The sequence below is a fragment of the Astatotilapia calliptera genome, chromosome 1, assembly GCF_964374335.1.
Source record: "Astatotilapia calliptera chromosome 1, fAstCal68.1, whole genome shotgun sequence".
NCBI lineage: Eukaryota > Metazoa > Chordata > Actinopteri > Cichliformes > Cichlidae > Astatotilapia > Astatotilapia calliptera.
This window is the reverse complement of record NC_137422.1, coordinates 23,015,894-23,156,500: the sequence shown is the minus strand read 5'-3', so window position 1 is coordinate 23,156,500 and position 140,607 is coordinate 23,015,894. Positions and strand designations below refer to the sequence as shown.

The 140,607-nt window shown below is 40.5% G+C and overlaps 5 protein-coding genes across 13 annotated transcripts in view; 3 read left to right on the top strand and 2 right to left on the bottom strand.

Annotated features, from left to right (window-relative positions):
• Window positions 1-5,278: 5,278 nt before the first annotated feature.
• sltm (SAFB-like, transcription modulator) lies at window positions 5,279-15,093 on the bottom strand. Of its 3 annotated transcripts, none has more exons than XM_026168848.2 (20): window positions 14,905-15,093; window positions 13,460-13,547; window positions 12,996-13,051; window positions 12,855-12,882; window positions 10,944-11,538; window positions 10,288-10,331; window positions 10,084-10,196; window positions 9,828-9,977; window positions 9,624-9,721; window positions 9,380-9,540; window positions 9,191-9,291; window positions 9,042-9,098; window positions 8,794-8,948; window positions 8,517-8,697; window positions 7,948-8,072; window positions 7,390-7,557; window positions 6,947-7,258; window positions 6,702-6,849; window positions 6,413-6,567; window positions 5,279-6,322 (listed from the first exon to the last, which is right to left on the bottom strand). In XM_026168848.2, the coding sequence occupies exons 1-20, from the start codon at window positions 15,037-15,039 to the stop codon at window positions 6,211-6,213; spliced, it is 2,982 nt and encodes a 993-aa protein (XP_026024633.1). In that variant the 5' UTR covers window positions 15,040-15,093; the 3' UTR covers window positions 5,279-6,210. The 3 variants fall into 3 exon arrangements, with proteins under 3 accessions (XP_026024633.1, XP_026024642.1, XP_080154748.1); XM_026168857.2 differs by having other exon boundaries at window positions 9,410-9,540; XM_080298622.1 differs by lacking the exon at window positions 14,905-15,093 and adding an exon at window positions 14,341-14,379.
• A 13,277-nt stretch (window positions 15,094-28,370) lies between these two features.
• On the top strand, window positions 28,371-63,202 carry rnf111 (ring finger protein 111). Of its 5 annotated transcripts, none has more exons than XM_026168826.2 (16): window positions 28,388-28,507; window positions 28,844-28,906; window positions 32,626-33,585; window positions 39,290-39,422; window positions 48,669-48,823; window positions 50,655-50,852; window positions 51,060-51,436; window positions 53,293-53,545; window positions 55,051-55,207; window positions 55,284-55,409; window positions 55,734-55,842; window positions 56,358-56,438; window positions 58,651-58,746; window positions 59,037-59,123; window positions 59,518-59,621; window positions 61,557-63,202. In XM_026168826.2, the coding sequence occupies exons 3-16, from the start codon at window positions 32,709-32,711 to the stop codon at window positions 61,672-61,674; spliced, it is 2,871 nt and encodes a 956-aa protein (XP_026024611.2). In that variant the 5' UTR covers window positions 28,388-28,507; window positions 28,844-28,906; window positions 32,626-32,708; the 3' UTR covers window positions 61,675-63,202. The 5 variants fall into 5 exon arrangements, with proteins under 5 accessions (XP_026024578.2, XP_026024611.2, XP_026024603.2 ...); XM_026168809.2 differs by having other exon boundaries at window positions 28,389-28,507; window positions 32,694-33,585; window positions 54,901-55,207; XM_026168778.2 differs by having other exon boundaries at window positions 28,389-28,507; window positions 54,901-55,207.
• Window positions 63,203-64,914: 1,712 nt separating this feature from the next.
• myo1ea (myosin IEa) lies at window positions 64,915-114,202 on the bottom strand. Of its 2 annotated transcripts, XM_026168753.2 has the most exons (29): window positions 113,914-114,202; window positions 100,494-100,637; window positions 99,504-99,593; window positions 96,811-96,905; window positions 92,786-92,873; window positions 90,880-90,969; window positions 90,054-90,185; window positions 89,379-89,513; window positions 88,967-89,099; window positions 86,734-86,930; window positions 86,556-86,636; window positions 85,827-85,913; window positions 85,634-85,717; window positions 84,358-84,525; window positions 83,317-83,402; window positions 80,424-80,505; window positions 80,117-80,223; window positions 78,413-78,511; window positions 78,118-78,262; window positions 73,758-73,872; window positions 73,505-73,674; window positions 73,281-73,426; window positions 70,367-70,513; window positions 70,113-70,270; window positions 69,715-69,804; window positions 69,420-69,624; window positions 68,502-68,537; window positions 66,485-66,654; window positions 64,915-66,398 (listed from the first exon to the last, which is right to left on the bottom strand). In XM_026168753.2, the coding sequence occupies exons 1-29, from the start codon at window positions 113,914-113,916 to the stop codon at window positions 66,322-66,324; spliced, it is 3,360 nt and encodes a 1,119-aa protein (XP_026024538.2). In that variant the 5' UTR covers window positions 113,917-114,202; the 3' UTR covers window positions 64,915-66,321. The 2 variants fall into 2 exon arrangements, with proteins under 2 accessions (XP_026024538.2, XP_026024548.2); XM_026168763.2 differs by lacking the exon at window positions 68,502-68,537.
• A 2,876-nt stretch (window positions 114,203-117,078) lies between these two features.
• On the top strand, window positions 117,079-133,808 carry mtmr10 (myotubularin related protein 10). 2 transcript variants are annotated; one of them, XM_026168746.2, is made up of 16 exons: window positions 117,079-117,682; window positions 119,102-119,162; window positions 122,330-122,466; window positions 122,958-123,030; window positions 124,276-124,418; window positions 126,351-126,444; window positions 126,574-126,718; window positions 128,018-128,105; window positions 128,339-128,427; window positions 128,645-128,775; window positions 128,903-128,972; window positions 129,251-129,321; window positions 129,500-129,672; window positions 129,787-129,957; window positions 130,405-130,584; window positions 130,945-133,808. In XM_026168746.2, exons 1-16 carry the CDS (start codon window positions 117,626-117,628, stop codon window positions 131,554-131,556), a joined length of 2,295 nt encoding a protein of 764 aa, XP_026024531.2. In that variant the 5' UTR covers window positions 117,079-117,625; the 3' UTR covers window positions 131,557-133,808. The 2 variants fall into 2 exon arrangements, with proteins under 2 accessions (XP_026024531.2, XP_026024523.2); XM_026168738.2 differs by having other exon boundaries at window positions 117,080-117,682; window positions 130,942-133,808.
• Window positions 133,809-136,020: 2,212 nt separating this feature from the next.
• The window catches only part of atxn1l (ataxin 1-like), a 5,583-nt gene continuing 996 nt past the window's right edge, over window positions 136,021-140,607 (top strand). The window contains exons 1-3 of the mRNA XM_026168623.2: window positions 136,021-136,158; window positions 137,809-139,001; window positions 139,576-140,607. The exon at window positions 139,576-140,607 is cut by the window's right edge and continues 996 nt beyond it. Of these exons, the coding sequence (XP_026024408.2) occupies window positions 137,931-139,001; window positions 139,576-140,607 (2,103 nt within the window). The 5' untranslated portion in view covers window positions 136,021-136,158; window positions 137,809-137,930. The remainder of the gene's footprint in view (window positions 136,159-137,808; window positions 139,002-139,575) is intronic.

The window sequence follows — 140,607 nt, the reverse complement described above, 5'->3', positions numbered from 1 at the left end:
TCAAATATCGGTATCTGTATATATCAGGCTCTACAAGATCATTTTCTGCTTTGAATTTTTCTCCCATTGTTCTCCACAGTTCTCCCTTTCCTAGCCCCTTCTTAGTCAGCTTCAGAGAAGACTAATTTTATCAGATATTTATGAACATTCAGGCCCAAAGTTCGCAGACAGAGCTGTCTTTGGAGGTTGTAGGAAATTCTGTGGTATCACCTTTAAACTTTTGTGCATTTTCACTGCGGCGCTGCGCATGCAGACACATGATGTACATATTTATCTAACCCATTCTTATAATTTAGCTAGTGGTTTGTGCCATTATTATACCATGGGACTGCCTCCTGACAAACTTTTTCTATCTACACATTCCAGTCGGATGCCTTGACTCGAGCCTTCTGCTAGAGACTGAGGGAGACAGTTGGCGTAGGAGGTCTTTGCAGCGCTTGTAAAGTGGTCTCCATTATTTTGTTGAGTGAGAAGAAAATTCTCTGTCAGGACAGCAGGCTACCTACTGTGTGGGAAACCTTTCTTACGAGCTTTGTGTGATGGCTGGAGTTTGTGCTCCCCATTTGTTTCTTTGGCCCTAGCAAGGCTATGTTTTGTATATATATACATAACTACAGTTGAATATATAACGCCTTACAGCATTTCAGCATATTTTATAGGACAAAAGGAAACAGGCGTATTACTAGAATGAGACAATCCATACATTTTTCACGTAAACGTCAGAACTTCTCTCAGGCCTTTTTTGATGGGACATATCCTCGGGTGTCTTTTCAGATGTTAATGTTTCTAATGACACGGTTCCTCGGCCTGAAGTCACTATCTCAGTCGCAACTTTTAAGCATCCGTTATATGTACACACCACACAACTATTAGGACACTTTGAAGGACTTGACACTAACACTGTTATTGACAGCTGAATTCATTCAAATAACAGTAAAAAGCAATGGACTGGCTGGTCCTGGTGAAAAATAAAGACCTCGCTGAACAGGGTTAAGGAACATTGTTACTTCTTTGCAGATTTTTTTTTTCATGCACCTTAAAGTAATAAAGTAATCAAAATTTCTCTTTAAGAAGATAGAGGGGAGGCTTTCTGATTTTTTTTTTCACCCTGTCTTGGCCCATCAACAACATGCTGATTAAACATTCCAGAGGAGATTTTTTTAAAATTAAACTTTATTTTAAAGTTGGATTTGATTTTGAAGATTTTTATGTGGGTCTTTGTTTGAATACAGCGTGAAGTTACCTAAATGCCACAGATTTTTACTATTATTTCAGATTTACTACTGTGCATCCGCTTGCTACTCTTAGTCATTATCACCTGAATTAAGTATTTTTGTTGTAATGTGTTTGGTTTCACCCTACTTCCTATGATGAATTGATCAGAAGGATATTGTGTGTTTAATGTCTCAAAGTGGTCTCTTGTATGCCTTGTAAAAGTGATGGTGGGGTAAATGCTGTAAAATTAGTATTTTGACAAGGTGATCGTTGAACATATAGTTGTTGTAATTGGTTTTGCACTGTTACATTGATATGCACTAACAGAAAAAAAAACATACCTCATTTTCTACGGAACACAAATTGTGCAAGAGTGCTATTGTTCTTTTGGGTACCTTAAAAAAAGTAAATAATGGCCAAAATAATAATTCTTAGTAGCAGTTGCTCTTAAGCCAGCTAAATAATACGAATTTGTAAAAGTATGAAAGGGCTGATTAAATGTTTTGGCTTAAAATGAAAGGATACATCTGTTACAAGGAGCCACTCTGTTTCCAGAAATGGCGGGATGTTGTGCAAAATGTAAAAATAGACAAAACATACAACTTTGCAGAGAGATATGGAAGCTTGTTTCAGCCACTGAAAAAGGAGCCATTCGTAGTTCATAATAATCTCACAATGTTGACTTACTTTTTCAGAAGTTTGAGTTTGTAACCCCAAATTGAGAAAATAACTTGAAATTTTGACTTGGCTTAGCTAAAATTGTTTGGGATTTTTTCAGTGGCAGCAACAAGCTTCCATAGAGAAACCCTGTTTTGAACTTAAATAGAAAAACAGGCAACATATCAAATATTAAAACTGGCGTTTTTTTGTTTTGTTTTTTTTACTTTTTCTTACATATGCACATTTTGAATATGATGCCAGGAACACATTTCAAATAAATCTAAAGTCGCATTTTCTTTTCACAATGCCATGTTTTCCCCCTTTTTGAGAGATTTTGATTGTGTAAGCATTCAAATTTAGTAGCCAGACTCTCTAAAAACAGAGCCATGCTGTTGTCACATCCCTTTCTTCCGTGTGAAACACGTTGCTCCAAAATCTGTAGATATTGTTCAGCATTAATGGGACCTTTGCAGATTAACAAATTGCTCGTGTTGCTCATGGGCCTCCGTATAATCACAGGTGCTGCTTTTTAAACAATCTGAACAGCCCCTGTCCTTTTTACTCTGGAGGACGTGGTGCCAGTGGTTTCCAGAAAGACCATTCAAACCCACGCACAGTTGTCTGCTTCGGCTCAGTCCACTATAAAATAGACCGTGGTGTTTATGGATCTTGCTGTACATGAGGTTTTTAACTTTGTGGATGCAGCATCACTGCTTGCAGAACTGTTTCAGACTCCACGCAGTGATTCCCACCATGATTATCCCTGTTTTTAAGGCAGTGCAGCCCCAGAGCCTAATGATCCTCACAGTCATTCAGTTCAGGTTTTTCCAGCCTTGTCATTTGTATTGAGAGATTTTGTCCAGATTCTCTGACTCTTGTATTGATGATGAAAATGATGAAATCACTAAATTCTGTGCAGTTATCAATAAGAGCATTTAGATGCCTATGTCCATTTTATTTATTTTTTCTTATTTGTTTGTTTGTTTTGGGGGTTTTTTTTATTGTGTTGCTGGCTTCAAATTCAAAATGAGCATTAAAAAGTTGCTTAGTTATAACATATGGCGCTTTTGTAGTATTTATAATTAAATGTATGGTTTAAATTAATTTAAAGTCTTCTTGTGGTTTAATTTATATTTTTCACAGCATCCAGATGTTTTTGGAAATCGGGCCATAGCACCTTCAATAGAACTTGCTGCAATTTGATATATTCGTAGTTAGCGGTACATCTACACCAGACTCAAGTATACCAATACAAAGGCTGGAGTTATCAGCTCGGCGCTGATATTCAATTCCACTGGTATCCAATTCCATCAGCAAAAAAATGGTGTAGGTTAACCCCTAACTATTTTTTTTCCCATCAAATCCATCATTTCATTACACAATGTTCTCAAAGAAAGGCAACAGGTCAAAAGTACATACAAATGTGAAAATGCTTCATCAGGCTTGAGTGTTTTCATTAATGTAGCAGAGGGAAATGTTCATTGTTGTTGTGTGACAGATAGATCCAGAGTGCTGAGCAATCTAAGGGAGATCTTTTCTTTATTGCAATATCAAAACTCCCAGATTTTACCCTGTGATGCATGTACAGTGTGGGCTGAAAAATAAAGAGGAGTAAAAGTTCATCATCGATTACCCCAAGAAATTTTTTTTCCACTGTCCGGCCTGTTTTGTTTATATTTCGCATAAAAGAAGCAAACAAAAAGGAAAGCGTTTGTGAATATGGGAGGTTACTCATTTGTGTTGATTTCAATGTTCATGTATTTACATAAATGACCAAATAATGTATGTAGCCTTTCACATTACAGTCACATATTGTATATGGTGATATATATATAAATATATATATATAACAAAATGCCTTATAGACGAGGGACATTCAACCTGATTAGAAGTTACCAGGAAAATAAAAAACTAAGATAAGTTGTTGGTTTGTTGTCATTGCTTTGAAGTCTTAATGTCTTTTGAGAAAAGTGGAAGTTGCACCATTTCATAGCCTGTATGTGTGAAAACTGGAACTGTGAGTTGGATCATTCCACGTAAAATTAATCCATTCTGGAAAAAAGTTCCAACCTGACCACCTGAGAATCAGTTAATACAGTTTCATTATCGTATGTATTGAAGCCGTGCAAAACTTCACCTTCACACTATAAAAAATATTTTGTAAGATTGACTTGGTTACTTTTTTTTCCAGGTGGGAGGAACTGGTTATATCTGTTTGCCTTACATATGAACAAGATGTATGAAGCATAAAAGTCCAAGGACACTGTACCAGTTGGTTAGACACTGCAGTGGAATATACACTCACCAACCACATCATTAGGTACACCTGTTCAACTGTTTTCTTTTTGAAAACACCTAATTAGCCAATCGTATGGCAGCAACTCATTAGAATTAATCATTGAGACATGGTCAAAATGACCTGCTGCAGTTCTACACACAACCATCGAAAATGCCCTTTTGTGTCAGAGGTAAGACAAGAAAAGGCCAGACTGCTCTGAGCTGACAGGAAGGCAAAGGAAATAACCACTAATTAAAACCAAGTTGCAGAAGGGCACCTCTGAACAGATGACAAACCTTCTATCCGGTCTTCCTTCTCTCATCCCAACCGGTCGCAGCAGATGGCCCCGCCCCTCCCTGAGCCTGGTTCTTCCTGTTAAATGGGAGTTTTTCCTTCCCACTGTTGCCAAAGTGCTTGCTCATAGGGGGTCATATGATTGTTGGGTTTCTTCTCTGTATGTATTACTGTAGGGTCTACCTTACAATATAAAGCACCTTGAGGCAACTGTTGTTGTGAAATAAAATTGAACTGAAATTGAATAAATGACTAAACTAAGTTTAGTTTACTGAGTAAGTCTAAGGTTCTTATGAAAGTTCTCTAAAACATATTTTTGTAAGCAATATATGGATTTTAGTAAAGTGTTTTATGTGTTGCTTTATAAACCAGTCAACTCTCAAGATATCCACCACTTCATAATCACTGTTCTTAAAAAAAAAGTATGGGGGGGGGGAAAACATTTACACACACACACACAGAAACTTGTATTTCATTTTAAACTTCCAACTGGCAAAGCACGTAGACGCACTAGCTGAGAGATCTTCACTCCCACCGCATCAACAGTTTCACGCTGAGGCCCACAAGCAAACTGATCCTGGCATGACCGAAGACTCAGCACAAAGACATTTGGCTTCTCACTCCCCCCACCCCCCCTCCTGGTAGTTGAATCAGCTTCAACCAGTTACAACAGATGTGTAATTTAAATTTAAATCCAACTACATGCATGGCAGTCCGAGGTGTGCAGTATTGGTCCAGCTCTGAAAGAATTACGAAGCTTAACGAGCTTTTAAACAAAATTTAAAAAAAAAAAAAAAAAAAAAAGCACTGAAATGACCGAACAAGACGAGACAGAGGCAAGATGTTGGTTTAGTCACAGTTGACACGAAGCTTACAGTCTACATACAGTATGATGTCCCCTTCAAAGGGCAGGTTTTACCCATCTTGTGCACTTTTTCAAATTCAAACTTTCTACACTGATACTTCCTGCTAGCATGAGAGAGTTCAATGATGGATACAGGATGTCTCTACAATACAAGTTTCACAAAAAGGGAAAAAAAAAAAAAAAAGCTGAAAAGCAAATGTTCAAATTTCACTGAAATAACAATGAGCAAACAACAACCATGTGTGCCCTTAAAAGCCTCGCTTACCTCCACTGAATGCCCTGCAGTTTGACCTGAAAGTCAAATTTGAGTTTAGACACACAGACCTGTCTGTGATTCAATTTGTGGCCTATGAGAGGTATTTAGCTACAATGCGGGCTCTTTTACAGTTTTATAATCATTTCTTTTACAAAAACAGGACATCCACAGCAAAAATGACTTTTCAAAAAAGATATTTCTTTTCGTCATCTGTGAAACTTCCAAATGAGTCAATTATCCCTTCATGTCGGGTTCTATAATACGCTAAAGACATATTACACAGGAAAATTGAGTGTGACGCTAGGCTACTGAAAATGTACAGAGAACACTCAATAAGAGAAGTCTTAACATCACTTGAAAACTTGTTACAAAGACTGTGCTGTACAATAAGGTTTCTAAATATTATTAAAACATGTGCACAGGGTTGTGTAATGGTAACAGCAAAACTGTCAGGAAAAAAACCCTACACTGGAGGTACACTTGTCTATACAAAATAAAATAGTGTCATCAACCTTTTGTGCACAAACGTGCCGCCAAAAGAAAAAAGAAAAAGAAAAAACAAAAAGTTGATATTCTAAAAATAAAGTTCAGAAAAGTCTTCAGATCTTCAGGAGCTTTCATGTTGCAGATTTGTGGCTGTGGTTAGAACTGCCGCGGCGTTCCTTTGAAGGTTTTGAATCCGCCCACAGTGCCACCACTGGGGATGGAGTTGTTGGTGATCTGTACAATTCGGCTCATTCCAGACGAAGAGTGACTGCAGAAAGACAAAAAGGTCATGTCTGAGAAGGATGGAAGGGCGGCACGCTACTCTGCTTTCTCAACACGTCTCCATTATGCAGCATACCTGGAAGGCGGCATCATGGCGCTCCGAGAGTCCCCCATCCTGCGATTATCGGAAAAGCCTCCACCCTGGGAGCTTGAGCCACCGTGCCACTCCTTCCTCATTCCCTGCTCCCTGCCGTGACGTTCCACTACGACCTGGCGACCCGAGCTGAAAGGCTGCAGAGGCAAAGGAAATGCTGAATGTGTTTGGGTCTCTCACACAGAGGAAAGCCAACTCAAAATGTAAAGGTTTTCCATCGTACAGGAGGATCAGGGAAAGACATCACTCCTTTTTCAGAAGATAAACTCACCTGATCACTCATCACCATGGGTCTTCTTTCATCTCGATCATTAAAGCTCCTTTCACGGTTGATGGAGTGGCCTCCTCTGAGAGCAGGACCTGGACCGACACCTGGGCCATCCCTGCCCGATCGCTCTGCACGCATGCGCATAGGCCCGCTGCTCAGCCCAGCAAGAGATTTCAAAGAGAGATTAGCTTTCCAAAACCATCAAGCAACTAATAATGCTTAATCTTCAAACAGGAGTTTTCCTTTACCGCATATCTCCCTTATTGGAGTTTATCCCGCCGTCATTCTTCCATCCATGCCCTCCATCCCTCGGTGCGCGATTGTGCGACATGCCCGGCATTGCGCCTCTTGCTCCCATAGGGCGATCGTGCATGGGAGCGGGGCGTCTGTCGTCTCTGTCCCGGCGGTCGGTGTCCCGAAGTTCAGCGCGTGGAGGTGGTGGCGGCTCAGCTCTGCGGACCGTTTCAAAGTTTTTGTGGTAGCGATCAAAGCCGGAGCCTTCTCTGTGAGGAGCAGGCCGACTCTTCTTCACCTCAGGCTCGCCGTCAAACCGGTTTCGTCTTGGAACACAAAGAGGACCAAAATGTAATTCACCGAAAGTGCAATAAAAGCTTTCTTTGGAGTCCATAAATGATTCCAACGAATGGCATCAACATTGTGATTAGTAAACTAATGTAGTTTAAACGTGTACCTGTCATACGTGTTGGGTGGTTGGCTGGCGGTCTCGGGGAAGCGGCCTCTCTCTCGGGGAGTGAAGTTTGTAAAGCGGTTCTGCTGCCTGTTGTAGTTTGAGCCTTGATTCAAACGGGCGTCAGGCTGTATCTTCTTGTTGCCGTTCCAATAGGAGTCGTCTCGTCGACTGAAACATCGAATACAGACACTGAGTCACGAGTGCGGGACGCCACTTGTCACTCTGCAATATAGATAACACTAGCTACCACTATAAACACAACATTACGTCACAGACTTTACATATTATGTAAATGACACTCGATAACAGCGCTCCCTCTCCTAATGAAAACCAAAAACTCTCAGATTATGGTTGTGCTGCGCACACACAGACCCAATGATGATCTTTTCTGTACCGAAGTCAAACTGAACAAAATGTTACTTTTGAGAAAACAGAAGAAAAAGCTGTTAAGCTCTTCGTCAGCTGCTCAGTTTCCATTTTAAAATAAATGTAACTCATGGGTAATGATTATCCACACTCGTCTTCACATTAAAACAGCTGAGACAAAACTACATGTACCCGTGTTCCACTTCACGGCCTCTCTTCAGGTTGTTTCTCTTTTCTTGCTCAAAGCGAAGCTGCTCCTGCTGCCTCCGCAGTTCCTCGCGCTCACGAGCCATGCGCTCCGCTTCCTTCCTCCTTTCCTGAAAAAAATAAATACAAATTTAAACAATTAAAAATATGGCTGCGGTTACAACATTACGTTAGATTTGATTTAGATTTAAAGACGTGATAAAGCCGCTCCCATCTTCCTCAGCTCACTCTTGCCTCAACAGGTTAGCCCCCTCTATCCCTTAAGTGCTAATGAAAAAGAAGCTAATTATGCTGTTGCTGGGCAGTTTTTTTGTTGAAGCAGCAGCAAACTTTCTCACAGCTATTGGAGTTTCCCATGCATTTGCCACCACATCTCATCTATTACAAGCTTCATATTACCAAAATGTTGACAGCAGCTTTCGAGTGCCAGCTGCTAATATCAGTCAGTGCATGCAAGGGTTAGTAGACGGCTACATCTGTGACCACCATTTCTAGCCGCGCTAAATGACAGCTATAACATAAAAAGTTAGTCTGATACACGTTTCACGCTGTACCTGCTCTATACGAATTCTCTCCCTCTCAAGCCTCTCCCTTTCCAAGCGCTCCCGTTCCAGTTTTTGCCTCTCCATCTCCAGTCTCTGGCGCTCCCGGAGAAGGTTCTCCCGCTCTTCACGCTCCCGCAACAGGCGGATACGCTCACGCTCCCGACGTTCATGTTCTGCAATTTCACGGCGCCTGAAGACAAACAAGACATCCCTCGCCTTGAAACTCAAACATACAGCAGCCTCAGCATTTTATAAATCTACCAAGTGTAATAACTTGTGTGCGTACTTGCGCAACTCCACGGCTCTGCGGACACGCTCCATACGAGCCATCCTTTCACGCATCCTCTGCTCCTTCTGCTCCTTGATTTTCTCAAAAGGTAAGATGTCCCGCTCCTCCCCCTTTTTCATAAAAGGTCGCATTTTATCTTTCATCATCTCCAGCTAGTAGGGAAACAGAAATTCAAGCTTGAAAAAAAATAAGAACTAAAGCACATTAATCACAAACAAACAAAAAGTATAGAGAGAACTTCATACCTCCTCGGGAGGAATCAAACTTCTTGGCCGTCTTTGAAAGTTCATGTTAACAAAAGGCTGAAAAAGTATCAAACAGAGCACATTTGTATTCATCTGAAGACAAATACACATTTAAAATGTGGTTACAATTAAGCAGAAATAATTCTTACTTTGTCAAAATACTTTCCCCTTCTGAAAGGTCTCATTTTGCCAAAACTAGACTCTCCCTTGTTGTGATCTACCACCATCATCTTGCTTGGGCTCTTTGCCCCTGTTAAAAAAACAAAAAGCAAATTATGACCACAAAGCAGCTACGTTACACTCTCCAAATCAGAGATGAGAAGAGGGCTAAAACCTACGGCCATGCTTTCTGTCATCCTTCTTTGCACCTTCGTGTCCTGAACCAGATGAAACGGAGCTGGATTTTCCGCTTCTGGCATCTTGCTTCTTGGATACGTCTTTGTCCTTTTCAGAGAGTTTATCAACTTTCTTGTCTTCTTTTTTGTAGGACGCCTGTGGCCTAAATGAGAAAAGGACAGAAAGTTAAATAGGCTTTCATACAATTACCATTAGCACTTTTTTCCGCTTCCTCCTGTCACTTACTTGTTAGTCGCCTTCATCCCGGTGGAATTGCGCTTTTCATTTGCCTTCTCCTCTGCTTCTTTCTTTGAGGGCTCCTTTTTGAATGGATCATTTTTGGCCTAAAGAAAAAAAACAAAAAAAACAAGATTAATAAAAAACAAAAAGAGTGATACAGGACCAACGTTTTATTCTATGAAGAAATGAGACATAATGCATTCAACCAACCCTTTCAACATATATCTGCTGTCCATGAAGCTCTGTGCAGTCCAGGTGGGAGATGCAGCGTGCCACCTCTGTGCTGGACGACATCGTCACCAAGCCGTAACATTTCGAACCAGGACTGCGAGCGTTCGTAACCACCTTGGCACTTAAAACCTGTTGGAAATTTTTGTTTTCTCTATAAAATTCCAAGAATATTTTTTATGCTCAAAATAAGTAACGACAACTAAGTAACCACACACACAAAAAAGACGTTATCTACCTTGCCATATTTGCCAAAAAGGTTTTTCAGATCAGCTGCTTTGGTGTTTGAAGAAAGGCCGCTCACCCAAATGTTACGAGACGAGCTGGCAGTGTTGTTGCCGCTCACAGCTCCTAATAAACATGTTTTCCAAACAGCAGTAGTATCAGAAAAACCAAAACACCACTGAATTTTTTTTTTTCCCCTCTCTAAAAACATCCTTACCCTTTTCATCTTTTGCAGCTTTTCCATCTCTGTCTCTTGAAGAGCTAAAAAGCAAAAGGTTGAAACAACAAACAGGAAATGAATGACGGTAAATAACACCATGACGTAAGCTGACAGGCACACGGCTAGTGGAATAAAATAACTCGTGGTTCTGTTGAGGGGGAGAAAAAAAAAAATCCTTTAGGCAAGACGTGGATCTGAACCAATGTCTCAAAGGCTTCATTGATTTTTCCAGTGGTGAGATGGGGTCAAGTTGTCAGCCAATTTATTCTCTGGACAAATGAAATCTTCGGAGGTTTGTTCAACTTCAGCGAATCATTTGGCCACAAAGGGGAAAAAACCGTCATCACAGAGACTAATGCTCTTTTACACTGCCTTGTGTAGAAACTGGAAAAGGCTTAAAAATTGCTGGAAAGGCCAAAGTAACAAAATAAGAGTCGTTCTCTCAGCTTGTGGGTAACTTCACATTTTAACCGACTTCAGAGAAATAAATCAATGCCGTAAATGGCAGGATTAGGTACATCAGTGAACATCTCCCTCATGGCAAAAAATTTTTTAAAAAATAAAAAAATATTTCTTGAGGCTACCCACAATGTTGCGTTCTTAGTGAGCTGGACTTGGTAGTAGTATCAAAGAACTGACATAGAAAGACAAACCTCTTTGCTTGACCTGATGCCCCAGTAGTGCAGGGGCCTTTCTTCCCAGAATCCTTCTCTTTATCACCCGTTTCAGCTTTCTTCGTGGCGTCTCGGCCGTCTTTCTTCATGGGCTCGCCACGGGATCCATCGTCCTTCTTACCATCTTTGTGGCCCTCCGACTCTTTCGCTTTCATGTCATCGTCTGGGCTCATCTCAGCAGAGGCCTCTGGCTCATCATTGCCCTTCTCTGCCTCTGGATCTGGAAGTTTCACATGTTTACCTGTTTCCAGGAGGTCGTCACCATCAACATCCAGAGTGATGGCATCTTCGTTTGGGATTGAGACGGATAGGTGATCCTCCTCGGCTTCTTTAGAGGAATTCATGGCTTCAGCATCCATCTCAGCCACTTCAGGCTCGACCTCTGGATCCTCATCCGCGTCTGGTTCAGCATCGGGATCGGCCTCGGGCTCAGCGTCCACCTCTGGCTCAGGCTCTGAATCAGCCTCAGCCGCCACAGCGTCTGTCTCGGGTTCAGCCTCAGAGTGAGCGAGGCTGTCCTCACAGGGTGGAGGCTTAGAATTTTCACGAATACCATCATCTGTATCAGTTACATCTGAGGGATTTAACAAGGATAAACATGGCAAAAACACAACTTTTAACATTTGACATGTCGCATGTTACTTGACCTATAAAGTAGAATAGAAAGCACATTTAGTGTTAATGGTCATCGAGGGCGTAGACACCACAGGAAGACACAAAACACACAATCTCCTTGGACATGTGGGAATATTTCCGTGCTTCTCATTTCTTGACACATGAAGTACTTCAGTATGAATTCAATTCCCGATACGTCCTACGACAAGTCATGGTCGCTCTTCAGAAAGTTCACATGTGGAGGAATGGCATCAGTTCATCTTTTGGGTTTTCTCCATTTAGGCAAAATACATTCCCGGTGGGTCAGTTCTTGAAAAGTCGTCTGAGTTTTAGGATATCTTCTTTATCATCCAGCATTTCTTGTATAATAAATGTCTTATCTTAGCAGGTTTTATATGGGGGGGGGATGTAAAAGTTAAAAAGTTATCATCAAATCCAACCCGCTGTAACGTGTCCATTCAGTCACACCCATGCAGTTAGAAAGAGTCCATCCCTTTGTGTACGACAGTCTATCCTTGCTGAACATGTTGTGGCATCTTCACTGCACACATCATGGGTGGGCTGCAGCCACCTGGGTACAAATGTATGAGGTTTCTTGCTGTTTCTTGACAAATGGCTTCTGTACGTGTACAACATGCTCACATGAATGTCGCAGTCCTTGAGTCAACCCATGTACCGACTTCATTCGCAGAGCGTTTCACCTGCCAAGACCTAACACGAGGTGCCCATTTCCTGTGGCGAATGGAGTGAACCATTCAGATCTACCCAACACACATTTTACAGGTCCTGTCCAATCATGCTGTCAATCACAGTGACAACAAGAAAGTGCAGTGATCCTCAAATCTTACAAGCTAGTGCTGCCTCCAATTTTCATTCATTCAGTGAATATATTCAATCTTCATTTCCTTAGGCGATGTAGGGAGACGAATGCCACTAAAAACAGAAATTCACTGAAGCAAACAACTGATTTCTTTTAAATATTTTGAGCAATCCAAGAAAACCGGGTACCCAGGCATCCTGTATCCAACGATTGACATGCGATGCAAAACAACAACAAAAAAACCTTGACTCGATCTTGAGAAATGTCTCAATTAATCATGTATTTGTTCCTCCTTTTATGTGTTGCAACCTAGATAGATGCAGTAGCTACCGGAAGCATGAAATACCACATGATATATGCATTGTACCTGGAGTTAGCTGTTGAAAAAAAGAAAAAAAGGGGGTGGGGAGGGATCCAAATGTTAGCATTGGGGATTGGTGTGCTATCATACATACCCTTTTCTGACTCATACTCTTCAGCCTCCTAGAAAACAAAAACACTCAGGTGAGTTGAGAAGGCTGTCAGTGTCAAGTACAACAACAAAAAGGGTTTGTGTCAATGTCTCAAACATCAACAGATGTGTTTATCACAGTCACCTTGGAAAAACTGTCATCTTCCACGGTGTTGTCCAAATCCGAATCCACTTTCTTTCCTAAAAGATTAAATTAAAACTCAACATGAAAACATTTAGAAAACATGAACTTGTTGAGGCCCCAGTCACACCGGTCGGTGACCATCTGGCAACCTCCAGGCATAAGTACAAATGTTAGCTGTTGAAAATGAAAAAAAGGGGCTGGGGAGGGATCCAAATGTTGTTTGAATGTGGCTACTGGCAGTCACTGTGAATTGACTGGTAAAGCCCCACTCAAGAGGCTGGTCAGTCAATCTGCTAGAGACCAAAACAATCGCAGGGAGGTATTTGGTGCAGCACCGTCTTTGTGAATGTGACTGGGTAACAGCCAGCACCCACTCAACAAATGCACTTTCCTCTGACAGAGGATGCCAGGGTCTCGCTGACCACACCTGGGGCAACCTGACTCTTATAAGAAAGAAAGATTACCTTTAGCTTTTCCGCCTTTGCGAGTTGGTGTTTCAGCTGAGAGCTGGAGCTGAATGTTTTCTGGGTCGCCACCTTCATCCTCAATAGCCTTAAAGAACAATCAAGTTAGGATTACTAATTAATCAGTATGCAAATTAAATAATTAAACAGCTCCCTGATAACGACTGTGTTTAGACTGTTCCTTCCCATTCCATGCAAGGCCACCTGGGTTGGCTGGAAGACTGTTTACTTAGCCTGGTGGGGCGAAGGACACTGTCTCAACTGAACTCTGGACACACACACACACATACACTGATATACACACACTCATCCCCCCTCCCTTTCCAAACGCCTTCGATGCTTGTGCCCTACCGGGGGAGATGGCAGTCGACTGGACCAGCGCAGACATGCTGCAGGACCGGATGCGCTGTCTACACCGGCTTTCTCTTACCCTTTACCCGCCCCTGTTGTCTTGTGTTTCTATGGTGTATTGATAGTCATGTGCTTTTTGTGCTGAGGTGTTTTTTCTGTTATCTAACTGTTCTCCCACTAGGAGCTCAGTCTGACCTCAGTCCTCCTCTTACCTCATGTTATGTATTTTCGTTGTTTTTTTCCTATCAGCCTACCTTCTGGCATGTCTCCCCAATATGATGTTTGTGTAAAGTTGGTCAGAAGGTTCCTTTGTAAGTGCGCATGCGCCATTAGCGTGCTGCCTGCTGTAACCCTAATTTCCTTCGGGATTTCTGATTCTGAGACCGACTTTTAAATGTGAACCTCAGACAGTATTGACGTTTAGCTAAAAATCTATTAAACAGGCTCCTCCGTCTGTTTAAAGCAACCACATGTTCGACTATATTAACTAAAACAAAACAAAAACAAACAAAAAACATTTTTATCCGTACCCTGGATGTGTCAGTAGTACTCATCGTGAAAACTCAATCGAAAACAAGCAAAACCAAAAACACAGAGCAGCCACTGCGCTCTTATTTAGATCCGGACTTACAATGAGCGCATGCGTATTTTAACAATAAAATCCACGCTTCCAGCACCTGGGATCAATCACGCGCAATCTGCTGCATCTGTTTGCGCTGAGATTAAGTGGTCCTCAAATGCGGCATCGAACCAGAGAGCCCTCGTCCGTCTGATGTTTCGAGGCGAAGGGGGAATAAACAGGCCTTTTGTTTGGGCACCCCCGCTAATTTAAGGCGAGCGCTAACATTTTTACATACTTCAACACAACCTCCCTTGGCTCCTGGTCCGAGCTACAAACACGAAATATTTCCCGACAGATATCTAGCTTTAATGCCTCCAAAACTCGGTCACTCTAGCAATTATACCACGAGTGTTGTTCGCTAGAATCGATGGGAAATCTGTGACTACACGGGCTAGCATTAGCGTTAGCATCTGTGCACCGTGCAGCCAGGCTCGGTCATCGTTTCTGCACACATCAGCTCCGTCTGACTCACCTGTCTAAGTCGCGCGACAAGAACACTCTTCACACCAAAGGTGTCCAAATTTCTTCGCTTGAGCTCCGATTTAAGATCAACAACTCTTAATTCCGATATCTTCTTGCACTCGGTTGAAATGGCACCCGACGCCATTTTACCTCAAGATTACAGAATGGTTGCGCGCGCAGACACTTTCCCCCTGCGTCTTCTTCGTTGGTTTTCAGTAGTTATTGATTAAATGCTTCACCGTCATCTATTGTTAAGGCAAATACTTAATATTTTGGATAGTGATGTGCGATACCACTAATTTCCTTTCCGATCCGATACCAAGTAAAATTCAGGGTGGTATCTGCGATACTAATCCGATACCGATACTCTGTACAAAAACTTAATGTTTCATTGCATTTCATAATACAATATATAATTTTATTATGTAATTGTAATAATAACATAACCATATTGCTTCATAATGATTAGAGGACATCAGACAACTTGTTTTTATTGCTTAATAATGCAGAATAATCATATAGAAATAAAAAAAAAAACTGAAGTTGTGCGCTATTTGAGCATGTTGCCTGCCTGCAGCACTAAAGGACTCTGCGAGAGACGTCTGTGTCCCTGTCCTCCTCTACAGTTCGCCTCAACATAAGCTCATCATATTCTGTGATGTGATTTACTCCGAGGTGTTTGACGAGGTCAGTGGTGTTGCCACAACACCTCACTGTCTTGCCACATATATCACAAACCGCGTCTGGGCTGTTTGTGGAGGTAAAACGCGTCCACATATGACTCTGTTTGCGCTCAGCCATTGTTGTGAGTGTGCAGGCCAGGGGCTGCGACACATTTATACAGCCGTATTTCGCATATGACTATGAAAGGCGTAAGAGGAAGTAGTTCCTTCCAAATTAGACGATCCGAATGGTATAGTTTCTTTTCACTGCGTTCATTTTAATGGAAAAACTACAAATTTACCCCAGAGTACTAAAATATCGATATTATAATATGAGAATCGATTCTAGAACATAAATTGCTGGTATCGGAAGAATCGATATTTCAGTCTCGATCCGCACACCACTAATACTTGAGGGCGCATGGGAGTTTGCCCAACCAGTCTACATGTGTTTTGTGGACTTGGAGAAGGCATTTTTTTTTATTTCTATATGATTATTCTGCATTATTAAGCAATAAAAACAAGTTGTCTGATGTCCTCTAATCATTATGAAGCAATATGGTTATGTTATTATTACAATTATATAATAAAATTATATATTGTATTATGAAATGCAATGAAACATTAAGTTTTTGTACAGAGTATCGGTATCGGATTAGTATCGCCGATACCACCCTGAATTTTACTTGGTATCGGATCGGAAAGGAAATCAGTGGTATCGCACATCACTATCAAGTATCCTTGAGAGGATAAAGAGCTGGTCTTTCTATACTCAGTCACTGACTCTGTCATAAGATAAGAACTTTATTTATCCCGAGGGAAAGTATTTTGTCATACACATGCTCAATGCAGCAAGAGAGACAGAGGAATAAGATATATAATATATGCAATAAGAATAATAGTAGTAATATGTAGTAGGTAGGATAGTGCAAAATATATCAAATAACTCCAACGAAGTAACAATGTAAGTATATCCTGAAAAATAAATAACTTAACTATCAGTGCAGGTGACTCTAAAAAGTGACATAGTATTATGCAATTAAATAAAAGAGAGTAGCAGCATATGATGGGGAGATGAAACAAACATTCAATAAAATACTGTTGGGTGATACTGCACGGTCTGAATGGGAACAGAATAACATTGGTATTAATCCTCAGGAAAATCACCTACAGAGCGAGGAAGAGTTGTACAGTCTTATTGCCACTGGTATGAAGGATTTCTTGTGGCGGTCAGTTCTGCATTTCGGGGCGATTAGATTAGTCTTTTGCTGCATGTGCTCCAATGGTTCACCGTGGAGGCATGCGTGGGGTGGCAGGGGTTGTCCATAATACAAAGAAGCTTCTTTAGCATTCTCCTCTCAGACACCTCCTCCAGGTTCTCCAGTCTGACACCCAGGACAGAACCAGCCTTTTAAATCAGCTTGTTCAGCCTGTTGGCATCAGCTGTCTTCACCCCACTGCCCCAGCACACAGCTGCAAAGAACACAGCGCTTTCTACCACAGAGTGATAGAACATGGTCAGCATTTTCCTACCAACATTGAAGAACCTGAACCACCTCAGTAGGAAAAGCCAACTCTGCCCTTTTTTGAAGACAGCAGTTGTCGTGGTCCTGAGTCTGTGGACCCAGTGGTGGACTTTTAGGTTTTGATTATTATCTTGTGTTTTAGGTTCATTCTTGTTGGGAATTTCTTGTTCTCAGGTTTTGTTTCTGTTTTGTATTTCAAGCTCCTTTTGTTGTGTCTCTGTGCCTGCCCTGGTCCCACATCTTTGTGTTCCCTCCTTGTCGCCATGTCTTGTGTTAAGCTCATGTCTGTGCATACCTGTTGTATTTCCTGTTTTATTCTGAAGGTCTCCGTCTCATGTGAGTGTTCTAAGCTTTACGCCTGTGTCTCGTCAGCCCTGATTTCTCCCAGGTGTGTTCCCTTCCTGTCTCCCATCCTATGATTTCTCCTGTGTGTATTTAAGCCCTGTGTGTTCTCCTGCCTGTTGCTGATTTGTCTGTGATGTCTTCCCTGAGTCTCTGCCGTGGTCCTTCCTATGTTCCTTTGCATGTCACTCTGTGAGTTTTGGTTTCAATTTCATGTATTTAGGTTTTCCCAGTTTAGTTATTTCTTAATTCCTCGCCATCTCCACCTTAAATAAACTCACTCCTCATACCAACCTCTGCCTGCACTTGGGTCCTCACTTTATCTACACACAGCCTGCCTCGCCAGCCGTGACAGCATTGGTGTTATTGCTCCAGTCCAGTTTACAGTCCATGTATTATACTCCCAGGTACTGGTAGTCCTCAACGATCTCCACATCAGCCCCTCTGATGGTGACAAGGGTAGGAGGAGGAGCATGCTTCTTGAAGTCCATGATCAGTTCCTTTGTCTTTGTGATGTTAAGCTCTAGATGGTTTAACTCATACCACTCAACAAAGCTGTCCACCACACTCCTGCACTCCTCCTGTCCATCCCTGATACAGCCCACAATGGCAGAGTCATCAGAGAATTTCTGCAGATGACATCACTAAGACTTGTACCTGAAGTCAGATGTGTAGAGGGTGAAGAGGAAGGGTGATAAGATAGTCCCCTGCGGCACCCCCGTGCTGCTCAGGATGTTATCAGAGCGGCAGCTCTTCAGCCGAACATGCTGTGGTCGACTTGTTAAATAGTCAGTGATCCAAGCTACCAGTGGGGCGTCCACCTGCATTTCCGTGAGCTTATTCCCCAGCAGTGATGGTCTGATCCTGTTAAAAGCACTAGAGAAGTCAAAGAACATGACCCTCACAGTGCTTCCAAAAATGTCCACCCCAGAATAAGCCTGGTCTAGCAGGTAGATGATGGCATCCTCCACGCCGATACGGGCTTGACAAGCAAACTGCAGGGGATCCAGCCAAGCAGACGCAGGTGTCTCAGGATGAATCTCTCTAGCATCTTCATGACATGTGAAGTCATTTTCCCTTTCCAGTTCACAATCAGTCTTACCCCAGGTCAAGAATATGTATAAGAAAATTGGCCTAATTTAATATTATTTATAAACATACCTGTCCGATGATTAATTGCATAGGTACATGGAGTCAGGACCTCAGAGCAGAAGCATACGGCATAATGTGTTGTACATTATTATATGCATTTTTCATCTATTGTATTTACAAACATCAAGGAGTCACAAACAAAGAAAGTCCACACCATGGCACATGTTTAAACAAGGAGTGTTAATTGATCAAAATTATTTATTAAACAAATAGACATGGCAATTTTTTCAGCCCCCCAAAAATACATGTTCAAAGCAACACAACGGCAGCCCAATATGAGACAGAATTGTGAACTCGAGTCTGTAGAGTGGGCAATAATAATGAAGCAGTTGATTTTATTTTGTAGATTCTAGCTGCTCCTCATATGTTTGGCCACCAGATGTCACCAGAGAGGACTGTGTTGAAAAGCTTTGAGTAATGAACCGTTTTTTCAACACAAGCTTCAATGCTTCAGAAAGCTTTATCTGGCCATCACTAACAGAAAGTGAGCCTTTATTGACGGCGGAACAAAATAGCCAACAGGTGGAACATGGAAAATGAGCCAAAACCTAAACTGAGAAAACAAAAAAAAACCCCAAAAACATGTACCTGAAACTAGAACCACCTGGAAACGCAAGGAGACGGAGAGCAGAGATTACACATGGGATGACAAGCAGATAAAGGACAACACACCAGGTAACCGGGGCGGTGCCGGGGAGGCAAGGTGAGAACACAGCTGGTGGCGTTTGGACTGAGGACGGTCTGTTTCCCCCTTTTTAGTGACGAGAGAAGTTGGTTTTTGGAAAAGCTGAGACCGGCGCTGACCAGACTGCGGGTTGTTGCATGAAAAGAACCATAAATAAATGTGACATCTCTGAGCATAAAACAGTTCTACACCCTCCAAATACGGTCACTTCTGGTCTGACAATGTCGGGGCTTGTAATGGCCTGATGGACAGTACAGGATCTCCTCTCAGATGCAGCCAGGTGCTGGGGGTGCAGTCAAAACAGTAGTTGTGTTCTACTGGATTTAGGTCATGCGAGCGTTGGGGCCAGCCAGTGATATTATGATGATGATGATGATGATTATTATTCCTTCATCCTCCAGGAACTCTCTACATACTCTCACCACATGAGGCCGGGCACTAGGCTGAATCCAGGAGCCACTGCACCATCATAGTGTCTGATAATGTGATGTCATCCTGATACCTAGTCAGGGTGTACTTACCTAGCTTGTTGATGTTCCTTCACGGATATGCCTCCCTCAGACCGTCACTGACCAACCACCAAACCGGTCGTGATGAACGATGTTACAGGCAACATAGCGTTCTCCACGACTTCTCCAGTACCTTTCAGATCGGTCACATGTGCTCAGGATGAACTTGCTTTCATCTGTGAAATGAACAGAGCATCAGAAGTGGACCTGTGTAACAGGGTCATAAATCACATCTTGTTATAATTACACAAAATGTGTTCTAAACCCCCAAAACTGTTCCCTTTATACCTGACTTTTAGGACCTCCAAGCCTGTAGTTATGTTTATTATCAGTTAGAGCCCCTCCTCATTGTTCTTCTTCTTTGGTGCTACCCTATAAATACAGTGTACCCCTTTTGCCTCTCTTCTACAATTCCCCTGTGGGAGAGGTGGGTGTCATTTCTTTCCAACACTGTAAAACACACATATAATTCATATTTAGCCACCCTGATGTTTCTGATTGCAATTTTAGTTCAATTATTGTCATCATTATGCCTGTTTTTTGTTAGATGCTATAAATGTGTAGTATGTGTGTGCCATATGTGTGTTCTAGGGAACGTGAACACTAGCATGAATAGATAATTCTTGCTAGCTTGGAAGTTGTGGTGGGTTGAGCTAACCCTCTTCCCCACTGTTTGTATTTGGTCATAGGAGCTGGAGTGGGCAAGCTATTTGGAGGTCTTTCTTTCTTTTACCTTTTATCGTCAGGTATGTCCGATTTCGTGTTGTTGTTTTTTTAATCTTATGTCAAATATGTTACGTGTAAATTCATACTTTATGTTTAATGTAAAAAATAAATGCCAGCCCTTTTCTACAATCCCCTGTGGGAGAGGAGCTGGAATGGGCAAGCTATTTATTTGGAGGTCTTTCTTTCTTTTACCTTTTATCGTCAGACACAACGCAGAACCACACCGGTTACACCTGCCAATACTCGTATTCTATGGTAAATGCCAATCTGACTCTACAGTGCCAGGCAGTGAGCACAGGGCCCACTAGAGGACATCGGGGCCTCCAGCAACTCTCATGAAGTCTGTTTCTGTTTGTTTGATCAGACACATTCATACCAGTGGGCCCTTCAAGTGGATTTTGTAGTTCTGGCAGCACTCATTCTCTTCCTACATTCACAAAGGAGAAGATACCGGTTCTGCTGATGTGTTAAGGACCTTCTACAGCCCTGTTCAGCTCTCCTAGAGAAACTTTCTGTCTCCTGAAATATCCTCCATGCTCTTGACACTCTGCTGGGAGACACAGCAAAGCTTCTGGCAATAGCACTTATTGCTCTGCAATACTGGAGGAGTTGGACTAACTGTACAGCCTCTGTAGGGTCTGACAGACGGATTTCCTGAAAGACCAAATTCCAGATATCGTCTGTTGCAGGCCATTATGTACAAACGTCATTCTGGCAGTATGTCAGCAGTTGTCAGCAAATCCCCTCTTGCGTCTGCTTGGAAAGCTTCTCATTTTGGCAGAGACTGCCATCAGAGTGAAAGTGTGGAATCAATGAACACTACCATTGGAAGCTGGAGCTAGAAAAGGACACTGGTTTTTCAGCAGGACTTGTAGAAACCACAGTAAGAGCACTGGACATGAATTCACGCATTGTGGATCTGCCATCAGTGCTGTGGCTTTGAAGTTGAGCAAAACTGATGGTAGAAGTATCTTCTGAATTCTTCAATTCAGGATTCTGAGTGCAACCAATTTGAACTAGCTACCCAGAATACATTGCAGCGTAAGCCGTGGCTGCCTGTAAGTGAAATGATTAGTTTTTAAAAATACATATATAAAACCCAAACCATATAAACTGCATATAAACATATATACCATACCCACTTGTCTAGGAGGAGATTATATAATGAGGTACAGCTAAATGATTTGTAATCAGTGTATTGCATCTTTATTTACATTTGAACTGTCTGACTTTGTGAATACAGAATTGCATGCCTTCATATGTGACAAGAAAAGCAGATTATTGTCAAGAATCAGAATATGATTAAACTGTCAACCTAAATAAATATAAAGAGGTAGAATTAAATATCAAAATCCAGACAACAAACCAGTTTAAACTGGTTGTTGTTATGACTTCACTGCATGAAATCGTATTTTGCATCTGTGGGAACAAGAGCTGGCTATTTATTTACACAGAACACAACAAATAACCGCAGTACTGAGACCAGCCCTTATCCAGTCACCTAAAATTCAACTGTGGAGCTCACAGGGTCCCGATCAATTCAAGTTTGAAGCAGATCAGCTTAACGCATATCAAAAAGTGGAGGACCGAGAGACAATGACAGCAGCGACAAAACAAAAAAAACTTGACAGTTAGAGTTGATTAAAGTTGATCACATTTTATTTTTTACATTTTTAAAAAACAAACACAATTTCTAACAAAAACAAACAAACAGTTGCCTCAAGACATTTTATACTGTAGAGTAAAGAACCTACGATATAAGAAAGAAACCCCAACAATCTGATGATCCCGTATGAGCAAGCACTTTGGCAACGGTGGGCAGGAAAAACTCCCTTTTAACAGGAAAAAACCTGTGACAGAACCAGGCTCAGGAAGGGGCGGTCATCTGCCATGGCCGGTTTGCGGGTTGATGTTAAGTTTCTTCAGTATTTGAAGAAAAGCGAAACAGCCTTAAGAAAAAGTTTTTTTATCCTTTTCCCTAATGAAATCCGACCTATAGGAGGCGCTGCGTTGACTGTTCCTTCTTTGCTGTCTGCACTTGTACAGCTGAATCCCTGGATTTAGAGGAAGATTCTACCAGCTGTTTTTGTTTGACACCCAGCTTCCAAGACATTTCATCTTTTGCATGCCATGCAAACCTACTAAATACAGGCTGATCCTTTTTGCGTGCAGCTGCTCTTTTCTGTCGGTTTCTCTGGATTTCAGCTGCAGTGGCACAGTTGTCAAAAGTGGAAAACAGTCTAGATCCTCCACTGCTCTGTTCTCTGTTTTTTATGATTTCACTTGAGGTAACAAAGTTTTCGTTTTCATTTTCTAGACTGAGGGGTGGGCACACTTTCATGAGATGGGATGACTCCGCGTAGCAATCTACTGCAGGGTCCTCAGGAAGATGTTTCATTGTAATAAAACGATCTCCCAGACCCTCAACAGGTGTCATTCTTTTTACAGGATCCACACATAGCATCCATTTGAACAGGCTTCTCGGATTCTTTGTTTGGCTGTGGGTGGTGTTTGGCTAAATCTCTGTGAACTTGTCTGTGATTGATTTACTTTGTTTGATCACAGTGCTTGTAGATACTGAATACTGAACTGATGTCTTCATTACCCATGTGTGTTTCATTATCCCTTTTCTTTTCCAGAAATAGTTCTTGCTGTGCAAAAGTTTTGCGAGATCCCGAGTTTGTTTTGCGAGATCTCACAAAACTTTTGCGAGATCCCGAGTTAGTTTTGCGAGATCTCGCAAAAGTCCCTCTTAATTTTTTTCCTCCCATGTCCCCTGCGGGGCCGACTAATGTGCCGCATGTGAACAAAACTTCCAATCATTTCATATTCACACATACAGGTGGTAGCCCAATTACAGAAAAGCTGCGACAGAACCAGGAGCCCACATGTCTGCAGATTCAGTCACAGGTATACCCAACATGACCTCAGGGGCCCTGTAACCAAGGGCCTGGATTATGGCGCCACATGGAATGTTTGTAGGACTAGTGGCAAACCAAAATGAATAAGTTTAACTTTAAACGGCTGTCAAGACTGATTTACAAGCATGATGTTATCAGGTTTGATGTCCGCATACATTATACCTATGCTCTTCAGAGCGGTAAGAGCTACAAACATCTGCTTTAAAATGACCCGAATCTCATAGAGAGCGAGTGGATGGCGGTACCTGTGACTAAAAAAAAAAATCAAACTAATGTCTAGCATTTCCATTGAAATAAAGGCGCACTATTTGTACTCGAAGATTTCATAGTACTTTACCAAATTGCACCGATCCTTGTCCAGAGCACTCATCTTTTTTTTTTTTTTTTACAACCGCGGCCTCTTTCCAAGCCATCCTTTTGCATTCCCTTTTAGCAACCTTGACTGCAGGGGCGATTTTAGCCCATTTTTGGGGGTGCTTCAGCAAAATGAATCAAAGCACCCCCAAAGATTTCTTGCTGTTTTTGACAATATTTGCTGTTTGTGTGACACACTACTAAAATATAAAAAGCATACATAGGTTGAGACGTAACATTTTAACAATAACAGTATAGATACCCCCCCCCCCCTCTCTCAAAATGGTTTGTTCCAGCTCTCCCCTGCTCTGGCTCTAGCGCCGTTGCTGCCAGAGCGATGGTGGCTGAGACGCAGCGGAGCGGAGGTGTAAGTGCCTGGCTTAAAACAGGACATGTTAGCTGCATTTAACCCTAAGTTACTCTTTATATAGTTAGGTAGGAGTCACACCATGTTTCTTTTTGGCTGAAAAACATTACACCCAGGTAACCTGCAGTGTTGAAAACGTGTTTTCCAATGATGTTTGCTACCCTACAATCCCTACTCTGTAGTAAATTCAGCGACATTTGACCGTCCTGTTGCTCCCATTGAAATGTATACAGCCTATTTAAAATCTAAAACTTAAAATTGTCGTAGCCTACTGTTGTTACCACTGTCCTGTTTGAAATGGAATGAGAGAATCTGGTTATTTTGTCATTTGTGCCGATATTAAACCCAGGAGCCACATTCAGGTAAAAGTGTAATAACAAATGATCCGTCAATAAAGGATAATGTTGGATCAGTGTTTCAATATTTATATCTTTTATTAGATTTACATGTGGTTTGGTTATTTACCTTGTGGTGAAAACACACTGAGAGAGGACTTTTTTATTAGTGATCTTAATAATATATTTTTTTTCATATTAATGTAATTTTTCATCTAATTGAATACAATCTATTTGTGTATGATTGTCAGTCCAAAGAGGGAGAGAGGAAAGAGGGGAACGTGAAGAGAAAGTACAAGTTCAGGAAGAACCAGGTAAGGAAACAGACAGGGAATAGTGACAGGCAAAACAGAAACTGTTTAACCGCTTGAGAGAGTTGACCAGCAAAAGTGATTTGCCAACTTCAAGGTGAGGCGACATAGGTTAAAATAAAAGAAAAAAATCTGCAGAGCCATAGTAGTATTGTCAATAAAGATCTTTTCATACATTGTACCATAGGCAAAGTTGCCTCAATTTTTATAATTTTTTAATCAATATTTTGTACATTTGTGCATTCAAGGACTCTATTTTTGGAGTGTATTTTCATATATCTGTATTGTATTATAATACACATTAAAAGTTAATCTCTGTCCAAAAAATGCACTTAGTTTACTTTTTACTCACTATGAGCATCATTCATTATTCTTCATTCTTCTTCTTCTTCTTTCTTGATGAATTTAAGAATCTTATGAATTATTATGGAAAGTTTGCAGACTTGCACAGAGATGGTAAAATTATGATGACTGATAACGGAGATGAAGACAACAGATGATGAGGACAGGGAGGAACAGGGGTTTAAATACACCAAGGAGACAGTCAGAGGGAACTTGGAACAACTGGAGACATTTAGGGATGCAGGGACTGACAGAGACAGGGAAGAAGACTCATCATGATGAGTAAAGTTTATCTTGCCTGGCTGGGCAGCTCTCTGAGTGCTCAGCACCCCCAAAGCTCTGATCCTAGAATCGCCCCTGCTTGACTGCTACCGTTTCAAATGTGTCCAATTTTACGCATTGCACCACTCGCCCAAAACTTCCTCTTCCTCCAAGCCTTTTTACTTTTTTTTTTACTTTTTTTCTTTTTAAAGTTTTACATCTGCAGGACTTGAAGTTATCTGTCACGGCTACACTGGCAGACCGTGGGAATGTGGGGAAAATAGAACCCAAAACGCAGGACTCTGTGCGATCAGTGCAGTGCATTTATTTACAGTGATGTAAATATTACACAATGAATCCCCGTGTGCGCCCGGTGTTCCCACCGTGCCGTGTCCGTGCTCTGTTTGTCCGTGCCTGCTGCCTTCTCATTTCCGTACTCCTACCGGGAAATAACAGAGGCAGCTGTTAGTACAAATAACTTCACTGTGGCAAGCTCCCACTCACAAACCGACTAGCTAGAGAACTGCAGGAAGTCTCACGCAACAATCCAGCGTCGAGGAGCTCTCAGCCACACTGCTATGTCCTTTGATGTTAAAGAGTGTCTATAAGTTCATGTTAAGCCAAAGGGTAAAACATGTTTGAAACGCTACGAGTTGTAAGATGGAACAGATTTCACAGTCGTCTGTGGCAACTAACAGTAATGTGGAGATTGGTGAGAATGCTGTCGTCCAAAGTAATACGTGTAAATACTCCCACCGCTGCTTCCTGGAGGGGTTTTGAGATTAAGGAATTGTACCACACTTGGTGTTTTCTGTAATTTAATTTGATTACTCTTAAATCTTTGTTTTACATTTCATTTGTTGATATCTAGTGTGGATGCGATTAAGCATTGTTCTTCTACTTTTAATCTTCCGTAAGTTCAATACTGTTCATGTTCAACTTAGAAAAACCATTCAACCACCATTAGATTCCTCTTCTTTTGGACACGCGTGCTTGTATTTTTTTCCCTCATTTTTAACTTTTAGGGCAGCGCGATGGTTAGCACTGTTGCTGCACAGCAAGAAGGTCCTGAGTTCAATTCCACCATCAGGCCTGTATGGAGTTCGCATGATGTTCTCCCTGTTTGCGTGGGTTCCTTCCGGGTACTCCAGCTTCCTCCCATGACTGTCTATTTGTAAAAATAGACAGCCAATGGTGAAAAGAAAGCACACTAATCAAAATATATGACATGTTAAACCAAGTACACCCCTCAATGATTTGATAACTGGTAGAAACACAATCAGCAATTTTCTTTTTGACTTCATCAGTCTCTTATATCATTGTGGAGGGATTGGGGCCCACTCTTCTTTTTGACATTTCTTCACTTTTCTGAGGTTTGCTGACACTTGTTCTTAAGGTCAGCTGTCTTAAATTTGCAGCACAGCATATCAGTCAGGTTCAGGTCTGGACTTTGATTGGTCATTGCGGCACATTGATTTTCTTTTTCTCCCATGCTGCTGTATATTTTCTGCTGTGCTTGGGATCACTGACATGTTGCATGACCTGATTTAGGCCAAGTTTTAGCTGCTGGACAGATGGCCTCACATTTGATTCTAGAAAACTCCGAAATGCAGAGCAGTTCATGTTTGAATTGATGGCTGCAGGTTGTCCAGGTCCTGTGGCTGCAAAACAAAACAAACCTTCACCCTACTGTGCTTGACAGCTGATATGAGGTGTTTCTGCTTATATGAGGTGTGTGACTTTCTCCAAATGTGGTGCCCTGTATTATGGCCATACAGCTCCACTTTGATCTCATTTGTCCAAAGGACATTGTTTCAGACGTCTCAAGGTTTGTCCAAATGCAACTTTTCAAACCTAACCCTTGCTGTCATGTCTTTTTAGAGAGAAGAAGCTTTCTCCTGGCAACACTTCCAAGCAAGCAGTCTTTAAAAAAAAAAATTGTTCTGTTATGAACTTTAATCATAACATCCTAAAAGAGTCTGACTTGTAACACTTGTTTATTTTAGCAGTTTTTCTGAGCATTGCATGGTCTGATCTTGGGGTGAGTTTACTCACAGGTCCTCTCCTGGGAAACCTCAGAGCTGTCTTTAATGTTATCCACCTGTGCATAATCGTTCTAACTGTAGAATGATGAATTTCAAATTGTTTTGAAATAGTCCTTTAACAACTGCTTCTCTACGATCTGATGAATTTTACTCCCAAGCATTGTGTTAACATAAGACACAGATCAGCAAAATGCCAAAATTTCTACTTTTATTGAGGCGCTCACACTTGCTGATGATCAGTTACACGAGTGCATTTGATTAGCAGAAACTGGCTGCTTTGTACTGTCTTAATTCCTATGAAAGCAGTGAGTATGGACTTAGTATTTTTCACACACACTGCTTCTACATGTTGGCTGAATTTTTCTTATATAAATAAAGGCACAATGTAATACGTCGTGTTTTTAAGGGAACTGAGGTTGTATTTGTCTATTTTTAGACTTGCAAAGCGGCAGATTAATTTTATTAAGTCCTGATAAAAAAAAAATACCGTAGAATCAAAGTGACTTCATTTTCATATTACTATGTCAGGATCTAGCTTGTTCCTGTTTTTCTTTTTATTTTACATCATTGGATGCATGTGGCGATATTAGTTTAGTTTAGTTTTTGTTTTTTGTAAAAGAATAGTACTTAATATTTAAAAAAATCTCGCATCTATGCTCATAAAAAATGTATGTCTACTAGTAGACACTAGTGGGCGTGCTAGTACTTGAAATAGAGGCTCGAATAACGCTACATAATCTTAAATTAACTCCGGCAATAGGATTAAACACCTATAACTACACCGGTGTTCTACTCTTTTCTTGTTGGCAGAAAAAAACAGAAAGAGAGACTCTCCCGTCTGGGTTGTAACGACCATTTTATATTGTTGTTATTATTATTTTTTAAGGCACACTTTTCAAGAGTAAAGAACCTGTCGTAAAGTGTCGTAAAAGTAGATGGCGGGGGTTCAGCGCCCCCATGCGGCATTACAGGCAATGACTGCATTGTAGAAGCGGCCAGCCAAGAGACGACCTGCTGGGTAAACAACAGTGGATGCCTCGGAAGGCAGGAATGGGAACTTCGTCGAGGGCAAACAGTGAGATTTTTTTATCTTGTCACATAGAGAAATAACACGGAGGTCGTATTGTCTCGTCCGAGTCGTCTGGGTTTCCATTTCGAGCCAAAATGGCTGATAATAATCGAGTATTTACTGAGTGAAGTGGAGCTAGCATTAGCTTAGCTCGTAGCCATCCGGGGCCCACTGCCTTCGATTTTGCTTCTCGGCACGGCTCGGGACTGTGTTGCCAGTTTCACAATCCCGGCCGCTACAGTCCTCCGGGTCGCGATTTCTGCGTGCTAGGCCTGCCTAGTTGCAGTTCGGGTAACACGTAGAAAACTACCTGTTTTCACTACTTGTCACTATTTCCTGCAGGATTCAACCCCGCATGTTGCAAAAAGGACGGTGACACATTTTGAAAAAAGGATTTGGACACAGGTACGTGTTGTCTTTGTTGTCTTCTGTCTGGGATATTTATCAGGCAACGGCTTGCTGTCCACTCTGGTTTCTCTCGATTCGTTATCGTAATATTGGTAGCTGATATTGTGGTGCGAGTGCTTTCCTAATAAAGCGACATTATCCAGCCTCAGTCACTTCGGCACCGTTTATGGGACATACAGAGAGAGAGAGACAGACAGACAGGCAAGCAGGCAGGCAGGCAGACAGCAGCTGGGCTTATTGTAATTGTTAAGCGTTGTAGAAAGTATGCTTAGCCCCCAGCTTCAGGCTCGATACTGCCAGCCTAAATAAATCTATGTATCTGTGTTTTTGCTTGCCTAATCAGTTGTTAGTGGTCAGAAAGCACTGTGGGTATCGTTAGAGCTCAGCAGTACTGAATCAGTCGTACATCTTGAATTGGTTTGCTGTTGCCATTTCTGATTGCACCCACCCCCATGTATTTTCTAGTATAGATAGGCACCAGTTAACGTGGTAGAACTACCCCTTTTCTTCGTGATCTTATCGCCTGCATTAGAAATCAGCAGTATTATGGTGCAGCTTTGAGCCTTTGGGATTTTTTTCCCCTTCAGGGCTGTCCTCTGAGGCCCCTGAATTCATGCTTGTCATTGCGCAGCTTTTACAGTGAGATCTGAAGCACTCTCACTTATGTGTTTTATATATATATATATATAAAAGCATATAAGACCATTGTTGCATGTGCTTTTTACAGTTATGCTAAATACTTAAGCAAATCACTCTCTGCTCGCATAAAACCCAGCATCCCCTTTGACAGAAGTTGCATCTTCAGGTCAAGTGACAGCCAGGGTGCTGTTGTGCAATATGCTGCTAATGGACGTCACTTGTGCATTTGGCTTTTCTCTGTCTCAGGAAATGCTCTATAACCTACAGGAGTTGCACAAATGTACATACCAAAGCAGTGCAGTGCATTTTACTCAGACAGTTCCAGGAGCATGTTGAACTGTGTAGTGTTTTTTTTTTTTTTTTTTAAAATCCCTATTTTGTATCTTAAAAAGAAATGCTTATTTTTGCTATCAACTGACTTTGTGTCTGTCCTAAATGCATGCAGTGTTCTTCATGTTTGGTATTTTAGCTTTTAGCTCCATTTTTTCTAAAAGCAGATTGAAGCAGGAAATTGAAATCCAATTCATATTGTTGTGAATTGTGTGTTCCCAGCACACAATGTGGACAGGGACTAGCAAAGCACTGATTTCATATTTTTGTGTTGTGTTACATCACTTGTACTTCCAGATGGCTGCATTGACAGAGTTGGTACAATATGTTCCCAAATTATATTCTGAAATAGTAGCATCATGAATTTGTTTTCTGATTGCATCGGGTCAACAAGTACGACCAGCTTGTTGCTACATGCATACAGTGCAGACTATTTGACTTTGGGTTTACTGATGGTATAAAGCGCCCTAAATCAGAAAAAAGTTAGCCAGAAAAATACTGATCTGCTTTTTAAGAGATGATCAAATAGTTTGTTCGTGCTTGAAAATACCTTATACAGAACTAGACTGATTGTGTTAATGCCAATATTTGGGAAGTTTAAATTTCTCTATCAATATATTTGCAACTGTTGAGGTACATATAGTGTATTATAGCTTTACTGAAAAATGAACATGATAGGATTGCCGATTATTAACCCTTCAGTACCTAACCTATTGCAAAGTCACTGCTTGGCTCCATTCTGGTGCTACTCTACTGCATTTGCTGCAGTAATCTTTGAGCCTTAGCTGTTCTGATGGAACAACTATGTGATGTTGCTATTACCCCCAAACATATTTCTCTGCATTATAATCAGTAAAACGAAAGATTCTGATGCCAAAACATGAATGCTCATAAGGTATATTAAATAAGCCAGTATCCACTTATACATGGATATATAGGTCAGGCTAGGATCCCATGTTCTACAGTATGTAAACAGAATGTTTTCTGCCCTTTTTAATAGCAATTTTAAAGCCTTTTCTATTACAGATTTCTAATGTGTACCTTTGCAGTCCATATGTTTCCAAACACAAATCCAGGATTGCCAATAATGCCAAGCTATGCAATATATTTATTATGTAATATATTGCAAGAAAGTATTCTGCTTTACATCTACTGAATTCTGGATTTGATTTGATATTTATGATTGAATTAAAAGCAGTTTCCAGTTTCACTGATCACTAAATGGCATCGTGATTTTCTTGACAGTTTGGAAACAGAGCCCTATCGGTTTTTATACTCCATGTTGGTGCAAAGAGCACTGTTGACTGCTGTGTGCTTTTAGAATGTACACGTGGAGTCACGGAAATTGCTTTTTTTTGTTGTATGTGCAAAAATGGTTTAAATTTCACAAATGACTGGGTTTGTCGTTGTTCTGGGAGACTTCAAAACCACTGTGAAAAAATTTCCCGCGGCACCAGAGTGAAAAAGGCTCCTTCTCTTCACAGATACACGTTGGTGCACCCAAATATAACTCATATAGTCTCAGAGTCATGAAATAAACGCGAGAATTTGTCTCCCTTTCAGATTTTTTTTTTTTTTTTGTCATGCTTTTCTTGGTATCCACAACAATGCAAACATATCAGGGCTGTTGACTCATCATTACTTTGAGTCAGCCTATGGGTATTTATTTACTGTCTTTAATCAGCAGCTTGGGGTCATTTTGTGTTAATTTGTATGAGAAAACAAAATGACCTGTTCAGTGAATAGATTGTCTTGTATTTAGACGGTGAGGTATTGTTTTAGATGAATTACTGTTTCTTCATGTTGTTGATTGGCCAGTGAAATGTCAAAAATGTTTACCTTGAACAATTCAGTGCAGAATGAAAATAGAAGTATAATTGTCTTACAGTCTATTTAAAAAATGCTGCATTTGGTTAAGGATATTAAGAATGAAGACTTGTTCGTGCATTCATGCACTTCTCGGAGTCAGGAAGTCTAGCTCCGGCCTAGCTGTGTTCACCTGCTCTTGAGTTGGAATAAGGAAACACAGTTTAGTCCTGAAAGACGACATGATAAATCATTGCTAGGAGTGATTAAATAACTTGTTGACAGCTGTCTGCAGGTTTTATCCAGCTTATTATTAAAGTATTCAAATAAAAATATTCTCAGACTTTGTTTAGTTTAGTTTTTTAGTTTCAACATGAATGAGTGTTTACTTGAATTAAGAAATGATTATTTTTCTCCTTTTAAACACCATCAGTACAGAACAATCATCTACTATTTCTCTTTTATGCATCTTAGATTAAATGTATGTTTCTTACCTGTTTTTGCATCTAGTGTTTTTTGTTTGTCTGTTTGTTTGTTGTCGTTTTGTTTTTGTTGTAGGATAGGCTGCAGAGGCCATAACAGAGTCCATCAGTAGTTGATGCTTTTGGTTTTCCCTCTCCGTGTATTTTCTTCTGGATGTGTAAACAAACATTTACATTTACTTCAGTTTAAATGATGTCTGTAAGGCAGATTGTAGTCATGTTTGAAGAACACTGAAAAGCACATGATTGAATTGTCTTATTTAGTTAAGTTGGTCAATTGAAGCTGCCTGACTACTGAGGACTTTAAGTGTGTTTACTGTGTAACATAGACTATTAATACCTCATCCATCAGACCTACATTGAGCTGACAGTACTCATTCACATTTTGCTTATTTTATTTTCTGTTTCTTTGTTGACTGACCTGTGTTATTTAACTCTTACATTTTCCCCCTTTTCTAGGTTTGGTGACATGCAGTGGTGAGAAGCTTTGGAATTAATGCAAGTTCACTTGGTTTTTGCTCCTTGAGGTCAGACCTGCCACCATGAAGAGTGAGGTGCCGTCTGAGGCCGCCAACAGACAGGAGCATATGAAGGAGCAACTGGTGAATCCCGAACCCATGGAGGCATCCAAGAGCTTCCCTAACAACATGGAGGTGATTGGAAAAGCTGGCAGCGATTTTGAAACTCTTTGTGAGTCGAGGCATCGGCCCCTGAGAGACACAGGGACACATAGAGACTCAGAACGGAGCTTTCCCGGACGTAGAAAACGAAAAGGCCAACAGGCAGGCCCATCAGACTGCTCGCTCAAGGATGGCCACATCAGTGAGAGTTCACTGGCACCTCAGCGTCCCAGAGTAGAACTTTTACAGCAACCCAGCGAGGATGAGCATAATCACGAGTCCTCTTTTAGTGACTGTGCTTCGTCCCCTTCATCCAGCCTGCGATTCGGGGACTCAGACACTCTTAGCTCGGAGGACGAGGGGGAAGCAGGAGCAACAGGAGGCCAACATAAGGCCCCTGCCCTGACAGGAGGCGGAGCCACTGGAGTCGGCTTGCGCCCTGCTATGGGCCGAACTCGGGGCAGCCGCACTCATAACTGGGTGCGTTCTGATGCTGAGCCCGTGCTGCTGAAGCGGGCGTGCCTGAGCAGCCGGCGGCCTCTACATAGGAAACGCTTTGTGAAAACGGCTCCTGGAGGAGGTCAGCGGACTCAGAAGCAAAAGGAGAGACTACTACAACAGAGAAAGAATCGTGAAATGTTTGCACGCAAGAAGTATGCTCTACACCACAGCACCAGTAGTTCCAGTGAGGAGCTCAGCGGCGACTTGTCCTCTGAATCTTCTACTGAAGCAGAGGATGAGATGTATGTAGATGTCAGCAGCACTAGCAGCCAGACCAACAGTGCTGCTGTGGCCTCAGGTAATCACTAACCCTTACTTTGTTATACATTTATCTCTGTGTTACATTACTTTGTAGGATTAGTTTTTAGTGCTTAATGAATTGACAAGTAAGGGAATAATTTATTTTCTCAGTAACCAGTCTGTAAAAGAAAGATTAGATTGTTTGGACATGACATGGGGTAAGATGGGTTTTATATGTACCAGCAGGCAAAATTATACACCACAGCCTGGGCATTTATTTTTCCATTATGTAATGGGTTGTTTTCAGCTCTTTGAAGAAAAAATCACCACACTTGTAACATTATGATGGAAATTATTTCTCCTAAACATCACGGTCACCATGATCTCTAATGCTGCACAACCATCCAGCATGAATTAACATATTTTAATTGAAGTACGTTGATGCAATGTTAAATTAACATGCACTGAAAAGCGGAACAGAAAAAACAGAAATGGCTCGTGAGGTCAACATGTGTCGTACAGCTTTCACTGACTGCTTTTATTCACAATAAAGGTTGTTAGTGTGGTAGATTAAAAACAAAAAAATATATATATATCCAAATTACTGTAATATTCATACAGTAATGTGCAAAAGTATTGAGTCACTCCTTATTTGTTTATATTTTTCTTCCAAAGAGCCAGGATTCAATCAGTAATTATCCAGACTTTTAAACGGTCTCTTTGGACATTAACTGCTATTTTTTTTAATTCCCTTTCAATCAGGTCCTTGTACTTGATCATTTTCAGAGGAATACTTTCTTTTTTAGTCAAGAGATGGACGAGCACTGTCCACAAATAACAGACATCTTAGCAAGGGACCAATTTAAAATTGCATTTTTAGCAGCAGCCGGTCACAAAAGCAGATGATTTAGTTCCATTTGTTTAATCGAATCTATGACAAAAAGCTAAAAATAACAGTCTGGTAGGCATAAACATAAGTTTTTTGGCCAACAAGGTGATTGACAGAGAGTTATTAGCCAAAAACGTAGCTACAATGGTGTGCAGAGTGTCGTTAAAAATTGGAGGAAACTAGGCAAAAGAAGAACTGACAGGCTTAAAATACTATCAAAGGAAGACAGAGAGTATCTGAAAGTCATGTCTCTAATAGGAAAGCATCTGATTGACAACAATTTAAATTTTCACCATGACAACGATCCTAAACACACTGCCAATTCAATAAAAGCATATTACATATAGTGGAACAATATGAGTCATTATCAAAGCACTGTGGGATCATCTTGATAGAGAACAGAACAAAAAATTTGAATGTCTTTCGAGAAGCCTAGAGAACTATTCCTTAATACTACTTAACAAAATTACAAGAAAACCTGGCTAACACAGTTCAGACTGTGTTTAAAAATGAAGGAGGTTGTACCAAACATTGACTTTCAAGATGTTAGAACTGTATAGTTCACCTATTACACCAATTGCACCAATTTCCCTTTTCCTGAGAAGACTGACTCAAGAGTAGCAGAGTACGGAATTTTTATAGACTTCCTGTTCCCTCACAGCACAATCAGGATCTAATTCTCTGGTGTAGAAGTTTAATGATGAAAAGTATCTCATTTGTTTCTGTAGTTGGAGCCGCTAGCTCTTTAGGTGTGCTGTTACAATTTTGGACTCCAGGTTTGGTTGGGTAGGGTCTCCTACTCCATAATTACTGTGGAATCACAGATGAACAATAGCATCGCTATTAGGGCGGGGTGACGTAGAAGTTTTAAGGTGCAACCATTAGAGCAGTCCTACCCATATATCGCACAGTGTGAAAAGAATCTCAGTAGTGCACAGGTGAGAGAAACACACATTTCCAGGATGAAGAGATTTTTGTATGTTTAATACAATTAATTAATCATAACTAACATAAATTGACAGATATCAGCTGAACAGCTAAAATGCTTTTGTGATGTTTTGGCTTTTTTTCCCTAACAGTTTAACCTTCGACCTATAGACCTGTGTCTGCTCTTTAATGTAACATTTGCACACTGTGTTTTTCACCAATTTAAACACTCGGGGTGAGAAAAAAAAAGGTTATGGCGACAAGACAGATGACTGTCTATCAAAATGCAGTCAGATTAGATCAGATTACGGTGTAATTTAAACATTAAATCATAAGTCATAAAGATCCTCTTTACTTTCATTTAATAATAATGATGGGTCAGTGTAGCTGTTATACACACACATTTACATGTTCAGAAGCATGCATGTGTCCGAACACATCTATCTTGCAAGGTTACATGCAGTGATTGACATGAAGCCATAGCGAGGTAGATTCAATTGTGAATATTATAATAATTATACCACTGAAATAATACAACAGTGTGTACTGCAATCTGAAAGCACAAATGGGAAAACCAGAGTGAAACTAACCACAGAGGTTCAAGTAGAAGCTACTGAAGTGCTGAGCTCCAAACACAGAACTACTTTACCGAGACCTTGCAGTAACGTCCAGCACAGTGTCAGGACACAGCCAAAGCCAGATTTATGGTCCCATATTTTCGTCCATTTTTGTAGCCTAGGTTTGGTGACATGCAGTGGTGAGCCAAAGTTGAGAAAGTCCTTAGTTGTTTTTAACACTATGTTTCACTGTATTACAAAGAACTTCTTTAAATAGTTTGACTTCTTTCAGGCTAAGCTGAAAACTAAACAAGAGTAGTCAGCATTCCAGATAATTTTTAAACTTCCCCCAGCGGGCAGTAGACCACCATAACGTATAGATGTGGGTCTGAAAAGCTCTGTGTACACCTATACATGACCCGCACAGTACCATGAGGGTCCTTAAGAGAAAGAGGCCTTCATCTGGCCTCCTATAAAGACGGACCACAGCTGCTTGGCTAGCCCCTGCTGTGAGCCTGTTGGAAAATCATGGCTTGGCACAGCATGGCTAAATGAGACTAACATGAGCAAAATGAAAACCCTATTAATTTCTGTTTTCTGAAGCTGGATCAGAGTCTACAGGTTTTCCTTTTACAGAAGGAGATTTTATTCTGGCTTACTAGCATGTCCCGTTAATATGAAAGGAAACTAAAAAAATTAAATGAACTTTATTATAGTTTTTGACTTGCATTACAGCATTTCATAAATGTGATGAATGTTGAAACATACATTAGAATTTGATGGCTGAATAATCAGAGCCCTACCTCAGAGAAATGCCAACTGCTGCCCTCTGTACCTGTTCAGGTTTATGAAGCCACTAAATTCAAACTATAACTTTGTGATTTGTTTCTCAGTGACTGTAAGAATGAAATCCTTTGAAAAGCTCCACCTCCGCCTTCGTTCATTGTTTCTTTCATGTAGCTGTTTAGCCCGAGCGATATTTCTGCTGCTGTGGCCCTAAGGGAGAATGGAAAGTTAGTTGTTGTGCCTTTGTGGTGGGAGACAGGTGGGAGAAAACTCAAACACTGTAGAGCAGCAGCCTTTGCATAGAAACAGTGAGTCTCTGAGGAAAAACAAGGCATTTGTTTACAGCAGGGAAAAGCAAGGAGGCAAGTGATGAAACCTTTCTTGTCCAGGGTTTGACGTAGGTGTGTGATGTAGAGAGGAAAGAGTTAAATCATACACGATGTATTAAAATGGGAAAACAATATCACAGCCAAATTTAATTTCAATTCAGTTTCAATGCAGTTTACACCTTAATTGAATTTCTTTAACAAAATCAAATAAAAATTCTGGTAAATTACTGGTTTAAACACAGATCAGACTCTTGGCCAAACTAAATTGCCTCAAGCATATTATGTGTCCTTACAGTGTTGTGTTTTTTTTTAAAAGGTATAGTAATACGAGGTGTTGTTTATCTTATTAAACATTGCACATATTGGCTACAGTTCCCAACCAACTTGTTGTTTTTGTGACTACATAAAGGCTTCACCTGAGTGCCAGGCAGCTAGACTTGCAGAAGGTGCTAAGCAGCAGTTCTCATGAGAGAGTAGGAATAGAAATCACACTGGGGAATTAGACTTCAGTAACATGGCAAGTCACTTGGTGATATGCACAAAGACACGGTTTAACTAAGCAAACAAAGTGCACAAATATACTCTAGCACTAAGTAAATTAAGCAAGCATTAATTTAAGTTATTTTAAAATCTCTTAACCAGCTTCCACAAGCTCTGTTCTACAAATCTTTCTGAATTTCATTCCTTAGAGATCATAAGGTGTTACAGTTTAAATGTGCTATACGCTGTAAGCCTGCCTTGGTATTTATGTGGAAGGCCAACCATGTCGGAGAGAACTTGTAAGTTTGACTGAAACACCCAATGCATGAGTCAGCAACTCTGACTTGCACTGAGATATTGTGATAATAATTAGAAACAGGCATGGGACTGTAAGCAGAAATAATCACGTCTCTGACTTATACTGTGTATTGTCGTCATCATTAGTGGAGACAAATTTATAGTTTCAAGTCTGGAGCTAACCCTAAAATAAATTCATGTTTGGGGACACTGCTGTCATTACCCTACCATGGCACCGGCACTGCCTCCATTTGCAGTGCTGAGAGGAATGATGCAGTTCTCTCCAATTAGTTTGCCATGACTAACCTGTTTGAGCAGTGCCTATGATGCACTGGGCTCCTTGAGTATAATGTGGGTGGCATTAATACATGCACCCACACAGGACCCCTTGAGTGTTATTAATTGACCACATACATTAGATATAAATCGTAAAATTAAATAAATACACATTTGTGGGTTTGCATAATGCTTATTGTATTTTTTAAAATGGATTACTTTACAAATAATGTAATAATATCTTCTGGTTTCCTTCTTTTGATGTGTCAGTGCAACCATTAACGCTTTGCAGACGCACCTTAGTGTTAAGGTCCCATGGTGTTAAGTGCAAGTAGAGATAGAGTGGGATCTGTTGCATTGATTACATTTCTCTTGTGCCCAGAGCTGCTGAACTGAGCAATTTCAGCACAAAGGTTTATTGGTTGGGTTATTTGTATGCTTTAAGCTAGTTATTTATATTTAACTTGATTCTGGTAAGCAGAAAACTGAGATTAATAAAAATTCGGACTATGACATGTTTATGCTGTTTGTTTTATTGTAGTTAGATGATATTTGCATTTATCAGATAGTATCTGGTCAGTTTATTAGAACTGGGGGGGAAATTGATACAATGGTATTGTCATATGGTGGTATTGTATCAATGCAGGGACACATGATATCTATATTTTCTTAAATACATTAAATTACTCTGGGGATACTATGAAAAAGAGGGCTCATCTCGTACATCCTGGGATAACATTAGGTGAGCAAACATACATTTTATTGACTCAACTGAAAAAACATCCAACATTGGACACACTTTGCTGTGAACTAGGAGTCAGCTTCATCAAGCTAGCTAAGGGCGCAGTCACATGAGTAAAAGTAGGACAGCAACATCCTTGCATCTACAAGAAAATCTGCCTGGTGATTGCATTGAATCTTTTAACATTCTGTGACCGATTGCAGCTTTTGATGTCTAAATGGTTGCACAGAGCTTGAGCGTGTTGATCGCAAGGTACAGATTGCATGATAGGAGGCAACCTTTCTGCAAGCAGTTGAACTCTGACCTGGACTGACTGCAATCACCATCAGAGAAAGTTGAAGGCTTGCACATAACTGTGATCTAATAATCAATATGTTAAAAATGTAAATAATAATGCATCATGAGTGAAATATTGTGATAATATTGTATTGTAGGGAGTCTGGAGTACTACACTAACTTTTGGTAATGGATTTATTCAGGTGCTCTGGACGAGGATGTCGTGGTGATTGAGGCGTCTCCAGCTCCCGCTCCTGCTGTCCCTGCAAGTGAGGAGATCAATGTGACCTCAACGGACAGTGAGGTAGAGATCGTCACAGTTGGAGATGGGTTCAGGTAGGCACCCCAGCTTTTTGAGTAATTAGTGAGAGTAAAATAAGATCTGAAATTAATTTGACCCTGATTCTATTTTGAATTCTTAAGGGTTTTAGGTGGATGCAGACTAAGCGTCTGAACTGTTAGTACAGTTTGCTTTTTTATCAGCAAACAAAAACTCAAGCCCAGTATTGTGAAAGTTGGGTTAGGACTTTTCTTAACTTGCAAAAATAGACTTTTACGCATGTGCTGTTAATGCTGTTTTTGTATACCAGTGCTATGCATTACGCTTTCACAACAATGCAAAGTGTCCACTTGGGTCAGTGTGGCAGATTAATGCGAGACTTTCTGCAGATACTAAAGTTTCTGGCAAAGCTACATCCTTAGCGTACCTTTTAGCAGACTAGGTAATAACTCCTCAACTTTGACACGAGCTACTGACATGACTACCTATGGGAGTGAATGATTCTGTTGATTGACATATGAGGGAATGGTAAATGCATTAGATGGGAGGCACCAATGCTAAGAGACTGGTTGGCAACTATCTGGCAATCCACAGGTTGCTGGAAAAAAATATGCATACCATGTGAATGCCTGCTGGTTAGTGGCAGATGCTAAAGCTTCATTCATGCAGTCCTAGAGATCTGCCAGTGACGCCCAGTAACCACTGGTCACCAGAGAAAATTGTTTCTTCTGTGACAATTGGCAAGAAGTCACTAGTGAAAACTGAAACTAGAAACTGATCACAAAGAGGTACACAGTGCTGCACTGAAAACCACCTTACTGTTGCTTTGGTCATTAGCAGGTTGCTGCACTCGACTGTAGTTTGCATGGAAGAAACAATCTTGTCTACAAACACCTGCAAACCCCTTCCAAGTGTTCGTGAAACTATGAGAAGTGCAACACAAACTGAAAAGAGACCATTTGTAGAAACTGCGCATTTTGAAACATGTTGTTTGTCACAATATGGTAAATCTTTTTTTTTTCTATTTTGCTTTGCATTTTTATCCAGTTTTAGCTCAGTGGGTCAATTTTAACTCATCAAGAGAAGAGCATCTTCCATTCAAACTAAGGGTGACCATTGCAGTCTGCTATTAACCAAATAAGATCTTTGGTGCAGTAGGGTCCTCTTTGCAACTGTTTTCACATAGTGACAGCCGGCAACTCACTTGCCATCCAGTTAGGAAATGCACATTTTTCTCTAGCATCTGGGGTGGGGTTACCAGGAGGGTAACAACTTATCTAGTTCTGTGTGATGTAGCCTAACCACTGTGAAATCTTTACCAGACATCAGCTGCAGAGCAAAGGGGAATTGCTTTGTATCAGGACATGGCTTTCCTCTTAAATTTACTGGAATAGCTAAGACACTGTTAGCTCCAGCTTCAGCACTTTGCTCGCTTAGACCTTTTATTTTAAGGGTTGATCTGTGATAATGTGCAGTAAGGATAGTTTAAAATGCCTTTTAAGACTTAAACCAAGCGCTAGACGGCTGGTTTTGTTAGTGTGGGTGTAGCCATTTTGACAGAACTAGAAAAAGGAGTAAGTGCAGGTTGGTCATTGCTTGCTTAAAGAGAAGTTGTAGGATGGGGGTGTGTAGTGCTTTAGTTGATTTGTTTTGCTCATGGATTCCATAGCTCTGCTTACATTGAACAGAGAAACCAGTCCTAGTAGAGCTGCATGCCTACATGTTTATAGCTGTAAACCCACATCACCCTGAAGCCACCTACGCTGTGCCTCTGCCATTTAAATCTTTCTAGATATGTCAAGCACAATGTGAGGTCAACCAGATGCGTGACTAAAGGTTTATAGTTAAATATAGTTAACTTGTTACACCACGAATGATTTAAGTGGCAGGGACAAAAAAAAAGTCACTTTGACATGCCGCTTTTTTATATGCTACTAAAATTGTAAAACTATATACAGTGGGGCAAAAAAGTATTTAGTCAGCCACCGATTGTGCAAGTTCCCCCACCTAAAATGATGACAGAGGTCAGTAATTTGCACCAGAGGTACACTTCAACTGTGAGAGACAGAATGTGAAAAAAAAAATCCATGAATCCACATGGTAGGATTTGTAAAGAATTTATTCGTAAATTAGGGTGGAAAATAAGTATTTGGTCACCTCAAACAAGGAAAATCTCTGGCTCTCACAGACCTGTAACGTCTTCTGTAAGAAGCTTTTCTGTCCCCCACTTGTTACCTGTATGAACGGCACCTGTTTGAACTCATCATCTGTATAAAAGACACCTGTCCACAGCCTCAAACAGTCAGACTCCAAACTCCGCCATGGCCAAGACCAAAGAGCTTTCGAAGGACACCAGGAAAAGTATTGTAGACCTGCACCAGACTGGGAAGAGTGAATCTACAATAGGCAAGCAGCTTGGTGTGAAAAAATCAACTGTGGGAGCAATCATCAGAAAATGGAAGACATACAAGACCACTGATAATCTCCCTCGATCTGGGGCTCCACGCAAGATCTCATCCCGTGGGGTCAAAATGATCATGAGAACGGTGAGCAAAGATCCCAGAACCACACGGGGGGACCTGGTGAATGACCTGCAGAGAGCTGGGACCAAAGTAACAAAGGTCACCATCAGTAACGCACTACAACGGCAGGGAATCAAATCCCGCAGTGCCAGACGTGTTCCGCTGCTGAAGCCAGTGCATGTCCAGGCCCGTCTGAAGTTTGCCAGAGAGCACATGGATGATACAGCAGAGGATTGGGAGAATGTCATGTGGTCAGATGAAACCAAAGTAGAACTTTTTGGTATAAACTCAACTCGTCGTGTTTGGAGGAAGACGAATACTGAGTTGCATCCCAAGAACACCATACCTACTGTGAAGCATGGGGGTGGAAACATCATGCTATGGGGCTGTTTTTCTGCCAAGGGGACAGGACGACTGATCCGTGTTAAGGACAGAATGAATGGGGCCATGTATCGTGAGATTTTGAGCCAAAACCTCCTTCCATCAGTGAGAACTTTGAAGATGAAACGAGGCTGGGTCTTCCAACATGACAATGATCCAAAACACACCGCCCGGGCAACAAAGGAGTGGCTCCGTAAGAAGCATTTGAAAGTCCTGGAGTGGCCTAGCCAGTCTCCAGACCTCAACCCCATAGAAAATCTGTGGCGGAGTTGAAAGTCCGTGTTGCTCGGCGACAGCCCCAAAACATCACTGCTCTCGAGAAGATCTGCATGGAGGAATGGGCCAAAATACCAGCTACTGTGTGTGCAAACCTGGTAAAGACCTATAGTAAACGTTTGACCTCTGTTATTGCCAACAAAGGTTATGTTACAAAGTATTGAGTTGTATTTTTGTTATTGACCAAATACTTATTTTCCACCCTGATTTACGAATAAATTCTTTACAAATCCTACCATGTGGATTCATGGATTTTTTTTTTCACATTCTGTCTCTCACAGTTGAAGTGTACCTCTGGTGCAAATTACTGACCTCTGTCATCATTTTAGGTGGGGGAACTTGCACAATCGGTGGCTGACTAAATACTTTTTTGCCCCACTGTATAACCAATGTGAATAATGATCCCATATCACAGAATAATTCTAAAATTCATGTTTCATGTATACATGTATACATGTATACATCAGAACGTATTCCAGACTTGTTTTTTTAACATCACTAGAGGTTTATTATGTAAGCTTAAAACTACCATGGAGTAGATGTAGTGCTATATTGTGGCAAAGAATAACAACAATAACTAGCTGCTTCCACACTGAGTCCCTTATCCCGAGGATGGAGTCCAACTTTACCAACCTCTGGTGCGTACGGAGAAAGTTGTAGTCCTAGTTTTGCTCTGCAGCCTCTTGGGCTCAGCATTGCAGCACATGAACCAGTTCTGTACCTTTTTGTTGTTTAGAGTGGTTCTCCACAGCAGAACGACGGCATGCACAAGGCTGGTTGGACTGTGCACAACTGCGTAATAGACTTTCTGGAGAGACAGCTAAATGATATCAAGGACCGCCACAGCAGTGCCAGCTAACAGAATTACTCACTAATAAAGAAACTGCTAAAATGACATGCAGAATATACTTATCCTACTTTTGATATACCTGGGCATCTCACACAAGTAAAGTCCGTATTTAGGGAAACACTGTATACATTGCATAGCCTGATTGGTATCATGGCTGCCATATCACTGTATATAATGCTCAAGTCTTTTTGATATGGATGCTAGTTAGAGACAGACATTTGAGAGCAGTGTGTTTAGAGAAGTTGTATTCCACTACACCCACCTCCATTTTCCTCACCCAATGAATCTTTTCTCTCTCTTCTCATATAACTTCTTGTCTCCTCATGCAGGCGATTATGCAGCTCAGTTCACAAACCTCTCCCTCTGTGTTAACCTCCATCTGTCTCCTTTGGCTTTCTGTCTTTAACCATATTTTTCCTGTTCCTACCTTTCACATTAGTCTATCAGTAATATATGAAAAATAGTTCCTGGAAGTGAGTATACCCAGCCTGCGATGTCATGGCCTGTCTGCCTGTTTTCCTCACTTTCAAAGATGTCCTGTCTCATTAGAGAATGTAGAGATGAGCTCTGCTGTAAGGGGGATGGGCAGCAGCAGAGCAGAAGGGCGGAGAATCAAAGGCCAGGAGAATGAGCAGTGAAATCTTTGTTCACACTGCCAGTGGTCTAATTTATATGTTCACATGCAGTTTATATTAGTACAGGCACGATATTCAGAAGTATGAAAACCCACATACATATTGTATCGTGACTTTTTCTTGGTATTTTGGGTGATTGGCTGCTTCTGATGTGATTTATTTAATTGTGTGTGATGCATTTGCATGAAAACAACTTCTGTAGGCAGAAGAGTGGGTTTCCTAAGTTTCACTACACATAGATATACTTTTTATTCTGAAAACAGAGAGAAACAGTCTTAGAGCAGCCAAAACCAGTCAAAAAGACTGGAATGCAGTGTAAAAGCTGAAGATAACATAATAAATAGCCTGATAAGTAAAACCATACAGGGTTGGACAGCCTCTCTTCACTCCCAGCTTGTGCAAAATGTGGCACTCCAAATTCAGGTTTAAACCAACAGCAGCACTTTTGACATAAGTGGGGAAAAAACGCTAAAAAAATTAAGTAAAGTGTTTCCATTTTTAACCCACTGCCTCTCAGATTGGTCATTTGACTTGCTGTCAGTGTTCTCATCATGAATTTGAACGGCTGGCAGTTATTTATTCGTTCATGCAGTTGACTCGCCTGTAAAGCCGTGCGTCAGGAGAAAATTCCAGTGTTTTAGCAGTGCACTGTGGGCTGCGTTTGGCAGCTGGTTCACCCAGAGCACAGTGAGTTACAATAAACAAGGATTATGTAGCTGACATGGATCAATTTAAAAAAAAAAAAAAAGCCCTTGATGAGTCCCTGCCCTGATTCTGCTAATCAGCTCAGTATATGCATATTAGGGCAGTGAATATCACGAGACTCTCTGTGAGCGTTATGTGCGTGCTACATTTTTCTGCAGGATTCCTGAAAGTTTTCTACTCTGTGTTTAGAGTTGGAAGGCCTAAATTATGAATACACAGCCAATACTGCTGTCAGGGCAAAGCTTAATGCCTCACATTGTTTATTCTCTCTTACACAGTGCTGTTGGCCTTGTATGATCCCCTCCCAACCTTTAAACTCCCAACCTCCCAGCCTTAGCTGCCCATAGCATCAGTCCCAGCAGTTTACATTGCCGCAGTGCACAGAACCTCAGCTCCCTGGGGTTTGTGTCTCTCAACACTTTGGTTTGGCACAGCCTCGACATTGCCAAGCCACCCATTCCCACAGTGTTCATATTTACAATGTACTGTTTTGCTCTTTGCTGCCACACTCAAGGGGTCATAGTGGTAAACAGATATTTACAAAATAATCCCAGGGCTGCTTAATTAGGAGCCCATCCCTAGTGGCAAGCCCTGCTCCTTGGGATCAACCCTGAGCTGAGAATGCTGGCCAATTAGACCCCAGTACAACCACCATGTACACCCCTCCCCTCACCCCCACTCCCACTCCCTCCACCCACAGATGCCACCCTCACTGCTGTGTGTTCAGTGGTGAGGAACAAGTGTTTGTTAGCAATGTGTGAAGTATGAAGTTTAATAAGCTTCCTCCTCTATTGTTGCATTGTGCAGTACGTCCCAGAGGAAGCTGATTTGGACGAGGACAGTATGAGCTAGTGGGAATCCCCCTCAGCACAAAGCGTTTGCTCTGTTACATTTAAGCAATGAAATCAAAGCCATCTCTTAATTAGTTTGTTTCTTAGTTAGCCAGTTCAAAACGTTACATATTCATCTTTAAAGTATTAAAGTAAAACATGCAGGCACTAAAAGTGAAATGAGGAATAATAATGCTTTTTATTTACTAGTTAACTTTATACAGTGCAGTAAACACTTTTGCTTTTTAAATAACATTAGTTTTCATCAGTAACACTTCCATAGGTTTAAGGTATTTGGTAGTTTGGTTATTTCACCAGCTTTCAGGGCTTACCATGAGTGTTCATTGGACTCAAGTCTGTCTTAATATTTCTTCCGGTGATCCCAGAGTGGTAAATCCTATTATTATTTTTAAAATACAAAACAAAACCTCATTCGTGACAATGACTTAACAAGGTAAAAGGAAAAAAAGATTGCAGTATTTGCTCACTTCTTTCTTTGGTGTGAGTAAGTCCATTCTTCCTATTCTACTCAGTTGTTCTAGTTTCTATTTGGTTTTGTAATCTGCTCGGACAAGATCAGGGAAATACCCTTAGAAGTCACAAGTACGTCATTTGGCTAAAACAAAGAGAAAGATTTTGGGACGTTTACAGCAAAGGCCTCCAATTCATGTGATCTCTCTCTGTTTTCTCTGTGTTAAAAGGAAAACATGAGAAATAATTTAATTTCCCCAAAAGTTAGAAAATTAGTGTGTTCCAGTAGCCAAAACATACCAGATTAAAAAAGCTTCTAGGGTTAAAACTGATGTTCAAAATGGGACTCGGTTAAAACGAAAATGCAAAAAATGAAGAGCTGAATACCATAAAATCTAAATATGAGGATGCAGGTCTTTGCATTGTGTTCTGCATACATCCTGAGCTCAAACAGATGTTGTACAAAGTGTTCCGCAGTATGTCCAGGGTGACCATTATTCATTGCCACAGCGATTTGGATGAACTCTGCATGAGCCAATAGCAGATTCCAGTCGGTGTTTATTCAAACTGGATTCAAACAGCAATGATGAATTCCCTTGGCAACTAATATGGATGCATTCCAACAGTTAGCAGTTCAATATTCAGGCTGCAGAAAAGTTCCTTCATAGTAACGTGATGAGATTGCGCCACTTTTTCAGGAGGATACTCTGTATACAAAAGACTTCACACACTGATTTCTGGACTCTGCCTGTGTAAGCTTTTGGTTCTCACCATGCTTTATTTGGAGCCAGACTTGAACACATTAAGACTTAAGAGAGTGAGGTGCTAAGTTACGAGCTAATCATAGCTAGTATTGTTAGCAAGCTGTGTGCATAAACTCTGTGTTGGTATCACACAGACACATTTACCTGCTAGTTAGTGCCTGGTAAGCAGATTAAGGAAATACCAGATTTAACCAAAAACAGAGCCACTGACTCATTAAGATGGTTCTAACTCACTGTAAGCCATGCTATGTGTCAAATAATTCCATTTAAAAAATGCTTTTTCATAAAGTCACCAACACCACAAATGTGGCCCAGAGGTTCAGTTCAGTGATTTGAATTGGCCAGAGTGAAACATAGTAGACAACAAGTGGCCTCACTCCTAGATGCCATTTGCCACAAAGGGCAAATTTATCAATGGAGAGCAAATCTATTTTTGTACCAGACTGTAAACAAGTTTATTTAATGGCTGAAGCTCAGCGTTTTAACATCTGAGTCTCTGAGGATTGACTCATTTGTGAAGCCAGGCAGAAGTCAAGTTTTTGCCCCCAGTTTGCTCCTTAAAAAGGGTTAAAAAAAGGAAAAGGGTCAATCTAACAATGACTTAATCAGTAACATATTGATGTCTGATGTATATGTATCAATCAGTAGGAATCTCTGAGCTGGTCACATCAGGGTTACTGAGACTGTGCTGTTGCTTCCTTCCCTCTGCTGCTCTGTATTCCTGTTTTTAATCTCTCATTTAGCCACAGTGAAATTCCCTAGCTGCAGAGCTCCATGGCATCAAGCTTTACGGCACTCCCATTTAGTCTCTTGACTCTTGTCCCTTGAGGTCATGCCCTCCTCCCTCTGATCACCTAGATTTACAGTGCTGTGGAGGGAAATGTGGCTACTCCCTGGCCTCTCACTTGAGTCTCAGAGGCCATGGGGTAGAGCGACCGGAGCCTTGGAGAGAGAAAATTAAAAGAAAGATAAGAAAATGGGCTAAAGGTGGGGCAAGAGCAGCACAGCGTTTGACTTAATTCGAGGAAAACGAAAGGTGGTTGGAGACGATGGGAATATTTAGATGCAAGGCTGATTGCAGAACAAGTCTGCAGATTCTAAAAGTCAATTTTTTGTATTGTTTTTGTTTTTTGGGGTTTTTTTATTTAGCGACTAATTTACTAAGTAAATTATTAAAGTTTCAAACAAAACAATTAGTGCAGAACAAAAAAAGAATGCAAAACTACACAACCTAATGGATGATGTTAAATATTTTACAAAGACAGGAGACTAGTTTGTCAAGTGTGGCTTATCTTAGCAGCACCAGCTGTAATTCTTTCTCTGCAGGTCCACACACGTGTGCAGACTGTGGTTCTGTGTTGCTCTGGTGGTGATATGCCACTTTACGCCACCACAGGCTGCAGATCAAAGTATAACAGAACTGCGCTGGTTGCAGGGCTTGTCATCTGTTTTACTTTCCAGCATGCTCATTTACAGCTTACTGCCACAGAGTCATAGGGGCTGTTGCTAACTAGTGGTGGATGGTTGCTTAGCAGTTAAAAGGCATTGACCATTATTTATATTAGCAGAGTACTAACATTTAAACGTATCACTGACTAGTCACACACATCCCTAGCCTACCATGCACTGTTTTAGATGCTGCAGCAAAACAAGCCATTACACAAAGTCCTTCTGTCAGATCTGCTCACTTTTACTTCCTCATCCACTTTTGCAGCAGCATCTGCTGGCCTGGAAATGAACTGGTCTGGCTCTTGTAAAGCAAATGCTTCAGTGAGCTGTGAGAATAGTCCCGGTGGTCCTGAACTCCAGCATGTTGTAACAGTCTCTTTTTCTTTCTCCCCTTTTTTCAATGTGTCTATTTTCTGCAGGTCACGCTCAGTGGGGGGTCTTGGCCGAATGTGGGGTAATAGTTGCTCCCAGAATCGCCTCCAGGAGCCACGTGGACGTCACAGGCTCTCCACTGTTATCCAACCGCTGCGGCAGAATGCTGGGGAGGTGGTGGACCTCACGGTTGATGAAGATGGTAACACAGAACTCGTTTCAACAAAGCCTGGTTAAAAGATTACTAAGCGATGTTTTAACTTGGGTCTTACTGACTCAGCTAATGTACTTTTCATGCAAGCTGTGCGAGAGTTGTAGTAACTTATTTGTCACAGTCTACAACTGTGAAAGATAAAACTAAGACTAAAATATATACAAGGAAAAAACATTTAAAATTAAACTTAAAAATACTCAAAAATGCTGGATTTAATTGTCAAGTTGTTACAGAACTTTAATTTAAGCCACATGCACATCTCTGGAGTGTTTTAAATTTAGATATGAGATGTAAAGTAAGCAGACAAAGATCTAATGTTGAGTGGAACCAAAAGCGATATTTTACCAAAAAACGTACAATTAGTAACAGAATTGGCTAATTATTTATTAAATTGACTTAAATTTTAGTGTCATTCTAGTTCATACTCAGCTTTGTATGGTTCTGTGACAACATTAACCTAAACCAGTAAGGTTGCATTTCTTTTCAGTGTATTCGTATCTCGCACTTTATTTTCTGTTACATTGCTTTGTATTGGTATTTGTCTCTTAGCCTGGATGTCATTCTCTGTATCAGCCTGCGCCTGTGATGGGTAGCAAAATGGTGCCTCACGCAGTATTAGAGCATTTGCATTTCTTAGGAGAAAGAGGGGAAATTAATTTGTGAATATGAAAAGCAGATGGTATTTACACACTGGAATGCTAATAAGGTCTGCTCTTCTACTTGGCTGCTAAGCCTCTGCAGACACTATGGTATGGCAGACATTACCAGTGTGCACAAATACCACAGTGTCTCCTCCACACATAATCGTGCTTGGGAATCGATAAGAAATAAGCGATTCCGATTCCATAATCGATATCAGTTATTGATTCGATTCCTTATCGATTCTCATCAAGTTCTCTCTGGCTCTGCTTTGAGAGTGGCCAAGATTTCTAAGCAGCATATCAAAGACATTGCATTCCTAGAAATTAATAGCGTGCTGTGTGGTCAAATGTTGCACGCTGGAGGTGTTTCCCCTCTTTGTTGTGATCATTATTGGGCTCATTACTCAAAAAAGTAATTATTACCTATTACACAGAACACTTGTCTTAAACGTAATGCTGTACATTACTTAATGTCTTTATCCTTGGAGTAATTAATTATTACTACTATTCGTTAACATTACTTTCACATTTTTCTATAAAATGACCTGAAACAGACCGTCTGACAATTACCAGTTAACAATATAAACCTATAGGTTCCACACACCAACACGAATCCCTATCCTAATGAGGACACACATATGATATTTCTCTTATTATTTACACAAAGCCGACAGCACAAAATAAATCGCCACAGCAGCCCAACTCCTCATCTGCTTGTTACCTGTTAAAGTACACGGTCTGGCTGCTGGGCATTCACTCAGCTTTATCATCAGTCTGTGTTCTAGCTAACTTAGCATTAGCATACTGCCTGTGGAGTTGCTTGCAAAGAGCCAAAGTTCTTTTACAAGTCTAATTCATTTGTTTCTGTAATGGATGGATTTTGCACTTTGCGCTCCCATGCTTTTGTGTAATAAAAATAAAAGTAATGTCATAACCACACTGTAGACTGTGCCACTATCTTCGTCCTCCTGCAAACTGAAATCAGCTGATTGTAGCACAAGTGAAGTCGATAAAGGGGATTGATAGGCAAGCAGGCTAACACTTCCAAGGAACTGAACTTCCCGATTCCCACCCTACTTCTGATCAATAACTCAACTGACAAAAGTCAGCTGGTTTTTATTCTGGTGACATAATCTTTTCTGATTACCATTTGATTTTGTTTTTTTTTTAATCCACAGATCTCTCAGTTGTGCCAACAACCTCTGGCGGGATTCAGCCTCAAACAGTCAGGTCGTCCTCATCATCATCATCATCCCATCAAGCCTCTACCTCAGAGCTCAATGATGCCCCAGGCCCTTCCACTAGCTGCCCAGGTTCAACACCTGAAAGTATGCACACACAGAGGCCAAGTGGCTCTGCTCGCACAGGTCCAGAGGGTAAGACAGGACACAGCATGTTGACATTGCTGCAGCAGGCAGTTTCTTTTCAACTGTTGTCTGGAGACATCTTGTGTTTAAAAAATCAATTCTTTTTAGTGGCCAATTTCTAATTAGTCTGTATTGTGTGGTCCTCTGTGATATTGTCTGCCCTGTAAAAGCATTTTTAAAAAGAAAAATAATTCTCATATATCTTTCTCTCATCAGATGACAACAGACCAGGTTTGTCAGGTACAACAGGAGAAAATGCAGGCGTGGCCATGCCTAGGCTCCCATCCTGTTGTCAGCAGCACTCACCATGCGGAGGCCCCTCCCCTGGTCACCTGCCCCTGAGCCACTCCCATCCAAGTTGCTTGCAGGCGTCGTCCCCTCAGCAGACCAGCAGCTCTCAGCACAGCCACAGCAACACTCAACACTTTCTCCATCATGCCCACCACCCAGCACCGCAGCCCCCAGGCACCATGCTTTTTCCGGAGCCGATATGCCCCGTGGTGCGACCCAGTGCTCTGCCCGCCCCCTGCGCCGGAGTCAGCAGCAGCAGCAACAGCAGTAGTAGCAGCAACGCAGCCCACTACCATGACCAAGTATGGCTGTTTGTACAATATTTATTGATTCATAGCTGTTAGCGAGGCAGTATAAGCATACGCTGATTCCACACAAACCAGGTTTTCGTGACCACTAAGGTTTATTTTCTTGCATGAAGAAATCCTGGCACCCCAGAGATATTTTAAGTGGAGCTAAGGGAAGATCAGAGCTAAGGAAAAAATAATTTATTAAGTTAAATATTTATCCAAATGTATATTGTCAGCAAAGAACTGCCCCAAATACTGAATCACCCTTATGTTGAAGAGCAATGATGTAGTCTGAGTAATGGGGAGTTACAGTAGTCAGGTTAGAGGCTTTTAGCTACCTTCATTGTTGCTTCGTTCTTTGCCTCATTCCAGGCATTTATTGAGATTATCTGACAGGTGTTTGGAAACACAGAACAGCTGTACTCACTCTGTCATGAGGACTCGTTATATCCCTACAGTATCCATAACCTTCAGTAGAGTGCAGGGTGAATGAAGTGAGAGGATTTTTTGTTATTATTTTATTCCACGACAACTTCTGAGCCTGTTTTTGTCAAAGCTTCATGATGCATTTGGAATCAATCAGTGAATGTGATCATTAATGTTTTATTTACAGTGCTGCGAAAAACTACTTGCCCCCTTTCTGATTTGTTAGTCGTTTTGTTTCATTTTGCATATTTGTCTTGTGTCTGTTTTATGCTTCGGATCCTCAAACACATTTTAGTACTTCTCAAAAATAAGTCAATACAGAATTTTTGTTTATCATCATTTTATGTCCATAAAATGCTTTTCAGGTGTGACCCCGTGTAAAAAACGTATTGCCCCTCAACCCTAATAACTGGTTATGCCACCATTGGCAGCAAGAATTGCAATCAAGTATTTGTGATAACTGGAAGTGAGTGTTTCACATTGGTGTGAATTTTGGCCCGTTTGTTTTAATTCAGCCACGATGGAGAGTTTTCCAGCATGAACGGCCTGTTTAAGGTCACGCCAAAGCATCTCAAGAACATATGATTTACATTTACATCTCTCAGCCTGGAAAGGGTTACAGAGACATTTTTAAGGCTTTGCGACTCAAGTAAACTACAGTGAGGGTTCACTTGAGTCCATACGTGTAGAAAATTTGGAACAGTGGTGAACCTTCCCTGGAATCAACTAGAACTGCGGGCCTCACTTGTTTCAGTTAAGGTCAGAGTTCATGATTCAGCAATAAGAAGGAGAGTTGTTAAAAAATGGCATTTATGTGAGGATTCCAAGGCAAAACCACTGCTGACCAAAAACAACACACATAATAATGATCAGAAACACACCAGCAACTCCACCTCTGAATGGCTGAAGAAACAAAAACAAAATGAAGGTTTTGGAATGGCCCACTCAAAGAGTGGACGTAAATCTGATTCAGATGTTGTGGCGTGACCTTAAACAGACTGTTCATGCACGAAAACCCTCCAGTGTGGCCGAATTAAAACAATTCCAGCGGACCAAAGTTCCTTCACGGCGATCTGAAAGACTCTGTGCCAGTTGCTGCAAGCACTTTATGGCAATTGTTGCTGTTAAGAGTGGCACAACCAGTTATTAGATTTAGGGGGCAATTTCTTTTGCTACAAAATCACCATCTTATAAACTGCTTTTTGTATTTACTTGATTTGTCTTTGTCTTAAATGAAGTTTCATTGACATGTGTGACAAAAATGTGAAAAAAGAAGTCATTAAGGATTCAAACACTTCCTCACAGCACTGTAGTTAGAGACTGAGGGAGAAAAAACTAAGTAGAGGTTCCTGATGGGTTTTTTTTTTCACTCAGAAAGACGAGCTCAGTGTTCTGCAGATTTGGTCCCAATTCTTTCTGAAATGTCTGTCTTCCTTTCATAGCAAACTTTGCCAGTGGACCTGAGCAACAGCAGCGTTCGGAGCAGTGGAAACAGCGGGGCGAGTTTCCATGGCAGCACTTCAGCCTTTGACCCTTGCTGCCCAGGTTCCACCTCACGGCCCCCTGCTTATGTTTCCCAGCCCACCCCTGGGCCCAGTCAGCCAAGTGTGGTGGACTCATTCAACTCCCCTATGGTGGCTCAGCCCCAGCCGCAAACACAGCCCCAGCCCTGCAGACATTACATGCACCCAACTTGTGAGTACAACGCAGTATATTACATCAGACTTTTTAAACTTTTGAAAATGCATTTTGAATGTTTGCTGCCGCCTATGAAAACAGATTTGCAATGCAATAATACTAACCAATGCTCGCTCACAGACACTAGTGCTGGCTAACAGGTTAATGTGCTCAGTGCTGAGAAACTTAATTTGCTACTCAGAATTTTCCAGTATCTGGTTAGTCTGAAGCAATGCGATGAGGATTCTTGGTGGGGATGTCGTGAAAATTTAGAGTCACTGGTGCCTCTCCTTACCTTTCCCTTACTTGTCCACCCTCCCTGTTTCAGTGCAGTGTGGACAAATATTAACAAATTCAAATTCAAAACAGGAAACGGGCAAGGCCCCAAGAGGACCTATAATGGGTTTTTTCTTATTTTCTGTCATATATAATATTCTAAAATGTACTGTTAAAACAATCCTAATGCTATACCAGTCTTTTATAGTAAAGAGACAGAACCGTCAGTTCAGGGGTCGTTCTTATTCTCACCTATAGGTAGCTCTGGGTAGTGACTGAAAGAATGAGATATAAGATGTAAGCAGTGGAAATGATCTACTCCAAATTGTATGGATTTCTTTTTAGTGATAGGGTGAGGAGCTCAGATTAGAGCAGCTATTCCTCCACACAGAAAGGAGCCACTTGGTCCAGGTATTTGACCTTTCAAATGACGGAGGCCCGGGGGCAGACCAAGGAAATGCTAGAGAGATTTCATATCTCAGCTAACTTGGGAATGTCTTGGTCTCCACCCACACCACAAGAACTGGGGGAGGGCTGGGCTGAGGGAGGGCTGGGTGTCTCATCTTAGACTGCTGACCCTGCAATCTGGACCTGCTTGAGTGGCAGAAAGTGGATGGATAACTGGTGCTTGTATTAAACATAGCAAAAGTTTCGAATGGTGAGGTCAGCATGTGAACAAGTAAATCCCATGAGTCCAAGGCTCAGGCCTCACAATGTTTTAAATAGTTGACTTTAAAAAGGTTTTAGTCCCTTGGCTTGATAGGTCATAGACACGGGATGTCCTTTGCTGGTTGCGAGCGCAGTAGCTCCATAGCAACCTCGTATTCAAACTGATTTTGAGGGCGAGCCGATAAGAAAACTGTAGGGAGCTAAATATCTTGTTTTAGACAGATGAGAAGCTGAACCTTTCTGCCATACTGGGTATATATAATTTTATTTTAAAGTGATAATTTTCCATCAACTATTAGACTTGTGATTGGAGTAGGTTGGAAACGGAAGATATCTGCATTTATTTGTTCTTTTTTTTTTTTAAACACGAAGATCCTTGCATAATTTGACAGTCTTAACTTTTCCCCTTTATCTCTTGTCAAACCCAGATGGCCCTCTAACACGTTCACTGCATCATCAGTCCTCTTCCGCCTGTCCTCATTCCCATGGGAACCCCCAGCTTACACCTCAGACCCCAGCACAAGGTGAATTTCTCATTCCCCACACCTTTCATGCACCTCTGTCATCCCATCCGCCAGGCCACGCCGTGCCGCCCGCCCCTCCCCCGTCTCTGTCCACCCACCACCTCACTAATTCAAGTGCCCAGCTGGCCCAACATCTCCCTGCGGACCACCAGACCCTGCCGCACATGTATAGGATGGAGGTTCAGAGGCGCAGGATGATGCAGCACCCCACGTGAGTACCAGTGCAGGCTAAACTTACATAATTGATGGCTTTTCTTTGCTGAACATGTATTTTCCTGTCTTTCCAGACGAGCACACGAGCGTCCTCCTCCACACCCCCACAGAATGCACCCCAACTACGGCCATGGGCACCACATTCATGTGCCACAAACTATGTCTTCCCATCCTCGCCAGCCTGAGCAGAGAACAGCATGGTCAGTATCATCAGGAGTGTAATGTGTGTAATGTGTAAGTTTCATACTAGCTAATCCAGTGATTCCTAGATTTCATAACTACCAAAAAGAAAGCAAAGAAGAAACATGGAGACCCATCTCAGTGTCACAACTTATTTATTTTTTTTAGTCTTTCCTATCATGTCACAAACTGAAGTTATTTTTCTATGTTAAATAAACTGAATGCCCATGAAGTGAAGTACCCTTTAGAAACAGTATTATAGATATTTAATGTGACTGCACTTACATGATTATTTGGATTGATGTGGTTTGATGTAATAATGACTCACCGCCTTGTGTCAACAGGGAGCTCGGCATCGAAGCCGTAGCCCCGTTCCCTTCAGGGCACCTGCACTCCCACCTGCCACACTACCACCCTCCCCCAAGACTGCACCACTTCCCCATCCCCTTCATGGTGAGAAACCCTCAGCACACAGGCATCCATTAGCATACATGAAAATGAATCACTTTTATATGGAGTTTGGCTGCGATTAATGGAGTTTGCTCCTTATTTATAACATCAGTTATTTCAAGGATGGTTTAGTGAACCCATGAATAATTCATTAGCAATTAATAGTGGCTCATCAACCATTTCGAGTGCACACTCAACAAATCCAAAAAAATCCTCGATTCTCATCCTGCGCAAATATAGCCGACAGTTGTGATGTTATTATTATATTAAGGAATCTATCATCTGTGACCTTTATCATTACACATATGCAGTGCCTGCATTTTCAGAAGTTTTTAATTAATTACATTATTTTGTTGAAACTTGGCTTCCGTTTTAGAAATGGCAGCAGCACATGTTGGTTTTGTTTATTTTTAATAAAGCTAAGCTGACACAACACCCTTCATGGACCACATTACAGTGTGACTGACTGCATTCCTTGTATTTTAAGGCTAAACTTAATGAAACTTCCTCCCCTGCAGCACACTGGCATATCTGAAGTGACCTACCCGCACATTAGGTACATCTCATCTAGAATTACTGGCTTCGGAAGAAATTATGAGGTGAGTACTGTTTGTAAATGTATAAGCCTGAGGACAGTTGGGTCAAAACACGAGTACGAGTTACTGTTTCGTTCATCACGGTTGTCTGTTACTATAAATTTTAAAATGGCTTGACTCATCTCCGCATGACTCAGCATTATTGTGATCCTGTCATGGCGTCAGTGTTGGTTTGTTTTTATTGAAAATGCACGCTGGAATCGGATGAATGCTGCTGTCGCAGGAAAAAGAAGGGAGACGGTGTTTTAGTGGAAGTTTGTGCAAGGAAAGTTTTTAGCGTTTAATAAACAGTGCAGGGTTATTAAAGAGACAGATTAACCAAAATCAGATTCACTGAGGCCTGTTGCACATCTACATTTAGGTCCTTAAGTGTTGTAGTTTTGCCTCTTTACACCACCACAGTGGATTTTAAATCAAACGGCATCACAGTTTGTGATTGTCCCACATTTTCAGCATCTGAAAATTTGTTTTTTGATGAAATAACATAAATTTATATTCATTAGTTTTCAATTCCTGGATGAACTTGTGGACATCATCAAATGCCTTGTTGGTTAATTTGAGACAGTCTACCAGCCCTTTATTGCTGCCACCTTCAGTGTTTGTCAGGAGATAAGATGTACCACAATGTAAGGAGTGCTCTGACACGTTGATAAATATGTTTTTTTTTATCTGATTAGCTTGGTAGCATTTGTCTTAATCTGAGCAGAATGTGTTGCCCTGTACTTCACAATTCTGCTGCTTTTATCAGCAGTCACATCGTTGGTAACCCGGTTCCATTGGCAGCTATATTTGCCCGTGTCATAACATTGCCTCAGGTTTGACAGATGATGTAGTTTGATCGTTACCCATAGTACAAGTTAATTTTCGTTTGTTTCGTCTTGTCCATATATATTTATATATACACGTGTACACAAGTTTTTTTCTCTCCCCAGAACTCTATAAGCAGTGTTTTCTGATCTGTTCTTCCTGTAACCAGTGGTTTGCACTTTGTTCCAAACCCTACATGTATTTATATTCATGAAAGCATCTGTTGATTATAGACGGTAATGCTATCTGTGATCTTTTGGGGTTGTTGAGGTGGTCAGAGAATTCATTCTATTTAAGACTGGACCACATTGGTGTAAGGAACTTTAGAAGTGACCAAACCAGCTGGTATAAAATTTGCTGTAATTCTTAAACTGTTCATCTAAAATGATCATAAAACCCCTCAGCTTAAAGGTTGAAGTCTACATATCAGTGGCATATTGATTGTTTGATTTTTAAAATCCAATCTTAGCAGCTAAATTACAAAAACCACTTCGTTGTGCAACAAATTATGGACCTCACTGCAGATTATTTTAGTCTGAGTTTTGCAGTGTTATCTAAAATGTTTCCCTCCTATTGAATATAAAAGGAACTCAATCCCAGTTGCCTTATTTGGCCTGAAACACCAAATAAGTACATTTGAAAAATTCACCAGTGGCGTCATGTCCACGCAATCATCACATGATTGCTCAGAAAATTCCACAAACGTTGGCATTTTTTCATATAGGAATTGTTTTCTTTCTGCTGAAGAAAACTGTACCCATCAACCACATCACCGCAAGAAAAAGGAGTGCATCTAACTTTGGCAGGTTCATACTTGTGACATCGGGGTAGGATGTAAAGATCAATAGCGTCTTCATAACTGTAGCTGTAACGCTCGTCTTCACAACGAGCTGTAACGTTAGCTCGGTACACGTCGTCTTTGGTGGTGAATGTGGTTTAATAGAAAGAAAATAGTTCCCGTTTTGAGCTTCTCACACTGCAACCCCAACTCACAGTCTCAAAATGGTGAATTGACCTCTGAGCTCGGTGTGGCCAAATGTTCATGAGCAACCTTTAACCTGAAAAAATTGCTCCCAGAACACGTGTCTGTCAGCCGTGACGTGAAAGCTTCTTCTCACAGAGCCGTCTGCCTCAGTGAGTTGAATTTATTTGCCAATTTTTGAATTTATTCAACAAGCCAACAAGCACAGTGAGTGGCTCAGTAGGTAACCACAGCTGTCCTGCTGACACTGCATAAACCATTGGCTTGATTTAGAAATATTAATCTGACTTTCGATGACTACTTGGAAACCCATTTAGTCAAAGGCTTTATCTGCTTAATTGATTAATCGAACAGCTGGTAAAGCCTCTCCATGAAGAAAAATGTCAGTTTGTACAGAAAATGTCAGCTTTTTCCCCCTCCAATCAGGACCTGCTGCATTTAGAGGAGAGACTGGGGACTGTGAACCGAGGAGCCTCTCAGGGAACCATAGAGAGGTGCACTTACCCACACAAGTACAAAAAGGTGAGGACCTGTCAGAGTGTGTGTGTTGTAATAAATATATAATGTGCTTACAGATTTTGAAGCTGCTGTCTATAGTTGTGAATGTATGCTGCAGTTGCCTCTGGGACAGAGTGCGCAGTGGTCTTTTGTGCTCATTTCAAACATCTGATGTTTTGCCAGCATTTAGAAAAACACTGTAGTGTCTTTTACCAGAGATTTGCAGCTGTGACGATATCTGTTGGGGCAAAGTTTCCGTAGAGGTTTCCAAATGTATCTAAATAAGCAATCTAACACCCTGCCACCCAATACAGAAGGTGTTGGAGAGAGACATTGACCAACAGTTAACCCCTGAAGCTTGGGCATCTATTGGGAAAAATATGCACGCAGACCCAGAATCGGTGAGAAATAATGAACAAATCAATTTGGAAACATGTCTCTGCTCACATGTACAGTAGATGTTAGTGTTAGTCTTGGGGGCCAGGGAATTCGGCTAATTACTTTGATTTGAATCATTTTGATTTGATTAAAAAACATTTTTCTGTTTCAGGACAAAATGACCATTCTCTCTGTCCCCAAATCTAATGTATTGTTGTAAACATAGTTACCTCTTTATCGGAAAAATATCACTTGTTTTTTTTTTTTTTAAATACAAACTTAATACATACTTCTAATCTTACTACAGTGTTTTAATTGAGTAGCTTGTGTTTGAATTCATAGGATTTTGTTTAACCATCTGTAATAGCAGTTGTTGATCGACACTGCTCATCAAAAACAAACGTTTCTCACAAACAGAGAAAGCTGCACGGTAAGCAAGACGAAGACGAGGGGGCAGATGAAGACACAGAGGAGAAATGCACCATCTGCCTGTCAATACTGGAGGAGGGGGAGGATGTCAGGTAAATGTCTCGCCTCCTGGGTGTTCGTCCCGCTCGCCGCGCTCGGTTTTGTGTGTTCAATTACGCTTTCAAGGGTGTGACGGAGACAGGTGGGATAGCAGGTGTAGTTTAGCCGTTTCACATTGTCTCATAGGATGTCAAAAAAAAAAAAAAAGACCCAGAGGCATTAAAGTAATCAGCAGAAAATCCCAAAGAGCCTTAAAATTACAAGCCTCATGGTGCTGCGTTTTGGCACTCACTCAAGTATTTCTTTTAAAGAGGATTTTCTGCCCCCTGTTGGTTTAAGAGAAACTGAAAAATTAAATGTTTTTCTGTTTTCTTTACCGTGCACTACAAATTGCGAATCCCTTAATTATTGTTACTCACTAACAACATTTAGTCTTTATTCTTACATTTAAACTGTGTTTTAAAATCAGTGTTTCCCTAATTGGAGAAAGCAGATGGCAGCTCTGTTTGTAAGGAATACAGATGAAAACTTAAATATATGAATTATACGATGGACTCAAGTGTTTAAAGGCACTTTTATCCGGTCAAATCAAAAACTTCCTCATTGACAGTGTCTGACATTGTAAAATATACTTAACTCTGTTTTTTGGAGCCTATCCCCAGCTGTCGTAGGTCGAGAGGCAGGGTGCGCCCTGGACAACTGTTACAGCTGTTAGCTCACTATTTCAGCCATTTCCTGACTTCTTTCAGCTGTTGTTGTATTTAAACCCATCTCTGCATTGAGGGTACCAGCATGCAGCAGTTTCATTCATTTGAGCTGTTTTTATGCAGCTTCTACAGAATACAACTTATTCACTTTTTGAGCCATTTTAATGTTAATTTAACCTTAATGACATTTTAATGTACCAATAACTCAGCTGTATGTTTGTATAGCTTATCCACTGGATTTTGTTGGGTTAGGGTAGCCCCGGCTGGGAGTCGGTGGTTTTGATACAGCTTGTATTTTACTCACAACAGTGGTTTAAGACTTAATGTGACAGAAAACAACAATTTCAGTCTTTGATTAACTAAAGATGTTGGGTTTTGAAAGCTTTGTTTTTGGGGCCTGTTGTTAGCTGTGGATTCGGTGCACTGGTGATCATTTAAAATAGCTGAACAGTAACATAGTGCTTAGCAAGTTTATTAATATCACCACTCAGTATAACATTTATGCCAAATAAACAGAACTGTAATTACCAAAATCATTATTTCTGTTTCTGTAATGGTTAATTCACTGATATTCACACCCTCTTTAATCAAAAAGATATTTTTAATAGGCTAAATTATAATTATTGTTGTTATCCATCAAGTTAAATTTTTACAAAATGAGAAAAAATGTTTTTAAAATGTGTTATTTACTTGCATCCTGAACAGAAAAAATATTTTAGTGGTTGAATGTTTATTTCTGACTTTCAGTTATTTGAGTATAAATGCATGAATTCAGAATAATATTAATATAGTTTATAGATTTAAACAGACAGATTTCCTGGCTTTTGCACGTGACCATAAACAAAGATTTTAGTAGACAAAGTAGTGCAATCGTTTCTGTTTTTGAAATAGGTTTCGCTGTTTTCATCGGATTTTTAAAAAAACCCCAAAACTATATTTTAATTAAGCTCATGATCAGGCAGTGCTGCTGTATCATGCATGTTAATATTCCATTCAATTTTATTTATACAGTGCCGAATCACAACAAGGCACTTTATATTTTAAGGTAGACCTTACAATAATACATACAGAGAAAAACCCAACAATCATATGGCCCCCTGTGAACAAGCACTTTGGCAACAGTGGGAAGGAAAAACTTCCTTTTAACAGGAAGAAACCTCCGGCAGAACCAGGCTCAGGGAGGGGCGACGGGTTGGGGAGAAGGAAGACAAGATAGGGAAAGGGAAAGCCTGCTTAATCTATTTCTTTGTCTCACGTCTCTCTCCTCTGTTTCCCCTCCAGACGCCTACCGTGTATGCACCTCTTCCATCAGCTGTGTGTGGATCAGTGGCTCCTCACCAATAAGAAGTGCCCCATCTGCAGAGTGGACATTGAGGCGCAGTTGTCTGCTGAGAGTTGATGCTGTTTTTTTTTTTTCCCCTTTTTCTTTTCTAACAACCCTTTTGTTAAAAATTTATTTTGAGATCATATTAATTTCTCTTCAGTACTGCAGTCAACCAAAGATGGCATGAATTACCCCTGCAGCAGCTCTACTGCAAGGATATTAAAAAAAAAAGACATCTGACAGAGAAAAAAATAAAAGCATTGAGCCTAGAGTGCCAGCTATCACATGTTACTACAACAGCTAGAATTCTCCATTAAGGGTTTAAGATTTTATTGTATTTATAAAGCTTTTATGTAGCTTTTTTGATCGTTTCCTCAAGTGTCATTTGCGTTCTGTTTCTCTGCATGTTTCCTTGCAATGCATTTCTTTGCACATATAACGTGGGCTCGAAACGGCCTAACAAGTTGCAGGTGAGGATAGCTGCTCTAGTAAAGATGCATTTCTGTAAACCCAATGCCTCGCTTTACTAGAATAGAATGTCAACCTCCAGTTAAGGAAAAAAAAAGAAAAACAACAAAAAACAAAACAAACATTGCAGGATTCATTTTACCAATCATTGTATCATTGATTAGTTTATGTTTAGAAGATGTGGATTGTTAGTGAGAGATGGTTTTTTTTTTTTCCTTTCCTTTCTTTTCTTTTTTTTTTAAGTAAATCAAGACATTCCTAACTAGGGAACTATGTTAACAGATCAGCTGCTGTATTAGTGCACACCCAGTATTTCTAGAGTGGAAATAAACTCAGATGTTCACCTCACTCCCAGAATATGCACACGCTTTGCTACGATTACACCACCCGCCCCTTCCCCCGTTTTCCAGCACCTTCATTTTGACTACAACACCGTTACCGCCACCATCCGATGTATTTTAGAGGACAAAGAAAAAAGAATGTCACCTCCCTCTCTTTGACTGTTCTTTCTAAACCGAACGATTGTCGGGATCTGCTGTGAATCTTTTCTTCATTCTGTTTGGGGTTCCTTCCTGCAGACGGGCCTGCGGACGCTAGGTTTATGTGAGGTGATCTCAGGTCGACGCACGACCCCGCAACCTGGGATCATTTTGTCAATTTGAAACTGGCAGTGGCGTTGATTTCCTGTGTGTATATGTGTGCGCGCGTGCGTGTGTGCTCAGAGGGAAATACACAGCTCAATCGGAGATGAATATTTACTGTTTATTCTCACACGTCGAACCATTTCACCCACCCTCCCTTTTTTGTCTCTCTGTAGTTGAGCAGCGGCGTCTGCTTTGGCCGCTGAGAAAAGAAAAGAAAAAAACACTAATGCTGTCGACTAACTCACTCGCATAGACTTGCACAAGAGAGAAAAGGGTAGGAGGACCGTAGTGAATATGACAGTGTGCTGAGGCCATGTATTTCCACTCTGACGAATAGTAAAAACGGAAAAATTACAATTTTGAATGGAGTGTTGAAATGCAGTACTTAAAGCAGGTAGCCATGCATTCATTGACTTAAAGGCACCAGGATCATATTCTGTGGGATTTCTATTAGTTTTAAAAAATGATATTAATAAACTTGGATAACTTAATTGTGTCGTTTCTTTGGCGTTTTTCTGATTCATCAGACATGCGAGTTTCTCACTGGCTTTCATAGTACATGCTTATCTGTCATTAAATTTGCATTGGCTTAAAGATCATGTAAAAGCTTAAATCTTTTATATTGGAGAAAAACCAACATAAAAGCACAAATTTACAGACCTGACTTCCCAAACTTCATCTTTGGGTTAAATAAATACACAAATGTACAAAAATCAGTCAGATATAGAAAATGATCACTATTACTACAGGCACATTTACTCTTTACTAATCTCATTATATATTAATCTGATGCGATAGATATAGATAGAATAGATGTGCAGTTTCCAAACTTTCCTAGTGCTTGACCTCCAGACGTTTTTGTGATATGTAATCTCAGAAAGCCTTAGATCGAGAACATGTAGATGATATCAAGTTTATTCTTTCTCGTTATTGTCATTATTTATTGTATTATTAAAAAGGACTTCTATTTTCAAATAATAAATTAATGTAAGATCATTTTAATCAATCATTTTTCTCTAATCAGTGCTGTTCTGGTTTTAATAAGTTAGAAAGTCTGTTATGGACCAGGTGAGTGAGGTGATTCCATTTAGGAAATTGTTATTTTGTTAAAGCAAAAAGACAGAAGAAACTGAGCAAGTCTAGTCAGTTTTTCGAAATGGTCCATAGTTAAAATGAATGTGATTAAAAACTACTAGTGTCTAAAGAAGATAAACGCATTTATCACAACCGATAAAAGAAGACGTTTCTCAGATAACATAAATGTTAAAGGTCAACTATTCAAAATGTTGCAGTACCGATTGTAGCCACAAGGTGGAAATGAAACGCAGTCTTCCAGCAAAGCTGTGGCCCTGAGTGCAGCAGGGTGTGCAGGGTGTGACAGATCCTCCTCAATAAAAACAATGTAGAAGACATAAGTAGGAAATGTTCCTGCCAGCACAGATACATTTTTTTTCTGTTTCAGCTGAGTAAAACTATTTCAAGGTAAAAGTCTCTTGTACCTGTAAAGCTGGGCTGAGAGACAATCTTTAGAAAACAGTCACAATTTAAACATAGATTTTGGTAAAAAATTACTGAACAGTTAAATCTGCAGCTTAGACATTTACTTTTAAAAAAGGCATACACATCACTACATTTACCCTCCAGGTCTTCATTAGGTACACCATTCAACTGCTCATTAATGCAAATATCTAATCACCAAACACACAGCAGCACCCAGTGCATTTAGGCATGTGGACAAGGCCAAGATGAGACCTGCTGACTTTCAAACTGAGCATCAGAATGAAAAATAAAAGTTATTTAAGTGACTTTGAATGTGGCGTGCATGTTGGTGACAGACGGTCCAGGTCTGAGTACCAATTTCTAAAATTTACAGAAAATACCTTGTTGACACCAGAGAATGTCTCGATGACCAGACTGCTTTGTGCTGATAGAAAGGCAACATTAAGTGAAAACTAATCAAACTAATCCAAAGTATGAAGAAAAGTATCTATGAATGTAGAAACGTCTGACCTTAAGGAGTGGGTGTCACTCCTGTCAGCTAAGAACAGGAAACTCAGCCTTCAAATCGCACAGGTTCACCAAATATTTACAGAACTGAAGATTGGAAAAACATCTGCTGTGAGATTCTGATGGCAGGGTCAGAATTTGATGTAAACAACATGAAAGCCTCTTTGACAATAAAACAAACCAAAGCAGTTAAATATGCAGTATTACATGCTTTATTAAAGGACTGATCTACTGTTGTGTATTGCACAAGGATACTTTCCACCATCTGTTCAAACTATATTTCATGATGCAGAGGTTTTATGACAGAAGTCCCAGCAGTTGTCACTGACCAGAGTATAATGTGGTTATTTTATTTGGAAAAAAAAGGAATGTGTAAGTAATGAAAGCAGTGCAAAAAGATGTGCAGAAACAGTCGAGCACAAGTTAAATAGTTTGCAGCGCCACAGGGAAAAATGGCAACAAATTCACCTAAAAGCAAATCGGTGCACTTGACGAAACAAAAATCCGTTCACCGTGATCTGTGATAGTAACCACACCGAGCGGAACAGGAAATAAAGCAGATCTGTGAGCAACAAAGGCAGATGAAAACCAGCATGTTAAAATCCTTCAGAGAAAATACAAAACAAAAAAATATTTAATTTAAATTCTAACCAGCACCAGGCATCCTCCTACATATGAACACATATACAGAATCAGATCTAAAATGCCTGTTTTTAACATTTAATGTAAACAAATTAATTACCAAAGCGACTTATTGCTATCTTGGCAACTTGTCCTTCATCAACTTGACTTACTGGCTGTGGCATGAACGATGTCTGTGTCCAAGGTAGTACCGGTGCTAATAAAGTGCTAATAGACCGCAGACAGCATGCTCAGGTTACAGTATACATGGCCTCTACTGTTAGTCTAATATACTGGTGTGCTAGAAAAGCAAAGACATAGTGATTAACCACTTTACTACACTGCCCTTTGACTGGTTTGGGTATTGCTTTGGTATTTCTAATCATTAGAAATCACAGTGTGGCGATTTAATGAATATGTGTTCCTGGAAAGTAGTTACAGTTTTGCACCAAAAATAAATATTTCCTGGTAAAACAGCAGTCACTTCATTTTTGACACGGACACATCCACGTTTGCTTCGGCAATCAAACCTTCATCTAAAACAAGCTAAACAAAACAACGTGTTGAGAGTAAAAATCACAGCCTGGTCCCACAGATTTAGCAGATTTCATTCCAGCGCTTCAAAAATGTTTTGAGCTAAAAGTCCTCAGCAAGATATAAATGACAGTAAGGAGAACACAGAAGCTATAAATACAATAAATAGTTTTGTTCAGTACTCAGAGGGACTGTGAAGGGAAAAGAAATCAGACCCTGGGGTCAAACAGTCTTCTTTGTCTTTAGAGCCTCATTTCAAGCTCGATGATCTTTTAGTCTGCTGGTGTAACCGGGAGTTACATTCGTGTACTCTAAGGCAGTAAAGTGGAGGAAGTGTCTCATTGTGCTTCTCTCTCCAACTGTAAGCTTCTAAGCTCCGCCCCTTCCTCTGAGAAGGTCAGCTGGGATGAAGCGTTCTCTCCTCCGTGTGCTGTGAAACCTGCAGCTCCTAGATCTTGGTGACGTAGTTGTTGGGGAAAAGTCCCTGCTTCCCACGAAGGCGTCCTGTCCACCACCCGGACACATCTGGCCGACAAACACGACTAAATTAGCGTCTCATGAAAAATAGATGACAAATAAGCCCCTGAATGCCTTTTTCGCCCTGCGCTTACCCTCTTTGATGATGTCGATGACGTCGTCAGCGTTGAAGCTGAGCTCGTCTGTGTCCTGAGCATCGTAGGCGTACAAAGCTCTGCACTGGGGCACCTGGGGCTTGGGTTTGGGTGCAGGCTTGGGTCGTCCTCCTCCCGGCGGAGGCCTGCTGGCTGACGGTCTGTGGGCCCTGAGGTAACATCGAGAGAAACAAAGAGAGAAACGCGTTTGTGACTTTGTCTATGGTCGATCTCAGAATACGAGGGCATGCATAACCACCATCTCATTATACCATATACCAACCAGGAAACACCGATTTGAGGATTAAGATTTTTCATTTTCCAATCAACACTGTAATCAAACGGAAAGTGTTTTAAAGAGATAGCAGCAGTTCATAAATCAGACACAAGATGGCGATATGGTGCATGCCATCTCTATGCCTGCAACTGAACCTAAAATGTGTTTGTGAAGCCCTCAGGAGCACAGAGTGCTGATCCCAAGTCAGCAGCACCTTTTTTCTGCATACTGGCTGCATTCCATTACTTGCATATTGCTGTACCTGATTCTCTCGTCACCACGGCGCGAGTTAGTGTACGGGATGTATTTGGGAGCAAGTGAAAACCTCAAGGTTGATGTTAGAAGGATTTGAGCAAGTTTGAGAAGGACCAAATTGTGACTTGGTCAGAGCGCCTTCAAAACTGCAGCTCTTATGTGGAACAATGGCCGGCTCCTGTGGTCCGATCTAACAGACGAGCTACTGTAGCTCAAATTGGCCAGAAAGTTCAAGCTGGTTCTGATAGAAAGGAGTCAGAATAACCAGAACAGCCAGGTGCCCGTGCTGACTCCTGTCCACCAACAAAATGCCCAACAATGAACCGAACCATGGAGCAATATAGGAAGGTGGCCTGGTTTGATGAATCATGTTTTCTTTTACAACACGTGGATGGGCAGGTGTGTCCATTTTTACCTGGTAAAGACCAGGCATCAGGATGCACTATGGGAAGAAGGCAAGCTGGTGGAGGCAGCATGATGCTTTGGACAGTGTTCTGCTGGGAGACCGTGGGTCCTACCATCCATGTGGATGTTACTTTGACATGTAACACCTACACAAGTGTTGGTGCAGACCATGTACACTTTTTCATTGAAACTATTCCCTGATGGTTGTGGCCATCAGTGGGCTAGTGGAGTTCATGCCCTGGCAGGTCAGAGCTGTTTTGGTACCAACTCAATATTAGGTATAATTTTGCAGCTGATCGGTGTACACTGTAAATAAAAGAGGGATGCAGTCTCTATGGCGCCACCTGCTGGTCAGGCGGAGCAAATTCACCATCATCATCATCATTCAGGTGTTCTGACGTTCTGACCAAAGAGAGCTCGTACCCTGCTTTATCATAGTTTTTTTTTTTTATCCTGTAGGGATAATCTATAACATGAGTTATATTGTAGATGTCTTATGTATCAACTTCAACAAAAAAAAAACAAATAATAAGTAAGGCCATAGATCAATGAGCTGTAGTGTTCACTGCAACCGGGCTTCTGTTTAAAACCAGAAAGGTCGCCCCCTGCTGGCCACGAAAAAGAACGCAGGTTTGAGGCACATCTCCAGTGGCTTCACTTTTTAGTGCCGTATGACACATCCGTCTTTTATACACTGAACTTTAAACAGGCAGTGAAGCAGCCTGTTTTATACATATGTAACTTATGCATTGACCCAATAAAATTATTTACTCCTGTGATATTAAAATTGAACCAATATTAAAATAAATCAATAAATCAATAAAAGCACAGAAGGATTCTTTCAACCTCCCAGAAATCTTGTTTACAAATGAAAAAAAAAATTTGAGAAAGAATTCCCACTTGATTGAAACAGAGCAGCAGCAGGAGCAGGAAATAAAAATAAAATAAAATCTTAGTTGCATACTACGACAGGAAGTCGAATTTTAATCATACAAGAGAATATGCATGAGCATTTCCTGCTGCTGCAAACTTTTGCACTCATGAAACACCAGTCAAAACACTGCAAACACTCCAACTCACATTCCTCCGTTTGAAGTGGGCGGTCTGCCTCCAGGACTACAAAAGAATAAATTATCCAATTATGTCAAAATACAGAAACACAGCTATGTGTGAGAGTGTCTATAGTCATTTTAATACGACGGTTATAACTGTGTTCGTGACACGAGCCTGACTACTGTCTTATTTTATGAAACTGGGTTTGGACATTGGACATCTAAACACAGGAAAACTGTACGTTACACAACGCCAAATAATTACATGACTTCATACGTTTATTAACACAGAATCAATAGAAAAAAAAAGGACTTTTCCACCACATGAGTTTATCCGGGAAACAGGAACCTTTTGAGGAACTTAGGGTTTTAAACCAACAAAGAGCAAGAAAGAGTCAGAAGGAACCTTTAAATTCTTTGAGAAAAGTTCCTGGGACTAAAAGATCCACATAGTTTAAGGTGCAAGTGTAAATTCTCATCAAATGGGATTTCAAAGCTGAGCTAAAACAGTGCTGTGTCACATTAAGTTTAAGGACAACGAGCGACATTTGTTTTTAGCTGAAAATCAAAAAGATGAGTTGATAAACTGCTGATTTCTTTCAGCTGAGCTCTGTGAAACATCACGTTAGTCATACAATTAAGATTCAGCCAACAGGTGTCAGAGATAAAAGCTAGCTTTGCTTGACTGCCGACTTGCTGGTGACTCTTTCAACGTACAAATCAGCTGTGACATTTTTATTTCAAAGCTGGGAGACGACAACATTAACCAAGCAAAGTGTAGACGCTAAAGAACAGGTGTAACTTACAGCAGTATGAGGAGTTCAGGCACAATTTAAACTAATTAAAAGCTTGAAGCGGTGATGGGAAAGTCCTTGTTTTGTGTGGGTGAGTTAGTCTGTCTGTTCCTGCCTGGACTGTTTGGCTACAGTGTGTGCCGGTTTCTCACCCTGCTGCTCCTTGATCGGGGACTCTCAGACAGTCTAAGTTCGGCTGCTGGCGACTGCCGCCTCGCTCCTTCACCTGGTTGATGTTGCTGGGCAGGACCGGGTGCGCTGAGTTGTGGGACGATGGATGCCTCTTGCTGTGATGCTGTGAATTTCTCTGATTGGTGACATGGTTGGTGTTTTTTATGCCACCGTTCTGGTGTGAAACTGCAGAAAGAAAAGCTTTGTTGTCATGTGAGCTGTGAGAGAGATGATTCACTCGGGACAGGTGACCAGCGAGCTGCTCGGACGCTGTACCTGGAGGTCCCGGTGCAGCTCGTGATGGGGTGTGCTGGTGGCTTCTGGACATGTTTGAGCGACTCTGAGTGAAGCTCTTCCTGGTTGGGCCTAAAGGGGAGAGATATTCAGATATTAACTAACCAGCAGCTTTGTAATTTAGATAAACAAAACTAAAACACAGTTGGATCCATAATTTGTTGGATAAAAATATCATTTTTGCAGTTTTGCCTCTGCTCACAACCACAGTGGATTTGGATCTAACAATAATTGGAGGGACAACTTCTTTCTCAGTAACACAAAAAGGCATGAAATGGCTCCACAAACAAACAACCTCTCAAAGAAGGAAACGCAGCATTTGGTGGATTACGGCTCACTGTGAGAGCAGGTAACCTTTCCACAGGTTCGTTCATACTCACGTGTATTCTTGGGAAGCCCGGGTCCGATGCTGACCTGCAGAGATTTGCTCGAAGGCTTCAGGACAGGCATGTCTCCCTGACCTTGGACAAATGTGACCTGCCTGGAGCCGCCGCCACTCAAGAAGCCCCAGTTCTCCTTCTTCAACTTCATCTCCAGTCTGAGAAACACGACAGACATTTTTATATCATCGGACTTTGTTTTTGTCTTGTTTGTCCTTTTGGCTTCTATGTTTACTATTGAAGTGTTTACTTACGTGTTACTGAACTTAAGCGGTAGCTTCCTCTGGGTTTTCTCCTCAAACCTTTGAGCAAGCAAGCTGATGAACTCGGTCTTAAAAATGCACTCCAGCAGGCTGTCGTACTCCTGCTCGTGCAGTATCAAGACGTCGTCCTGCATTGTGCTGAAAGGACGAACAAAGCAAGGGAAACTTTAAGTGTTATAACAGATCAAATCTCCCCGTTTTTCCGTTTTCTGTGAAACTTTGACAGAAGCCAAGATCACGAGTCAGAATCAGCTTTCACATTTGCATCAAGAGCCTCACAAAGCGGCTCACATCTGAGGAGGGACGACAGCTTGAGCCCGTAACCCGCACAAGGATACTTTGTTCCTCCCAGAGAAGTCGGGTTTTTCTCTGATGAGCTTTTTACAACTCCTGCTTTCGCTCATTGCACCACCTGGTCTGTATTACCCCGCTGACTCAAAAGCCACATGTTACTCCAGCAGCTCCACCTCTGAAACGAGCTATGCTGCGTTCCCATGAACAACAAAGCTACGATAAGTCTCTCAGCTCCTTTTTTCCCCGCACTTTCACAATAAACTGATCAACGTTCTTTCCCCACTATAGCATTTTTGAGTAATTTAGCAACGTTTTGGAGATGTGGACTAAACTGGTTTCAGTCAGACCTGAAAACACTAACATATACAAGCAGCTTAAATATACTCCACATGTTTTCCGCGTCCCTTGTGTGACATTTACAGCAACATGGGAACTTCTTTGATTACAAATCCAGACTGTGACTTTGAAGTGGATTCATGGCTTTCTGCAGTGCAGTGTCCACAGAATCAGATGTTGTCTTGTTTTGGAAACAGTCAAATATCTGCTGGTATGTACCTCTGCTCATAGAAACGTGTGATTCAGAACATCAGCTTTGAGATAACGGAGAGGAGTGCAGAGCAGGGGCTGAAGTTTGAAAATCAACAATATTAGCGTGCACTTTACTTCTGATTAAAGTAGCAGAAAAATACACTGGAAAAAAAAGCTTCACCACCTGGAGGGATTGATGCAGCGATTGATATGTTTCGGCTGGGAAAAGGTTACTTAATCCTAAAGTCTCATAAGCGTGAAAAAAGCTGTTTCATTGGAGTCAAATTGCTGGCCTGTAACGAGGAAAGAAAACTACTAAGGTGATTGGCGAAACTACGAAAACTGAGTCCTGGACGGGTAGTAGGGAACCATCATCTCTGATAAATGTGGTCGGGGGGGAAAAAAATCCTGAATAATCGAGATCGGAGAGAAATCACATAATTAAAAATATATAAAATCTACAGTAGAACTCACAGCTATGTTTAAAAGTGAAGGTTGGAGCATTTCCACAAATATAGCAAGAAGAGAACAGCTGTGTAGCCTTAATAAAAACACACTTATCAGTTTCAATTTGCCAGGGAGCATAAAGATTAGAGTCTGAAGCAATGGAAATGTGCTCTGATGAGACCGACTGTGATCCAGGAGTGATCGGCACGAGAAGAAAGGCGGATGAAGTGCAAGCGTGTGGGTGCAGGGTTATGATCTGGAATTACTTCAGCTGGTCAGGTCTAGGTTAGGCAACATCATGTGCTCAAAAAGACATGAGTTCAGCTGACTATCTGAATACACTCAATAACCAGAGTCCGGAGTTCTCGACCTCTTTGAGAACCTTTGGGATACGATGGAGACGACTTTACGCAGCAGTCGGACTCTCATCAGCATCATCAGTGCAAGATCTTCGAAAAAAAAGAATGCAACTATAGATGGAAATAATTGTTGCGACACTGAAACGATGCCACGGCGATCGCGCGCTGTGATCAAAGCTAAACGGGGTCGAATGAAGTGTGTGGCTTTTCTTGTGGCTGTGCAGTGTAAATTCTGAAATACACCAAAATAAAAATGCTGCTGTAGGTAGATTTTCTAGAGAGCAGGATGTGGTGTAGCAGCAGGACGTAGCAGTTAGAGTTGACTTATGTAAACAGAATAAGCTCCAAATTTGTTTTTATGGATGCCATTTGTGTGGCACATGTTATTAATTCTATTAATTATTAGACAGTATAATGACTTCTGTTCCTGCTTTGAGCTACAATAAACCTGCATTAAAGTTATGTGATGGAAAATAAAGTACCCCTTCATCCACTTTCTTCCACTTATCCACTCCTAGCTGCTATAGGGCGAAGTAGACCCCGGACAAGTCACCAGTCTGTCACACAGCTAACACACAGAGAGGCAGATAACTAGTCGCACCTATGGGCAATTTAGAATCACCAGTTAGCTTAATGCCACTAACTGCATGTCTTTGGACTGTAGGAAAAGGCAAAGTACCCACACAGACATGGGAAGAACATGCAAAGTCGACCCAGACAGTGGAAATGAATCCAGGATGGCACCAATATTCTCCTTAATGTGAGTAAAAATAAAAATACTAAAGAAATTAAGTTTGCTGCTATTTTAAATTGAAAGATAGACTGGAATATACAATTGTAAAGGCTTAAATTTGCCACTTAACCATGTGGAAATGTGTTAGGTAAGAAGCCGAATAAAATGATAACACATCCATTTTCTTAACCCCTTCACCAGTTCAGGGTTGCAGATCATGAACTCGTCTTTGGTCTCGTCATTAGCGGAGCCGTGCCCGTCGGGTGGCAGAAGAAAGCCTGCTGATTGAATTTACGAAAACATAAAAATAATATTGAACTTTCTGCCTGACTGATAATGAAAGACTGGACTAAAGGTTTCATCTTTGTGCCGTGTTGGCCTGAAGTTTGGAAATATCTGCTCTAGCATCATTCTCTCAGGAGAAAACCTTTCTCTCTGAGTTTTGTGGAGGAGTTAGAAGTTGTAAGCTCTCTGGACCTGGAAAAGGCAATACTATAATTTCTTTTGAATGATGTTACTCAGATGTGAAGGAAGCATTTTGCACCTCAGAGACACCGCTAAGATCTTGTCCACATCGATCCGCCTCTTCAGCACCTCTGTCACCTGCCCTTTCTCTGGCCCCTGTTTCACCTTCTCTCTTCCAATCAGGTACACAGATTTTGGTGTCAGGATCAAATCTCTCTTAATTGCCTATTTGAAGAAGGAAAACACAATGTTACTATTTTGCCAGTTGTTGGAAAACCAGACTGAAAATTTAATCGAACCAACCTTGAAGCGACGGTCGTATTTTGTGACTTTGTCCGCAAAATCGATCTTTTCTCTCTTTCCAAGAAACTGCCGGAGCTCAGGCCGGTCATCCATACCGAGGTAGTCACCTACGAAGTTTCTGTTGAGGCTGTGTCGCCGCCTCTCTTTTCGGTTCAGCAGCAGATCGGAAGCTGAATGAACCCAGACAAAGAGGATAAGAGCGGGAGCGCCAGGCAGGTAGATACTTCCGGCAGTAAGTCGCTCCCTCACTCACCTTCTTCCCTCATCTGAACATACTTCTTGCGGGCCACATATTTCCTCCAGGCTTTCTGGATGGTCCGGGCGTAGCCGTCAAACTTGCGCTCCCTCGTCTCTTCCAGCAGAAACAGCTGTAAAGACAAAGAGCGAGACTCAGGATGACACATGCCGAGTTCAGCTCACTGCACAAACCCAAACACAGACACACCTACATGAACTCAGTGGGAGGAATGCATACAGAACATACCTGAGTACAGTTAAATAGACAAACCGAGCTGTCGGCTCGTCATTTTTATTACAGTGCAGAAGTGAAGTGCTGGTGTCTGACAACAAGACCCGTGTCATGCCAAAAAGTGATTTCCAATGTTCCTGTGTGTTTTTCATGTGTGATATATTTGCTTATATTGGTAAATAGTCAACAGGATTTATGAAAGTCATATATATATATATATATATATATATATATATATATATATATATATATATATATATATATATATATATATATATATATATATATATATATATATATATATATATATATATATATATATATATATATATATATATATATATATATATATATATATATATATGTTTTTTGCAATTTTTGCTGCCCTCTTGGTCAAATCTCTCCAGAAAAATACATTTTTAATGCCAACGACACATTTTACCCAGCTAAATAAAGGATATATAAAAGTCACTTTGCCAGAACAAACAGATTTCAGCTTTAACCTTATGACAGGACGTTTTCTGGCTCTAAATGGCTGGATATCATTCATGAGAGATATATTTGATGGATTATAGGCCAACAAGTCATTTGCACCTGTTTAAATAGCAGCAGTCATTTTTTGGCAGACGACAAACAGCCACAGCTTGTTTGGATTGTTGTAATGAAATTGTTTGGCAGTTGAATCCAGTGTGAACAGGATTCTGATCTTTGCTTCGAGATGGACTCAAAGACATTAACACTTACCCTTTAAAGTAGAAAAACTTAGAATTTAATTACAATAATCCTTAAAATTACAAGTGTTTGTGGTCCTCGCTAGCACTTATGAGCAGACTCATCTTGTCACCGGGATATGTCATTTCCCGATGGGCGTCGGGACACGCAATCACACTCTCTGCCCTCTCCCTGCCAGACTAAACATCCTGCCCGGTGCTGCAATAGGCTTGGCATCGACAGAGCCGGCCACAGGAACAAACCGCAAGCAAGACCGAAACACAACACAGCAGATCAAACTTCACCCAGAAAGGCTGCAAGCAGAAAAATACACTGAGTCACAGAAACAGTGACACCACAAAAATCACAGAGGCTGTGAGAGTGATTGCACTTCCCGGCTGACAACACCAGGAGCAAACAGCAGGTGGTGTTTTGGTTAATATTAGTGGAAGCGAGAAGGAAATGGTGGCAAACTTCCTAATGTCTTTATTACACAAACATCTGGCTGACTCTTCAAATCGAAGCAGTGCTGAAACAAACAACTGTATTTACTATAAATAAATAAATAAATATATTTAGAGTATGGTTAATTAATTACACGTGTACTCACTTACTTTAATTTTTCATAATTTTTTTAATTTTTCATATTTATTTCCTATCTTATTCATAGCCTTTTCCTTTTTTGTTTTCTTTAGGTCACGAGCAGTTGTCCAAGCATTTCACTACATATCGTACTGTGTATGACTGTGTACGTGACAAATAAAATTTGAATATGAATTTGAATTTTAGGCAGCACGGCAGCACGGTGGTTAGCACTGTTGCCGCACAGCAAGAAGGTCCTGAGTTCAATTCCACCATCAGGCCGGGGTCTTTCTGTGTGGAGTTTGCATGTTCTCCCCGTGTTTGCGTGGGTTCTCTCCGGGTACTCTGGCTTCCTCCCACCGTCCAAAGACATGCAGCTTGTGGGGATAGGTTAATTGGATAATCCAAATTGCCACTAGGTGTGAATGTGCGAGTGAATGTGAGTGTGAATGGTTGTCTGTCCCTGTGTGTTAGCCCTGCAACAGACTGGCGACCTGTCCAGGGTGTACCCCGCCTCTCGCCCTATGACAGCTGGGATAGGCTCCAGCGCCCCCCGCGACCCCGAAAAGGATAAGCGAATGGATGGATGGATGAATTTGAATTTGTAAAGGCCCTATACAAATACTAGGGAATGGATTATAACAGTAGAAAGTACCAGATAAACAGTACCGAGCAAAAATCTTGAGCTACCTCTCATTTGTTGATATTTTGTTACTAAGTGGGCTTAAGTGACCCTTCCCCAGGCTTTCTAAAGGTCTTTTAGAGTTTTTCTTTGTACATTACCTGCTTTTTCACTCATTTTCATTCCAGTCTTTACCCTGACCATTTTCAAAGAAATATTTTTAACACTAAACACTGACCTTTGAGTCAGTCAAGGCTAAAAAAGCACAGAGGTTTGCGGATGAACCAGTGCTGTGTCTACAAATAACAGAGAACTTAGGAAAAAAAAACAATTTTAAGTTGTATCTTTAGGCACTTTGTTTCTATCAGCCTGTCACAAAAACACAATCTGCTCCCATTTCTTTAGTTGAATCTACAGTAAATCCAGCGATTAAAACAGTTTGACACAAAAAAAAAAAAGTATCTTTGGTTCTTAAAGAGCTGTTAGCTAAAAACCTGGCATATCTCAGCAGTCAGTGTTATAAAATCTGAGGAAACTGGACAAGCTGAGATTGAAAGAATTAGTGAAAAACATAAAAACAAAAACCCAAATCATTCTTATATAAAGGTGCAAATCATCATCAATATATGCAGAAGAGGTACAACAGTGAGTGTCTCTAAAACGCGATGGAGGCTCTTTCATGGTTCGGGGCTGCATTTCAGCCAGTGGTGTTGGAGATCTTGTCAAATTATAGAATTATTAATGCAGAAAGTATCATCAAATCCACCATGATGACAGATGATAGAAGAAAGAGAAGACAGAGAGAGGACATTACAAAAAGAAAGAAGTCACGGGTTATTCCAAAGCTGAAGGGGGCCTAATGGCAAAAAGCTTTTTACCCTTCAGCTCTACGCCTCGATTTTGAAACAGCCAGGAGGACAACACACGATGATCTCAGGCTGCAAAATGGCTCATATGGGCTCAACATACCTGCTATGTTACTTGTGCTAAACCACAATGTGCTTTAAACGCAATCAGAAAAACCTTAAAAGTCAATTTAAAAGGGTGAAGCTAGGAGTGGGGTGATGTGATGCCATCCGCCAAAAAAGCAGCAGGAATCTGAGATGGATCTTATTTGGAAGACTACACAACTTTTCTAATGTGTGGTTTGAAAATTAGCCCAAGTTTGTGGCCCAACATTTGTATGTAAGGGGTTTAGGACACTTTCAGTGGCTTTGATGATTAAACACTATTATGAAGCAGGAAACAGAAGAACAGCTGTGAGTGCTGTATAAAAAAGTTTTTTTAATAACTCTTTAGGTGAGCTGTCTGTCATAGTCACTCAGCTCTGCTTACAAAGGACCTCTGATGGACAGTAAGCCACGAGCAAATCCGTCATCACAGAGGGGCTGAAACTCCTCCAACATCTGGCCTGGCGTCAAACAAACTTTACTTATTACAGCCGACAGAAAAACGCTTCAGTCACGCAGCTCATTAGCTGGTGTCAGTGTCTTATCATGCACAGAGACTTGTTTTGAGAAGCCTGGCAGCTCATTTCAGCGGTCCGCCCCATGTGATATTTGCGCTTCATAAACACACCTCAGTGGCTCTCAGTGTGGTGGCGTGGGGGGATGGGGGCTCCTGGCAGTGAGCGGCTGCAGTAAATAAGTAAAGGCATTCAGGATCCGCTGTAAGGCCTGAATCGAGACTAAGATGTCTGTGTTTAAAGCTACTAAACATACATCTGTGGGCGTGCATGCTTACCCTTGTGTGACGTGTACAAATGTTAATGAGTGAAAGCGCAGGGCTGCACACAAGTGCTGCTTTCATAAGAATCGTGAGGGGGAAAAAAAGAAGTTTGGGTGGAAAAAATAGGAGCCTTTACGATGTCACCCCAAACTCTGCAACCACAGCCTGCGCTCGTGTTTTCATTTCAGAGCGGCGGTGACTCAGTGCTGACGTGGTGCAAGGGTCGGGTTCAGTCTCCTCCCCTGTGACGAGGGTTAGAGCGTGATTTGGGGCTCTGATGTCCTTTTATGGTGTTCAGTGCAAAAACTGATGACTTGAGGCTTTTTGCAGCCTGCTGATGACGCTCTGACAAGAGATGTGAGCTGCTACAAACTATCTGTAGTTTTTACTTTGTGCTTTACACTCCTGGAAAGCTTCCTGAAAGAGACCCTGCATTATAAATGGACAAACGCACAAAGAGAAGATGCGACAGTCCGAAAGAGACGCAGCGGTGAAACGTACCGACTCGGGGGCTTTGATGAAGATCTTGGTGCGGCCGAGCTGGAACTGATCCTGGTCCATGTTGACAGACCGTAAGAGATGAAGGACGCCTTGTTTCTCGTCTCCCCGCCATGTTGGCCAGGATTCTTTGGTCAGGATGGCGTACCTGTCGAAGTTGAGTGGCGATAAGCAGCAGAAGTTGTGTGACTTCGGTTTGAAGCACAGGACACAAGCAGTAGAGAGAATGAAACGTATCTTTCATAGCCTAGTCAGACAGTGCACCTTGAACCACGGCGAAAAAGAAAAAGCTTGATACCTGTTGAGGAACTTCCTGAAGACCCTGCGGTAGGCGTAGCCAGCACGCCTCACTCTGATGTTTTCCTTCAGACCCAGATACTCCACCTGGTGCTTCACCCTAAAGACAGAAAAACCTCATTCAGTATCAGATAAACCACAAATTGATGAAACTTGTTCATTTTTCATACTTTTGTGTTTGTACACATCATTTAGTGATGTGTACAAACACTAATCAATAACAGCCGATTCCTTTTTCTCTAACCTCTAAGGAATCAACTATAAGTCTTTTCATATCACGTGAAGCTTCCACTCATACTAGAGGAAGGGATAATCGGAGGTTATTGTATGCAAATGAGTTGCTTTCCTAACTTTTTCCTCAAACAAAGTAGTCAAACTTCCTGTGAAAACAGCGGTTCCGGTGCTAATTAACGATCCACCCTCACAACAGGAAGGCGGTAGGCTCCGAACAATACACCATCAGACTGTATGTGAACATGTAGTACCCAAAACCTGAGCACAGGGACAAAAGTGTAGGAAACTGAAACAAAGGGATAAAGAACGGGGAATGCCTGAAACATGTCTCACATGTCTTCAGAGGGACAAAAAGACCCCAAAAAGACAAAAGCGCAAAGAAATTTAGTGAAGATAGAAAAAGAAATTGGATAACGATCTCATGTGCTATAATACATACTTAAATAAGAGAAAAATGTAATAAAATTAGCCATAAATAACGTAACACAGCATTTTGGTGATGGTGCATATTGCAAACAGGGTAGTTTTCTATTAGATTTAAACATTTGATAGGACTGTGGATCAGTTTTAACAAACACAAAACCCAGACTTTTGTTTTTAATGTATCACTTTCTGTGCTTTATTTCTTTCATTGTGGTTATAAATGTCATTAATCTGTTTTTTTGTCCTTGATAATGTGTTCGTGCTCCATTTTTAATGGTCTTCGCTTCGTATTTTAGTCAGTTTTCTGTTATTTCATCTTATTTTTAAATCTATTTGTTAATTTTCTATTGTGTTTTCTACAAGACAGCTTGAGGTGGACCTATTATGCTTTTACTTTTTTCCCCTGATATAATAATACAGCACTATGGTTGTATCTGATATGAGCACAACTCAAATATGAGGTCAGACTGCTTTAAAGGCTCAGTTTTAGACAGTTTTTTCCACTCTTAACTCTGCAGGACTAAAAAAAAGGTTTCTTAGAGGAAATTTTAGAGGAAATGAGCATTTTAGATCAACTTCAAGTGTTTCATAGAAATATTAATAGCATATTTTGGTGTCCACAGGACATGCTGTCATGGGTCTGTTTAGCGAGATGAGGTTTTTCATACTTGTTCAGTCTTTTTCTAATTGTACTTTCATTTTCACCAACAAAATGGCAAAACTGCTTTTATAGAAGCGCTCACACTTGCTGATGATCAGTTAATCGAGTGCATTCGATTATCTTAGGGTATACTAAGGGTATACTTAGTTTTTTCCAACAAGCTATTTTTATTTGGGTTCATACATGTTCTTGTAAACATCACTTTTTCATGGTTATCATAAAACTTGCCACTGATTGGCTGCTCCTGCTCAGACCGCCCTCAGGATCGGTCGTGTACACTCGAGTGCTGCCCTCATGTTTTGGCTCTGTAAGCCGTCTAATGAATGTGTCTTAATCTTTAACTTTTCAGGACAACAAGGAGTGGGTGCTAGTGATTCAGTCACTCACCGACTTTCCTCCCAGTCTCTGGGCTTCTTGGTCTCATTTGGTTTGATGCAGCGGATGTAGTGCGGCGTGCATTTCATCAGTGTGCTCACCAGATCGTTGGCTTGTTTCTGAAGGATGGAATTAGAGCAAACATCAAAAAAAGGAAAGATAATGATGAGGCTGGCGCGTCTGTGACTAAATTACTGGCTCTTTGCTGACTGGGAACGCTGAAGGACATCCCACTGAACAGCAAACACGCACATTATCTCAGCAAAGGTCTTTTCCACAGTGACCCTGATAAACAGAAGGCACAGCTGCACTCACACACCTTTATTTTGCTGCCTGCAGTTGTGGGTCGACCCTTCTTGTCAGCATTGAGGTTTTCCGGAAATAGTGCTCTGATGAAGCTACTGTTGGAGGACAGAAAGTGAGAGATTAGGTCAAAAAAAGAAAAGAAAAAAGCTCTTATTATTCTCATATCAACAAAAACAAACAGCTTTAGGGCTAAAAATCACACCAAGGCTTCCAGACAGTGAAAAAAACAAAACAAACAAAAAACGTAGTTAATGATTAAAGAACCGAGGACCCTTGATGAAGGTCACTGATTTAAATTCCTGAACCATTTAGTAAGTTTGAGCTGGGGGTGGCTGGGAAAGCAAAAAAAAAAACAAAAACGTGAGTGTGTGTCCACACTGTGCTGTATTTGTACAAACAGCTTTCTCTGCAGCAAATCCCCACAAGGCCTCTTCTGTAGAGGCCGAGTGAATAGTTTTACTTGAGGAATTCCTTCAAAGAATAAAATAAATAATTTCTTTTGACTGATACTGGGTCTGGAAAAGGAGAAACAGAGAAGAACATTAAAATAAGACAGAGTATCAATCCCACTTCTTCCAGTATTTTTTTCTCCCGTCTTTCTGTAACTAAAGGGGGATTTTTCAGTGAAGTGCTGCTTGTTGACAGTGTGAAATGACTCATGAGGAAAAGGGCTGCTAAAGCTAGTTTTTTACTTCACGGTAGAGATTTAGGTAGTAGATACAGAGTGACATTGTTAAAGAAACTACCTTTGTTTTTAAATTCATATATTTCAAAGTGAATTCATACATTGCTTACATTCTCCCAAATATATATACATAAACACAGGATTTAGACACTGTAAACTTGTGCTGCTTCACCAGTATAACAAATAATTTGGATTTCAGGTGGAAACCCCAGAGCATGAGAAATGAAGCCAGCATGGAAGTGTAAAAACTGAGTCTCCATAAACTTCCATGTTAAAATGATGCAAACATTTTTGGTATTTATAGCTGCTTTACTCAATCTAAACAATTTTTTAAAATAAATGTTATGACTTGATGTGATGTTTGTACTAAAAGACTCTCCAAGAAGTACAGTTTGTGCCTCTAATTGTTGGTGAAATGAAATCGTAGCATTTTATTTTTAGAATTTGTTACTTAGCACTAATCTGTGTGTGTGCAGACTGTGGTCACAGCTGCTAACAGGGCTTCATAACATTCAGCACTTCACCTTGTAGTGTAAAATATAATTACTTCTGGCTCTAAAAACAACCATAGCAACACCTGAAATCCTACAATAGGTCAAAACTTCAAAACACGGCTTGACAAGCTGATGAGTGACATCACAGTGACTACATCCATCTTTAATATACAGTATATGGTCCTGATCGAGGTTCAGCATTAACTTTAAATGCATCACAACACCAGGATGTGTACAAGGGGTAGTTGAAGCATGTAGCTCCACATGTTCGTATCCATATATCTATTTAATTAAAAATGTTATTTAATTTAAATGTATTTATTTGTATTTTATTTTATTTTATTTTTTAAAAACTGGATACTCTTCCTGACACAATCCCAGAGGAACTTGTCTCTCCTCCTGGGATCAAACCAGAGTTCCTTCACTCGTTAGGTGGTTACGTAAATGTCTGCGCTGTGAAGCCACCAGGATTTCTTGCTGCTGGTCAGAATGTGGCAGATATTTGTGAACTTTCCACATCTTCAGGTTCTTCTCAGCTTGAGACATGCGACCGTCAAGATTCAAACATTTCCAAAGTACCTTTTTACTTTGTTGAGCACCATTTAAACTATGCACACACACACACACACACACACACACACACACACACACACACACACACACACACACACACACATACACACACACACGGTGGAGTAACAATAAAGGAACAGTGTGCGTGTTTTAGCTTCGGGAAGTCATTGTCATTTATGGTCCCTTATGAAAATCATAAGATAATAATTTGTATTTCCTCCTCACTCCTTTTTAAAGCCCTGCCTAGTTAATAATGTCGTTTATTTAACTTACTGCTGATGTCTTGTTTTTTTATTATGTTGTCAAGTTCCAATTTATTTAATGAGCTTTTTCAAAGGCTTGTTTAGATACTATGATGCAGGTAAAACTCGATCTTAAATTGACGCACACTTCTGGCTAACATTTGATTAGTGTATGATTTCAAAATGCTGTTTCATGTTGGTGTAAATCCCACACCCTTTCTGGTTTTCCCCCACATTGGGATTTGTTTGATTTTAAACTTCTGACTCCGTGCTTGGACACAGAAGAAAGGATCAACAGTACAAATAGATTCAAAGACTTCTAATACTGTCCAGCTGACAATACTGGTCAGTCCTTTCTTCTCCGTTTGGACCTGCTGCTTGGAGGAATGGGTGTGCTTCCTTCCGCCTCATTGTGTGACTGTGTACGACTCTTTATCTTTGCATGTCGTGTCAAATGCATCAACGCATCTTCTAGCATGTGTCCTAAAGGGATTTTGGTATAACCTCCTTTCGTGCCTTACAAGGAGACCTGCAGGGGTTGCGCAGACAACACAGGCTGTTTACACAGATGGCCACTTCGACACACACAAAAAAAGCCCAAGAAAGCATAACACAGGGGGAACAGACACAACCCCACAAACAACCTGCACTTGCGAGGGCAGATTGAGTAGACCCCGAAAACCGCATTATGGGACAGCAAGCAGATGCGATTGAGGGTAGAGGGCACGGCATAACCCCACCCTGCACACTTTTGCTACATCCCACCAGTTTCCAGATGCACTGCTACGTCTGAAGCTCTTATTCAGCTGGTTTCAATTATAAACATATGATCACAAAGACGACTCCCTTTAAGCGAGCGCCGTAGAAATGCTCGCCACATGTCGGTGCAATGTGCAAAAAGGATTTACTTACATCTCACTGCTCTGCATCAACTCGATGAGGTCGGTAAAGAGGACGTCTCGGTTCCTCTCACAGAAACCTTCCGCGTCGTAGGACACCTGGAGGAGAGACACACAGAAGGATTTCTCAGGAGTCATCTTTATCAAAAGAGGAGAAAACTGAACTCTATGAAACCTTGAGCAAAATGGAAGATGACCCCTGTGTGAAAATAAAAAAGTGTAACTCATATTGTGGCCTAAATAAATGCCCTGAAGTTTATGGGAGAGAAACAAAAACAAAACATGAAGGGTTTCAGGGTCCGAGCTTTACACGTTCCAGGATTAGCATCCTTATAAACCCAGCAGTGGTTTAAGTGTGTAAATTAAACTCCATTATTTCTCCTGTAATGTAGGCTGAGACGGGAGGAATGTTCTGAGCACAGGCATGGGAGCCTCTCGAGCCTTAATGGCACGGCTCATTAAGCTTACGGCATGTGTGCCAGGCTGAGGCCACCACACATCTGGAGAATGACACGAGGCGACCTCTACTCAGACCACCGAAAACCTAAAATAATCCACAAGAAGACTTCTAGTGAGCTGTAATGCTCGGCTCGATGAGCAGGTTTAATACGGGGAGGTAAATTCCTCCACAGACAGACAATGGAGAATGGCAGAGATGGTGCACAAAGCTACTTTAGAAGTGGAAACCTTCTGAGGACAAAATGACGACACAGATGGAGGAACCAGCTGCGTATAACTAGTATTTATGACAGATCATACAAGCACGGAGGAACAGCTCCAACTCCATTAAAAAAATGCCATTTTTTATGGTGTTGGACTTGTTGGTCTCCTACAGCCGGAGACTACATGCAGAAAATATTCTTTCAAAGTTGACGTCAGGGACGAAGACAAGTGCACAGAGATGCTTGACTGTATATATACACACTATGTCGCGGTGTACATTACCGTTTTATGTCTGCAAAAAGCTGAATGGCTTCCCGCTCAAAATGCAGATGACTGCCGTTTGAAGCCAGTTGTCAGGGAAAGCAAACAAACAGATCAAAGTGAAACTGACCTTGCCAGCATAGTGGTGGATGATGAAGCCCTGATTCCAGCTGTTGAAGTGTTCATGGGTGTTGATCTGGACTCGGAGCTTCTGCAGCATCGTCTGGTCGGCCCCCTCGCCCACGGCATGCATGGTGGCGCAAACATCATCCAGGATGCTCATGATGCCAGGAGGATTCTGGGGATCACGGTAAACTTTAGGTTCTTGATCTGTTATAGCTTGAAGATCTTTTTTTGACCTTTTTCTGTCTGATCTGCAGCACATGTATACACAACTGTGGTCTTATATGTAGATCTGAAAGGACTCTGCACCAATTTCAATCAAGTGGCACGAAAAATTTGAGCGGTGGAACATAGGAAACCACACAAAGCTTCGATTTCAAGGCTGAAACAAATTACTACGGCTTGGTATTTATCAAACACACAAAAGACATTTTACACATTTTAAAATGAAAACAGCAGAGCTCATTTAAAACAGCATGTCCTAAAGACTACTCTCACAGTGGTTGTTCCCATTTTTTTTTCATTATGCCCGAGGCTGATCATCGGCCTTCAGACCGGATCGCGGCAACAGCCTCTCAGACTCGGAGAGCAGTTTTAAAAGGACACGCGTAAATTTGTCAGCACATTAGCCAAAGAACTAAACTGTCAGCCACTGATGCAGATCCCCGGCTCCTCTCAGATGGAGCCTTGTGTTAAAACCCTTGTTGTGGATTTCATGGATTAGACCTCTCAGTAGGACATATAAATCAAATTAAGAGGCATGTCGGTGCGTTTGAGGGCATTAAGCTGCGAGTCATGGCAACAGAGCAGAAACTTGGCAGTAAGTTGGGCAACTCAGTTTACAATACTAGTAAACAAGATTAACAAATGATCACACCCTGGTTTATTGTGGTTTATATTTTTTTAGCCTCTAAAAAGATATCTGTTTGTGGAGGAGTCCATTGATGTCAATTATGTTTTTAGAGTGATCGATTTAATTTTTCTTCTCCTCTACTATACAGGTCCAAGGTTTGATCTAATCTCCATACCATTTTACTTTACAAAGTAATCTGTTACTTTCTTGATGATAAAAGCCTAGAGGGTGGATATTTAAATCAACCTCCCCCCCAAAAATAAATTCACCATCACATAGGCAGCATTTTTTTTAAATAACTGAGGTCCTACGAAGATTTTCTGTCATGTTTGTGGTGAATGAAAATGAAAGGCTTTTTTTTCTATATTAAAGAGAAAGAAATGTGTATATTGTGTATGAGCAACAAATGTCCTATTCAGAGTTTATTCACTTTGCTCTCGATGAGATCGCACACAATCTTGTTGTTGAAGTATTCTATAGGAGTCCACTTGATGCCCTCCTGCACATACTCCTCCTGCAAGACATGGAAAAAAAGTTCAGCATTAGAGAATAAAGCATCTGTGGAAAAAAACAAAAATAGAGTGAGGGGGGGGGAAGAAGAGAAGAGTGTGGAGGAACATTACCTGCTCCGCCTTTAGAGTCAGCTCGATGAATATCTGCTGGAGCTTCTCATTCACAAAGTTGATGCAGAACTGCTCGAACCCATTTTTCTGAAGAAGACAACAGGGTGAATAAAATCTGTATAGCCTAAATGAGCTGCATGTCCAGTGGGGTGCGGATATCCTCTAAGCTCAATGGGCTTTGTTTGGACGGGGAGTGATGTACTGACTGCCTGATGTTAAAGGAAGGGGAGCATTGTGCATTTCGCAGCACATACAATGGACCTTCAGCCTGAACTTTAGGCTACAGAGGTCTGCAGCTTCCTTTCTAAAAACCTGCAGTCACCAGAATGCAGCTGACCTTTTCTTATATTGTGCATACAAAAAACTCTTTAACCTGAAAAAACAGCCAAACCTGGATCAGATTAGATGTCGTTTAGCTATCAGAGATAGAGTCACGGTCACCATAGCAACGTCGATAAAAGGGCTAAAGAGCTGTTTGTAAACCACAAATGTCCAGTCTCATTAAACAAAGTAAACAATGACGTAATCAGATTAAAAAAAGCATGCTGAAGACTGCTGCCTCAATTAGGAGATGGGACCTAATCCACATACTTTTTACATTAACCTCATCCTCATCCTTTGTGTTAAATCTGTTTAAATGCTCATTGCTAATAGCAGTTAATCTCATTTTCACATTGCTGCATTCCTGCAGCCATGTGTCAGCCTGAGACATGTCCAAAAAACACTTACTTGGAAAATTTCAAATCCATAAATGTCCAACACGCCAACATTTAACTCCTGATGATCCTTCACCATGGCTTTGTTGATGGACTGAAATTAAAAGATTAAAAGTTGTTATTACCAAAATATAACCGGCTTCAGCACTTTGCATTTACTCTCGCAAAGCACTGTATGCATGTAATCATACCTCGACCAGAAAGTCAAACACACGTGAATGCAGGGCTTTGGAGAGGGCGTCACGCGTGTAACACGCCTGCTCCACGTTCAGCGTCACGTCGATGGACTCCACCGCGCTTCCCCACTTGCTGTCCATCTTTCGACTCGTCAGTTTCTCCTTCAGACGGATGTGGTCAATCCCCAGTAGAAATGCAGGAAAGGCTAAAACTATTATAGGAAAGGAGGGAAAAGAAAGCAGTTGTGACTTTATGGGTGTTATTCTATACAAATATATATTTCATAAGGACTATGATGATTTGGCTATTTAAGAATTTATCATTGCAGAGCTGAAACTATTTTCCAGCTCCTAAAATAAGATGAGATTATATTTTGCTTTTGTCGTTTGTAATCTTTAATTAAATATCTCTTGAGTTATGGAGAATAGTTTGGGGGAAAGACTGGGATGTAGATCAAAGGGAAAGAGCAATTAGCATGTCTTTTTAACGATAGGTTTTCTGACATTTTATAGTTTTAATCCTTAATCAAGAAAACAAGCAGCTGATTAAATGAAAATGATCATAACCACTGTATTTGCTTGACAGTCTTTTGTTATAATATTCTGCTACTGCACTGCTATGATGAGCTGAGAAAAGCGGCATGTAAGGATTGGATCCTTCTCTGAAGTAACTACGAGACACTTCTGTGAAAACCAGCATGCAAATCAATACACAGCACTGGACTCTTCGAAAGGTGCAACCTTTGCATTAGCACAGAAAACACTGAAATCCAGGGTTCAAATAAATCTGCCTTTTTCATGAGCTTCGTACTGCAGCTGAGTGTAGCGTAAAATATAAAAATAGCTGCTACTGAACTCTTCAATAAAAAGTGTGGCACACACCACAGATCAAGCCCCGACCTGGCGCTGATATTGTCCCCTGAGAGCCCCTCCCTGCCTTATTACAGTGACTCACTTCCCCTAAAAGGAAATAGCTCTCAGGCCTGCAGACTCGCTGCGTCTGAGAATGCATCAGACCACTCTAGAAGCCCCCCCTTTTGAGACGTTAGGGTGTGACTGACCATACGCCCGATTAAACCGTGAGGAAAAGTCGTCCTTTGTGTTTGGTAATAAAGGTAATGGCTGCATATGACGGCTGGCGGTGTGGACACATTCTGTGAACTTTGGAAACAATGTAACTCTAATGTAACTCTGTGTTTTCCTGCAGATTTGTTAGTCAAAGCAGCAGTGCATAATGTAGATGTCAGTGCAGACGTTTTCAAAGCTTGCAGCTTCACTCCAGTAAGACATGAACAGTCCTGTGACAGCTCACTTCATTTCCTCAATATCAACTCTTGGATATTTGCATGTTAAATTTGAGCCGTGGGAGTTTTTTAGTCATTGTGGGAGACTGGCCACCTGTTCAGGGTGTACCCTGCCTCTCGCCCCATGGCAGCTGGGACAGACTTCTGTGACAATGAATTGAAGTGATGGATGGAGTTCTTCAGTCCAAAAAGGCATTACTAATTTTTGAACTGAATTAATGTCAACATATTAATGGTGAAAAGAGATGATACCCTCATGTCTTTAAAACTAGCACAGCTCAGAAAAAAAAAAAAAGGACCAAATGCTGGGTGATTTGGCAGTGGCAGTGTCCGTCATCTATTTACAGTCTGCCTACTTTCATCTTTATACTTTTAGTTTTAGTAGTTAATATTGAAGTGGCGTGTGCAGTTTTATATTAGGAGCAGTAATACAACAGCACACTGCAGTTAAAGCACACAGGAAAGGAGCAGGAAAGGCTTAGATTATGAAATGCTGCTGTTACGTCTGCCCTGAACAAACCAGCGCTTTGTAGACTGGCAACTGCACTCTCCCCTGCATCATACAGACGCAGCATGAGGAGAAAAAGAAAAGAGGAAGGGAGAAGGGGGACAGACAAAAAAAAGCATTTTTCCAAGTAATTTTAGTCTCTGACGAAATACGTCCAGACCTTCAATAATAGCATTTTATATTCTGGTGATCTTGCATGGCCTGAAGTACTCCAGACAGCTGGCTGCAGCCCTGCATTAACACAATAAAACTTTAGGGAGTAAAAGTGGTGAAAAAGAAACACCCTCCAAAACCAGAGAAGGGCAGGTCAGGACAAGAACCCAGCGAAAAAACAAAGATTTACCACTACTCAGACTCAGGCCTTAGCGCTCTGTTTCCTTTTGGTGACAAAAATCTTTAGTGACTGGTGATCAGCTCATTGTGCAAGACCACTTACACTCTTCGCTCTCCACAGCAGCGTAGTTCCCCGATTCCTTGAAGCTGATATTTCCCAGGTGCAGGACTCCGGCTACAATCTGAAGCACCATGGAGCGGTCCTCTGGTGCAATGCCAATCACATCCATGGCTTTCTGGGGAAGTAAAAGGGGAAAAAAATAGCATGCTAAATCAGGACCACAGTGGGGGTTTACTCACTCCTGCGGTACCTAGCTCATGTTCTCTAATTACTCCTGTTGTGGTCTCGCTGGTAAACAAAAACAGAAGGAGATCATTGAGAAAAAAAAAAGGAAAAAAGAAAACAAGAGAGGAGTGCTATTGAGAGACTGTGAGCCACATGAACACTGGTATGAGATTCACAGACAAACACAACACCACTGACTCCCAAGCAGACAGAAAGAGTCTGACCGTACCATTGTCTCCTGGAAGTCGCTCTTGTCGTTGATGTCGTCCACTTTGTAGGAGCCAGACTGATTGAGGTAACTGTAGTAATCCAGGCTTGTGATTCCCAGGCTATTCTTCTGCTCCGAGGTGGCTCCTTCTATCAACTGTTGAGCAGAAATTAAGTCTCTAACTGTGTGTACAAAATATATAACGCACAGTTTAAAGAAAGCTGTACTGGCTTCTGAAAACTAGACATGTCTATACATTGGAACGGATAACAGCCCAACTACAACAAAAAGGGCCAACCTTTGAGAAAAATTATAAAATATCTTGACAGGACACTAAAGCCTTAACACTGTTACATCTGTGTTTAGGTATGTAAGTATAGGTATGTATGTATATGTATATGTGTGTTTTTCCTTTTAAATTAAGTTTTCGAATTACCCTCACCATTATATACTGCAGATTTGGTCTCAGATCATGTTGTTGCTGTGAATTGCCTTGCTATTTTTGGCAATAAAAGTTCAAAAAAAGAAAAAAGAAAAAAAAAGAAAGCTGTACTATCGAAAAATGAGAACCTCTGGCCATGCACGACAAAAACAGACTGCTTTTCTAACCCAAACTGTCCTGAAATCACCTCGCAGGCCCTTTTCTCAGGTCACATGTGTTCCTTTCCATATTACAAAAAAGAAAAAAGGCCTCACCTGGTAGAATATATGGAAACTCCTTTCTCCAGGATTCCTCATGACAACACGTGACTTTTCCAGAAGGAAGTTGGAGATTTTCCCGCCGTCTGGTTCACCGCCGGAGCTGAACTGGATCTCAAAGTATTTCCCCTGATGGATCAAAGCATTTTTTTTTGTATTGCAGCCAACTGTAATAAAGCTTAAAAGGCAGCGTATACGGTCTGAAAATACTGGCACCTAGCTGTTCTAAGGCTACTAGCAGTGTGTGTGTGCGTGCGTGTGTGTGTCAGCTTAAATAGAAATATGATCCAGCTTTTTGTCTTACTCTCAACTCCAGACTAGCCTGTATGCAATGTCTCATTATTCAAAGAAAGCACTTCAAATGTAGTGACCTTACACAATTAGTGCCAAACTATTTTTGCTCTTTTAAATTTGAAGCTAAGAATATCTTTTATGGCATCTGCTCTTTATGAATTTAACTAACAGACTCGGTTGAAAAATTTCGGGGGAGTTGCACTTTCTATGTGAAGCTTATTTTTCATTGGTTAAGTTTCTTAGTGAGCCTCAGCGCTTCTGCGTGTGTGTCTTTCTGTGCAGTGCGTCGTCGCAGCACTTCTGGTTAACCGGGACACACACGAGGTTTGATGCCTCATGAAATAAAGCAGAAAACAGAAGGCAAGCTGTTACTGTAAATCTCAAAGGTCTCGAAGGTATGCCACGAAAAAAAAGTTGAGGACTCAGCTTGTTCCACGGCAGCTGCGTCCCTGTCTGTGACTACGAGTGGGAATTTCACTTTAAATTTGATTACACTGTATGTTAAAGGGGGGGAGAGAAGCAGCCTTACAAATCTGCTGGAGTTGTTGTTCCTCAAAGTTTTGGCGTTGCCGAAGGCCTCTAGCAGCGGGTTGGACTGCAGGATGATGTCTTTGACGTGCTGCGAGGAGACAGATTCAGTGAGCTGATGCTACATCACAAACAGATGAGGCAGCAGGTAGAGAAACCACACACTTCACACCCCGACTCTCTGAAAGTTTCCACTAAGATAGCAGCATGGCGCACACATGCACATCTACAGACAGACACACAAAATCTGGAGGGCATTATCCTCGCTATGAGCCATGTGTGTGTCAGAAACACATGAGTTTTAAATCAGTACAGCAGACAGAGATATTCCCCACTTCCAGTATTGTTCACAGAGGCTGAGTGGTATTTCTTGGAAATTTTCTTTTATCAGTCCTGTACTAAAGAAAAACATCCTTCGCTGACACACATTCTTATATGAGTTTAGCCTTTTAACTACGCTGAAGTTCTTCTTGCACTGATGTTTTATTCCAGCATGATCTCGAGATGTCCAAAAATCTGAATAAGTACAAGTACTATTAGATATAGGGCTGTGCGATATGACCAAAATCTCATATCACGATATAAGAATTCTATCGTCCCGATAACGATATAAATCACAAAAATGTAACATTTTCTGTAAATTCTGTGAATCTCGGGCAGCTCGTCTTGCGGGAAGTGTTTCCAGCTGCGCGTCATATAGCTGGAGTCCAGTGTTTTAACCGATGCATGAAACTATACATTTTTAGACATAAGTTGTAACAGCTGACGTTTTCTTAGTGAGTATTTATTACACGGCGTGCTGCGGGTAAAAACCTGTTCTAACGTTTGAGTCTAAGGTTTATTTTTTAGCACCTGGCGGCTCTTTTTTAATTCTCATCCATAAATAATCTGCTCTTTCACGTGATTCAGTTTATTTTGAAAAGTCTCAACAGGATCTTGAGCTTTATTGTGAAAGGTTTATGTGGAACATAAACAAGCGTTCACGCGATGGTGTTACCGTCATTGTTGCTAACGACAACGCATAAAACGGGAGCTTGTCCGTCTGTAGTGTGGTTATATTAAATATAAGAGAAAGAGAGACCTTTAAGAAATTAATATAGCCACTACAGTGACCATCTAAACGATGAAAAAATATTGCTGTAAACAGTTTATTTTGCGACACCACGGAACAAACGATAGCTAAAATGAAACGATAGACGTTTTTATATCGTCATCCGATATATATCGTTATATCGAACAGCCCTAATTAGATATGTAGAAGCTTTGAGAAATGTATGTTGCTAAAACAGCTGAACTGACACAGTGATATTATCTTAAGGCATGAAGTACAGTTAACATTATCATAGTTATATAATAAAGCTGTCTTGGTTGATTTAGTGTAAGCAGTCTATCGTTGAATTTAAAGGTAGAAAAGCCAAATGGCTGCTCTCTGGGCCTAAGTGGTTAAGCCCGAAAATTATTTCTGATTGTTTTCTTGGTGGAAGCAGCTCTGAGTGGATTAATTATAAAACTCCCACTGCCATCACGGTGCAGGAATTTCCTCATCAAACTTCAGATCTTTATCGCGCTTAGAAACTGGACATCTGCTGTTTTTTTTGTTTTTCTTTTTTTATTTGAGGGGGGTTGGGGGGTGCCAGATGGCACGAGGGGGCTGGTGTATAAGAGTCTGCTGACGGGCTCACAATAGGACACAAAGGATGAGGATGACAAGACAAAGACTGGAGCAAAGCGTGAAAGACAATGCAGGAATGAGACAGCAACAGGTGGTTTGACTGCACACGTGTGCAGTTAGTATCACAAATCATTCTGGTTTAACTTAGTTATCGTTCACATGTGCACTTAAGCATTTCAAATATGCATTCCTCATTTACAAACTGCCGAGAAGGACAAAAGGCATCTCCTCTCACCTGCACTCTAGGTCCACCGCCTGACACTCTGGAGATGTAGCCCATGATATATTTGGCTGCCACAGTCTTCCCTGCTCCGCTTTCGCCGCTGAAAAGCAGATAAAGACTTCATCACATGCTTTCTCAAACACAAGCCAAATTCAGATACACCTGATAGCCTGCGGCACACGCTCACTGAGACATTGTTTTCTGTCTCACACAAGCACAGTTTTTATTCACTCAGTGACTAAAAAACACCCGCCCCAAAACTGTTTTTTGGTTTTGATTTTTGTTCACCTATTATGGGTTTTAAATGAATTTTCCTTCTTCCCGTTTGTTCTGGTGGCTTATCAGTCTAAAGCTTATGTCATACCCCACCTGCATGTGATCTGATATTTAACAATAAGCCTGCTTAGGAACAGCTCGGCCTGTGCATTAAATAGTTTCCTGCATACGTCCCAGTGCAGACTTTTGTCTCTTCTCTAAGAATAAACACATATTTTACATCCATATTTGAAAACAGAATCTGGTACATGGTTTGTTTACATGTGTTTGTTTTGGTTGGACACACTACAATAAACAGGATAATTTGGACTACTAAACATGGTAAACTTTGTCCAGACAGCCGGTATTTGGACAGTTACAACATTTTTATCCTTTAGAGTTTCTATTTTAGCGGCATCAACCTGGAATACAAGATTCCAGATTGCAAGTTCAGTCCTCAGCTTTCATTTGGAGTACATTTAAATCAGAAAAAAAAAAAAAATCACTATGTAGCAAATGTACCCAGATTTAAACACATAGTACCCAAAGCTGAGGGGTAAAAAGCAATTGGACACAGTACTTTTGTCCCAAATGTAAACCTACTTAAATTAAAGAGACTTGCAACGTATCTTACTCTATGTTAAAGTGAATAAAGAGTCTGAAAAAAAAAAGTGTAACTGTTTAAACACGTGTCATTTGAATTGCACAAACTCTTCATTCAGACAAAAATCCAGATCAAAACTGGTTGAGAATATGTTTGTGTGTGTGTGAGACACGTTTCGTGCAAATTTCCACCTCAGAAAGTAAAACTGAATCTCTTAAATAAGCAGTCACAGCTAGACAGCTACATTTACCGCCTTGCACGTGCAGGCGGATGAACGCTGCAGTAATAACGACATTTATCCCGTTTTGTTTACATAGCTTTCCTTCGTATCTTTTCCCTCAGCCTACTCTTGTCTTTTTCCTCTCCTTGCCTTTCACTGTGCCGGGGTCATACTTATTTTGACCTATGTGGTTTGGCAGTGGATGATGGCTGGGTCTGTTTTTTCTTTCTGTGCCTTAAAGTAGAGTCAGGATGGTACAGCCGCTGTGAGAAACACAGCTGCAGACTGTTTGAGACTGCCAAAGGAAGTCATGGGAGCTGCTCTATTACACAGTCTCAGTATAGCTGCACACATCCTACTATATACACCTCCCAGCCTGTACCAGATGCTAAAGTTTTGCCTGGACTTCCTCGCTGTGCAGTTTGGAATCAAGTAGGAAACTGATCGTTTAGTTATATGCATCTGAGAGCATAGTTTCTCCTCCTGCAATCGACCCTCTAAAGAGGTATTTCCAGCACAAGCTGCAGTGAGACTTTGAGGCCCATTTAAACCCCCAAAGGGGCAGGTCTCATTGTTGTGGCGTTTGAATGCTGAAGACATTTCTGACTTCTGCAGCGATTTATTACCCAAACAAGGACATGAGTTACACAATGCAGTGCAGAGGGAGGGAGCGTTAAGCATTATCTTTCATAAATTATTACTGACTTGAGCTATGTGAAGGATGTTCAGTCAACAGTCTAGTTTTGGCAGTTTTGAATCCAACAAGGTGTTCGCTGCATTCCCACAGAACTCGCTGAGACACATGTACAGTCTGTTTGACAAGATTTTCCTGTGATAATGTCAGTGCATTGTTTTTTTGTATGTTTTTACATTGTTTGTATACATCACCTCCTATGACTTTTGCCTGCATACTAAACATCTGTTTTAGTTACTGATACTAAGGAGTAGGAGGGCAGAGGGACCGTTGCTACTTTAAGACCCACGTTCTCTTCAAGTCATAGCTCACAGGACCCCTGTTTCAGTCGCTGACCTCTACTTTAAGATATTTGGTGAAATTAAGCAAATTTTTACAATTTTACATTTTAATTAGCGTGTCTTTATCTTTGTTGTATAGGCTACCCTAAAGTTTTTCCTATGACACCATGTTCTTTGTAAGAAAGTGCAGGAAATATACCGCTAGAATTTGACTACCTGAGACTTTGAGCGATCACACGAGGACATTCATTTTCATGCGTCTCCACATACAGCTGCAGAAATATCTAAAAGCCTAACATAAATGCATTTTCACAGTGCAGGCCACACCCAATGACTACGTGCATATTTTAAGCATTAAAATGATCCCGACAATCTCTCACCACACATTGTCCTTCTCAAACTGATCTAATTATAACAGCAACCTGCTCTGTTGACACCGATGAAAAGACACAATCATGCGTGGAAAGGATCCCACGCACAATCATTAAAAAAAGAAAGAGCAGATTCCTGGTAAAAAGCCAGCCGAGCAATGAATACGCCTGCTTTCTCTCAGACTGGGTTTAAGAAGCTGTTGTTCACTCGTCATGTGACTGAAATTTAAGATGGCTTCAAAGAACAAAATCAAGCAAAACTGCCTAGAAATTGTGAAATCGTGTATTTCTGAAATATCTGTATATCTGTATTTAGAGCACATGTAAAGGAACTGGTCCTCGATAAAAAACAAAAAGTATCATAAAAGAGAAATAAACACTTTGTTAAATCCAAATCGTCACATATTCAAATGCTGTTACAATATCAGAGAAATAAAAGAAATGCTCAGCCGCTCTTTTTCTGCATTAACCTCATTTCTGATTCTTAATATAATATTTTTTTAAAAACTGCTAACACAGGTGGGTGCTGACCACGCTGCACGGTTAGCAGTTCACAGCAGCCTTTGTTTGCTGAGACCTGGTTCATCATAAAACCACTTCCATGCTTTTGTTTGCTGATTTAGTCAATCACAAAATCCACCTCGGTGCCTTTATGTGGAAAACTGAACGAGCAACTGCTGGCTGTCCAAACAACAGCCGAAAGTGCTGAAGCAGGGCTCATTCATCATGAGGTAAGCACTATAGCAACCATGCTGCTCAGATGAGTGGGCCATAGCATAAAAACCCCCTAATGACACCACATTTTTCTCAGCTTTGTAGGTCAGAAACATTCATCGGGAAACTCAAACAGGCTGCGAAAGCATCTAAAACCCTCTAAATCTAGGGACCGTGCAGGTGTCCTCTTTTCTTTTTTTAAAAACAGGAAGCTTTTCAAAAATAGCTGCTATAGCGGCTGCTTTGTTTCCATCTCACATCCTGAGGATTTAGCAGCCAGATCAAGCTGTAAAATCATTGTTTTCCTATTTGAGGACTGGCACATTTTATTATTTTCTCTTTAATTTGTAATTCACTGAAGCTGAAAACAGTATGATGGAAAAACACCACACAAACACTGACTCAGCTCTACTGAATGATGTGGTCAGACCTGTTAGGTCTGTCCTCTCGCCCGTCTATTATCATGACCTGCAGAGCAGTTCAGTGTTGTGATCTCACAGATCACATTGCACAGATTATCGTCTCCAGCTTTTGTCTCATTTTGTCACATCCTGGACATTTGACACGCTAATATAAAGTGCTGAAGGTTACAAAAATATCAGTTGAAACCAATAAACTGGGCAACTATAGTATCTTAATAAGATATGGATAAGGTCATATTTTGGTTGATTTATGATCTTTTTAATTATTTTAGATTAAAGCAAATCTACTGTTTTTTTTAAAAGCACCGAGATCAGTCCCCAATGTACAGTACAGTTTATCAGGCTCTATTTTGAATGGATAATTTAAATAAAAATGCAGCTTTTCTGGTTCTGAAAATAATTTCCTTGTCACATGCCGTTAACTAATGATCACTATAGAAGGCAGAGAAAGAATGGCCGGAATTTCAAAGTCTTACCTAATGATGACACACTGGTTCTCACGGTCTATCATCATGTTTCTGTACATGTTATCTGCCAGAGCGTAGATGTGAGGAGGATTCTCATACTGAGCCTGAGAGAGGATAAAAGATTAAATTAGTGGTTAGACAAGTGAATATACATTTAAATACAACGAGGGTTTCTGTAGACAAAAACATGGATGCCATGGGCTCCCCAGTGTCACCCATTGTAGCCAACCTTTACATGGAGGAAGTGGAAAGTAAAGCTCTTGCCTCTTTCAAAGGGACAGCACCTAGCCACTGGTACAGATACGTAGATGACATCTGGTTCAAAATCAAAAGCTGAGAAGTAGAAGCTTTCACTGCTCACATCAACTCAGAGGACAGAAACATAAAGTTTACCAGGGAAGACCCAAAGGACAACAGTTTGCCATTTCGGACTGTGCTGTACCTACTCCTTGACTCCCGCCACAAACGTGGAGTGATCAGGACCCTGCAACACCGGGCAGAAAACATTCCCTCTAAGTAATAAGGGAAAGAAAAGGAACACACACTTGTAAAAAAAAAACAAAAAAAAAAAACTTTTAATACATGTGATTATCCCAGTTGGGCTTTCATCAAATCAGCACAGTAAAGAAGGTCAGACGCCAACTAGCGAGAAACAGACGGACAAACAGAACAACATCATCATCCCTTATGGATCAGGTTCATCAGAGAAACTCCCAGTTTCCATCCCAGTGCACTTCAGAGCCAGTCACACACTCAGACAAAAACACGGACACAACTCCCAAACGCAAACTAGACAATGTAGTGCATGCTGTGCTGTTCACCAAGGAGTGCTAAGACCTCCACGTTGGAAAAACCAAACAGTCACTTCAAAAACTGATGGCACCAACTGTCTGCCATCTTTACTCCAGTTTTGAGATCCCTTCCCAGGTGTCTTAACGCCCACTCACATCTTGCATCAATTGACCTCAATAAGTTTCAGTAAGGTCACTCAAGCTCCTTAGATCACTTTATGAATCACTAAGTAACACTTTTAACATCCATAGACTGTATATAAAAGATGAATACAACCTCTGTGACATCACCTATTAGGAAAGCCAATTATGAAGCTGTTGCCATCTTGGTGCTTTGAAACTGGATGTGACAAACTTGACCCTGACAGAGGCAGTTATTTATGAAATAAACATTATGTTGGATTCAGTATTACTGGGTGATATATTCTTTCAATTTTAAAAATGGGAAGTGTAAATTCTGACAAAATGCACACAGTATCGTGTTGCTGTACATGTTCAGTAGATCAGTGGTTCTCCACCACAGCTACAAATACTCCAAATTAGCTCAACTATTCTAAAGAAACGTGCAGAAAATTTAAAGACAAATGATTTCAACAGACACATAAGCAATAAATAAATAAATAAAATATATAAAAAAAATATACAAATAAATAAAATATGGAGACAGCTGAAATAGCCTGTATAAAATTATGCAGTCATGACTTGTTTAAGTAAAATTTTAGCTCGCAGTCAAACAGTCAAAACTCTTCCAACTGTATGCTAAATATATGAACAGTAAAGAAGAGCTGCTAGCTGAGAATAATAATAAATGATGAAATTTTTGGCAAAAATATCAGAAAAAAAAAAAGATGCAAAATCTACCTGGAACGTTAATAATAAATTACACGAATAGTGTAGTTAGCAGTTAAAGTGGAAGTTACTAACATGGCTCCATAATTGTTTTTAGTGCAATAAACAGCTGAACCTGTTAGCAAAATAATCGGGTCAAAATATCATGAAATGAATGGATCTAATCAAAAAAAAAAAAAAAAAGAGTAGTAGCAAAAATTAGGACATAAATACTTTAATACTGAGCTGAAGGGATGTCAGATAAAAAAGTTTGGACACCACTGCTCAGGGGTAGGCTTACTCATTTTATATTTTATTATTTTGTTATATTTCATATTCATTTTATTAATATAAAAAGTATTAAACAGTTAATTCACCATTAACTCGTAGTATAGTAACATCTGCTGAGAACTACAGTGCCCTGACGGTTAAGGAAACCTAGTGAAATTTTAAACGAACTTTTATGCATAATAAAGTTATTATGTAATCAGAGACAGGCTGACCTATAAAATCCACAAAAACCATAAAAAAAAAATTACTATAATACAATTACACACTGCTGTCATTTTTGTCTGTGATGCTAGAACAAAATAGCGACCTTTTGCCAAGACAGTTGCACTTGGTCCCTTTTTGTGATTATTTCAAACAACTTGTGAACAAATATGAACTTTTCCCCGATAATTTGAGCTGGCTAACCGTGCAAATATAAACCCCGTGCACTTGTGTGCAAATGTGATCTGAATTTGACATGTGTGATGCTTTCACAGTCTGTTAGAATTTTTAAAGCTTTTCAGTGTGCTCCTGGCTCGAGAATTCGAGTTCGCTGTCAACGGGCTGGCCAAGAGAGAGGAGGCAGACTCGAACAGGATGTTCTGTGATGGTGCTGCCAAGCTGCTCCAGCGGTTGAGTCAAGTTTGTGACAGCAGCATCTGCTCGCTGGAAAGTTTTCACAGCATCTAACCCAGTACATTTAAAACCTTTGTCTTTCAGACCGTTACCAGCCTAAACCAGCCTGACACTTCAATAACATCAGAGACCCAGAAAAAAAGCTTATTTCCTTAAGATGATGCTGGATCTACTTACTGCGCCTTGATACATCTCAATTTCTTTATCCCCAAAATATGGCATCTGCTTGAAGGGGTTGACAGATATGAGCACGGGACCGATGTACGTCTGGTGAGATCGTGAGTTAAAGAGATTAAAGAGTGGGAGCAAAACAGTGGTACCAAATTACAATTACCTCTCACAAAGAGAAAACTGTGTCGAAAAGAAAGCACTTAATCTCCAATTGCCATGACGTCAACAGAGATGGCAACAGTGCAGCAGTGTGGCGTATTTGGCGATCAGGCCTGAGCCTAAATAAGTATGCAGTGCTTACAAATGACAGAGAATAGACCGACCATGTAACACTGTGAGGTTTTATGCCTTGAAGCCAAAATGCAGCTCAAGGCAAATAAAGCAGCTATTGTGGGTGGCCCATAGTGACCCACAGCCTTGGCAGGGAGACCTCACAGTTACAGATATTTACTGAGCAAAATCAAAGGAGAGACTCAGAGCTGTCGAACCTGAAACTGTCTGCATTTGGTAAACTTGGTAATGCCGAGCGCTGGCCGAGCGACAGTGAGGGTTTATGTTTATGTAATGAGCCATTAGGAGCGGCCTTTCAAGGCACTCATTCATTCATCTCGTTTCACGTCGTGAATACGCGCGCGTGTGTGTGGCCACAGCTGCACTTTAAACTTAAACCCAGCATTTGTGTGATGCAGTGTATGAAAATGATAGCTCTCAAGAAGATCATTTTAAATCCGTAACACAATCAAATTCAGCTGTTTAAAAGATAGCAGCTATGCTCTCACCACCACCACCCCCTCACAGTGAAAGGCCTGGTGAAAGAGCAGGAGTTAGAGATACAAAGACGCCCTTTCCTCCCCGCTCACCTTCCAACACTGACCTATTACTCATTGCTAATATGTCACAGCGAATGACCAGTCAGCTATTCTGGGTATAGCAGGAAAGAGAAGGGCTCCGCTATTCCTCACTGGGGTGTGAACTGTGAGCGTGAGCAAAGGATACGAAGATGTAGTCATCCATGTATCTCTTCTTGAGGTTGTCCACGATGGCGTCCTCATTGATCTTGCTGAGCAGCACCATGTCATCCACGCCGCTGTGTTTGACATTGTGGCTCTGCCAGTGGTACCGGTAGTGCCCCCGGCTCCCCTGAAACAAAACACACACAATGTCCAACTGTTAGGTCACTGAAAAAGACAGAATGAGATCATGCATAGAGTCTGACGTCACGGATGCGCAGACACACTGCTACTTTTCAACACACTCGTCATAACCACACCACTCAGGCAATCAAACGAAAGTGGAACACGGTCATTATCACTCAAATAAAAAACACAGAAAAATAAATATTACACACATTTCCTGACCTGAGAAACATGTTTACATGAAAACAGTGCGAGGTCAGATTCCCAGGAGCGCTTGTTGCCAAAGATGCTCTAAACATTTATCCAGCATCCTAAAACTCTGGCTTCTCTCTACATCCCTGTTTTTCTTTTTAGTCGAGTGAGTCTCCGGAGAACTGAGGTCATTCATCATGTGCTATGAGTCAGTATTGTCTGGCTACTGTGGACGAGGGTCACAATGTGCTGTGAGGGGTGAGTCTCTTTCTCCTGGATGGAGAACCACTCAAAGACACGGACAGCATCCAGAACATTAGTCAACACACAAGTTAACTCTTGACTTCCTCTCTCTTTAGGGAGGAAATGTGGGGAGAGGAAGCAGAAGAGCAAGGCTTCAAACAATACTGCCAAGAGAAAGAAATCATTAGGGGCTTTTGGACCACGGGAGCTTTTTTGATAATTTTAGAATGTGGCGGCAGAACCACGCCGATCATCTTTTTTAGCTTGTAGAATAGAAACTTTCTCCTAGAGCTGTGTGTGGTGTGGTGTAGATGCATAGCATGACACACTGATTGGTCAAATGCAGCTTTGGTGCTCATCACTAAAATAAAAAGCAGCTGTGTGAACATCAGCTCTTAAAGTTAGTCTTAAAGAAAGGAAGCAGCAGTGAAGTCCAGGCTTTACTGAGTCTACATGCGATGGAAGAAATCGAACACAATTTCGACTCATTGGAGCGAGATATTATTTAGGCTACTTGTCGCCAGTCGATTTCATCTTCCTGTTAGACTACTAGCACACAAAAAGTCATGGAAAATAAAGATGCTGGAGATGAGAGAAGATTAGAAAGTAATCAACTACAAAACTGGTGGGGAATGGTGCAAACAAAACCAGACTGCATGACTTCGTTTTGTCTTTGTCCCCTCACTTCAGTTCTGGTGAGTCAAATTCAGCAGTTAGTCTTTTATCTTTGTACTATTTTGCAGATATTTGCACAGTCTAAGTAATCCTTATCACGTTTGTCGATAACGGTGAACTCCATTCTAGCCATTAGCAGCCAAAATGCTAACGCTTAGTCCTCAAAATACAGAATTCAAAACGAGTGGTTTCAGCCTGTGGTTTCAGAGTCTTCAGATAGTGCACGCTAACAGACACTTACTAAAGGACACACATATTAATCCCAGTTCTTTTATTCTTTCGGTGATGATACTTTCTGTGTCAGAAGTGTATGGTTGATTTGTTGTCTTGAGTACATAATATGCCTCTATATTTTCCGTGGATAAGTGAGGTTCGATTAAAGGCAGTCTTATTGTGGCATATTGTTAAAAATAAGTGAAGCAACAACAACAAAACTATGAATACAATAACTGTTGCTCAACTGTGGTTTCCAAGGACAAAGATGAAGTTTAGCAAGGCCGTCAATTATTTTCTCAACTCTGTACCAGCATCAGGGCTGAACTTTAAACCTCAACTTCATTCTGGTTTCTTGGGTTTAGAGGTCGCGGAGTCCTGCTTATTCCAGTGTTACACAACACGTTAAAACTGTAAGCCTGGATTTCCACCGAATGCTATAATCTTTCCTGCACATAGAGACTCTAGTACACGCTAGATGTGAATAAAAGTCAAGCACTAAAGTTGCTTTTACAGCAGGAAAAGGGAAAGAAACAAAAACAGCAAAGGGAAAAAGCCACAACGTAACACTACAGTACAAAATTAACCGTGGAAAGTCATTGTGCTTTCACTTATTAACTCTAAATTACCATGTCCAAGGAAGAGGAGAGCCAGAAGCATTTAATATCCTCCACAGTCTCTTTACAGCAGCGAGATTAAAACCACTTTACAGACTCAGTCATAGCATGGGAGATGGTGAGGAATGTTTACGGCTTTTCAGCTTAATTCAGCGGGTATTTTCCATTAGGTGGGAAGCAGCAAATTGCTGTTTGATTACTTCTCGACATCATACGGATTAACAGGCCTCACAACTTTTAGGTGTGGCTGAGAGAGATGCCGACTTCTTTCATTGTCAGCAGTGTCAGGATGATGCCACTCTTTTGGTGAAGTGAATTTGCTTCTCTATCTGTAAATTACAAAACTGTACAAAAAGAAATATTTAAAATGTATATCTGGAAAAACCACCTAAAGGGAAAAATCTTCCATTTTCTGGATGAGCAGCCTTTTAAAAGGTGTTGTTTACACACACAAAAAATGTCAGAGGAAGGGTGTAGAATTGCAATATAAATAGGAGAACAGCAGTATTACTGTGTACAGTAAAATGACAGCATATAACAGTGAGGCTGATCCTTCTAAATGCATTGTGTTCATCTCGAGGTTCCTTTGTCCTTAATAGACCTCAGTAAAGACACAAAGTGTTATTCGTTATTGTTGATGGATGAACTCGGATGATCTTCTTATTTCAGGAAATTACCATCGCACACTCTGACATTCTTATTTAGGTTAGCACCTTTTGTCCATCAGGAATGCCAATGTTAAGAGACAGCGCTGGCTCAACTGCAAAGAGAAAATAAGTGAACATGATATCTTTTATTTCTCTCTGCTATGTGTGGAATGAAAGTCTGCCGACTCAAGAAGGGAGAGGTAATAAGCTGGAAACGTAGGAGGCAAGAGTCACATATTCTTGGGTCTTGTCTAATGAGGGAAGCATACTAAGTAAATATTCATACTCGCAGCAGCGACTGAGGGAGTAGCTGCACACGTACAGACATCAGGGAGACGCCTGAAAGAATCACACTCTTCTGCTGCTGAGCAGCTCCGGAGCAGCTGACTGTGCCGACTGTAACAGCGATGATTGGCTGGAGCGTGACTTTGAACCAAAAACGCTTGTTTTATACTTTTAATTAAAGACACTTTTCCACTAATTTAAATCCAGACACTTAAAAGTTATGAAGCAGATGTTTCTCTACAGTTAGTGTAGTGTTGCACACAGCCGCTAGTTTTATTAAATTGAGTCCCTGCACATGAACCAGACTGTAAACAAACAAACAAAAACAAAAAAAACCTTTTGCAGGTTGCTAAGTGCAGCACCTTAAATGAGGAGGCTGTTTAGCATTTACTGTATTTCAGACTGGAGCTCCCAGAGAAAACCTGGGAGCTCTTGGAGAACATGCGAACTCCACACAGTTGACTGGGTTTGAATCCAGGACTGTCTTGCTAATAGGCAAAGGTGTTAACCACTGAGCCACTCTGCTGCCATCCTGTTAATAAGGTGAAGAGCACAATAAATAAGAGAACAGTGTAACAGTAAATAACTGTGACTCAGGACCTAATTACATGAATTGTGGATACATGACCTTTTATTTGTTCCACAACAAAGCTGTCCATCTCAAAGCACTAATTACTCAACTAATTTAATTTAATATGAGGCCACAGCACCATTAATGTCTAATCAATTACCTTTTATGGTAAATAATATTGAACATACTTTCTCAGGTTTTACAGGTTTTATGGTATGAAATCGCTTTGGCTCAGTTTACAGGAAATCTTACTACTGTTACCGTAGTCTGTGGTGATGGAGTAAGACATACACACACACACACAGGGGACATCTGGCATAATGTGGAGTCTATAGTGGCCATAACGACATCATCACCATGCAACCGGAGACTTCCCTCTGAGCACAGCTATACACAGAAGGAGCTCACACATGGCAAGATCTATATAAATGCAAATATATATAATATTGTGACAACAACTTCCCCTAAAAAATATGGGCAGAAAAGACAGTGGATTCCTTTTCTCTCGTCAAATCTGAAAACAGAACCAGACCTTTTCCCAGAAGTTACTACAAAGGAATTTCAACACCGCTCCTGATCCATAAGCCCAGGCTTTCCCTCCATGCAAATACCATCACCATATATGGAAAGTGTGTGAGCAGCTCTGACTCGGGATACAGGAAATGGCTGGGTTTGATTCACTATCATAAGCGGCACTTTCCCTCTTATTTCTCCCTTCTATGCCATTTTCCTCCTTCTTCCACATCAGAGTCTGAAACAGTGAGTCCACCGTGTGTTAGGGCTAGGTTTCTCCTCTGCCCTCTGAGACAGATCTGGATAAAAGCCATGAGAATGAATTCCTCGCTTCTAAAATAAGAAGCAGCTAAAGCCATTGAACACTGAGCAGCAAAAGTCTGGAGAAATCACACAACTTTCATAGAAGCACATGGCTGAGGAATCCTCTGTGAAGCTGATCGCTAGCAGTACGAGTACAGAGAAAAGGTCTCGATACAGGACAACATCCTGTTTCGCATCATGAAAAACTGAAGGATATTTTAGCTAAAGCTGCTGTAATTAAATTTATCCTAAGAACAGCAGTACAAGACAAGCTAATACTGGTCACGTACTAAAGGAGACTGCAAGAAAGCATTTCAGTTGATATGACTTAAGACTTTTGGCCTGGATCAGACCGTCTGAAGCGAGACCCTACATCTGATAAGCCCTCAGATATCAGATTAGTTGTGCTGCCATTCCAAGTCGGAGCTTTGTTTAAATATATTGTTCCTAGCGCTGATTTCATGAAGTCTATTTTAAGAAATTACACACACGCAGCAATTAACTTACAACATCACATATTTGGGTCGATGACATAAAAACTAAATGGAGCCTGTGAGTTAGATCAGCCGGGCAACTCGAGCCGCACTGCATCACACACACGTAACACGACCCACTCTCCTCACGTCGCACAGCAAACACAACCTCCTAATTTGTTTATTTTTCTATTTAAGCAGCAAAATTTCCCATCTTTCCCTCTGACGTGTCGATGATTCGCTACCTGCAGTTTCAGCCCCCTCCACAACCACAGCCTCCACCTGTTAGTGCCTGGGAGATGTTTAGTCATTACTCCCCAGTTTAGATTTGGGGGTGTGATAAGATAAACTCTATCTGATGGTTACTTCAGGACTATCAGGACTGATCAGTTGTGTAAATCAGACAAATGACATAAAACCAAGAACAAAGACCTAAATAATTACACAACGTAAACACACAAATTGACAATAATGCTGGACAAATCCAAACAGATTTAAAAGGTTGGCCCCTGCCAGTACATGAGCTTTAACCTCCAGCCTTCAGCTTCCCTAAATAAGTTAGTTTTTTTTTTTTTTTCCATTGCTTACTGAAATTACATAAAGTTACTAAAGCTGTCTGGAAAACAGGTCCTCGTTCTCATCTTTATCACCCTGGTTTCGCTCTTCCAAACAGAGCCATATGGTAGCCATTGCAGCAAAAGGCATGTCACTGTTTGCTGTTAACGATCTCAAGGAAGTCTGATCTCTCTGCAGGTGAGCTGTAAAGAATATTGCTTGCCCTGACCAAAAAGTAAACACAGGATATTTAGTCACTCTTTTCCTCTAGTACTACTTCAGCTAAGCTGCTACAATCACCGTCTCCTCAGTAACGCCAAAGCAAGTCAGGGAATCGCTCCAACACACATTTAGGTTAGTGGGTTGATTTTGACCGATTTTCTTTTTTCCCCCTCTTGAACGCTTGTTGTGATCCAAAACATTTCAAACAGTGCTTAAGGAGTTACCACTCTCTAAGCTGAATTCCCACCTGGTCTCTGCTGCTTACGCTTGTACTTTGTGTGAGATTAGTCACTGCATGTAATTGGGCCAGATGCAGACGAAACCGCTGACTAAGATAGCTGGCCTTTCCATGGTGGAGGAAAAAGATAAACAATGATGAGAGATGGAGGAGGAGCTCAGCAGAAGAAGCAAAGAGAGTGGAGTCAGAGGAGCAGTGACCCAGTCTGAGCTTCTCAGCGAGGGGATGCTCATTCAGGTCTAAGTAAGCTCTGTACACACACATGCAAACACACAGAAGCAATGCTGAAAACTACAGTTAAAAGCTGGAGTCTGATTAAAGAGCTCATTCACAGTTTAACACACAGAGGAGGTCTTCCTCTAAAATAAAGCAGTTAAAGTTAAAACTGGTCTAAAAATTAGTTTTTTTGTTTGCACTGGGAAACACAGACAAGCCTTTTTTTAAACACAGTTTTCAGATAATAGATCAGATTTAAGTTGCACGTCAGGTTTTTGAGATGTTTTGATGTTTACACACTTTAAAAAAAAAAAAAAGAAAAAAAAGAAGCTTTTTCCCACCAAAATATTTTCATACATTTATTCTGAAAACTAACCAGAAGACAGTGGTCAAAAATGTTTGAGCTCTTGCTGGCTTGTACCGCACATCCGTGTCTCTTTGCTTGGACCAGCAGTAGTCGCCCATCATGTATGGAAATTTTCCCTGATAACAGTTTTCCATCACTTGTATATCTCGATGAAATCTTTCTCCATGATCATCGCAAACACCGCCCAGACAAGATGGAAGAAAGTCAAGACGGGAATGTAAAAAATGCATCTTCAGTGACATTCTGGCACGCATTAGCTGATATGCTTTCAGCATGTTATCCACAAGCTCAGCAATATTCTTTGCTCCGTGACTGCCAAGGACAACCTGCACGAATGCTTCCCGTGCTGCTGATTCAGACAGGCTTCAGTTTACTTTCAAGCTCACTGTCGAGCATCACTTCACAGATTTCAGGATCAACAAAAACACCTTCCTTCACATTTTTCATGACCATTATTACTTAAAAACAACAAACAAACAAAAGGGGACGTGCTAGATCCCAGTAGCGAAATGCTTGCTGACCAGTTTAACCTCCTAAAAATATATTTTTATAACTATGAAGGTAAAATTCAATCTTGCATCACTGCAAAACCACATATTGTAGCACTGCAACAACATGCAGTCACATTTGGCTCGACACAAAAAAGGATGACGAAAGGAGGCAATCTGTCACAACACCTGCATACAGACCGAGAGGAAATATGACTTCTGATCATACTGAGAAATATATAGCCTCCAAACTCACATATTTAACACCAGCAGCAGACAGCGATCTTTAACTTTAACGTCTTTTTCCAGCCAGGTATTTCCAGTAAAATGTAAATCAGAAATGTACTAAAAATAGCACAACAAATACTAAATATAAATATTAGGATACTAAAAATAGAGTCGTGCAGAGTGTGTAGGAACAGCTTCTTGTGAATATAGGTGTATTGTACTGGGAATGACATGCTTTTCCATCTGACAGTCATGGATCACAGACTGGATTTGACTGTTCCTCACCTGGAAAGGAGGAAAGGAAAACACCAGTTTCCACTCTACACCTGCTGAAACCAGCTGCTCCACATATTAGCAGCTCCATATTTTTGTCTGTAGAAGATTGTTGAGCAGAGACTGTGGGTTCTCTTGACATCTTTCCACTTCACAACTTCAAGGATGACAGCGGTCACTTGGATGTAACTGGGACACCATCATAAATAATGCAAACAACAAGCCTGCCCGGAGTTTCCATGCTTAGACTTCTCACACTGTTGTTATGGATCTGAGCTTCTACAAAGGAATAATAAAAGGAATCTATTCTTCGGTGAGGATTTGGAAACATGAGCACCGACTGGCTGCGATGACGTTAATATGCTATGCCTGCAGGGCTGGGCTGAATGCTGCCCCTCCCATATAAAGACGGTATAATGATCATGAGTGAATGGATACTTTAAACATTAGTCTCCTAAACGGATGACAATAGCAATAAGGTTGCTAATAAAAACACAACATCAAAGACAATGTGGTTCAGGGTGGAAGTCTGCTGAAGAGGCATGTCACTAAGTGCTGCGTTTTCCTTTTTAAAGCAGTTTCAGTTAAACATAAACAAACTATCTGCAGTGGAAACCAATTCATAGCCATGCCAGTGCCACAATAGGGCCTCAAATCAGTGAAATCCAAACTACAGTCAAGCTAAACTGAGCACACAAAAATACATGTTACAACCCATCCCAGCTTTCCGCGTTACCTTCTGCTCCAACTAATTATTCAAAGCTGTCTCCTCTTCTTAGAAGGTAAGAGTCAGTCTGGCATTGAGGGAAGAAACCTTAAAGTTGTTTGTTACGGTAATTTGCCAAAAATGGCTTTGTTTTTGATTACATAATAATAATAATAATAATAATAATAATAATAACAACGAATCCAGCGTTTCATAGTGCACTGTGAACAGAAAAATCCTTTAAGAAGCTACAGTTGCAACTGACATTATCAAACGACTGCCAGGAAAGAAGGAAATTAGTAAAGCCAAGGTCACTGAGATCAGTTCCAGATGAATCAGAGCAGTTGGACTTTAGAGGTACTGCTTCTGCTTTTTTGTGTCTATTAAAAATCTGAACTTGAAATAGACTTCAGCTGCTGGAAAACTTAAGTTGTAAAAAACAAACAAACAAACAAACAAAAAAAAAAAACTAAACCAACCAAACACAGCATTACCTTAATTAATTTACTGCAGCCCAAAACTGTACTTGATACAGTGTTGCAATAAAATGAGTAGCTGGACTATTTGAAGCAACTCTGCATTAGGAAAGAATAAGATTTAAAATTAATTAATTAATCATCCCTGTGCTTTCATGCTGAAATAAACACGATTTGTCTCCTACAGTTTCGGAAGTGTCATGCATGTAAATTATGAATGTGATTTTAATGATGCTGACTCCATAAAAGTGAACTCATGGAGAAGACAACTAATGACTCGTAGGTTTAACTCAGGCTTGTTTCGTTCAGAAAGTTACTGCGCTGCTTCCCAGTTTATGATTAACAGAACGCTGGACTGCAGTGGTTCGTAATACCTGCTGCGTTTGACTAAATTTTGCTGCTGACTGAAACAAGGTATAAGGAAGTCTGGACCCTAGTAAATTGCCTTTTCAAAATAAAACACTAAAAACTGCCATGACTGGGTTGTGTTTGGGGGGTTAGATTGATGCACGACTCATGAGAAATGACAGCTGATTGGTTTATGGTACGACAACAGAAAAGGATGTGCAGCAGGGCCAGAGGGACCGAGTAAATAACTTTTCCTCTTGTGCCATTTCAATTTGAGGCAAAGCTTTGCAAGCTACTTTGCAGCCCACCTTCAATCCAGTCCCACCGTTTCCTGCTGTATCCAACTTCCATGCTTCTTTCGATTATAACAGCCCTGACTGAACTAGTGTTTATAAATGATCAGTCAGTGGGTGATTCCACAGTGACTCAGGCCTGCCACAGGATATGTGCCAGAAAAGACAGCTAATTCAAACCAGCTAATTCTGACTTTGTTTCCAGTCAGTTTGTTTATGTCTATTATAGAAAAGCTGACAAGCCTTGTATTAAAAGCTTGTACTAAGTTCTTGTTCCTCCTTGATCACTGTCTACAGCTGTGTGATTTTTTTCCCATATATCTTAATCCACAAATAGAGAACCTGCTCCATCTTATCCAGTGCACTTTTCCTATCAGCTGTTCAAAGATGAATGAAAGATTATGACAGCGGACGAGAGGTGGGGTCGCCAGTCGATTGCAGGGCTAAGACATACCCACACCTACCGATCAAGCATTTCTTTGGACTGATAGGAAACCAAAGGAAGGTTACAAGGTCCCCTTTTAATTAACTGTGTGGGTTTCTTTAACTTTTTTTTTCAAATCAATCGATTAATAAATGCAGAAATTTCAGGTTGTGTCTGGTTTCGACTCACGTCCGTATTCCTTGTTGTTATTAGCTTAACTATTAGCCAGCAGCAACAAAAGCAAACTCACTAACAATAACTAATGTGTCAGAGGGAGTATCAAGCTTCTTGAAAAACACAAAAACACATACATTTTCATTTTCTGTGCCAGCACAGTTTCATTGTGAGCAAATCGGGCTAAACAGTAACTAACAAGCCAAATTTCCTACAGCAGCATCAAGACAAATGAAGGGTGGAGTTAAAGGCGATTTGGTGGCTGAGTGCTGGCTGGCATGGGATGATGGGAGGTTAAGAGCACTTGCATAAGTCTGACCTTGTTCCTGGTTTGCGATGAGGTAAGCCATACATGCAAATAGGCAGGTATAATAGGACACTGCTTCGTTCAGGGTAAAAGAACAAGGAGAATAAACAAACATCTAGCACGAAGCATGCCTACAGGATAATGCTGACACAGTAAGAGCATTTATAAGGAAGTTAATTTATCCTTTACTCTATGAACAGATTACCTGCAAAATGGAAGAGAGGCTGGTTGTGTTACTGAGCTGGAAAGAAGGATCTAAACCAGATAAACTACAGCTTTTCCATTGGACACCAAAGACAACTGATACATGAGAAAGCCATTGCTTCCATTTGAAACTCAAACTGAAATAAACAGCTAAGCTTACAAGTTCAGAATTCATGACAAATGCCCTGTGAGGCTTATTGCACACAGCGCTGCAGCGAGCTAAATCCTTAGGCCTAACATTGTCAAAATGCTGATCGATGCAGGTGCAGTTTGTTAGTTAAGTTTGTTAATATGCTAACATCTGCTAAATAAAAAAAAGTCTTTAGTTAGCGCTGAATATCATTGTTTATAAAATGTATGATCCATCAGACACATTTGACCTAAAAGTAATTGAGAGATTTTTAAAAAGTCATCAAATTATTCCTGATATTTCAGTCTGGTATAAAGTGATTGGCCAGCCCAATGACACTGACCGACAAGCTCCACTGACATGAGCTAATAAAAATGCAATGATAATATGTGATGACTCAATAAAAATATTTCAGCTGTTTAATTACAAGTCACACTGAAAAGAGTTACTATCAATCTCAGAGAAACTGTGCCACTGAACGCTCGCTCTGGGGCATGACCTTTGGCGATCAGCTGAAGCAGCTGAATCCTCTCTGCATCACTGAAAGCACTGTGGCTGAGGACTGAAGCCGAACTACAGCAGAGCAGGCAGAGATTTAAGTGTTTTAAAAACAAGGCCAGAGCCAAATTGTGCAGTTACTGGGGAATTTCGGATGAAGGGAACACAATAAATAAACACAGAGACAAAAAAAAACACTGCTTAACTGTTCCCCACCTAACCACTTCCACTGAATCATGCTTCATAGTTACAAAAATACCCAATGTCCCATCACTATATCACTTACTATGAAGTCACGACTATTAAAATATGCTTCTTTTGTGAAAGGTCACTCATCAAACCTTTTCTGTGGAAATAATTCTCAGCCTCCACTCGTGTTGTGTGGACGTCTGAAGTCCCTCCTTTTTTCCCCTAAATCAAAACCAAAAGTCTCATCCTGCCTTTGTTGTGTGTCCTAAACATTTTTTATAGCATCCATACTGCAATAAAGAAATAAAGATTATTATAACAGCCAAGGTCCCAGTGATCCAGCCACATTCTGTGCAGGAAGTCCAGCAATTTCATGTTTGGGAAATCATCTTCATTTGACTCCAACTTTAGCTTTAGTAAAGATATTTTGTCCAAATGAGAAGATGTAATAAAATATCATATCATCACAGAATGTGTTCACGACCAACAAATCCAAAGAAAGGGATAAAAAATAGTCCATCTGATTGCAATCATTTATAATAATAAACAGTAGCAGTAATGGAAATGCTTAATTTCTTATCAAAAAAAGAGACTCTGCAGTTGCAGAGTGAAGTAAAACCAGATTTGACACTTGGGCAAAATAGAAGAAAGCTCAAAAACTTTTTGGTAGTTGACAACTTGTGTTTACAATGTGTTTGACACATTTATAAGCGATTTATAAGCTTCTCGTGTCCTCACTGATTTACAGCAAGTGCAACAGTAGAATGAGTCAGCACTCATGGGGTCCATCAGGCCAAACAGCAAAGTGGGGAAAACTTGGCTCCGTAACAAAGACGTATGGAACCGATTGAGGAGTGTGTGTGCACACTGCACTGCAGCGACAAGACTAACGAGTTCCCCAGGTCCACAGAACGGGTGTTCATCCTGTTTTCAGGGACAGGGCTTGAATTCCAGAGCAAGTCTCTAAAGCAGTGATGGGTTTGAAAATGGAGCACCAGCTCTGAGATGAAGTATGCACCTCCCTGCTGGAGAGACTAATGCAAACCAGCTGCTCTCATGCCGACTTGCTATTCAGCATCTGGCAGAGAAGGAACCACTGAGCGATGCTGGTGTCTGCTATTCTAGACAGATACAGTGACAGACTATTTTCTCTGCACGAACTGATACTCTTCTTAACCTCTTGTAAAAAGCTTTAGCAAGAGTGTGTGAGTGTCAACAATGTCTACAAAAGCTGAGTTAAATGCTGCAGGATTACATATGTTGTGCTGACTGGATATTATCTCAACCAAACCGACAGGTTTTAATGCATCACCTAGGAATCGAAGAATGCAAACAGCTTTCAGGTCTACCTGTTTTAAATGGACAAAGCATGTTTACAGTCTGAGGTACTGTACAGACACGTGGAAGAGGTTCCTAAGTTGAATGGTGGGTACGTTTTTCAGTTGCCTTTCAGGATATTTCTATATACAAGCCACAAAAAAAAATATTGCAACCCCCCTTCATATAAACATTATGTCTCCAACATCAATGATGCAGCCATATCATTAAGTGGAAATGTGCTAAAAGTCTGTATCAGCTGTTTTATTAAGAGGACAGGGTTGAGGAAATGTTTCCAATATGCAAAACATACAATATCTCCCATAACTTCTCTTTAGGTGTGTTTTCTGCCGACCTGGCATTTAGAAACCAGGAAAAACCTGCCTCTCTGTGATGCATCGATACAAAGTAAGGTGCACACAGTACACACTCCACCTGACACATTGTCCTCCAAGGCTAACCGGTTTTCTAACAAAAGAGACTGAACCTAATTTATCAGTGCTTTCTGACTACTTTCACCACAGGCAGTAAAAACTATAAGTCTGCCTGAAACAGCCAAGGTTGCCGCTTCTTATCATAGGATATGTTACACTCGTCAGGGATCAAAGATTAATAAAGCAGCGATTGTGGTTTAAAAGATTTTTCTGTTAAAAGCCTCCAGTGAAGCAATCTGTGAGCTATATTTATGGACATGTGAGTTATCAGTTCGAATTTCGTTAATATTACTTAAGAAAACTTTCAATTAATATTTAAAATAAACACGTTTAACACCCGAGACAACTTTTATAAGCAGACTAGAAAAAGGAACCGCCGCTCCGTGGCAAATATTTGGATTATGATGACTATATTAAACAAATAGTGCCCTACTATCTCAGCCAGTGTAAACACCGCTTACCATCCTCTGTCCTCACAACAGTCGCAGTCTTCGATGTCGTATTCCCTGCGATCCAGTGTCTGAGCGAACCTCGGGGAAGTTCACGCTGTTTAAAACAAGGTCTGACTTGTTTAACCTAAAACCAAGCGACCAAATCCAAAATATACACAAGTTATTCCCGGTAAACTCCAGACAGCATGGATGCGGCTCCTTAGCGGTGCCCTCCGTCCATTGTTGTTCAGTCAGATGTGAGTCCTCCACTGACAGAAGCACAGCAGTCCTCAGACAACGAGCCGGATGGTCAATTTACGGAGGAGCAGTGCCCAAACAGCCCGACTCTAAACACAACACGGGAAACTCGGTCCAATCAAAGCGCGAGTGTTGTTAAATATTCATTAGCTCCTGGAGGGAGGGCAACTGGGCATGCGCAAGTTTGTCGTTCCCTAACAACAGACTCAAACATAAGAGGACGACTAATAAACATGAGCTGTCTTCAAAGAGAGAGCCAACAGGAAGGCAGATGGTACTATGATCCAGCGCAGGGGCGTAGCTTATAATGTCAGTGGGGTCTTAGCTTTTAGGAAAAGTGGCAAAGGAAAACTCATACAGGCTAAAGGTCGTGTTTTCAGATTACAGTACTCACTGAATGTTATAATACACTATTTCACGATCATTTCTACAAGTCTGCAGCTAGTAGAGACCTTATTCTAAACATTTTATATCCTGCATAGATGCAACAGGGTCTTGTGTGTGTGTGTTCCTGTCTAGCTATCTTTGTGAGGACCGAAATCTGCATTCTACTATACTTATGAGAACCAACAGGACCTTTGTCTGTGTCCTCACAAGTTTGAAGGCCTTTTTGAGGCTCAAAATGTGGTTTTAGGGTCAGGGTTATAATTAGGTTGTGGTTAGGGTTAGGGTAAGGGGCTGGGGAAACCATTATGTCAATGAAGGTCCTCACTAAGATAGCTGAACGGGGTTTTGTGTGTGTGTGTGTGTGTGTGTGTGTGTGTGTGTGTGTGTGTGTGTTTTAACCCATTACAATAGATTACCTACATGACCAAAGTATTGCTGCAGAGCAAATCTATAAATGACCTCAAAACTGAAATACTTAACTACACTGAATAACCTGACAAGTGTCTAAACATCATGTTATGTACAGAGGTTTGTAATGTAACACCATGAAACATGCAGAAGCTGGTATAAGTTAAAGAGCAACATTAAAACACTCTTTCTCTTTGTATTGCATGTGAAATAATAGTTTGAACTTCACACACAAATTTGGGGATGTCGGTCACACCATCTTCATAATGTTTGGACGCATGAGACTGTAAACTAAGAGATACAAACACTTTAACATTATGTAAAGAGCACAACTTACGGATTTCAACATATGAAGTTTTCATTTATTAAAAATCTTATCAGTGTTTGACTCAAATTACCAAATACAAATGTATAAACCAGGTGATAAGAACATCTATCTTAGTTATTTTAACGGGACAGTAATATTAATTCTTAAACCTAATCATGAGTAATTGTCTAACATGCTGATGAAGAAAAATACTGTCAGCTTTATTCAGCAACTTTTAAGATCCACTACCAAATTAGGTATAGAGTCAGTGTGTAGGCCAGTAATTTAAAACATAGTTACAAAGACATGGTGTCACAGTCTAACAGCATGATGCAGAAAGGACCTCTAATCTATTGATTTGCATTTATGACAGCATATAAATCCTTTTCAAAAAGCATGGAGGGGAAGAGATGGATCAAAAGTCCAAAATGACAAGAGTTTTAAGCTTGCTGGTTTTCACTAAATAAAGGATTCCATTTTGACATTTTAATGGGGCAGTGTGTCCTGGGAAATACAAGTTTCAGTCTGCGTTCAATCTAGTAAATACAAAACATAAAAAAATACTTAGTAATCAGTCTAAATGACATAAACAGTAACATTAACTTATTTTTAGAAACTCATTTCCACTTCTGCCTGTTTACCCTTTTTTTTTTTTTAATTTGGTTGCTCCCAAATTTAGTTCTGTTTTATCAGCAGACAAATAAAAATGCAGCTCAAAGGCCTTTTAGAAAATCCCTGTTAAGATTTTTGGGTGGCACTGGTATCCAGTTCTCACAACCAGTCTCCAGTCAGACTGAGGCTTGCCTTGGAATAATGTTGGGCGGTCAGGCAAGCCTCTGGGTGTAACCAGTGTAGCAGGGTGCCTCTGTATGCATAGACATATACTGTGTGTGTGTGTTTGTGTGTGTGTGTGCTTATTTGAATGGAACAAAATAAATAAATAAATAAATGAATAAATAAGAGATAAATTATTACAAAACGAAAAAGAAAAAAGTTTTCTACCATCTCTGATTCTTGCGATGCATTAAAAGATGAATCACATCATGATTTGAGTCAGTCTTGGTATTTTATCACCACCGTGTGGTCACTTAGGGAGATGGCAGCAATTATTACAGAAACAGAACAAACTCAAAACCTTTTTATTCTCAGGAGCTTACAATTAACTACTGTTTGTAGTAGTAGTAAAAGTAGTAGTAGTAGTAGTTGTTGGTGTGTGTGTGTGTGTGTGTGTGTGTGTGTGTGTGTGTGTGTGTGTGTGTGTGTGTGTGTGTGTGTGTGAAAACCCAATTCATTGTGAACAGTTTCATGGCTTCATCACCTGTAGTTGTGGGTTTTTAATTACGAACTTATTTCAACGAGAAAACATTTCTGGATCTTATTCAATGTACAGCTCTTTTTTTGTTTTGCTTTTTGAGTTTAAAGACATTTAGTTTGGGAAGTGGTAGTATACAATATAGTACAAAACAATAACTTCTTTATTAATAATCTAAATGACATAATAAAAGTGCTATGAATGCATTTCTGTTATAAGCTTTGAGTATCATGCTAAATAAAGTTAAGCAGTTGCGTTGAAAAAAACAAAAACAAAGAGGAAAAACTAGGGCACGGTCGGTCGCCTAAGTTCTCTCTGTGTCTCATGGGAGTTGTAGTCCATAAGTGGTGCACTTGATGAACGCAAAAATAATTGTTGTTTAAAACTTTAACATGACAGGTTTATACGTGTTTACTATCGCACACAGTAGCAAATATCCATTTAGCAGAGGATAAAGCCAGAGTACCTTCCTGTCGCCTTCCAGCTTTTCGGAAACTTTAATGAAAGACGATCTCGGAGTGGAGTGGAGCCCGGAAGCAGGGCGGGACCTCTGCTCTGTATAAACATGGCCGTTAAATCCTTTACAGCGTCAGGTACTGCGTTTGGCTGAATTAGTTAGACTTTGAGGAAGTCGGTAAGGTTAACTAAAACTGTAACAGGTGTAAAGAAAATGTAGACACGCAGCCAGTGCGTCTTATCTTTTTTTTCCCTTAGTTTTTTTTTCTGTGCATGGGAGCGATATTTATAAACTTGATATAGTACTTTAAGCTAGCTAGCTAACACCGAGCTAACGCCGACGTCTCAGCGTCAACTTCTGTCAACTTTGTTCTGCCAGCCAGCCTCATCTGCTACTTGACTACTTCACAAAATGAAGGACTGCCGTCGCTTGCCCACAGTGTCTCAATGAATGTTTTACACACGGATATCTTGGATTTGCTCAGCTAAGGGCTGACCTAGAAACTTTCTCCAAGATTTTCCCTTGGATAGTTTTTATTATATTATTTTTAATATTACTGGCAGCAGGATATCGTTTGCCAGGCGTCCGTTTGGGAACGTAAATTACATAAACAATGTTTCCTGCCAAAGTCACGAAACCGACCTTCAAGTGTTATCTCCCTCCTGCTCAGGTATGTACGGGCTCATGATCGATAATGGTACAGCATATTTTGGTTAGCGCAGTAATTGCCTGGGTTGATTAACACTTTGTTAACTTGCTGTTCTACGTGTTTGCGCATTGTCAGATAAGTAACACATGAATTGCACATTAAGCATCCATGCCAGCGGAGGTATCTTCTTTCTGCAGCACCATCGTACCATAAAATAGGGAAGCACTTCACCACATTGCTTTTGCTTTACGGTTATATATGTCAAGTGAAAAGTCACAAGGTGGCACAAGCAAAGGAAAAAAAGCCCCCCACCCATTTCTCGTATAAATTCGAGAAATGAAACCTTTAACAAACATACAGCTAATGTGCCACCATTTTGAAAAAGAGAAATAATTACCCAGCGGTTGGGCGTCTCATGTTTTGCCTACAGGTGTATGCAGCTCTAGACAGGGTAAGTGTTTGCTTACAGTCGCTGGCGGAGCAACCCAAATAAAACCAGTGCTTGTCTGAGAAAGGCCAACACAAACATTGTACAAGGGTTTTAAAGTGTTTTGTATCTGTGTGACTTAAAAAAAAGTCGCTGTTTTCAAGTACATAATAAGGATGGCTGTGCTCTTTTGATTACCGAGCTGGTGATGATAGTGTTTTTGTGTATCTTGATTATTTAAAACTGGGCATTTCACATTTTGGGTGAGGCTAGAAGTGATGCACTTAACAATAAAACTTCAGCAGGATGGCAGTTCTTCATCAAGTTGTACTGAGTTGTTGTTGTTGTGGGGTGTGTGTTTTTGTTTTTTGTTTGTTTTTTAAAGTAAGGTTTTGATCATTTAAAAAAAAAAAAACTTTTTAAATTTTGCTTTGTCAAGCATTTAAGCGCAGGGATCACCAAATGTTAGTTTTAAAATAAAACCATAACTGTGTATAATATGAGTATAAGCAGTAACATGTAGAAATTTTAGCCCAACGTGTAAAAGTAATTCCTGCAGCTGAAACTTAGTGTTTTAACCTCGAATCCATTTACTCAATCTCAAAGAGTAGAGTTTTACTTTAAGCACACAGCCGTCCCGATACTAACAGACTGTCACAGCATCACAGGAAAGTTTTTAATAAGCATTTGCTGACAGCTGTACATGCTTGGTACCTAATTTTGTAAGCAGCAAAAATTAGGCAATGGTATTGTTACCTGGGGCATGTTGATGGTGTTTATGCAACAGTAATTTGCCAAAACAGCAACAGGATGTTCAGCTTGAATGCTAGGAGAGCACAGATTAATTTAAACTATGATTTGCGGGGTTCGGACATTGTAATAACACATTTGAACGGCAGGTTTTACTCTCTTACAGTGTAAAGATGCATAATTTTAATTGTTTATTAACTAATTAACTGTAGAGCTGGTAAATGACTAACTAAGATGTGGTGTATGTGTGTGTCTGTCTCCAGACTGATGTGAAGAATACAGTTGAAAAACCTCTTAAAAAGTTGGAGGCAAAGTTGCTTTCAGGTAAGTTTTTTTTTTTTTTTTTCTGCATTAGAATAGTTGTCACTAAAATTTGTTTGATCACAGAGAAGTTAGTTTTCATGTTTACACGGTGTCTCATATTTTGCATTCATGAGTTGTGTGCTGTGTATAATCTGTGAATGAGCAGTTTTTCATTAACTAAAACGTTTTGTGCTTGGTTACAGAGGTTTACTGCTTTAAGCAGAGAGCAGGCAGAATTATCTAATAGTTATGCCTGATTATTTTTCTTAGTGACTTCAGAAATGTGAAATAGTTGGTCCAAAATGAATGAAAAATGACTGGTTTTGTTTCAATAGATGCAGATGAAAGAGACATTTTATCAAAAGCAGCTATTCTATTTCAGTTCACAGTACAAATTGATACCTTGGGTGTCTGTGAGAACTGAGCATAAGGTTCATGAAATGGAGAACTAGAATGAATGTTTCTGCTTTTTATTTTTTGTTTTATTCTAGTAAACTATTTGCAACACAGGGTCGGTGGTGCATTTCCTTAGACGGCTATCTAGTGTCAAAGTCTCAATACTTGACTATTAAAGTTTGTACAATGCCCACCGCAGACTGACTTACTGGTAATGGCTCCAGGCAGTTTTTTTTTTGCACATAGACTGTATATAAAAGACTGCCCCTCTTCTGGGTCTGAAAAGGGAAGGCGTTGTAGAAATGTCCTAAACTTGCAACCTGGTTGCTAGGAAACAAGATGACATACTACATGTGCAATGAAAGTTTTAATGAAGTCTTACTGTGCTTGTTCTTGTTTTTATCACAAGTGGATCATTTTAGCCTTTTGGCACGTGGTTGATAGGCGATACGATTGTATCATAACATCTAGTGAACTGCACTGCAGCAGGTGCTCTGGCAGAAATTCCTCTTCATAACTATTTATAAACGTCACCCGAATGGTGTTTTGTCCTCTGTCAACATTTTTTTGTTAACAGGAAACAACAGCCTTTAAACTTAGAAGCTAAAGTGGATTCAGCTTAGGAATCTCAACCGTTCAAGATGTGCCTACTGATGCAAATATTATCATTACAATGGCAGACTGTAGTTGTATCATTAACTGAAACAGCAGGAAAGCCTTTAGTTTAGTAGTTTCAGTATTATCTGGGAGCTTGTGAGCCTTGTGGAAATGGCTTGTCATGCTCTTTGTATAATATACTGTAAACTGAGCCTAATTTTGGTTGCAAGTTTTACTGTTTTGTTTTTTTTAATGAAGTTCTTCAGAGCTACTGTTTTTCATTTTCAGTCATGTGACATGTAAAATTGTAGTTTAATAAAGTGTAGGCTAATTTAGGTCACAAGTAAGATGACAGATTTAACTAACCTGATGTACTAGTTAGGAGGTAAGTGTGGTATTGCCTGAAGGCTGTTGGTTATTTCCCTTTTTGAATTGTGAGCAAGACAGACTAACAGGTTACATGATTAGCTTCCCTATTTTTAACTGTGCATTCTCAGTTGACTCCTCTGAGGCAGGGCTTTGAATTCGCCTCTAAAGAACTCCACCCTCTGTAACAGTTCTCATCTTTTTAAAATTTGCAGACCAACCTTTTATAGCCGGATTCACGTGAAGGTACAAAGTCTGCATTGCTCATGTAAATGGTGTATGAAAAACGCTGACCCATTTAGATATGGGAGAACTGAGGGTTACCGTCTCACTTGTTTTTTGCAGACATTTAAGAGGTGTGTGGAGAGAATTGGCTTTTAGCGCCAGCTTTTTAAATTGTTTAGTGTTTGCTTTAGAAGCACATCCTTTTGCAGTCATACATGAGAAACGTGATCAGATATGCAAGAGTGATCTCAGTATCTTGTTGGCTCAACTAATGTACTTTCTAAGGAAAGTACCCCAATGCTTGCTGTGTTTTTTGTTTTTTGTTTTTTTTTAATCATCGTTTGTAAAAACGTAAAGAAAATTGAAACGATGGAGACATCCTTTTGAGTATGAAGACATTTGCCCCTCCAAAATCCAGCGGTGGAGGGCCTGAGTTAACTCGAGTTCCATCAGTCATTGGGTCTAACCCTGATCTAAAACGTTAGTTTCTCATAAAGCATAATAATGTTAAGTATTTCTTTCTTGTACTCTTCCTTCCAGTATTATGAAGTACAATTAACCTTGTTAGACTGGGTGGACTTGCTTTTTAAATCTGATGTGACATCATTGTTAAAGCATGCAAAGACTTGTAAAAACGCAGATACTTTATTAAAGTCTTTACTTAGTAAGAAGTTAATAGCATTATTATAGCATTACTGCTGTCTACTTATTAGTTTGCGGTAAAGTTTGTGGGATTATTTTTAATTGATGTGTATCAGCATGCATTGGTAACTTTGCAAGCTGTGACTATTTTCCTTCTGCACTGTCAGCAAAACCCAGATCTGAGCTACTGCTTCACCATCCATCTTAACATATCAAGTAGCAGTAGATGGGGAAAGTAGCTGCAAGAAATTGTAATGATTTTTATTTATACAAGAGCTATCATGCACGCACAGGCAAAAGAAAATGCACTCTCTGGATATTGTTTATAATTTACAATATATCACATGAGTACGGCTGTGAATAGAGTTTTCAGGTACTCGTCTTGATTAAAGTCCATGTTTTTATGACTCACCTGTGTCTGCGTATACTTCAAAGTCAGCATTGTTTGACTTGTGATATGATTGTTTCATTTTCCCTCTTCTCTAATTTATCTAGGTCAGCTTAAGTATTCAGGCTTCTTTGCTTTCCTTTGTCCTCCTCTGATGGCCATTCATAATTTAACTTAAAGGTTGTGTGGAAATTTTTTTTGCAGTGTTAATCTTTCCCAGTATAAGAAGCATAGAAAATGATTGTGTAATTAAAATTTTAAGCAAGGTCTGCATGTATAATTATAAGTTCAAGAGATGGTATATGCAATTATGGAGTATGCATTTTGTCCAGAAAAGTATTCTGTCAGAATTTACTGTTTATGAATGTATGTAAATATAAAGCATAAATAAAACAGTTTGATGCTGTATTGCAACATGATACCTTTCTAAATTGATGTCAGTATAGTGGAAATACACAAGCTGTTTTTTGGACTTCCTTTGAGTTTCCAATTTTTGTTTTCTACTTGTTTCTTTGAATTGCAGCAATAACCTTTGGATTTACACTGGTCTTTTTGCTCATTTATTTGTCACTAGGTGAGATAGTAGTTAATGAGGTGAACTTTGTGAGGAAATGTATCAGCACTGAAAACAACCAAGAAGGCCTTTGGGGGAAGCTGATATGTACCAACTTTAAGGTGTCCTTCATTCCTCAGGACACTTCATCAAAGCAGGTATTTGAGTGGATTTCTTAGTAGCAGTTAAGCTATTTAGAGGAAAAATAGTGTGAAAATTCATTTTTGAGGTTCTTAAGAGTACCTAATGTTCGTTTGTCTTTTGTTTTTTGTTTTTTAAGGGGGGGGGGGGCAAATTTCAATTATATATTTGGATGTGATATATGTTAGTATCGCCAGCACCATGCTGCAGAATAGATTGAATACTGTTACTTTACAGCCTTCTTTCAAAGAGGAAGGAAAACTGGTGTACTTTCCTGCTCTACATTGTCAGTGATATCGCACAAGAAGTGAGAGAACAGACGTCATTTCCACCTATGTGGCAGATTGGCGACTTGATAAGAAAATGGAACTGGATCATTGCTTAGTCTGGGAAAGTTAACTCAATATATCAAACAGCCTTTTAAGACAGTTTTCAGTTAATTTTGGGAGCTAATACATTTTCTGCAACACATCAAACCTACTTTTTTGTTTTTCTCCTTTCACTACAGAAGTCCACGTTGTCCCACCTGCTGCTCGGAGAGCATGACATCCCCCTGACCTGTCTGGAGCAAGTAGTAACAGGTATCTCATTACAATTCCAAATTTTAGGGAAAGAATTTTAAGGAAAAGCTTTGATATTCTTTTTTTTTTTTTTTTTTTTTTTTTCATTTCTTTTCTTAATGTTTGTGAGGAAAATATTCTTGGAATTCCTTGAGCCCAAATGAAATGTCTTGAAATCCCATTAGAGCACAGAATGTGAAATTTATTAATGATGTTAGGCCATCATTTTGTGCATTTGGCAACTGTGTGGTCACAAACACAGAAGCTTTGCCCACTCATTGTATAGGAGCACCTAGTGTCACTCCCTTTTTCCTGGTCAGTGATCTGATAGCAAATGATCTCATGGCTAATGCAGTGTTTAGCAACAATGCTACCCAGCTTAGGATTAGCTTTGTTTATATATCTCACTGCAGTCCATTGCTGACACTGTGAGGGTGTCTGTCCAGAACAAGGTTTATTGTGTTATGAGGGTTTGTTTTACCCAGCTTGTTTTTGAGCTGTATGACCTCGGCATCTAAGGACACTATCACTGTGGGACAAGAGCAAATATAAGGGCATCGGGAATAAAATAAGACCTTAATGCTGGTTCACTTATAAAATCAAATACTGGTATAAAATTAACTGCAGACATGCACTGTGATAGATGTGACAAAATGCTGTCAGCAGCACTGATGGTACAACAACACAGCGTCCCAGCAGTACCCACAGGGCAGCCAAATAAAAATATCTGAATAAAATACAAATCTGAGCAGTTAAAAAGAAAGAGATGCATATATTTAATGAAATCTGGTCTTTTGTCATTATTTAATCTGAATATTGTGTCAAATCATTGTGATTTGCTCGACCCTGTTCCTCTTGTCATTATGCCATCAGTGTCATCATGCGGCAATATAAAGTAGTGACTTTAATAAGTTAGGTTGCTGAGGAAAGTAGTTCAAACGGCTTACATGGTGCTGTTGTATTATAGGAGAATGAGTACTATTAGAATCCAACTAAAGTTAGCATGCCCAGCTAATCAGGCTAAATTGTTTTAACCATGTTTGTTAGGTTCTTCATAAGAATCTAGTGAAATAAGCACAGTAGAACTCCATAACAATTAATTAAATCAAAGAGGCAGCAACAGAGACAGGAGAGAATGGGGCCAAAGTTTACCAAGTATCAAGTGGTGTCCTTCATTAGCAGTACACTCCACAGAATAGTAAATTTTTGGAAATTCAGTCATCAAAAATTTGTTTTCTTTTTAAGTTTTGTGTTTATTCCTTTCAGTGAATGATACAAAGGGAAAGAAGAAAGTATTGGGCTCCAACCAGAAGCTGAAGTTCAACCCCACTGAGCTCATACTGTACTGCAAAGACTTGCGCATGATACGGTTCTGTTTTGAAGAAGCTGGACCTGAAAGTGCCAGAAAGGTCAGTGAAACAGAAACATCTGCATGCTTTGAGTCAGAATGCCCATTTAAGCTGTTTAGGAGACTTTACTGGGTACATAATGCTAGTTTAGACCCCACACTGACATGTGACCCAAAAGTTTGATATAGTGGATTGAGGTCTGGGGACTACGTGGGCCTTTTGTCTGCAGAAAGGGCATGTTTTATTGTGGGTACATCGTGGTCAACATTAGGACTTGGCTAGGATGTGGCATCTAAATGAAGCTTGGTTGATGCTGTGGGGCCTGAATGGTGTCAAGAGAAATGTCTCCCTCATCATTACACCCCTACCCTCAACTGGGATTGTTCATACAATGCAGGGTTGAATCACACATATTTTAAAAAAATAAAATAAAATTCTGATTGTACTATCTGTCACAGAGACTCATTGGACCAGGTACCAGGTTTTGTTTGAAAGGATTTTAGACACCCCCCCCCCCCAGTATTATTTTCATGAAGAGTGATGGACATGGGGATCTTGGGAATTTTGGCAATTGTAACATGGTTAAACATTTAAAGAGTTAATAAGCATTTGAACAGGGTACCTAATGAGACACTCTTAGTATTTATTTTCTCAGAGCAAACAGGAAATTGTGGGTGGATATTTGAAGTGCTAATAAGTTGTATACAGTAACCAAACAGGATATTGAAACTACTATTAAACTATGATAATACTGAACAACTGTGCATCATATCAGTGATATGTTGGTAGTGACGGTAGCAGCATTAAGAAAATGAGCAATGGCTACCTCATTTCCCACATTCACCATTTTCACCAAAGTTTACTGCAAGTAAAACTTTGACTTGTCACATTAATGTAGGTGTCAGATTTAAACAGTTGTTCTTTAATCATAGCCTTTAATCTTTAATCATAGTTCTTTAATCATTCTTTAATCAAGCCTATAAATGTATGCCTTGTATCTGAATAACTATTTAGAAATAACCTTTTGGTTTTCTAGTCTTCGATTTAAACGTTGGTTATTGTTGACCAAACGTTTTCTTTCCCATACTGACTACATACCCACATTGAGTTTCAAGTTATGACCACATCCTCTGTGACAGCAATATTTATATTAGACCAGGTTTTCTGTGTTTCTTTGTCAGCCTCCGTTAGAATAGGAACTTCTCAATTAGCATATTTGCTGAAGGTACAATACGAAAGGACCCTGAGAACAATACTCAGTCAAAGCAGAGGAAGCAGAATTTGATCCTGATTGTAGGAACGACTGGCAGTGTAACTCTGACTCATCTCCTGCACAGAGAACAGATGGTTCATTATTGATGCCCAGCTCATTTAGTAGAGCTACAGTTTGGTAGGCACCAAGTAGGCCCAGAAGCACAGTTGTGGAAATATACATGTTCTGTTTAAGGTTGATTATGTATAGAGCACTAAAATTAAAAATGTCTCCCCTCCTGCACTCCTTGTGAGCTTATTTATGGACACCATGTATGTAATTACAGCGTAAAACAGGACTCGGTTCTTTTTCTGACATATGGAATTATGCCAGCCTATAATGGCCCATTTTGCCATAGGAAATTACAGAGTGTGGAGCAGCCTTTGTATCCGCACACACACACACACGAGGACAGACGCACGCACTTGTTCTGTGCCCTCTAGTATCATTCACAGCTTTAGCTCTGAATGACTTGCTTTGTATGACTAAAGTTGAGCCTCACAGAGATTCAGCTCTGAACTCAGAGCACTAGAATGTGTGTTAGACATTTTCTACCCCAGGGTTGACTGCTTGTGTTGCTATTATTTAAAAAAACATGCCTCTGAGTTAATGTTAGCACTTGGATAAACCTGGACTGGGAAGTTATGATGAAACCTAATCTGCCTTGACAATATTTATTATACCTCTCACTTCTACTTCTTTTGTACTGCATATCCCATAGTACTTAATTATAATTATAGGTTTGCCTGGCTATTGCCCACTACTCTCATCCAGCTGATCTTCAACTGCTGTTTGGCTTTGAGTATCAAGGACGGCGATACCATGAATCTAAAGGTAACGCCTGTGGATTGCTATAGTTCTTTCACTGTTTGTAAAAGACCTGCCATATTATTTGAAAGTGATAAATGTTTTAATTCCATGTATAAATAAGTGTATATGTTTTTTGTTTTGTTTTTCTCTCAGAGGAACGAGTCAATGGTTCCACCCCGAGAGGATTACAGACCCCCATTTTTGACCGTTCCTCTGATTGGGATCGGGAAATCAAGAGAACGAATGCTTCAGAGTGGAGAGTGTGCTCCATCAACCAGAGTTATACCGTCTCATCAAGGTTTTTATTTCATGCATTCAGTCCTACTTGTTACAAACTTCTTTTAAAATCATTTTTTTGATGACATGTGACATAATGTGCCTTTTCCACACTATATTGAGGTACCTGACAAGAAAAACAAAAACTAACATGTCAGTCTGGTTTTGACAAAACAGTCTATTCATCTCAGTTCAGCAGCATTATCGCCAGAGATGGTTTCAAAGCATAGACAGTATATGGTCGTAGCCAGAGTGATATTGCCCTTTAGTAAGCCTGGAGAAGAGCGTCTTCACTGTTGTCATCTTGGTAGTTTTGTAATAGGACATGACGACAAAGGAGTGGCTCTGACTTGCACTGGCTAAAAACCTAGTTTACATGTCATGAGACTGGAAAATCCTCCCTTTTGACTCTGTGATTTTTCAAAATGAACTTCATGTTTTATTCAGTATAACTGGAGACTAGCCATTGAGTTGTCAAGAAAGTTTTCAAGATCACAGAGGAAGGGAGCCAAATTCTGTTTTCAGTCAACTATTATAAAATCTAGTCTTTTAACCAAAGGAGTCGCCCCCTGGTGTTCATTACAGAGGATCAATTATTCACCAAGACAAACACACAACATGGGCCTGAAATAATCCAAAGCGATAGCAAAACAGTTCCAGTCCTTACAAGCTTTCACATTTATACTATACTACTTGAGAAATTTAATAGACCACCTGTCATAAAACCAAGAAAAATAATTTATTTAAAAGTAAGAATGACATTGTTGTTTATTTGGCAATTGACAGACTGAAGTCCCATTTTTATACCCAGATTTAAGCCAGCACGCTGGACTTCTCTGCAGAGTCATCAAGTGTAATATTCAACCACTAAAACTAATTTTTCTTTTCAGAAATATGGGTAAATAATTGTAATTTGTCATCTAAAAAGTGCTTCACCTTTTTCTGCTTCTTTATAAAACTGTAAATGACATAATTCAAGTATATAACAATAATTGTAGTTTAACATTAAAAATATGATTTTAATAAAAGGGCTTGCACATATCGGTTGATTAGAAACATAAACAAATATTTTGAGATGTTGTTTTTTTCCAATACTATTAATTTAGGGCATCTGTGCCATATACCTTTATTAGATGGTGGTCTAATAAATTTGTTAACCACTTATACCTTTTATTATTATTATTATTTTTTCACTCTGTTTTGGGTTAGTGTCTTAGTTGTTATTTACTTAATCCGCTTTAAATGAAGTCTTGTGTTTGTTTCATGTGTTAACACCAGTCTCTCTCTCTCTTTTTTTTTTTTTTTCTTTTTTCTTTTCTAGTCTTCCAGAGCACATTGTAGTCCCGTCATCTCTGACAGATCAAGATCTGATGCAGTATGCATCATCATTCACTGATCGTCGCATCCCTGTGAGCATCTACACTCTAACAGAGCGCACGTTTATCGGAAGTCTCCAATAAACGTTATGCTTCCAAATATAATTTCCATTTAGGTCATTATTTAACCTGCAGTGTTTTTTTTCAGACAAAGCGCAGGCCCACCAATGGAGTTATCCCACTTATTGTTTAATTTAACTGATCAGAGCCTCACTATTACTTTGTTGCTGATCAGTGACTGTTTAATTAATGTCTGTTTTTTGCAGATGTGGTGCTGGAGTCACTCCAATGGGAGTGCTCTTGTCCGGATGGCCAGCTTAACTGATCCATTACAGCTAAAGAAGACTGAGCAGAAGTAAGACTATTCAGATTCAGAACCTAAATTGAAAATGATTTTTTTTTTTTAATAACTCTAGCAGATTTTCAGCTCTCAGTCCATTAAGAAAGTGCTACTTTAGGAGAAGGAAATACAAGTCTGAACATTCAGTTTCTGCTCAGGTTTTTGATATTTAAATTGTTTACATTAGTCAAGTGTGCATCTTGTCATCACTGTCTGTGGTGTTGTGTTGTAGAATCTTTGCCGCTATCACAAAAAGCCACCCACAGCGCAATGAACCGTTTAGATCGGATCTGGACAAGAGTCTGCCTTCTATCCTGGACATCCAGAGCGCATTTGTTAAACTGAGGCAGATATGTATCCTAGGTGAGCTCCACTGCAGCTTATAAAAGCAGTGTAATTCAATGCTCTGCTGAAAAAATGCAGGAGACTTAATGGCATTGGCGTGTACAGTTTTATACATATAAACGTACTAATGTTTTTTATTGTGCAGATCCGTTTGAGGAGTCTGAGGAGAGGTGGCTTTCAACCATTGAAAACTCTCGATGGCTTGAATATGTCAGGTATGTAAACAAGCTGACAGTGCATGACTGTGCATTGTAAACTCAAGAGGGTCATATAAAATTTTAAAGGGACAAATTTAAAGTGCGCCATAAGGCTGCATGTTTGTAGAGTCACAGTTAAATCTAGAATATAGGATTAAAAGGTGCTTTTTAAAATGATTTCTTTACACTTTCATGTTTGCACAGGATTATTTAGATGCAGAAAAGACTAAAGGTATGATAACGGTTGACAATAAATATCAATGCAGTTAACATGTTTGTTTCTTTTGTGACCAAAGGGCCTTTTTAAAACACTCTGCTGAGATGGTCTATCACTTAGAGGGAGGGAATTCCTCTGTCATTCTTCAAGGTAAACTCTTTTTGAGCCTTATTTTGTAGTCTTCACTCCTGCATGTGGAGTTGTGTTTTTCGATCATTTATTATATTACAGCTAAGTTTTTCTTAAAATGTACAATAATATGCATTTAATGTATCAGTGCCACATAAGAGTCTGTGACTTATTACTCCTTTGTTCTGCACCTGCACAGAAGAGGAAGACCGAGACCTAAACTGTGTAGTATCCGCATTGATGCAGCTCATGTTGGACCCTCGCTATCGCAGCCTCATTGGCTTTCAGAGTTTGGTGCAGAAGGAGTGGGTGATGGCTGGCCATCGCTTCTTGGACAGATGCAACCACTTGAAGAAAAATGACAAAGAGGAGGTACTTGATTAATGTAATTTAAATTAATCCAACTATTCAAGAGATGTGACTTGACACCCCTGCTTCCTGCATCTGTTTTTTTTTTTTGTTTGTTTGTTTGTTTTATGGGTAAAGTCCCCACTGTTCCTGTTGTTCCTGGACTGCGTGTGGCAGATTATGAACCAGTACCCAGCAGCATTTGAGTTCACAGAGACCTATCTGACAGTACTGAGTGACAGCATGTGGATCCCACTGTTCAGTACTTTCCTGTTCAGTTCATCCAAGCAGCGTGCCCAGCACTTGATGGTGAGGGATAGATTAATGTTTATGTATGCACTTGATCTGGATAAATGTAATCATCAGTGGAAATGCCATAATGAGCAGTAAATGCAACTGTGTGTATGTTTGTGAGAGAGGTCTGTCTGTGGAAAAAATAAATAAATGAAGAGGAATAATGAATTGGAAATGAATAGAAAAGAAGGAAAGCATAACTTGAGGATGTGTCACTGAATGCTTCAGACTGTAATTTCCTTCTGTGCGTGCCAGATAATTGACAGGAAAGAGTACAACAAAAAGAGAGGATAACATTTAACTTGTGGTCAAGACAAAAGCAAGTTGTGGACCTTTCTTTTCTTTTTTCTCCTTCTTACTTTCATGTATTGAAACTGTTCCGCTTTGGAAGCTGCTTTTTATAGAGTATAGTAGTTCTTATTACGTACAGAGTCACAGGGTAACATTGTCTTTACTCTGCAGGACTTTGCCAAGCACAAAGCCATCCCTCAAGGAGAAGACCAGGTTGTGTATTTCCCTCCAGTTTGGGAGTGGTCACAGCAGTTCTCAACTAAAGATCAAACCCTCTTTAACAACCCCATGTATGTAGGCAAAGGAGCTGCCTGTGTTCAGAACGGTGAAGTGAAAACCTTCAAACGCAAGGTACGCAAAGCACTGAGGTTCACCAGTGTCTCTCTTCTTTTTTTTCTTTTTTTTCTGACAGTCAGATTGTAATTACAGAATTCCTGTCATTTGAAGGGAAAGTTTCACAGAACTCAAAGAATGCAAATACAGTAGTCTCTCTTCCACTTATCTCTTATTTATAGAAGTCAAAGGACATGTAGGTAAATTTGTATCGAGTCACCTTTGTCCTCTGAAATATCTGTAGTAAATGTACAGAAGGTGGATTATTAAACAGAAAATATACATTTTAAATTGTCATTTTTAGAGTCTTTGCAGTACAGCCTGTCACAGAGAGAGTCAAAATAGTCTAATTCTCAGTGTTTCCTCTTTTTGTAGCAGAAAGCCTACAGTTCCACATTACGAGGGACGCCCACAAATCTGCGTAATGGGGTAAAGGGTGGGGAGGAGTCCCTGACCCGACGAAGCTCTCTAGCTAACGAGTTGAAGTCTGAGCTGACACCAGTGAAAGACTTAAGTCCATCTGAGCGCTTCTTCAAGGACTGGTTCTCTCGACCCGCTGACCTGCAGGGCCTGCTGATTCCCTTGCTCATGCCCTCTCATATGGCTTTTTGGAAGCTCTTCTTTCTCCGTTGGGTTCCTGAAGCCTGCATCTCCAAAGGAGGCCCAGTCACCACCTACCACAAGCTCTCCCAGCTGGTTGATGAAATTGAGATACTGCAGAGCCAACTCAGGCAATATAAGGGAACCAGTCCAGGCAACACACCACTCACCAGCTCAGGTGGAAACCCTACAGACCAACGGAGGATGTATTTTCAAGCCAGTTCTCCTGATGACCCCTCTACACCTCCAGAATGCCTTACATCTTCCTTTCCTTTCACCCCAACGGGCAACCTTTCCCGCCGCACTGTCCAAGGGACTCCCATTAGCAAATTTCTGAATGGTGCAAGGATCTGGCTCTCAACAGAGACTCTTGCTAATGACACCGTCTGAGGACGTAGGACTCACTTTTTTGAGCCTAGTACAGGTTTTTCTAACAACTAATCATCTTATTTTCTCTTACCTCTTTCTTAAATACCAAGAACTAAACTTAGAATTAGAAATATATGCCATTTTGGACTTATACTGAATTATTTATAAGCTAGAACTTGCGCCATTGATGCTGCATCCAAATCTGAGGTAATTTCTAGAGTAATGTCTGTAGCACTGAAAAATACAGTTGAGGAATTCAGTCTTGTAAGCACATCATTATTGGCCTTACCATGAGCTCTTGTATGACTGTGAAAGATCATAACTTTTAAGATGGATGTATTTTTATTTTTTGTCATCCATCTACTTAAAGAGTGCTTTTTAATACACCTTTTCTGACATTTACCTCTGATTTACTGTATGTTTTAAAGCAATAATGGAATGAGGTATATTTGTGATAGTGCTATGAGTTAAATTGTTATTTCTTTGAATTCTTATTGGTCAATAAGACGTCTCACTGAAATGGAGTAATGTTATATGAACTTTAAAGAAAAATTGCCCATTTAGTGTTGCAGCAGCAATGATGCTTTTCACTGAACACTGACTTCCAAGTAGTCAAGTTGCTTGTGCCTTCATGGAGATTTAATTGAAGATTATTTTTTTTAATTTATATTTCAGAAAGAGGAACAGAAAATAATACTGCTAACATGTATTATGCGTCAAAAAAAGATCTGCCTTGGTTGAATGTAATGGTTTTTTTGTTTTGTTTTTCCTCTTGCACAAACTTACTGCTGTTTGCTACAAGTGCCCATATTTTAAGGGTTGTTTTTGTTTTCGGGTTTTTGCGATTGGTAGCAAATGGTGTGATTTCAGGGTCTAACTGTAGATTAACTCTATTTTTTTTTTTTTTTTGAAGCAGCAATAAGGACCTGTATTTTTAGTCTGCGGGGAAATGGAGCTGTGAGGACTTCAATCTGTGGTAGATATTTCCTCTTTTCTTACGAAGCAGCTTTATTAAACTTAGAGGCCTTCTGGTAAGGCACCAAGGAGAAATTCTTCAGAATAATAGTAGCTGAATGGTAATTTTTTTTTTTCTTTCTTCAAAGTAAAGGGATGGACAGATGCTATGACTCAATCCAGTCCCTAGTTTGGTAAATGATGAATCAGATATCAGGCACGGAGTCCAAGCATTCAGAGAGCATGACACAGTTTCAGGGCAGCACATTAGCAAGAAGTCATCTGGTTACTGCAAAGCCTCATAAATGCATGTGCCTGTAATTTTGACTTTGCAGGGTTCAGTTGTAGAGAATGAAAAGTTTAAAAGCATGAACTGCACACACTGTTCAGCATACTGTATCCTTCCTCATTTCTCTTGATACATTTACTCTGCAGCGACTAATGGCAGCATTCGAAAACAAGAACTGAAGATGTAGTGCTAAACATGCCCCGCTGTTCTTTGTGCAACTGTGTGCTGTCTTGGCAAGTTTGGGGAAAATGTCATCATCAATGGCATCAGTAAAAGATCACTGTGTAATTCCTCTTTAAAATGTTAAAATGCCGTTTATTGTCAAACCCTTTGTCATTCGCAGTGGTCCTGCGATGCTGGATTGATCAGTTTCCAGTGATATGAGGGTTTTATTCTGCAATAACTAGTTCAGGTGTTTCTGTAGTGTATAATGTGAGTGCAAAACTGCTCTCCCAACTGCTATTAATTGCACAGTTTACTCAGTATATAGGATAGATTTGTTAAATATAATTTTTGGCAAATATTATAAATATTGTATATGCTTGAAAATTTCCAATTAATATTTTTGATTAATGGTACTAAATAACTTTTATCCTTGATTTAGTCTCTATATTTTATGAAGAGATATTTATATGCTGTGTTATTTTTCCACTAATTCACAATGTTGCACTCTGCTGTAAGTGTATGATGACCGTGCTTCTTCTGTGGCACCGTTTGATATCGATTAACAGCAGATGTATTTATTCAGATATGCAAATGTTCTCTAAGAGGGATGGAGCAGCTGCTGGACGTCCTCTGTGCCTTTTTTTTGTTTGTTTGTTTGTTTGTTTTTTGGGAAGATTGACCATTTTTGTAACTTTGTTCTAAATCTGTCGGCTTATCTTAGTTTTCTAAAACCTGTTGATTTGTACCAATTGTGTAAATTTAGTTAAATTTGGAGGTACTGCACTGAAGCTTTTTTTTTTCATAACAGAAAATACAGCTCAAATATGTACTAGTAACCAATCATTACATAAGTTTGCAAATGAAACTGTGTTCTGGCTTTTCTATGACATGTTCATGACAATAATGTCTTTATCACAGCTAATTTGAAAGTATTTGTTGTGGCATGAAAATTACCAAGTTGATATTCATGGGGAAAAAATCCATTAATGCAAAATGAGGAAAACAAACCATTCCAGTGGCTCAGAATAAAATTGCTGATTACAACAGGTGAGGTGCAGTAGTGGTTAGTTTAGTGTCACTAATGCTGCTGTTACGCAGCTCCAGAACTTTTCTCAGATGGGTTTTTTTGTTCAGTAATGTTGTCTGGACCCGGAGTTGTGGTAGGAGATAGTCAGAGAACTTATAATCATCATGGAATTTCTTAGAGAATATCTGCAAAATCAAACTTGTTGATAGAAGTATAACCTGGCGAATAGCTGGTTTGACTGATGATTCTGAGCCTTATTTTTTTATCTAAAGGAGACCACTGAAGTTAATTTGGAAAAAGCTTGGAAAACAAATCCCAAATGCATGCCTTGGAACCTTTTAGATGATTGCAGAGTAATGAGAATTGCTTTTAGATGGACATCAGTCAACCACACTACAAAACCAAAACAATGGATAACCAATGGATCTTATGAGATACCCTCATTGACTACTAAAAAAACAAAATTTGCAGGATAAGAAGCAAAAAAAAGTCAACATTGTTGTCAGTTTTGCATGATGTGCAGGATCAAAGGGGCCCTGAAGTAGCACTGTTGTTACTGATTTCATTGTTACAGGCTGTCGGCTGATTGTTGAAACATTACACAAACTTCTAAGATGAGCTTAGGCTAGTGTGTTACAAAGTTTCTTTTTTTGAAAATACAAATTTGCTTGCTTTTATAGAGCATACATTCTTTCAGTTCATAGAAGTAAAAACACTGGTATAACTACCAGCATCAACAAGAGTTCTGCTCCACTGTATCATCTCACTGACAGATGCCACGGTAAGTCAGCTGTGTGCAATGTAAGGGAACTGGAAATATCACCGCTTGCGTGTGAGCTTTACCTTTGAAGAAATGTCTGAAAAACATTTCTTCTTAGAGTCTGTAAAGGCCTTGTGCTGGGGCTGGCACCTTTCAGATGTTTCCAGCCAATGTGGACACACCTGCATATTTTTACTCTACAGTCACATGCCTTTTGTTTAACTCAAAGGTGGATTATCAACAAGGCAACACTTTCTGGTTTTCAGAACCTCCATGTTCGCTGTTTGTCAGTTCAGAGAATTTGCTCTTTTCATGTAAAAGCAAAGCCTTTGTTCATATTTTTTTTTCAGTCAAATCAGCATCTGCAGAGGAGATGACACAAAAAAAAACTGCAGATCGTCATTTCAGGACAACAGGATTATGTACTGCTACTGTTTTTGAAATGAAACGGCTATTTTACTGCATCAAATGATTAAAGGTACCAAAACAAACGTATGAAGCATAAGCATTTAACTATTAATATACATAGGCTATAAAAATGACTAAAATTAATGGAGGGTTTCTGATGCTACAGAAAATATGAAGTTACTACCCAATTGTAAATTCTATTTGGTGCATGTCTTCAGCTCCCCCTGCTGTGTGACACTTCGTATTGTACATTTAATTAATTTATACCGAGGTTATTAGAGTTCACGACACCCAAATTAAATAGTAAGTGGGTATGAAAAAAACTGAAAATCCCAAAAACTAGATGTTACAAAAACATGTATTTATATAAATGACTGAAATAAGACACACCAGCATGCAGGAAATGTATTTAGTTTTTCTCAATTTGATCACATCTGTGAAAAATGGCTGGAATTGATTCACATGTTTACTGAGATTGGGATGTCTATATGACTGTAGATAAAATAGTATATTGTATACTATACCTGTTTTGACCCTGTCAGATTGTACCCCTTATAATATAACAATATAACTTCAGTCATATCTCTGTAAAAACTAAAGCTAAGGCAGACACTGATCAAAACAAAGCAATAGCAAACAAAATGAAATGAAAATAACTGATACTAATATCTATATGTGCAATAAAGTGAATGAACGCCATGTTTTTTGGCTTTGATGTGTTGTGTTATTGCTGTTATTTTGAAAAAACTGGAAAAAATCTGCCAGAAAAGCAATTGTGAGTATCTGTTCGCGCAGCATTAAAAGTAATATTATATTTTTCATGTGCAAGTAGGATAAAAACTTCGTTCTGCTGGTAGTAGTGCACGCCTAATCTAAGGGAGTAAACGTAGTGACGTCATTGTTGAGCGCCTCTGCTGGCCTTCGAAATGGGCTCGACTCCTGAGCCTTGATTACTTCAATTGTCCCCTCCGAATATCAACTTTTTAATAAAGAAACTCCTGTTCGCGATGACATTTGGAGGTATGTGTGCAGGTCGAGACGAAGCACGGGCGTTTATTAGAGGCTCCCCGCGCGCTGCCATCGTAGTTATGAGCTGATGTGAGTCGAGCAGGGCTGGAGTCAGTTCATTTAGCTTTAGCCGTGGGGCTAACTAGCCTGAACCTCTGGGCTGATGCACAGTGATAAATTATAGCGATAGGCGTCGTGGCCTCGTATAACATTAGCTACCATTTAAACTCGTCGGCTACGCTTGGTGTTGCACTGCGAAGTGTCACACTGTCACTTCTTTCTCCTTAAAAGTAGGAATTCTAGTAGCTAGCTAACTTTAGCTAAGTCAGCTAACGGTAAACAAATTTCCCTGGAGTGTAGCGATAACAGGAAGAAAACTCTTGACTTGTTACAGCATTAGTTGAAGAGATGTTTCTAGATGAAAATTCACATTGTTTCCCGTATAGTCATGCTGAAAGAAGTCTGGATTCTGGACTTTGATTTATTTATTTATTTTTAAATATAAGCTTTTTCAAATTAAGTGTGTGCTAAATTAGCAAATGTGCCTTTTAGGAGCTGTCCAAAAAAATCTGTCAGCATGTTTTAATCTCTTTAGAATGGGGTTGTGTTTGTATAGTAAACAAGCTGATATGCATTGCAACAGTTATATTTCCAACTCTATTACTACTCAAGTAGACATGGAACAGCTTGAATGTTTACTGGAGGGGGGCAGGGAGTGTGTGAATTGGATGTATTGCACTTAATTGCAGTGGTTTTATTGTATTAAAATGTGACTGTAAAAAGTAGTTAATATAAAAAAATGCTAAATTTTTGAAAATGGGGCATTAAATTACATTTTGTCTGTGTGTAATAAACAGTAATGAGTATTCATGTATTAGTACTATGTATGTATATATATGTCAAGCAGCTTAAGGGTTTGTTTTCCCAGTCAAATGGTTTATTTTTGCTTCTACAGATAGACATGATCAAAGATGATTAACAAAATTCTGCTCTTAGATCAGCTTAGCTGTACCTTTCAAAGTGGACTAATTTTTGCCCATTTCTAGCTCCATATTTTCTTTTACGATTCTACTACAGTAACTTTGAATAATTCAAAGTTATGCTAACTGAACTTGTCAAACAGAGATAAGAGCAGAAAAATCTGTTTGAAATCAAGAGTTTTGGGTAGTCTGAAGCCTGAGATTTTTTTTGGTTGTACTCAAACTGATCCTTTTCTTTCACCTGAGATCAAGTACAATTACGCATACATTCAAAAACAGGCTCAAAAACTTTTTATTCAGACATTGTTTTATCATATTTTGCCGTTTTTACTTCCTGAATGCATTGCAAACCTGTACTGGGATTTTATTTATTTATTTTTTGTCTTCTGTGTTGAGCACATTGAGTTTGCATATAATAAATGTGCTATATAAATAAAATTGCCATTGCCACAGCAAATACCCTAACCTGGTTGTGTTTAATATGCACATTGTGACTTTACTAGTATATATGAATGACCAAAAAAAGGAAACCATAAGAGGTTTGCTTTAGTGCTTTCTTTCTGTGGTTGAGGGTAAACTAACACAACTTGTGGCCGACCATAAAGCCTAAAAATCAAAGTTTTAAGCACTGATGCAATGAGACAGTATTATGTGTCTTATTTTATTGTATTTTTCTTTTCAGGTAGTTTGGTAGATGAGGTGAACCAGGTGATTTCAGAACTGGTTCCTGTGCGGGCTGACTGGCTTGCAAGTTTCAGTTCCTGTGCAGTACAATAAAGCTACTGGCTTTGTCTGAGGATAGCAATGAAACCAGCTCAGGAGCGTAATCAGGAGTGCCTGCCTCCTAAGAAAAGGGATCTCCCAATAAGTAACAGCAGCAGTGGAGCTGGAGGGACAGTGGGAGGTGGGGTTCCAGTCGGAGGGGCTAACAGCGGAGCTGGCAGTGCTGCTGGTGGTATTGCAGAAGAGGAAGTGGTTTCCATCCAGAATTGTGGAGCCAGCAGTGAAACTCAGGGAGGGACCCCCTCTGGAGAGTGGCTGCGAGCTCAGCCAGGGCTTCATTATGGAGTGGATAATTCTGACAGCATACCGGCAGTGCCCGTTGACCAGTACAGTATGCTCTACAAAGTGGCCCTTCCATCTGCTACCTACTCACCTACCAGTTTACACCCAGTGTTAAGCCACATTTCTCCAGCCTATACTGTACACTCTCCCCTCCTGCAGCATCATCCTGGCATTCCCTATCCCCCTCTTGGTTATGCACAGATCCCTCATTCTTCTCTCCAGTTTGTCAGTTCCCCTTATGCAGCAGTACCTTACGCGCTCCCCCCTGGTTTTGTCCCAGGATCATTAATCTCTCCCTCAGGGACCATCCCGCAGCCCCATGCTGTGTCCCACCTTGTTCCCTACCCATCTGTCATACAAGAAGGTGTTGTTTCTCCACCTCCTCAGGCCCAGGTGGCTGCTCATACCTTTGCCAAAGTTGCAGCTTCCAGTGGTGTCCCACTGATGCTGCCCTCAGAGCAAGCTGCCCAGCAGCACCTTGGTACTGTTGGAGTCCTGCCTGCAACAGAGCTTAGCTCCCGAGGGATGCCCATCTTCTGCCACCCTCAGGGAGCAAGGGGTGCCACTGCTGTCAGAGACTGCCACAGTTCCCAGCAGGAGAATGAATTGGAGGTGAATGGAGGGGACAAAGAGCAGGGAGCCAGAGAGGTTGTACCAGACTCGGTCTACACTGCCAGAAATGCACGTCTACTACAGGTTGCATCCAGCTCAGCATCACAGGAGCACAGCCAAGACAAAGTCCTGCAGAACCGAAGACTGGAAGAGAGAAGTTCTCCTGGTCAGCGCAGCACTCCGGACAGTGACCTGGAGGTGAGACACACTGATGGCTTTCTAACGTACCCTCTAACAGTGAAATGGTGATTTAATGCCTCTTTACAAGTTAATGCACAAAGAATAAACCAAAGTTAACAGTTAAATAAGAAGAGCCAGGAGTGATATAAGACGGTGTGTGACATTGTTCCATGTTACAGCTTAAGTTTTGTGTTTTACATGTACACTGAAGGGAAGCGTCACCTGATGCAAAGAAAATCTCACATTTGAACATGGCAAGCAGAGCATGACCAACACTTGAAGGGTCTAGAAATGATGTCCATGCAGATCAAACCATTTTACAGCCTTTCTGTAAAAGAAGTCAGAGGGAGCTCTATGGTGTCTGTCTTTTCTGACATCAGTTAAAAAATAATAATTTTGTGGTTGTTGTCTGGCCTGAAATCTCTTGTTGGAGAGGTTGAAGATTTAGGAACTCAATAATTAAAAGCCACTCATATTTTACACATTTGGTTTCTTCAGGCTGCTGTGAGGAAGCGTACCAAAAGCCATTTTTAAGTTGTTCTGTGAAATTAAGTTGTTCAAATAACTACTCATTTATTTATTCAACTCTCAGGTGCAGCAGGTGGTTGGGCGTTTGGTTTCCTCTAACCAAAGTGGTATCGGAGCACGGAAAGAGGTCTCCTTTGCTCCCTTGAACCTCTCTCAGGGTGGCCACAGAGCCAGAGATGTCCACGGAGAGAGTCCAGGTGTAATTTCCAGCCGAACGGCGTATGCGGCGCAGAACGCGAGTTACAGTGATCACAGAGTCACCGCCCTCCAGCAGCAAGCAGGACAGCCAGGCCACGCTGTCATGCTTGCCAATGGGCAACCGGTACTTATTCCCTTGGAGTGTCATCCGCATCAGCAACCACAGCAACACTACCCGGGACAGGCTAATGATGCCTCAGCCAGCCATGCCTCTACCACACTGGCCTCCCCTAGCCCAAGCTTTAAAGCCTCTGATTCTTCAGCCAGAGTGTGCCTCTCTGAAAGGGTGGAGCCAATCACAGCTCAGCAGCAGCCTCTCCCGCAGCCTCCAGTCCAGCCTACAGCAGATGCGACTCAGGCCTTAACTTCAAGCCTTGCTCCCGCACCGGCTTCTTGCAACCCATCGCACTTCATGAAGGGGGCAATTATTCAGCTGGCTACTGGGGAGCTGAAGCGTGTGGAGGACCTGCAGACTCAGGATTTTGTGCGTAGCGCCGAAGTGAGCGGAGGGCTTAAAATCGACTCAAGCTTGGTGATGGACATCCGCGCCAGCCAGCAGAGACCCGGCCTGGTTTCACTTCATTTTACTGTGGGGGAGCAGCAGAGCAAAGTGACCATCGACGTGCCCCCGGAGCACCCCTTCTTTGTCTTTGGCCAGGGATGGTCATCTTGCAGCCCCGAACGCACGGCCCAGCTCTACGGCTTGGCCTGCCATCATCTACAAGTTGGTGACATGTGTGTGTCCATCACCCTGCAGCAGCAGCAGCAGCAGCCACCGCTTCCTCCACAACAACAGAAGCAACCACAGCACCATCATTCACAAACGCAACAACAACAGAACCTGTCCAGGACTATAAGCAAAGCCAATGCTATATCAGGACCTGGTCACCAGCTAATG

Coding starts and splice junctions, on each gene's coding strand:
- sltm (XM_026168848.2), bottom strand. CDS start 15,039: ATGGCGTCGGGTGCCATTTCAACCGAGTGCAAGAAGATATCGGAATTA. Junction 8,949..9,041: donor GTTTGATTCCTCCCGAGGAG/GTATGAAGTTCT, acceptor TTTCCCTACTAG/CTGGAGATGATGAAAGATAA. Junction 8,698..8,793: donor AGAGCCGTGGAGTTGCGCAA/GTACGCACACAA, acceptor GTTTGTCTTCAG/GCGCCGTGAAATTGCAGAAC.
- rnf111 (XM_026168793.2), top strand. CDS start 32,709: ATGAAGAGTGAGGTGCCGTCTGAGGCCGCCAACAGACAGGAGCATATG. Junction 50,853..51,059: donor TGCTCGCACAGGTCCAGAGG/GTAAGACAGGAC, acceptor TTCTCTCATCAG/ATGACAACAGACCAGGTTTG. Junction 51,437..53,292: donor CAGCCCACTACCATGACCAA/GTATGGCTGTTT, acceptor TTCCTTTCATAG/CAAACTTTGCCAGTGGACCT.
- myo1ea (XM_026168753.2), bottom strand. Junction 78,263..78,412: donor TTCAGGAAGTTCCTCAACAG/GTATCAAGCTTT, acceptor CAACTTCGACAG/GTACGCCATCCTGACCAAAG. Junction 66,399..66,484: donor CATCGACATCATCAAAGAGG/GTAAGCGCAGGG, acceptor TTTGTCGGCCAG/ATGTGTCCGGGTGGTGGACA.
- mtmr10 (XM_026168738.2), top strand. CDS start 117,626: ATGTTTCCTGCCAAAGTCACGAAACCGACCTTCAAGTGTTATCTCCCT. Junction 119,163..122,329: donor GGAGGCAAAGTTGCTTTCAG/GTAAGTTTTTTT, acceptor ATTTGTCACTAG/GTGAGATAGTAGTTAATGAG. Junction 126,445..126,573: donor GCGATACCATGAATCTAAAG/GTAACGCCTGTG, acceptor TTTTTCTCTCAG/AGGAACGAGTCAATGGTTCC.